The 144,179-nt window shown below is 40.4% G+C and overlaps 2 protein-coding genes and 1 non-coding gene across 5 annotated transcripts; 2 read left to right on the plus strand and 1 right to left on the minus strand.

Moving 5' to 3' along the window:
- Positions 1-22,662: 22,662 nt before the first annotated feature.
- GPR180 (G protein-coupled receptor 180) lies at positions 22,663-54,730 on the minus strand. Its single transcript, XM_003409631.4, has 9 exons — positions 54,586-54,730; positions 51,685-51,843; positions 43,361-43,561; positions 35,931-36,111; positions 35,741-35,790; positions 30,033-30,190; positions 27,475-27,666; positions 25,871-25,948; positions 22,663-24,939 (listed from the first exon to the last, which is right to left on the minus strand). The coding sequence occupies exons 1-9, from the start codon at positions 54,728-54,730 to the stop codon at positions 24,781-24,783; spliced, it is 1,323 nt and encodes a 440-aa protein (XP_003409679.1). The 3' UTR covers positions 22,663-24,780.
- Positions 54,731-58,455: 3,725 nt separating this feature from the next.
- Positions 58,456-83,581, plus strand: TGDS (TDP-glucose 4,6-dehydratase). Of its 3 annotated transcripts, XM_064269983.1 has the most exons (13): positions 58,461-58,597; positions 60,940-61,006; positions 62,777-62,845; positions 64,114-64,204; positions 66,109-66,251; positions 67,057-67,116; positions 67,244-67,342; positions 68,441-68,500; positions 69,699-69,742; positions 70,329-70,494; positions 71,124-71,182; positions 71,957-72,054; positions 73,655-83,581. In XM_064269983.1, exons 1-13 carry the CDS (start codon positions 58,512-58,514, stop codon positions 73,738-73,740), a joined length of 1,128 nt encoding a protein of 375 aa, XP_064126053.1. In that variant the 5' UTR covers positions 58,461-58,511; the 3' UTR covers positions 73,741-83,581. The 3 variants fall into 3 exon arrangements, with proteins under 3 accessions (XP_064126054.1, XP_064126053.1, XP_003409363.1); XM_064269984.1 differs by lacking the exon at positions 71,957-72,054 and having other exon boundaries at positions 58,456-58,597; XM_003409315.4 differs by lacking the exon at positions 67,057-67,116 and having other exon boundaries at positions 58,464-58,597.
- An 18,796-nt stretch (positions 83,582-102,377) lies between these two features.
- Positions 102,378-102,450, plus strand: TRNAF-GAA (transfer RNA phenylalanine (anticodon GAA)). Its single transcript has one exon. It is a non-coding gene; the product is annotated as a tRNA-Phe (tRNA).
- Positions 102,451-144,179: the final 41,729 nt, after the last annotated feature.

Genomic DNA, 144,179 nt, shown 5'->3' on the forward strand with positions numbered 1-144,179 from the left:
TTGAATTGTGTCCCCCCAAAATATGCATTATAAATTCTAAACCCTAGACCGGTAGTTATAATCCCACTTGGGAATGGGTTTTCTTTGTTATGTTAAGAGGTCATATCAGTGTAGGATATGTTTTAAGCCAATCACCTTTGAGATATAAAAAAGAATAGACTAGGCATAGAGAAGCAAGCAGAGACGGGGAGATAGATGCCAAGCCACGTGGAGATCTCCAAAGAACCATGAAGCTGAAGCTGAAGAGACAAGGACCTTTCTTCAGGGCTGATATAGATAGCCTTCCCATAGACCCAATACCCTGAATTCGGACTTCAAGCTTCCTAAACTCTGAGAAGTCACTTTAAGGACTAAGGTGCGCCTGACCCAAACAAGCCATGGTGTTTTCAATTGCTTCAGATGCACGTGAAAGCTGGGCAATAAATAAGGAAGACTGAAGAAGAATTGATGCTTTTGAATTATGGTGTTGGTGAAGAATATTGAATATACGATGGACTGCCAAAAGAATGAGCAAATCTGTCTTGGAAGAAGCACAGCCAGGATGCTCCTTGGAAGTGAAGATGGCAAGACTTTGTCTCATATACTTCGGACATGTTATCAGGAGAGACCAGTCCCTGGAGAAGGACATCATGCTTGGCAAAGTAGAGGGTCAGCAAAAGAGAGGTAGACACTCAATGAGTTGGACTAACACAGTGGCTGCAACAATGGACTTCAAGCATAACAATGATCATGAGGATGGTCCAGGCAGTGTTTCGTTCTGTTGTACATGGGGCCACTATGAGTCTGAACTGACTCAACAACATCTAACAACAAACTCTGAGAAAACAAATTTGTTTGTTAAAGCTATCCACTTGTAGTATTTCTATTATAGCAGCACAAGATAACTAAGACAATGATGAAACAGAAATAAAATTGTCCCACTTAATATGTGTGTGATATTTCTATTATATTTAACCCTAGGAAAATAATCTGGAGGCATATACACAAATTCATTAATAGTGGTATCTGGCTGCTGGACATAATTTTTTTGTTAGTGCTTTTGTTTTTTAATATTCTTTTCTCGATTACATTTTCTAATTTTTCTCCACTGATTTTGTATTTGGTTTTGCAATAGATATTAAAAAATGAATTTTAATATAAAAATACTTGTCTCCATATAGCTGCACTATAGACATTAAAAGATCACCGTTCCTGTAGACAAAGTTATTTAGACAGGGTTGCTATGAGTCAGACTTGACTCAAAGGCAATGGGTTACCTAACACTTGTTAGGCCTAGTGCTAACTGTTGAGAATATACTTGTGACACAATACAGTTCCTGCCTCAAGAAGGGTAGAGAGGAGGCAAGAATATAAGAAATGATAAAATGCAAGGATCTATATAAATGGAAGCATAAAGGAGGGACATCTAACCTAGCATTGGAGAGGGGTAAGTCAGAGAAGCTGCCCAGAGGAAGTAACACTTACAATGAACCCTGAAGATAAAATGCCAGGGGATTCTCATTAACAAAAAAAAATTAACAAACATCTTCCTTCCTTCTATAGTTTATGAGAGCCAAAGCAAATTAAGGATGTATACTGAGTTAGGGCTTTCAAGTAACTGATCCTGTTAACCTATAATCCCAAATGTCCTGAGTTCACTAGTACAGGGCTTCAAGAAGGCTCTCAAGAGCCCGTTAGTCCTCCCCTGTGCTTCCAGGCCACGTGACCAACACTGAGTTTTAAGGTCATGACCGACCTTTGTCAGATGATTATTTTTATTGTACTTAGGTGCTGTCAAGATGCTGACTCATAGGGACCTTATGTACGACAGAATCAAACACTGCCTGATCCTGAGCCATCCTCACAATCGTTGCTATGCTTGAACCCATTGTTGCAGGCACTGTATCAATCCATCTCATTGAAAGTCTTCCTCTTTTTTGCTGACCCTCTACTTTTTTTTTTTTTTTTTCTACTTTACCAAGCGTCCTTCTCCAGGTACTGATCCTCCTGATAACATGTCCAAAGTACGTGATACGAAGTCTTGCCATTCTCTCATCTAAGGAGCATTTTGGTTGTATTTCTTTTGGGGCAGATTTGTTCTTTCTTCTGGCAGTCCATGGTATATTCAATATTCTTCACCAACACCATAATTCAAGTGCATCAATTCTTCTGTGTCTTCATTATTCATTGTCCAGCTTTTGCGTGCATATGAGGCGATGGAAAATACCATGGCTTGGGTCAGGCCACCTCAGTCCTCAAAGTGACATCTTTGTTTTTTATGTAAATGTTTAACATAAATCGCCCTTCCTATAGTTTTGAATTATTGCATATAAGTCTGTGAAATATAAGAGCTATTTCCTCCATATACTCAACCTTTTATTCACTTTTTTTTTTAAGAATCCCCCTGCTATGAATTGAATTATGTCCCCCCAAAATATGTGTGGTAAACCCTAACCTCTACTGGAACCCTGGTGGCCCAATGGTTAAAAGCTCGGCTGCTAACCAAAAGGTCAGCAGTTCAAATCCACCAACCAGTTCTTGGAAACCCTATGGGACAGTTCTACTCCGTCGTATAGGGTCACTATGAGTCAGAATCAACTCTATGGCAATGGGTTTGGGTTTTCAGTTGGTATACCTATGGAGGAAACCCTGGTGGTGTAGTGGTTAAGTGCTATGGCTGCTAACCAAAAGGTTCGCAGTTCTAATCCTCCAGGTGCTCCTTGGAAACTCTACGGGGCAGTTCTACCCTGTCCTATAGGGTCGCTATGAATTGGAATTGACTCGAGAGCAGTGGGTTTGGTTTGGTTTTGGTTATACCTATGGATGTAACCCCATGTGGGAATAAGGTTGTCTTTGTTACATTAATGAGGCCATATTGGTGTAGGTTATGTTTTAAGCCTATCACTTTTGTGATATAAATGTAGCAGTTTAGGCACAGAAGCAATGAAGCAGGAATGGGGGAAAGATAGATGCCATGCCACATAAAGATCAAGGAATCAAGGAACCAACGAACAGAGCTGAAAAGAGACAAGGACCTTCCCCCAGGACTGACGGAGAGGGAAAGCCTTCTCCTAGAGCTGGTGATCTGAGTTTGAACTTCTAGCCTCCTAAACTGTGAGAAAATTAATTTCTTTTCCTTAAGGCCACCCACTTGGGATATTTCTAGCATAGCAGCACTAAGAATCTAAGACACCCCCCTTGCCTTTTATAAAGTTCTTGTAACTATTCCGCCTTTCACAATTCCTCATAGGATCTACTCACATAGTTTTAGCTAATTTCTCCTACCCTCTTCACTATACCTATAAAATAGTCCTCTCAAAATACTAAAATCCAATTGAACATAACACTCTAATAAAGGGTTTAACCTAGCTAGGCTAAGTAGAACAAAGCAACTGATTCCCAGCTCTTGCATGTAATGCTTTTATTTAATATATTCAGGCCTTGTAGAGTAAAATCCACTACGTTAGTCATATTCACCTGCAGTCCAATATGATTTTTTGACCTAATCTTTGTGTCTAGTTATTTTTGACCCCACCTTAAGGACAAAAATGTTGTTCTATTTGCTAGCTACCTTCATTGCTACAAATACAATAAACAGCAACTTTTAAAAACATTTTAGATAAAATTTATATACAGTAAAATTCGTGAATATTGAGTATAAAATTTGGTGAATTTTGATAAATGTATACACCCATGTACCACCACCCCAATCAAGATATGGATATTTCTAGTACCCCAGAAATTTCCCTCTTGTCCACTTCTAATCAGTTTTCATTGTTCGGGTATCTATCACCAGAGATTTGTTTTGCCTGTTCTAGAATTCCATGTGACAAAGCACACTCTTTCCCACACGATTTTCACTTAACATAGTGTTTGCATTACTCATCCGTATCACTGTATATATCAGTAGTTCATTCCTTTATATTGCTAAGCAATATTCCACTATATGAATATACCACAGTTTGCTTATTCATTCTCCTGTTTGGCTATTATGAATAAAGCTGCTATGAATATTCTTAAACAAGTCAAGTGTTTTACGACATACGTTTTCTTCTCTCAGGCAAAGAGCTAGGAGTGGAATTGCTGGGTCATGAGGTCAATGGATGTTTAACAACATAAGAAACTGCCAGAACGTTTTTCAAAGTGCTTGTACCATTTTTCACTCGTTTATATATTCTGGATACAAGTCTTGTTTTGGATGTATGTATCGTGAATATTTTCTGCCAGTCTATAGTTTGCCATTTGTTTTCTTAATGGTGTCTTTTAGAGAGCAAAAGTTTAAATTTTGATGAAGTCCAATTTATCAACTTTTCTGATGCTTATTAGTGTTTTTTATGACTTAAGAAATTTCTTGCCTTCCCAAAGGTTTCTTCTAGAAACTTTGTAATTTTAATTTTTTTTAAAAAAAAAATATATATGTTTTAGGCCTCTTAAAAAAAAATCTGTTGCTGTTGAGTTGATTCCAACTCCTAGCGACCCCATATGACAGAGTAGAACCGCCCCATAGTGTTTCCAAGGAGTGGCTGGTAAATTTGAACTGCTGACCTTTTGGTTAGCAGCCCAGCTCTTTAACCACTATGCCACCAGGGCTCCTTAGGCCTCTTAAAAAAACAAAACACAAATTAATTTTTGAGTGTGGTATGAGGTAGGAATCAAGGTTTATTATTTTTTCATACATTTATTCAGTTATTCCAGCATCATTTGCTACAAAGAATTTTTTCCCCCTACTTCATTGCCTTGGCACTTTTGTTGTAAAGCAACTGACTCTATATGCCATGTTTAGTAAAGTAGACCAAAAAAAAAAAAAAAACCCAGTGCCGTAGAGTCGATTCCGACTCATAGTGACCCTATAGGACAGAGCAGAACCGCCCCATAGAGTTTCCAAGGAGCACCTGGGCAGATTCGAACTGCTGACCCTTTGGTTAGCAGCTGTAGCACTTAACCACTACGCCACCACAGTTTCCTAGTAGAGGGTCAGTGAAAACAAAGGAAACCCTCCATGAGATGATTGACATGGCAGCTGCAACAACGGGCTTAAGCATACCACTGAATGTGAGGATGGTGCAAGACCAGGCAGTGTTTTGTTCTGCTAACAACATGTACGTGTGGGTCAATTTCTGGACTCTGCATTCTGTTCCATTGATTGGTTTGTCTATCTTCATACCAAAATCATATCATCCTGATTGCTGTAAGTCTTAAAATCAAGTCGTGCAAGTCCTCCAACTTTTTAATTCTTTTTCAAGATTATGTTGGCTACATCTTTTAAATAATACACTCCTTAATACTAATAAATATAATCTTTGAAAAAAGTCAATTTTACCACACATTTTCACTTTTGATGGTTCTTTTGGCCAACAAAACAATAGCCAACACAATTTCTCTTTGACCTGAGGGTCTTGCCAAGTCTTTTAACAGATGAGCAGTCTCATATCCTATGTTGACATTTGTACATAACATAATTCAGGGATGTGTGTGAACAGACCAACATTTGATTCAAATACAAGAATTATATTAAAAAAAATTAAAAAACAGACTGTGATGAGAGCCCCACATGCTAATAACCCACTGTTGTCAAGTTGATTCCAACTCATAGCGACCCTACAGCATAGAGTAGAACTGCCCCATAGGGTTTCCAAGACTGTCATCTTTAAGGAAGCTGACTGCCACATCTGTCTCTCAAGGAGTGGCCGGTGTGTTCCAAGCACTTTCAGTTAGCAACCGAGTGCTTAATCACTGTGCCACCAGAGCTCCTTATATGCTAATACTACATACCATTTCTGAAGGGACTAGTTTGCCACTCTTAGTAATGAGACACCTATTTTTAGGCCACAGTCAACACCCTTTTATGGAATATAGGGCTATGTATTTGCAAAGGGATAAAAAAATGCCAAAAAATTGCATTTGTTAAGGATAAACACACAACTTAAAAACATAACAAAATTACAAAATTCTGACTTTCTTTACTGTACCTAAAAGAAAGTATAGTATTGTTTTCAATTGGTGAGGATTGTACTGATAAGAGGCTACAGATACCAGCAAACATCAGCCACGTTGTGACATAGGACATTTCCCCTTCCCACAAGCACAGCAGGAACAGCGTTGGGATCCTCCACTGAGTGTTTCCCCTCTTAGTCCTCTCACAAAAGGGCCATGAATGTTCTGGCAAGTTGGTGCTTTCTGTGAGCTGACTGTCCAAGTATTTTTTGCAAACATGAGAGGCCCAAGTTTTCTGTCTCCAATGCAATATGAAATACTTCATTTGATGTTTGTTTTAATCAAAAGAAGGAGGTAGAGTACAGCAGCTAATAAGTTTTAGAGTCTGGTACACTCCCAATTCTGTCATTTAACTGTGTGTCATTGGGTAAATTGCTTAATCTATTCAAACTCATTTCCTCTCAAGGTTGTTGAGAGGATTACACCCAACACGGTATACTTGGCCACTGCCCCACCTTTTGTCAGTGATGAGTAAGTCATCACTGATGTTTTCTTTTACAGATTTTCCCAAAGTACGTGAAGCATACATTTACAAAAGAAATATGCCAACGTACATATATACCAACTACATAGTTTATAGATTCAGTGCCCTTCAAATTACTTCATCATAATCTTCGTTGTATTTCGGAATGATAGGAGTCTGAAACAGTGGAAAGGGCATATCAGACTAGAAACCAGGGGCCTGGATTCTAGTCTTGGTTCTACCTCTATGTGACCATGTGATCCTGAGCAAATTATTTGCCACTGTAGGCTCCAGGTTCCTTATCTGTAAAACGGGGAGTCTGTTTTAAGAGAAACTTTAAGACTTCTTTTCAGATCTAAGATTTTAAGATTTAACTAAGTCATATATTGCTACTCTGCCCTGGTCTAACTAGTCAAATCTTTCACATCCCCTCAATCCGCACTAGCACTTAGGGAAGGTGCTAATGCCATGGCAAAGTAGGTACCATAAACCAAAAACCCATTGCTGTTGGGTCGATTCCGACTCATGGCAAACCATGTGTTACAGAGTAGAACTGCTCCATAGGGTTTTCTTGGATGTAATCTTTATGGAAACAGATCACCAGACCCTTCTTCTGTGGCTCTTCTGGGTGGGTCCGAGCCTGAAACCTTTAGGTTAGTAGTCAGATACAAACTATTTGCACCACCTAGGGGCCTTACCTACTGGTACACCAGTCAGAAAACCTTTGCAGAAGAACTCTCGCTAGCTATAAGAAGGTACACTTGGCATGGCAGAAACAAGCATCTAACAGGAAATGCAGGTGCCACTTGGACTGGGTAGGAAGACACGAACTCTGACACTTTTCAGGTTGATCTCCAGCCATAATATCTTTGCCACTGGACTAAATAAGTCTAAAAAGTTATCATACAAAATCTTTCTCCACTAATCTCAATTATAATGTCGTCAACTTAATTGTTTGTATGTTGTAGAAAAATCCAGATGTTACTGTTCAAGTCCTGCATGTATTCAGACACATATAGAAAGTCTCATCTTTCTGTATTCTTGTTGAAGAGAATATTACCTGTATTTCACCGATTCCAAGATGCATGTTATTTTTACATTTTAACATCTCTTAAATTGGATGCATCTAATAGTTGATGCGTTTAAAAACCACTGTCATAATTTGATTAGCAGCATTTTTTTTGTCTTAGTGAAAAGAATGGTGAGTCCTAAAAAATCAATGGAATCTTAGATTCAATTATAGTAATATCCTACCCACCTAATACAGGGTTTTTTGTAAGCTTGGATGAGATAAATGGACTTAAAAAAAACCTTGTCAATCGTAAGCAGAAGAATGTACTAAATGTCTAAAATTCTTAGTATCTATGTCTTTAGAAACGTGGTGTAGTGGTTAAACAGCGTGGCTCCTAATCATGAGAGCAGGGTTTTGAACCCACCAGCTGCTCCATGGGAGAAAGATGTGGCAGTCTGCTTCTGGAAAGATTACAGCCTTGGGAACCATACGCGGCAGTTTTACTCCATCTTATAGGGTCAATATGAGTCCGAATCGACTCGACGGCACACAACATGTCTTTAGAAGCCTTGAATGAATACAAGATCTTATTATTAAACTGGTTTCCCTGTGCCAAATGAATAAATTTGCTAACATAAGCTAAGATAAAACCATGCATGCTGTTATATGATTTCGAGGGCTGAGATACATAGATTCTTTTAGTTACCGTCTCAAAACTATTTTATTCTAAACGATAAATTGATATTTAAAAAAATTAATATACTTAGGTCAGTTATAATTTAAATCAATATATGTATATAAAATAAAAATATGGCTAAAATATAAGCAGTAAATATAATAAAACATGTGCAAAGGAAAATTGTCTTCTATTAAGCAAAACTTTGCAAGCTATAGACTTAGTCTAATGATATTTTCATAGTTTAAACATTTTCTGTATTCATGTATGCACTTTGAAAAATGAGCAGAAATTAGTTTTTTTTTAATTAAAGTGTTTGTGTTTTTTTCTAATTCTAAAGAGCAATACATCTGTAACCAATGTCATTGAAAAGTACACATAGAAACTGCTGGATGGACGGATGTCTTGTTGCATATACTTCCACCAAAAATATATATTTAAAAAAAAAAAAGAGTAAGACATGCTCCTTACAGAATTTGGAAAATACAGGAAAATATAAATAAGAAAATTTAAATCCCATCAGCCTGAGAGAATTATCATTTAAGATTTGGATGTAGATGTTCAGTCTTTTATATAGCACTGTGTGTGTTAGTGTAAAATTGGAATCAGAAGGTACTGGCGTACACATATAGAAAGTTAATATCAACATATTTTTCACTTAATGCTTATTTTATCATGACGATTTTCATATCACTAAATACTCTTCCCAAAAGCGTTTTCTTTGGGGAGCAGATTGGAACAACAGCTAACTATTCATAAAAAGAAAACTTTGGATCCCTACCTGGTTCTTGACTCTGGTGTACGTGAAAAGTCACCTGTAGAGAACTAAAAAACTAGATACCCAGCCCCTACTCTTGGAGATGTTGATTTAATTGGTTTGGGATGGAATCCAGGCATAATTTTTTTTTCTCACATGATTCTAATGCATAGCCAGGGATGAGAACTATTATCTTACACCAAAATAAATTCCAAAGAGATTATAAAATAATTGACTGTAAAGAAAACGAAACCATGGAATTAGTGAATAAATGTATATATAATCTCAGAGTACTAAAGGACACAAAAGGAAGGACCCCAAAGGAAAAATTCACATATTTTATATGAAAACTTTGAATTTCTGAATGTCAAAAAAAGAAAATCACAAACAAAATTGAAAAGCAAAGGGCAAATTAGGGAAAAATATTTTCAATATGTATTATAGGTGAAGCTCTTCGAAAGTAAAAACGAAAAGATGAAGAGCTAAATAGCAAAGGTCAGGCAGAGGCAAACCACCAAGGGAAAAAAAGGCCACTATATAAAAAAGAAGCTGATCTCCACTTCAGAATAGAGCCCTCCCTTTGTGACTCCTCCCCTGTCCCTGCCCCATCACTCTTAACTCAGGGGCTATACAGCAGTGCTTACATTTATGTCCTGAAGCTTTATCTCATTAAAAAAAAGCAAACTCAAAGAAAATATATTAAAAAGGTAACATGAATATATAAAGAAGAAAGTCACACTGACACATATAAGAAAAAAAAATTTTTTTTTTTTATAGTTCCTATAAAATCAGATGCAAAGGAACGTAGCTCCATTTTATTACTGGTGGAGCCCAGCTCGGCACAGTTTCCACTTGCAATAAAAGGAAGTTTTTTCATCTGCTGTGGTGGCTTTGCTCTTATTGGCGTGCATACTCATTATTTTCTGATTACTCCTCTACATAAAACATACCATTTTGTACCTTGGTCTCCACACCCCTTATACAGTATACATATTTTATCGTTAAAGATTGTAATAAATCACTTCAAACACAATAACGCATTTAAGAATGGATTTTATAGGCAAAAAGGCACCCCTTTAGTGATGCGATTGCAATTATGAGATGCTCCAATTCACCTGGAGCATGCACTATACTGCACGCACACGAATGATGCAGCAATATAGCAGAGGCCGTGACAGGCCAAAGGAGCCAGCTCCACCCAGTGTGCACTTCCTGGTTTTAGGAGGTATCCATAGGAACCCTTTGAAATGTTTTGTTTTATTAATTTGGCTCCTCTTTATTTTTTCACTAGTGCCAACACTTTCAAGATAATGTAGTTTAGACATGTCACAGTTGTTGAAATTCATAACAAGAGCTTGAGCTAACAGCGGTGTGTCATCAAGAACAAGGAACACCAAAACAACATTGTGAGAAACAGTAGAAATATTAAAAAGAAGAAGACAAAGGGCAGGAAATATTATCTTACCAACTTAAAGCAGAGCCCTGGAGGAAAACATCTGGCTCAGAGCAAACAGTGATTGTTGTAGCACAAAGAGTGGGTCTTACTGGGCCGTGAGGAGTGGTCAGATCTGAGCCATGGGTTCCTGAAACACTGCTGTCCGTTAGGGACATTCAAAATAAGTGAGAGTTCCGTGGCCTTGAAATTGTATAGAGAGGAGCAAGCTTTGCGATTTTTGCAATTACGTTTAAATTCTCACCTTACTACGTCAGGAATGTTTTCCATCTTGAACTCTCAGGTTAACTTTATGAAACCATTTCAAGGAACAACAAAAGACAGAATTTACAGGAGTTTAAAAGGATTGCTAGTTAGAAGTTGATATTTAATAATATTACATTTTGACAACTAGTGAATATAATTCATTTCTATAAGACCTGATGTCTTTACAAAAGGAAATAAAGAATATTCATAGGTTGCTGACATGATGAGGATCTGAAGTCACAACAGCTAGTGGTGTGGCTGAGAAGAAACCATTTCCTTCCAATTAATGAAAAATCCAGTCCCTGATCAGAAACACACACACACAGGAAACCCCATCACCACCAAAAAACAACCTTTACAAACACTCTAACTTCTGGGTAAATCTTTAAAAAAATAAAATAAACAATCTTCTGAAAGATCTATAAGGTTCACAAGCTGGGCAAGAGATTTAAAAGTTTATTTTGTGTGGGAGTAAGCTGGAATGTAACCGTGTGTGAATTAGATAGACTCTTGAACATATTCCAATTACACCTACTTTCTCTTCTAACCACAGATATATGATTATTTAAGACAAACATTTTCATCTCATGGACATTTAAATCTTATCTCCATGAATGGATACACTAGGAAGGACCTCAGGCTCACCAAAGGCTTTACACAGAACCTTCAGGTCTGTAAGTAATGGCCACTGTACTAAGTACAAGCAATAGACATAATCTTCACAGTAATCCCATGAGAATTAGTTCCATATTACAGATGAGAAAATCATTGAGAAATGGCAGAGCCAGGATTTGAAAGCAAGTCTGGCTTGCCACAAAGTTCATGCTTTTTTCAGTATATCAAAATATCTTCTAATGATGAGATTTCAGCACCTTTTACACCTTATTAGCCACATTTGAAAGCATTTAAACCTGAAATATAATGAAGCAATATAATGACATATAATAATATACTGAAGCAAAAATTCAAAATACAACTGATTTTTAAATGCACATTTCAGAATGAATATGAGTCTCGTCTTTAAAAAGATATTCTCCAGGAGTGAGTGATTCTGGATATTCTCATTCTCCAAACTGCTAATGTTGATACCCTATAAAGCCCTCCAAACATTGTTTTTTTAAATGTCATCAGTTAGTATATAAAAATGTTCAAAATCATTGAATGATGGTTCGACATCAGGAAATATATTAATACTAGTCATCATGTTAGGAGAACACAAGAGGAAAAATCATATTATCATCTTCTTGGATGCTAAAAGGCATTAAACAAGCAACCCCCGTGTAAAATTTTTTTTTTTTAATTATCATGGTTTAGTTGTACAGTTCTTTAATTTTAACACACGTATGGATTCATGGATATAGAACAGTTCCTTTACCTCCAAAAACTTGTTGGTGTTACCCCTTTGCAGTCATACCCTTCCCCCACCTCTAACTCCTAGCAGCCACGGATCTTTTCTCCATCACTAGAGTTTTGTCTGAGAATACCATATAAGTAGAAACACACAGTATGTAACCTTAAAGACTGGCTTCTTTCATTCAGTATAATTCCTTTAAGATTCATTCAAGTTGTTGAGTGTATCAATAGTTTGCCCCTTTTTATTACTGATAGTATTCCATTGTATGGGTTTACCATAATTTATCCATCTAGGATATTCCGATTGTTTCCAGATTTTGGCAACCATGAATAGAATTGCTATTAACACTTGTGTACATTGTGTGTGTGTGCGTGTGTGTGTGAACTTAAGTATTCATTTCTCTAAGGTTAATACCTAGGAATAGGGGAAGCCAGCACAACTTGTCCAAGGCAAGGTCATGGAAGCTCCACAGACACATCCAAACTCCCTGAGGGACCGAATTACTGGGTTGAGGGCTGTGGGGACCATGGTCTTGGGGAACACGTAGCTCAAATGGCATAACATAGTCTATAAAGACAATGGTCTACGTTCTACTTTGGTGAGTAGTGTCTGGGGTCTTAAAAGCTTGTGAGTGGCCATCTAAGATATTCCACTGGTCTCATCCCATCATGAGCAAGGGAGAATGAAGAAAACCAAAGACACAAGGGAAAGACTAATGGACCACAACTACCACTGCCCCCAGCAGACTGAGTCCAGTAAAACAAAGGGTGCCCAGCTACCACCACTAACTTCTCTAACAGGAATCACAATGGAGGGTCATGGACAGACCTGAAGAAAAATGTAGAACAAAATTCTAACTCACAAAAAGAGACCAGACTTACTGGCCTGACAGAGGCTGGAGAAACCCTGAGAGTATGGCCCCTGGACACCCTTTTAGCTCAGTAATGAAGTCACTCCTGAGGTTTAGCATTCAACCAAAGATTAGACAGGCTCATAAAACAAAACAAGACTAAAGGGGCACACCAGCCCAGGCGCAAGGGCTAGAAGGTAGGTTGTTGTTAGGTGTCACTGAGTCGGTTCTGACTCATAGTGACCCTATGTACCACAGAACGAAACACTGTCCATTCCTGCCCATGCTCATAATTGCTATGCTTGAGTCCATTGTTGCAGCCACTGTGTCAATCCATCTCGTTGAGGACCTTCCTCTTTTCTGCTGACTCTGTACTTTTCCAAGCATGATGTCCTTCTCCAGGGACTGATCCCTCCTGACAACATGCCCAAAGTACGTAAGACACAGTTTCGCCATTCTTGTTTCTAAGGAGCATTTCTAAGGGGCAGATTTGTTCCTTCTTTTGGCAATCCATGGTATATTCAATATTCTTGGCCAACATCACAATTTAAAGGTGTCAATTCTTCTTTGGTCTTCCTTATTCACTGTCCAGCTTTCGCATGCATATGATGCAACTGAAAATACTATGGCTTGGGTCAGGCGCACCTTAGTCTTCAAGGTGACATCTTTGCTTTTCAACACTTTAAAGAGGTCCTTTGCAGAAGATTTGCCCAATCCAATGCAGAGGGCAGGAGGGGGCAGGGAAAGCTGGTAGTAGGGAACACAAGGTAGAGAAGGGGAGAGTGTTGATATGTCGTGGGCTTGGTAACCAATGTCACAAAATAATACATGTACTAATTGTTTAATGAAAAGCTAGTTCGTTCTGTAAACCTTCATCTAAAGGACAATTAAAACAAAGCCTAGGAATAGAATTGTTGGGTCATATAGTAATTTAACTTCACATACAACAAAAAAAAAATAATGCAAAACTTTTCCAGAGTGGCTGTGCCATTTTACAATCCCACCAACACTCTTTTACTAAGCAAAAAAAAATATATTTTTTTAATTTCGATGAAGTACAATTTATTTATTCAGGTGAATCATGCTTTTGGTGTATAAGAACTCTTCATCTAACGTCAAGTCACAAAGATTTTATCTTATGTGTTCTGAAGGTTTTCTATTTTTACATTTAGACCTATGATACATTTTGAATTAATTTTTATATAAGGTGTGAGGTTCATTTTCATCATCTATTTTGCATATGGATTGTTCCAACATTTTTTAAAATAACATTTCTCCATTGAATGGCCTTTGCACCTTTCTCCTCCTTCTCTTTTCCAGAGATATTGATAGAATTGGCATTATTTTTTCTCCATATGTTTGGTAGAATTTACCAGTGAAACCATGCGGACCTCAAGGTTTCTTTCCCAGATGAATTTTTAACATGACTCCAACTTCTTTAATAGTTTTAGGACTATCTTGGATATGTATTTAATCTTGGATGAGTTTTGGTGGTCTGTAGTGTTGGGAAAGGCAATTCACCATAAGCCATAAATGTCCCTGCACATTTCTGCTACATATGCCAAGAATGCAAGGTTCTAATCACTCTTTATCTGGGCCATTTCTCAGGTTGTGTCTGCAGTGAGGGGGATGAGGTAATATCTTCCCTTTAGGAGTCAACTATAAGAGATAAATTCCCCAAGTTCAGTGTTCGTTGGGTGTGACACAAATCCACTGCATGTGTGACACCCATCTAGTCCCATCTTCATTGCCCCCATGGACTTGGGAGTCATGTGGAACCAACGCAAAGTCAACAAGAGGCTTGTGATGCTTGCTGTGCTACAAATAATAAAATCCATTATCTCTGACCCCAGGGTCTCATGTATTCTGCCAGCATCCATGAAGCAATAACAAATTAACTAGCTAAGTAGGGTAAAATCTCAGACTGTTCACACTTCTTGACATGTAGTTTTCAAGGAATTGGTTATTTCCTATAAATTGTCATATTTGTGTTAGTATTCCCCCCCCCCCAGTATTCCCGTATTGTGTTGCTAACGTCTGTGGGGTCTGTAGTGATATCTCCTCTTTCATTCCTGACATCGGTAATCTGTGTCTTCTCTCACATACCCACTCCCCCCTGCCCCACTCCCCTCCCGTATCAGTTTTGCAAGAGGTTTATCATTGCATTGATCTTTTCAAAGAACCAGCTTTCGGTTTACTGATTTTCTCTTTCAAGTTCATTGATTCCTGTTCTTTACTATTTCCTTCCTTCCCCTTGCTTTGGTATTACTTTTTCACGTTTTAAACTTTTTCTTAAGTTGGAAGCTTAGATTATCTTTCTTCTTTTTCATATAAACATTTAACACTATAAATTTTCTTCCAAGCAATATTAGCTGCCTCCCAAAATTTGATATGGTATAATTTCACTTTTGTTCATTTCAAAATGTATTTGCTAATCCATGGGTAATTTAAAAGTGTTTGGTTTAGTCACCAAGAGTTTAAAGATTTTCCAATTCTCCTTCTGTTACTGGTTATGGTCAGAGAGCATATTTCATATGATTTCAATTTTTAAAAATTTGCTATATTTCATAATCCAGGATATAGTCAATCTTGGTGAGTGGTCCATGTGCACCTAAAAAGAATGTATACTCTGCTGCTGTTGGGTGGGCTATTAATGTCAACTAGATCTAGCTGCTATTCATAAAGTTTCCACTAAAAAAGCTGGACAATGAATAAGGATGACCGAAGAAGAGTTGACGCCTTTGAATTGTGGTGCTGCCGAAGAATATTGAATATACCATGGACTGCCAAAAGAACGAACAAATCTGTCTTAGAAGAAGTACAACCAGAATGCTCCTTAGAAGCAAAGATGGCGAGACTGCTTCTTACATACTTTGGACATGTTGTCAAGAGAGATCAGCCCCTGGAGAAGGACATCATGCTTGGCAGAGTACAGGGTCAGTGGAAAAGAGGAAGACCCTCAACGAGGTGGACTGACACAGTGGTTGCAACAATGAGCTCAAGCATAACAATTGTAAGGATGGTGCAGGACCAGGCAGTGTTTCATTCTGTTGTGCATAGGGTTGCTGTCAGTCAGAACCGACTCGACAGCACCTAACAACAACAACAGATCTAGGTGATTGATGGTATTGTTCAGTTGTTCTATATTCTTGCTTATTTTCTGTCTAATTCTATTGATTATTGACAGAGGAGTGTTGAAGTCTCCAACTCCTGTGGATTTTCAATTTCTTCTTTCAGTTCTACCAGTTTTGCTTCATGCATTTTGAAAGTCTGTTGTTTGATGTATACACAATTAGGATTGTTATGTCTTTTGAAGAACTTCCTTCTTTAACCCTGGTAATTTTCTTTGCTCAGAAATCTACTTTGATACTAACATAGCCACTCTAGCTTTTATTGTTTACACAGTATTATCTTTTCCCACTTTAACTTACTATATCTATATATTTGAAGTTAATTTTTTGTATATAGTACATAATTGGATTAAAAAAATCCTTTCTCACAATCTTTTAAATGATGTGCCTAGAACATGCACATTTAATATAATTATTGCTATGTTTGGATTTAGGTCTACTATTATTTGTTTTCTCTTTGTTCCCTCTGTGTTTCATTCTTATGTTTCCCCTTTCCTCCCTTCTTTTCGGTTATCTGAGTATTTCTTAGTATTCCACTTTAATTTTCTTATTGTGTTTATGACAATATTTGTTTGTATACTTTTTTTTAGTTGTTGCTCCAGGGGTTAAAACATACACATTTAACTTTTCAGAGTCTATCTGGAAGGACTTTATGTGGGAAAACATCATTAATAAAGCAGGAAAAAAAAAAGACAAACTGGGAAACACATTATAAATGTATATCACAAATTGTCAATTTCTTTTATAAAGAGCTCCAACAAGTCAGTAAGAAAAAGACAACCAAGCAAATAGAAAAGTGAGCAAGAAAAGATATGAACAGACAGATTATAGAATAGGAAAGTTGGTTTTTAAACATATGAATTTAAAATAAAAAAATGCAAATTAAAACAGTAAGTTTAGCTTTATCAGATTGGCACCTAATATTGCACAAAAAACATTAAATTGAACTTTGAATTTAATAGGAAAAGACTGGAAGCTAACAATGTCCAGTAATAGCAGACTGATAAAAAAAAATTAAAGTAAATCCATGTAAGAGTTTTGTGCAACAGATGGGAGTCTCTGGGTGGTGAAAATGGTTAATATGCTTGGCTGCTCATCAAAAAGTTGAAAGTTTAAGTCCACTCAGAGGCACCTCAAAAGAAGGGCCGGGTGATCTGCTTCTGAAAACCTCATTGGGCACAGTTCTACTATGACACACACGAGGTTGTCATCAGTTGAAACCGACTTGATGGTAACTGTTTTTTTTTAAATGCAACTAATACTACGATGCTAGAACCTATGCCACCAGTATTTCTGATACCAGCAGGGTCACCCATGGTGGATAGGTTTTAGAGGAGCTTCAAGGCTAAGACAGAGTGGGAAGAAAGACTGGTGATCTATTTCTGAAAATCAGCCAATGAAAACAATACGGATCACAATGGAATCCTGTCCAATATAGTGCTGGAAGAGGATCCCCCAAGTTGGAAGGCACTCAAATTACACATCAGCTGCAACAATGGACTCGAGCATACAGTGATGATGAAAATGGTGAAAGACTCGGCAATGCTTCGTTCTGTTGTAGAGTCGCCATAAGCCACATCCAACTCTATAGCAGCTAACAACAACATGCAGCTGATGAAAAGAATATAGAGAAGGATACAGAACTGAATGTGCAAAACAATCTGTATGGTATGCTCTAATGTGTGTTTAATATAGTGACTATGTGTGTGTGTTTATACATGCATGCTGTCATCTCTGGAAAGATAAAAGAAGCTTGCAACAGAAGTTGGTTCCAGGGAAAGGAAATGGGTGGCTTGAAGATGTTACTTTTTTACTCTTTTGAAACTTATGGTTTTTGTCATGTGCATAAATTACCTATTTAACACGAGCAAAAGATTACAATATTTTGAACATTTTTCTAAGGATAACCCAGAACCCAGTGCCGTCACGTCAATTCTGACTCATAGCAACCCTATAAGACAGAGTAGAACTTCCCCATAGAGTTTACTGAACATAATTCATAATTTTATCTTTTCCTGATTATTAAGGGCCAGTGGTTAAGAACTTGGCTACTAACCAAAAGGTCGGCAGTTCAAACCAACCAGATGCTCCTTGGAAACTCCATGGGGCAATCTACTCTGTCCTAAAGGTTTCTATGAGTTAGAATCAACTCGATGGGAACTTTTTTTTTTTTTTTTTTTGGATTGTTATGAGTTACATTGAACATGAAAGCTCTAAGGGTGTCTTGAGATATGTAGGGCTGTTTTCACCCACACTAAATAATCCTAGGCTTTGAGAAAAAAAAGAACCCAAAACAGTTGCTGTCTAGTTGACTCTCACTCATGGTGACCGCATGTACCCAGGGCCAAGGAAGTGGGGTAACCGATCAAGTGGACCAGGAGAGTGGGGCCACCAAAAAATGAAGGAGCTGGGCCATCCCAGTGGGCCTGGGAGGCAGGGCCAAAACCCAGGGCCAAGTGGCCTCAACCCAAAATCCGAAGGGTATGGCCACCTAGAGTCTGGAGGGTGGGGCCATTGCCCAGATGGTCCCAAAGAACAGATACAATTTTCAAGCTTTGAGAGTTAGTGAAATTTGCTCTGTTGGGTTTTGGACTTGCTTGGTGCCTTTGAAGCTCTTCTTTCCATCCAGTTTCTCCCCTTTGTAGTGAAAATGTCTATCCTACGTTTGTACCACCATTGTACTTCAGAAGCAGACAGCTTGTATTCTAGATTTCACAAGTTCACAGATGGAGAGGAATTTTGCCCCAGAATGGAATAGAATACGTCCAGTCTCACCCATACTTGATTTAGACGATTCAGAGGATGAAATTTTGGACTTATAGTTGATGCTGGAACGGGATAAGACTTTTGGGATGATGTGAAAGAGTAAATGCCTTTTGCATGTGAGAAGGACATGAAACTGGGGTGGGGGGGGCAAGGAATGAAATGTTATGGATTGATCCTGTGCCCCCCCTCCAAAAAAAAATGTGTTAGAACCTTAACCCCTATATCTCTGGATGTAATCCCATTTAGGAATAGGGTTTTCTTTGTTTTGTTAACCTGTGTAGGGTGTCTTAAACCTCCTCACTTTTGAGATATAAAAAGAGCAGATTAGGCACAGAGAAGCAAGTATGAATGGGGAAAAGATAGATGCCACGTGGAGATATTCTGGGAATGCCCAGAACTCTAGAGAAGCTGAGACAAGGATTTTCTCCCAGAGGAGACAGAATCTTCCCCTTGAGTCTGTGCCCTGAATTATGGCCTCTTAAACTATGAGAAAACATAGTTTGTTAAGGCCACCTACTTGTAGTACTTCCATTATAGCAGGATTAAGAAACTATGACACTATGTGTATAAGAACTGTGCTTCACAGGGTTTTCAAGGACTGATTTATTATTCAGTAGATTGCCAGGCCTTTCTTCTGAGGCACCTCTGGGTGGACTTGAACCTTCAACCTTTTGGTTATCAATTCTTTTTTCATTCAGCATAAGTCTCTTGAGATCTGTCCGCGTTGTTGGCATTTATGCCTTTGCCCGGTCTTTGTTCAATTATGTTAAAAAAAAAAAAAAAAAGGCAAACGGCCACAATGCGATAACTTGAGGGATTCCCTCATAATGTGATGAGTTTTAGAAATCAGACTTCATAACCACTATCTACTTTTACATGATTTACACACATCCCAGTTCCATATAATTGAACAAAGATCAAGCAAAGGCATTACTGAGGTCACTGTGGGAGGCTCTACATTATTTAATGAGTGCTAAAAAAAAAAAAAAAAAAAAATTTTTTTTTTTTTTTTACATTGCTAAGATGGTTAAGTGCTCAGCTGCTAACCAAAAGGTTTGTGGTTCAAACCCACCCAGTGGCTCCACAGGAGAAAGAACTGGCCATCTGCTCCAGGCCTACTTTGTCACATGGGGTTGCTGAGTCAAAATTGACTCGGCGGCACCTAACACGTTGCTAAGTACATGTCTGAAACTTTTTCAGAATTGCTCATTCATTTAAAAATATTTTTGAGTATATGATACGCACCAGGGAATGTTCTAGGTGCTGGGATACAACAACGAACAATAGACCCTGGCCTTAATCCCCGGGAATTTACATTCGAATTGAGCAAAGAATAAGATAAAGCAGTAAGTACTCCAAGCAAAAAAGAAGGTGAGAGCAATTAGGGCGCTGATTCCACCAAGGTGTGATGAGAAAACAACTAGTATTACTTACACACCAAAACCAAACCTGTTGCCGTCAATTCCGACTCATAGCGACCCTACAGGTCAGACTAGAACTGCCCTGTCCGATTTCCAAGGCTGGAATCTTTACGGAAGTAGACTACCACCTCTCCCCCACAGCTTGGTTGGCAGCCAAGTGCTTAACCACTGCGCTACCAGGGCTCCTTATATTTATATATACAAAACATGTATGATAGATATATATTTTAAATTATTTACATGTGTGTTTAATATATAAAATAAGGACTTTATTACAGGAGGCTCTTTCTTTTGTGTCTGGCAGTCAGGCATGGAAGGTAGATGTGAAGCTGGGAAAACGAGGACAGCCTGGAACCTGTCAGAACGGGTAGAACCATCGGGACTGAGTAGAACCCACGTTGGTCTCTCACCGCCTACAAGTTTCCAACTTTGACAGCAGGGTTGTCCTGCAGAAGCTGGCACCATCAGTTAGAGCAGGACATACACCTGGCCCAGCAAACAGGGAGGCTGAGAGGGGTGATCCAGGAGAAGCTAGCATTCCTGTTGGCCTGGCTATTGCCCCACACCAAGATGAGCCAGTAGATAAGCAACGTGGGTGAGCTTCGACAGCACCTTGTGCCCTGTCTTGACCTCCCAATTATAGTCTGGCTGCTACTTTCCTTCTGCCTTCTCTCACACTGTTCCCTGTGGCCCACGCTATTCAGAAACTATGCAGGGTGAGGAATTCTGGGGACCATAGTTCCAGCTTAGCTCAACTGGAACAATATAAATCCACCACAGATGGTCAGAGGACTTGAAAGGCTTTTGAGCTGAGAACCTGAAGAATGACAAAGATTCAGTCATGCAACCCTGTCAGGATTTGGAATATTCCAGGCAGAGGGAATAGCTAGTGCAACGGCTCTGATAAGGTGATATATGCCTGGTATTTTTCAGAAACGAAGGACACTGAGGCTAGGGTATGGTAGAGGCGGTGTGGTACAAAATGATCAGTGGCAGACCAAAGCAGGGACCAGACCGCACAGGGCCTGTAGCACATGGCAATGAGCTTAGATTTTTTTCTAAATGCAATGGGAAACCACTGGAGAGTTTTTAACAGGGATGTAGTTTTATCTGATGTACACACTTTTTTTTCTTTTAACTTGTTTTGAAGTAATTCAAAAGTCACAGAAAAGCTGAAAAATAGTCTGAAGAATTCCATGCACCCATCACCCAGCTGATTTACCTTTTTAAAGGGCTGTTTCAGCTGCTTGGTCAGTACAGGCTGTGGTGGGTGGGCTGCTGCTTTCCCCAACTCCAGGCAGCGTGGTACTGTGTATAGAAGACACGCCTAGCGTACAGCGGCAACTCCAGGCAGCGTGGTACTGTGTATAGAAGACACGCCTAGCGTACAGCGGCAACTCCAGGCAGCGTGGTACTGTGTAGAGAAGACACGCCTAGCGTACAGCGGCAACTCCAGGCAGCGTGGTACTGTGTAGAGAAGACACGCCTAGCGTACAGCGGCAGGCTGCCCTCACGGTGGTGCAGAAGACTGTGCAGGTGTGCAGGCAGTAATACCACTGACAGGGCTGGCGCGAGTTCACGTCACAGTGCCTCCCTGCCAGTTTTCAGGTCTTGTGAGAAAGCCAGTACCATTATTTTACTCTCAATTCACAAATTCATGTTGGAATAACAATATTACCTCACAGGCTTGGCCTCAAATTGATTGGCTATTTCTACCAATTGTACGAATTCTCAAAAACAAAACAAAAAGTTGATGTCACTGCAACTACTTAAGACAATGTTTCACAAATAATTCCACATTTCCAAAAACGCTTTCCGTGTTCGGCATCTGGAATGCGCATGGCCTCCCGAGGGAAACACGCTGAGGGGCCGACATCCATGCTGATATGAGGTCTTGGTCTCCTTACAGCTGACCTTCCACTTGTTTATCTTCTCCTTCCATCAGCCTTGGCTTTCTTTACTTGAGCTCACAAAAAATTTCCTTCTAGTAAGTTCTGCCATGATTCTCTCTCCATCCTACAATGCTGTGTGGCTAAAAGCCAAGGTTCAAATATCCAACTGTGCTGAGGTTCTACACACATCCAAGCTCATTTCTGATGGCACAATTCCAGGTTTAATGTTAATATTAACATTAAAATTTACAGCTAGCATTAACTACGGATTGCCATTCACTCTCACTAAAAACACACACACGTGGCAGTGCTCATTAAGTCGTGAGGGTAAAGGAGAACGGAAGAGTAGCCAGGCGATCTTACAGGACTCATTTATCCTCTCGCACTGTTATAAATGGGAGCCTGGAGCCACCGCTGTGGGGCTCAGTGAGAATGAGCAGAAAGTGCCTCATGCATGGCAGGCACCCAATTAAGTTAATATCATACATGTTAATAAAAACAAACATCTTCACATGTTCTTAAGTGAGCACAAAGAAATGCTTCAGGAAAAAAGGGAGGGTGGGATGGGGTTCTGAACAGACCATTTATCTTCTTTAAGAAAAAATGTAGAAATAGGTAAAAACTGAACTATCAGAGTATTCAGAAAAAAGCATTACCTGACAAGGAAGAAAAGTGGAGAAGTTTTTGATCTTTAATTAGAGCTTGAAGTATACATGTCTCTTTCTGTAATCTAGGGGATCTTCATGTAAATATTTAGAAAGAAAAAAGAGGGAACGCTACGTCATAACTTATGAACTCTAAATTTTGAGCTATTTACTAATTAAGGACAGTTTATTAACAACTATTTCCTTTCATTTCACAATGGCTCATGAATAACAAAATAAATTATCAGCAAATTCAACCATAAATTAAAAAATAAAGTAAAAAAAACTGTTAAAAGTTTCATAAATGCTAGCACAGAAATACGTTTTAGGTATGTTGATTATGGAGTTACTACATGCTCTGTGTAAGAGAACACAAAGAAGACTCCCCTCCCATTGCTGCAAGTTCGCAAAACACATAAAAAACCTTGACTCTTTTCCTCAGCTTAATTAACTGCCCTTCCGTTGAACACAACCGATAATAACTGCGATTATTAGTGAGATGTGGTAAAAGGAAAAGATGATGACCTCTTAGGAGATCATGTAAACCTAAAACATATCTCAAACTTTCTAGTCTCAACCTGTAGTTCTCACTTATTAAATGATTTACAAAGAGCCGCTAGAGAGATGATTTACTGAGCAGGCTGAGCTCTGTCACTACTATTTTGCTAGTCACAAACACATATATTTGCCAGTAAAATGAAGGAGAATAGTGCTTATTTAAATGAGACTGGATGCAAGGAAAAACACAAAGACAAAGCTATAAATATCTTTAAGTTGTGCTACACTGTTTTGGATATTTAGCTTAAAAGTTTACCCTATCAGTGCACCATTTCTTGCTTCAAAATGCAATACCTTTGGAAGTAGATAGAATTTTCTTTTCTTTTTCTAAATAAGCCAGAGTTAAAAATGAAAAGGCCTGAACAAACTGGGGAAAAACTGAGTAATATACAATCAGTGACTATTAATGGGAATATTCATTTTATACAGCAGGTACTGAAACCATTTAGCATTCTTTAAACAGGCATTTGATCAAGTATTCTTTAGCTAGCGTACTCAATACTGAGGCATTACAAAAAAAAAAAAAACCATATATGGCGTTATTACAAGGGATTCAAGATGGCAACAACTTGGAATCCAGTGCCAACATGGATTATAACAAGTCCAGTGAGTATTTTGTTTTTCAATTATTCATAGAAAATTTAATCCTGATTAAGTATCCTTAGGCAGGAATTCACGGGTAGTTGATGACTGAAACCAACATTTACGTGAAATGCTTCTGTTAATTTAATCTGTGTATATGGCTTAATTATGACTGGGGATCCAATGTAAAGAAAATGAATTATATAAGGATTAGGATTTTAGTATCACAACACATAGTACTTTTTCCTTCTTTTTTTTTAAAACATGTAAACCTGCCAGTCCCTTCACCTAAGTGTTCACATTTTAGAACTGCTCATTCTCACAACTCAAGTAGTTTATCTGTCATATTTTGCATAAACTGTCATCAACCCTTTGCTAATCAAGCTAAAAAACATCAACTAGAGCCAAAAATGACAGAAAAAACTGGAGAATAACCCCACCCATAAATAAACAAAAGGTTACTCATTTAACTGTGAACATTTTGTATTCATTTCCTGAACCGATTTCACTTTCAATTCCTTTAAACTCCAATATGAATGCATTTTATGTAAAGCATTAAAAAAGACCAGTTTTTAATCAGCGTACTAAGTATACTGATTTCATAACTGGACAATTTTAGACACATATAAGCAAGTAATCATTTAACTGATTACTTTTTCTGAGCCTATCACACCTGAGTTGGCTACGTTGACATAAGATGAGGCATTACTAAGTGGTGACTATTTTACCAAAATAGCAGATAATTCTCTCCTATCTTTATCTCCACATGGAAATTGCTTGTCACCTTATAAGAACATCTTTCTTGAAAGTTGATTGTTTAAGTATATTTCAAAACATTTATTATCTTTGTTTTTGGTACTGCTTAAATGCAGTTATATAAATAACATGCTCTGCTTTCTCTAATTTTTCATACCAAATGTATGAAAAAAAAAAGTCACTGTATTTGGATCCTTATTGCACTCTGTTAAACCAATTCACTGTTCCTTTGAACACAATCAAGTATCAGAAATGGGGCCGACTTTTGTGTCCAGATGATATGGTCAGTGGTAGTGTTACCGAGGAAAGCGACGAAACTTCCCAGTACAGACTGTGGGACAGAAAGAGTCTGTAGAGAATAACCATGGAAACAGACTGGCAAAGGATAACACCTATTGTGATAACCTGAAAAGAAAGAAAATGCTTTTACTGCTTGCAGAAACACAGAAGTTATGTTCAATTTATCACGAATCTATATACACTTCTTATATAAATATATTACTTTACCCTTAATCTTTACCAGGGGTGCATTTTATCAAAGACATTTTCAAAAGAAAAATATGACTAATGTTCAGAGCTTCCTTTGACAGTTAGTTTACAGACGACAAAGTATGACACAAAAGGATAATTTGCTAAGCCGTCCTCTCCTAAGGCTGTGCACACTACAGGAAGGAGTTTCTGTAAGTACACAGAAAATCAGGTTCCTGGCTAATATAGTAACAGGAACAAAGCACGCCCCGCCAGGATCTTGACGAGTACTCTAAAAGTCCTTTAAAAAATTCTCAAGTCACATTTCTATTTTTATACACTATCCCTACTTATTTACCTTTGTAGAACACCTCAGGCTCAAAGAACATTCACACATTCAAGTCATACTACACTGCTTGTAAAGGGCTCTGGGCAGAACTCGATGGAGGTGTTCGCTTAAGAAGGTGGGTATCAACACAATGAAAATGTGGCACGCTTGGGCACGGCACTGTAGCCTGCAGCTTGTTAAAGCAACTCGAATGATTTTTATAAATCTATCTTGATTTTTACCGTTATTTAGCAAGAATTCTTAATTATTTTCTTAACAAAGATATATTACGGATTCTCTTATTTATACAACAGTACTCTAGAATAGGCCAAAGTAAGAAAAACAAAAGTTATTTTCTATATTTTGTTTATATACTAAATTTTTTAAACTTTGTATTTACTAGTTAAACGTTTTGTTTCAAAGTCTTATTTTCAAGCCCTCGAGAAACCAGTGGATGAACAGGCCCTTCACACTTTAATAATTTTTACTAAAGACTGTATTTTTATTTAAAGAACGATTCTGATCATTTAGATTACTTACCTTATCTCTTTGGTAGTCACTGAAAATGACAGAAATGCATGCAAGGACTGGATGGCATAAAAACCACAAGATACAGCCCTGAAACAAACGAATGGAAGCCATTAAGGAAGACACAGACAGATGTATTTTCACAATGTCCCAGATAAAAACATGACTAGCATATTAAGGGGGTGCTGATTGACTAAAAAACTCAAAAACAGTGGATCCTGTTTGAGGGGTAGGGCAGAGGGGTGGAACTGGGCTGACAAGAATGGGAGACTGAACCCTGGCAATTCCCTTTTCCAAAATCAAATGTGAAATAAAATCATAAATTAATAAACAGTAGTTTTTGAGATGTCTGGTATGTTAAAGATATAGGAAATGAAAAAAAAAAAAACAAAAAAAACAGATGCAGAATAGTGTGTTTAGTATGTTGCTATTTTTATAGGGAAAGGGGAAAATCCATAGGCATATAAACCAAAAATTCTCTGTAAGGAAAAATTGGGAGCCAACAGCTGCAATCATAGGAGGAGGTAATGGCAAAGGAAGAGATAGGAGAGAGGTGAGAAACACTGAGAAACACTTTTTGTTAATCTTTGGATACTTTCTCATGTTTGAACCTACTCAAAAATAAAATTAAGACATATAAAAAAATTTTTTTAAGTTTAAGGAAAAAAGTTTGGCACTATTTTAAACATGAAACAAAAAGGAAATTTAATGTCTAGATACCCCAAATATGTAAAATAATAAACACTCCTGTCCCTGCGAAAGATTCAAAAGAATGGCTTTTTCAGGCCTGTTGGGTAGTCAGAAGCCTGAAGGTGGTTCCTGGGGCTGTAGAGGCAGCTGTGAAATGCTCAAGACTAGGGGTGAAGACAAAACTTGGCCTTCCTACCCTAGCAGCCCTGAACTGGCCAGCAGAGACTCGGGGGGCTGGCCGGACTGACTAAACAGCTTCTCAGAATCCTCCTTCAACTGCCAAGATGAGAACAGGTTCCTTTCAATCTGACAGAAGAACAGGACCTTCCAGGGAAGGAGGCTTCTGTAATGTCACTGCACCAACCCCCTCCTGCCTTTTTTTTTTTCCTTTATTAAATGAGTGTAGGACTTTCTTGATTGGGTACGAGAGTCAAATTTGCTTTGCCATCTCTGCAACAAAAGGACAAAGGAGAAATAAAGTGGACATGATCTCATATAGACGGAGTGAAATGGTTGAAATGTCATCTGCACTCAGCCTGTGGCTCCGTCTGGGTAGGATGAGGACAGCTCCTCACAGTTTGTTATAAAGCACTGCGTAACTTTGAGAGAAACAGTTCATAGTCAATAACCAGCGGGAAATGCAAACCATCTCCTAATTTATTATTATTATTTTTTTTAAATTATGATACTACAGAAAAAACATATAATTCCCTCTGATAAAAAAAAAATTGTGATCCAGGCAAAATGAACCTGCTAAAGGCTGTATGGAAAAGAACGCTCCACAGGTTCTGTAAATTGGTGATACCAACACCTGCACCTCCCAGGTTGTGAGGGTTAAATAGCGTGAAGCATATAAAGGGCCGGGAAGATGGTAACGTTGGCACGCGGCTGCTCTGAGGGTGAGGGTGACAATCAAAAGCCCGTACTTTGGCAAACGTGGTGTAGAACTCTCTCTTCAGCGTGCTCCTCTCCACGGTGATGATCTGGTAGAGCCCACAGCCTAATGACAGTGCCAGGCAAATTCTTAAAAGGATCAGAAGGATCCCTGCTAAGTTGTGATGTGAATAGTAGCTGTGATGACCGGGGTCTTCAAACTGTTCCCAAAGCAGCAAAATGCTCTGCAAAATCCAGCATAACATTCAGAGAAGAGATCACAGCTTCTTACAACAAAGTACTTTCTTCAACTCTCTGTAAATATCCCTTAAACATTATATATTTAATTTATATATAATGTTCACATTTCGGAAGAAGTTGCAGGATTAATCAGACTATAAAGGGTGTTAATTAGTAAAGTACAGGCATAGTCTTTTCCTCACTGATACCCTAAGCTAGAGAAAAAAGATTTTTAGCCAATGAGGCGACACACAGAAAGGATAAAAAATGTTATTGCTACCATGACTCAAATAAGACATCTTTATGGATGAAAATAAATTAAAAGGGTGAAAAGAGTAAATATAAACTTTCTTCTAAATCCATCTCCTTACTTCAAAACCATCATCAAGAATCAAACTGTCCTGCATTCAAGCCCCCTATCTCAGTGTCACTTTCGAATATCTCAGGATCTTTTCTAATCCAGAAATTAACAAATCAAAATCATTGATTTCAGACTTCACTCTTTCATGGAAGGTCCCTGGGTAAAGGAGAGCTATTTTTATACTCACTATAAGCACCCAGGGCACTGCTATTTCTCCTTTTTGATCGTTGATTTTTTTCTCCCATATTGTGACCACTGTAGTAAACTCAGCAAGTTCCTCATTAAGCTGTCCTGCTTACTGCTATTCAGAAGAAATCACTTTCCCTTTTATCTTTACCCAACATCAATCATCTAAATTACTGTCATCTTCCCACCATCACACATCCTTTATTCATTAAGTCAATCCTCAGAGCTGAGGCTGCAGTGGCTTCTAAAGAATTTAGATCAAAACTCAATAATAAATCCTATTCTTAGACTTTATGGAGTTTATCAGCAATCTCTTCCCTTCCTAATTCTCAAATCTTACACCCTAATTTTACTCGTGCTAACATGATGCCATCACTCTGGATAGGCGAAGTCCTTTGTCATCCTGCAAACATGAAATTTCCTTCTTAGGCTCGATATTTGTTCTCTATTACTGAAAATGTTATTCCTCAACCCCACCAAATTACAACCATCCAATTCTTGATCCTACATTCCTAAATTTAACTTCTACAACAACAAAAATGCTATTATAAAACTATCATTTCCCATGATTCACATTTTTACAAACCTAACTCATATTTTCATATACATACGCTAATTTGTTATCTGTCTGTCTTTGTCTGTCTGTCTTGTCTGCTTTGTCTGGGCTCTTGCTGAAGACTAGGGCTGTCTAATCCAGCCTTCATAAATGCACATAAACTCTAGTGCACTGTCATAAGCTGAACTTTCAATTGGTATTTGTCTGTGATAATACATTAAAATTATAATGAAATGAAGATTCAATTTTAAAAAGCTATTGATCGGGAAATGAGAATCTAACTTGTTCCATACGTTCATTGTATTTTCCTGTAACAAAAACATTAAGTTGGTAGAATTTTGCCCTTATTTTAATCACTTCTAAGTCAGTTATTTCTTATTTGCCCTCCCTTCCTAACCTTATCTCCTTTCTAAACATCACCACCTAAGACGGATTTCTTTCTCAGATAAATCATGTGAATTCATTACACCTACCTTACTCAGCATCTATCATACTAAATAAATACTGGGGTATAAAGAGGAATAAAGCACAGGCCCTACCTTCTTAATCAGTTTTCAAATTTATTTAATGAATTGAAACTTTAGATTATAATGTCCTTTACAGAGTCTAGGTGTGTATTTCACTTCCTTCTATCAGCTCATGCTAGTCACAAACCCAGTATAGATTTTTAAGTTTACACCCTTCTTCCTAATGTCTATAAATCTATTTCACATAGGCATATGGATGTCCTGGAATCAAATAAACCCTATTTCTACAAGGAAAAAGAAGAAAAAAAAGTGCACAGAAGGCCTTTCAAAAAGACCAGGTTTGTTTTAAAAAATGAGATCCAATCTTTTTCATTCTGTTTTCCCTTTCAATTTATCCCTGCTATTCACTGGAACTCTCCTTATGACCCTGCACCAGCAGAAGAGCTGTAACTAGATGAACCCCCAATTCACTGATTCCCTTGTCCAACGTTGAGTACTTGCTACATCAGATAATAGGAAAGACAGCTTAAAATGAAAGAAATGAAAATCTAGCCTAAATATTAAATCACCACCCTCAATGAGCTGATAGGAAGCTCAAATTCATGTAAGTGACAAATTCTGCAGTCTATATATACTAGCACCTGGTAGAAGAATAGATTATTGCAACTACTACTCTTTAAATTCATACTTAAAAAAGACACAAATTCCTCATGAGTCACAGGTTTAAATTTTGAAATGAGATACTTTCACGTTTGCATTTTTGAATACTGTGAAGTGGAAACACTGTGGATCAACACTCACCTGGGTTATGACAATGAACACAGCAATGCCCGTGGACGCAGGAGTAGAATCCCACTGGAGAGGTCTGCTTTGTGACTTCTTCATTCGGACTATTGTCCAGCCCATACACAGACTCAGGAGGAGGTATAACATCTGAATTTGGGAAGCGATGTCAAAAACTAATGGAAAATAAAAACTAAAGTCAATCAAGTCATCGTAATACAAAGAATTTGGTCCTTTTTTTCATTTAGAACACAGTTATTGTTTAGCATCCAAAAAAGAAACAGGCATTTTCAAGGAGAAGCTGAGGAAATTCAACAAAAGACACTTATGTAAAATAATTCTAGAGAATTAAAATGTTACCATAACCATAAAATTTATAAACATTTATTTAAAAAAAAAAAGGTTAAGACAATTACAACATTCCTTTTGAAAAAAATGTATACTGTATTTTTCACAAATAACACACCCATGTAAGTAACACACATAGCACTTAGGAACATGAATGTTGCGGGTGATCAGTGGATGGCAAACAATGTATAATGCACACGTTATCTGCATAGAAATACAGTATTTATGTGTCCGTATAATATCACGGCTATCTCTATTAAGGCCAACCTTAAGTCACCTTGCGTTTTCCATTTTTCTTAGCCTTTTTTAATTATGTAATCCTGTTTTCTATAATTCATTGGTTAGTAAAATAAACAAGTTTTAAATATAATTTTTGCAACGTGAAGAACACCAGTGCCTTCATTTCTGGAGCTGTTAATTTTTTTTTAATGGCTGAACTATAACATGAAGAACAAGTATTTTCTAAAACTATTAATAAGAAATAATACAACAACATATTGCATAGCCAGGCAACATCTAATTCCGTGGGCTTCAGTTTCAGAGTGCCGGCAACAAACGAAATGCTCCATGCGTTAGTGCCATGTGCCACCAGGTGGTCATCACTTACACAGCAGGGGAAGCCTGTACTCGACAAAAAGATGTAACGAAACACCTGCATCCAGTTAAGTACCATAAGAAAACAATAAAAATCTACAGACATGCGTATTTGTTTTATAAGCTAGTATTTATTGATAAAAAAAGGTTATAACTTTCTCATCATAGTGTATTTTGATTTGGAGTTTGAAAAAAATTTATGGTCACAATTTAATAAAATAAAACTTTCTTCAAATTGTCATCCACAACTTCAATGTCCAGAACTTTTACTTCTGATATACAAGCATATTCTTGTAGAAGCAGATACAACCGGCTGTAGTATAGTATTTATAAGTTACAAGTCAAATACCTATTAATGATCAAGCTTTTCAGATATATTTTGACATACTATTCCCTGCTGTACCATCCAAATTAAAATAGGTTACTTCATATTTACACTTTTATATTTGTAATAGAGTATTGTGACAATTAACTGTCACTATATCTGAATGATATAAAATGTCATGGAATTTTAGATCAAGCACACTTTTTTCATCACACTGTACTGTACCCATTGACAGTGAGTGGATTTTGACTCACAGTGACCCTACAGGGCAGAGAGAACTGCCCCAGACAGTTTCCAAGGAGTGGCTAGTGGATTTGAACTGCCAACCTTTTGGGTAGCAGGTGAACTCTTAACTGCTATGCCACCAAGACTCCTTTCTCATCAGAGCTTTTAAATAACTGTGATGCCAGTTAATTTTATTAAACATTTCACAAATACATATTCAACTGAGAAGTTTGTTAAAGGAATACTCCTATGTAAATTGGCAATTAACAAAAACAAACAGATGGAAAAACCCTGATTTTCTGGGTCATTTCTTCATGTACTAAGTAATAAACCAAAAAAAAAAAAAAAAAAACCCCAAATCCCAACCCACTGCCATGGAGTTCATTCCAACTACTAGCGACCGTAGGGTTTCCAAACGCTGTAAACCTCTACGCAAGTAGACTGCCACATCTTTCTTGCGTGAAGCTGCTGAAGGTTTCAAACTGCCAACCTTTCGGGTTAGCAATTGCTTTAATCACTTCATCACCAGGTCTCCTTAAGTACCACACATATGGATAAAATTCTAAATTACCTAAAACACTGCTTACCTGTTGTTGAAAAATATCTAATATACAAATCACACAAAACCCCATTCTGGCTTGAAATTTTAATCTCTTAACAAATCAAACCTTTTGTGAGAACTACTGAAAAAAAAAAAAAAAAAAACTCCTATTGCAGATTTTTCTTTTTTTTTAACTTTTGCTTTTCAACCTTCAATGAAGACGTTGCTGTCTTTGAATCAATTTCGACTCGTGGAAACCCCATGTGTGTCAGACTAAAACTGTGTTCCAGGGTTTTGGAAGCAGACTACCAGGCCTTTCTTCTGAGGCTCCTCTGCCGATCTTTCTGTTAGCAGCCAGGTACATTAACTACTGCACCTAGACAGCCTAAAACATTGTTGGGTACATGGCAGACTCTCACAGAAATGTGACAGTCCTAGATTTTAGCATTAGCTTTGCCAGCAGTGGCTTCTGTGTGATTTGCCTCTTTGGATCTCCATTTCCTCACCTAAAATGCACAAGCTAAATTATTTCTAGGGTTCTGTCCAGCTCTAAAAATCTACAATTCTATTAAACACCCAAAAGTCATCCAAGAGAAACGAGGAAGAAAGCAGGGCTCTAGACACTACTCAAAAAGGATACGCTTCTCTCGTTCATGCCTAAAAGGTGACAGACATGTTCTCTTCACGAGGAAGGTGGAAGGCTCTGGAAGTTCAGAATCTTTATGGGCAGAAACACCAGGGTGAATGGTGCTGAGATGATTAACAGAGATTACCACATGCCGCCCTATCAGAGAGTGATGAGGCCAGAAGACAAACATAGGAGCGGAAGGAGAAGTAAACCCCAGGATGACCTCATTCAAAACCTTCTTTTTAAGAGCAAATCTTAAAACAGTTGTCCAGGATTAGGAATGGCACGTGACCTGATGTCCCTCTGAAGTGCTCTTTAAAGTCATGATTTTAGGAACTTTTAAGTATTTTCTTATCATAATTAACAAAAAAAATTACTTCATAAGAGTTCCTTTTACAAATAAAAGAACAAAGGTGTGAGGTCAGCTCAATTACAGGTACACTCAGAGAGAAAAAGTCAGTGTAACAGAAAAGGAGCCCTGGTGGCACAGTGATCAGGAGCTCGGCTGCTAACCAGAAGTCCGGCAGTTCAAGTCCAACAGCCGCTCCCTTGGAAACCCTGTACAGCACTTCTATTCTGTCCTATAGGGTCACTATGAGTCGGAATTGACTCAGCAGCAATGGGTATAAATAGAAAATGGGATAATATATGGGAAAAAACTTCAGCTTCGGAGTCAAAAATTTGGATCTGAGTCTGGGCTCTACCAGGCTCAATAGCTTAGACTGGGTCTACCCCTCAACAGCTCACTGACATCTGGAGAACTACTGTATGTTGCTGAGTTTTGTTTCTTTATCTGCAAAACAGGGATAAGCACACCTACTTCACTGAGTTTTCACTGAACATAAAATAAGAGAATATATGTAAATATGCCCTAAAAACACTAAAAATTACCAATTGCCAAGAGGAAACTAAATAGGACACATGGGAACCAACTCTGTAACCCTGTTTTCAGTAAGGTTGAATTTGAACCAACTGTAGCCTTGGATGGGTAACTGTACTGCAATAAAAATATGTATTTTTTAAAAATAAAAACAAGAAATAGACAGCAAGTTTATCTTTAAAACAACAAAAAAAAAGTGCAAAAAATGAAACAAGACCCGTATCTCACACCATGCACAAAAACCAACTCAAAATGGATCAAAGACCTAAACATAAACTCTAAAATGATAAAGATCATGGAAGAAAAAACAGGGACAAAGCTAGGAGCCCTAAAACATGGCATAAACAGGATATAAAACATTACTAACAATGCACAAACACCAGAAGAGAAACTAGATAACTGGGAGCTCCTAAAAATCAAATACTTATGCTCAAGAAAAGACTTCACCAAAGGGTAAAAAGAGAACCTACGGATCGGGAAAAAATTTTTGGCTACAACATAACTGACAAGGGTTTAATCTCTAAAATCTACAAAACACTTCAACACCTCAATAACAAAAAGACAAATAATCCATTTAAAAAATGGGCAAAGGATATGAACAGGCACTTCACCAAAGAAGACATTCTGGTGGCTAACAGATTACATGAAGAAAAGCTCACGATCATTAGCTAGTAGAGAAATGCAAATCTAAACTACAATGAGATACCATCTCACCCTAACAAGGCTAGGATTAATCCAAGAAACACAAAATAATAAATATCGGAGACACTGTGGAGAGACTAGAACATTTATACATTTCTGGTGGGAATGTAAAATGGTACAACCATTTTGGAAATTGATTTGGCGCTTCCTTAAAAAAACTAGAAATAGAACTACCATATGATCCAGCAATCCTACTCCTTGGAATATACTCTAGAGAAATAAGAGCCTTTACACGAACAGATATACGCACACCCATGTTCATCGCAGCACTGTTTACAATAGCAAAAAATGGAAGCAACCAAGGTGCCCATCAACGGACAAATGAATAAATTATGGTATAGTCATACAATGGAATACTACGCATGAATAAAAAACAATGACGAATCCATGAGACATTTCATAACATGGATGAATCTGGAAGGCAATATGCTGAATGAAATTAGCTGCAAAAGGACAAATATTGTGTGAGACCACTATTACAAGAACTCAAGAAAAGCTTTTAACATAGAAGAAAACATTCTTTGATGCTTATGAGGGTGGGGAGGAAGGGAGAGGGATATTCACTAACTAGATAGCAGGCAAGAATTAAGTGAAGGACAACACACAATATAGGGGAAGTCAGCACGACTGGACTAAAAGCGAAGAAGTTTCCTGAACACAACCAACACTTTGAGGGACAGAGTAGCAGGGGTGAGGGTCTGGGAACCATGGTTTCAGGGGACATCTAGGTCAATTGGCATAACAAAGTTTATTAAGAAAATGTTCTGCATTCCACTTTGGGGAGTGGCATCTGAGGTCCTAAAAGCTAGCTAGGATTTGGTGCCAGCTAAGATGCATCAATTGGTCCCACCCCACCTGGAATGAAGGAAAATGAAGACCACCAAAGATACAAGGAAAACAGGAGCCCAAGAGACAGAGGGGGCCACATAAGCCAGAGACTCCATCGGCCTGAGACCAGAAGAACTAGATGGTGCCTGGCTACCAGCAATGACCGCCCTGATAATGAACACTACAGAGAGTCCCTGATGGAGCAGGAGAAAAGTGGAGTGCAGAACTCAAATTCTAGTAAAACGACCAGACTTAATGGTCTGACTGAGACTGGAGGGACTCCAAAAGACACGGTCCTCAGGCTGTTAGCCCAAAACTAAAACCATTCCCAAAGCCAACTCTTCAGACAAAGATTAGACTGGACTATAAAACATAAAATAATACTTGTGAAGACTGTGTAGCTCAAGTAGATACATGAGACTAAATGGGCAGGTCCTGTCTGGAGGTAAGATGAGAAGGCAGAAAAGAACAGGAGCTGGTTAAATGGACACAGGAAATCTGGGGTGGAGAGGAGGAGTGTGCTGTCATATTATAGGGGAGAGCAACTAGGGTCATGTAACAATGTGTGTATGAAGTTTTGTACGAGAAACTAACTTTAACTACAAACTTTTGCTTAAAGCACAATTAGAAAAAAAAAGTTCAGAAAAATACTCACATTCTGCCAAACTTCCCATGAAAGGTACCCCTATTCCATCTCTGGAGTAACTGAGAAATTGAAGAGGACAGTATTAGTGTAAATTGCCAAGGTGAAAAAATTGTTCACAATCAAAGCAAGCACAATTTTGGTGGACTAATTAGGATTAATTAGACGTAATGATGAACACAGTTGTAGTGGTTTGAGTTACCTGGAGAAATGCATGTAATTAGCTAAAGCTGAAGCAGCTTGTGACAGCAATGCAGTTGTCAGAACCTTTAAAATCATGTGCATGGGTCCTCCTTTCTTAACAGCCTGCCACAGTGACTGAGCATAAATGCAAGCCATCACAAAGTACACTAGGACTAGGAGAAAAAAGAACTCATGTAACCCTGTAAGAGAACAGAGGGAGTCTGCTTCAGTAAAACAAAACCAGTGACAGTGTTGGGTTGTTTTTTCAATCTTCTTGTCAACACAATTCTAAAAATGGTTTTGTAATTGGAGTCATGGCATTTACTTCAGTAACAGAAAAAAAAGGAGGGGTGGGGGAACTATTAAAACAAAAAACAATTTTTTACTTCAGGACAAAGTTGTAACGGCAAGAAATTAAATTATACTAGCTAAACTCAGTCAGTGAAAACGTCAGGGAACAAGTCCTAGAACTCACTATAAAATCAGTTTTGTTCAAAAACAGTAAATGAAAGCAATGATTTCAGCATTCAATTAGATACACTTTTTACCCTCCAAGTGGATTTCTTTTGTAAGAAGTTTAGAAACAGATTTTTTTCGGTCAACAATAGTTTAATATCCCCTGACGGTGGTTCTCAAAGTGTGGTCCCCGGACCAGCAGCATCACCAGGGAACTTGCTAGAAATGCAAATTGTTGCCCTTCCCTCCACCAACACTAATCAGAAACTCTGTGTTTTTATAAGTCCTTCAGGTAACTGCAATGCAGCCAAAGTGTGAAAAACACAGCTCTGAGTGTCTGATAACTTTCCATTTGAACCAGGCTTCAAAGTACTTACCATGTTCAGAGTAAACATGTTCTGAGGTAAACTGCCTATGGCTCTTGACAAAAAGGAAAGGGTAGGCAGATTACGTGACTCCAGTTCACAGTTAAAACTAGAGCAACAAAAGCCAACCAATCCAAAGACAGGCCATCAGCCAACAATTTAACTTGTGCCTCAAAGGTAAGCTGCCAGCTGCCCTCAAGCTGACTCCAACTTACGGCAACCCCAGGTGTGTAAAGCAGAACTGTGCTCTGTAGGGTTTCCAATGGCTGATTTTTCGAAAGATCACCAGGCCTTTCCTCTAAAGCACCTCTGGGTAGATTTGAACTTCCAATCTTTTTAGTACGTTAACCATTTACACCATCCTGGGACTCCAAAGAAACCCTGGTGGCATAGTGGTTAAGTGCTACGGCTGCTAACCAAAAGGTTGGCAGTTTGAATTCACCAGGTGCTCCTTGGAAACCCTATGGGGCGGTTCTACTCTGTGCTGTAGGGTTGCTATGAGTCAGAATCGACTCGACAGCAGTGGGTTTTGGTTTTGTGGGACTCCGAAGATACGTTAGGTTAATCATATTCTCTCTTGGAAATTCAAGCTACGAACCATAAAAGGAAGGAGGCAACAGGAATTGAAGCTGAAAGGTTGGGACAGGCCAGAAGAGTCAATCAAACTAAGCCATGTTGAAGTCAATGTGTTGAATGAGCAGAAATTATGAATGTGCAAAAGGGACCTGGCTGGTAAAGAGAAAAACAGTGTAAACATTCAAATTTGACATTAAAAATACCATGGGGAAAGACATGGATGCCAGCCATTACAGTTGCCCCTAGTTTCTACTAGCAGGTTTTCAGTACAGTCTTCATGTACCCTCATGGTAAATGTTTCCTTTTCCAAGGTATTTTGACTGAGTCTTCATTTTTCAGAAATTTTTATAATAAATCAGAAGGCTAGCTTTGAAGTTAAAGGCTTACAGTTACTTGTTGATTCTTTAGTATTAGTGTTGGGGCCCTGGTACTACAGTTGGTTAAGTGCTCAGCTGCTAACTGAAAGGACGGTGGTCTGAATCCACCAGCTGCTCCTCGGGAGAAAGACGTGGCAGCCTGCTTCCATACAGATTACAGCTTTGGAAACCCTGTGAGCAGCTCCACTCTGATCCACAGTGTTGCTATGAGTCGAAATCGACTGGACAGCAGCGGGTTTGGTATTGGTTTTATATTTTACAGAAATAACGATGGAGTATGGTGACAATGGTTATGAATAAAGCTATCTCTACTGAATTTGCAGATGAACAGTGTAAATTGCGATCCCTTCCATTCAAATTACGAACACTGAACCTGCTCCGTATTCCCATTTGGGGTAAACACCAATCAACAGAGAGGGGAATACTTCCACTATGTGGAAAATAATTTTGGAAAAAGCAGTCCACAAAATACAAATGAATAGTAGGAAAACCAGTCAATAAATAGTTCAACGGCAATCATGTTTTTTATGAGAACTCTTTAAAAAAAAAAAAAGGGGGCAAGAAGTATTTCAGCCACTGGGTGTCTCTCCTACTCTACATATGTAAGTTTTGACAGCCCACTTCTCTAATCCAGATAATAAAGTATGTTTAAGCTTTAAAGACAGATCAGATAATAGAGGGGCATTCTTTCTTTTTCCACTCCTTACATAGAAAAGTATTCCAGCTTTAGAAATAATGGGGCCAGAAGCCCAGAATTATTATAATACTGGAACAAGACCAAAAACAGTAATGCTGAACATTATATATATATCAACTTAAGTTAGTAGAATTCTTTATGCTATCCTGTTTTGAATCTTAGTTTGTATCTTTCCTTCTCAGTATTAAAGAATTAAATATGGAATTCTATTAAAAGTTTTATTTATTCATAATCCTTTATAGAACATCCATTATAGGGTGAAGTTTCTGGCCCCATTAAGTTGTAAATCCATCATGAAAAGAAAATCCCCAAACTATTCACTGAGTAATCAGAATACAGGAGGAAGAGACTTCTGAATATAAGACATACATCATCAGCAAAAGAATGTTTTAGGATTATGCAAGATTAAATGTAACTTTCAGACAAAGCCAGCATACAACCAACAAAGAAAACAGCTTTGCTGAGACATCAATATATGTAAGATGAATTGGGCCAGGACATTTGTGCTATACTTTGTTCAATGAATTACGTGTAAATTCTTACCTGGACCTTGTCTATGAGATACTTTAAAGATAAAATGCTGGTTTTGTACTCTCTTAAGTAAATCACCTCTAGGAAAAAGTCTCCCTGTTTTTTCTCTTCAGTATCAACTTTACTTTTGTTCTGCTACCATCCCTGACAAGCAAGAAGAAAGCAATCTGTGCTCATTTTGACATTAAAATCTAATTGTAAAATAGACGATTAAAAAAAAAATAGTTGCTGTCAGTCTATTCCAACTCATGGTGACCCCATGTGTGTCGGGGAGCACTGCTCCCCACAGGGTTTTCATGGTCACCAGGCCTTTCTTCCGAGTTACCTCTGGGTAGGCTCGAAGAGCCAATTTTTCTGTTAGTTGCCTAGTACTTAATCATTTACATCATTCAGTGACTCCAAAACAGATACTAAGTGTCAAATCTCACAGGTACCCTTAAGAATATGTATATCTTACATACGCTCTCCAGAAGAAAAACACTCTTAGAGGAGTATGAAATAAGTGGTAAACACTTGTTATCATGAAATATGTAGGTTGTATGGTGAGCTAAACGGTAGGAAGTGTCTGCAAACTTGGGCAGGCAGAACATTTGGAGGACAGCTTAAATAAATCTGGACCCATCTAAATGATGAGAGACTAGAGAAGCAGAGGGTAAGAAAATGGAAGAAAGCCCTTGGGTCATGGGGCAGCACCTGTAGGGGACACTCATGGACATCCACCCACTATCCCTGCTGTCTCAGGACCCTATGTCCATCCCAAGCTCAAATGTCTCAAGATAAATCCTGACTCGTCTTTTAACCAATCAGAGAATTCCACTGCCCTTCTCAGTAAGAAGTACACCTAACCCTATACTTTGACAGCATGGTCCATGGATTAAAAGTCTTAGTCCGCCTTTTGACACTAACTTACAATACTCCTAGGATCTCTTGCAGCAAAGGCATGTGACCTAGTTCTGGGCAATGACACGTGATGGGGGAGCTTCCGGGAAAGGCCTCTTTGCTCTTAAAAAGAGATACAAAGGAAAAACTGTCTCTCCTCTTCCACTGTGATGCCCAAAATTTCTGCAGCTAACCCTGAGCACGAGGGAAGCTGGCCTAGGATAAAGCTGCCCATCAGAAGATAGCAGGGTAGAGGGATGCTGAATAAACCACCCTAAAGAAGCTTCCGGACTTCTTGTCATGCAAGACAATTCATTTCTTTATGGTTTTACTGTTTGCACTGAGGTTTCTGTTACTTTAAGCCAAAAGCATTCCAACTGCTAAAGCATTATTTTACCAGAGCTCAATGGGAGATGCAACACAGATAAGAGAACAATGAGCACAATCGGAATCTTAAGAAGAGTGAGAAGGTAGATGTGGCAAAGCCTACATTACCCCAGTGAAAATCGGTCTACATGCCTTTAGATAGTTATGCTTTAACTATCAGGGTTCTGGGTCTTCTTATCTCTAACAAGAATACAAATACAGTTAACGAGGATTCTCATATATTAAGAAGCAGTTTTATTTTATTCTCCTTTAGAAGACTGAATTTCTATTTTGTACTTCGTCAAGGGACATCAAACTTGCCTTAGTTTTTTTTTTTTTTTAAACCTTAGACCAATCTATAAAACAGGATTAGCCAAAGGCTGGTAGATATGAAACACAAAATTAGTTTGAAAGAAAACACATTACAAAACTTAACAAGGATAACATGTAGCATTAATTTCAGCTATTTGTACTGGGTTATTTTCACTCAAACCTCTGGTTTACATCTGGTTACAGTAGATTCTTAGTAGAAGGTGTAGCAAATAAATTTCCTCTATTCAGAATAGATAATTAGACAAACTAGCAGAATTTTCTAAAACAAACTAGTTGGAGATCATTCCATGGAAATAAATTCCATACCTGAAGCTAGATGTAAAAAGGATTCCTCTGAAAGCTCTACTTGAAAACCAATACATCACCGCAACAACGTGGGATATGGACTTTAAGGTAAGTGGTTTCCCACGTTAGAAGCAACTTCAAAGCTCTGACCCAAACCCCACCTATCTGAGGTGCTGAGGTGGGGCATCGGCACTTTTTAGAAGCTCTCCAGATGCACACAGAGTGACAGGTTAAGAACTACCAATTAGATTTCAATACAGAATTAATCGCTAAGGCTTTCAGGCATCTAAACCAATAAAATAATGTGATCTTTAGGATTTAAGTCAGCCACATAACAAGGTTGGATACTTTTGGGTACTTCTGACATTTTTTATTAATCAACCCCTGCAGGTCGGCCTTGCACAATTTTTTAATATAAATATTCATATTTAGTGAAAACAGGTATTATAGTGAGATTTTAGCCCCTTGTTTAAATATTTCTGGTGGCCTAATCAATGTAACTTTCCTCATTTTGATTTAAGAAAGTCAGCTTTTAGACAGAAGTGTATGCACCAAATCAGTCACAGAAAACGTAGGTCAGAAAAAATCAGGACTAAGAGCTGGACTGGGATGGTTAGTATGAATCCAAGAGAAACAGCTAGTCATGATTCCAGATGTAAGGAAAAAACCAGAAGGTTCGGACAAAGTTCATGACAAGGCAGGCTGAATATAACTGGCATTCAGTGGCCCACGCACAGCAAAGGACACCGATGTAAACACTCAGATGGCAAACTGGGCGCGAAGAAAGAGGCCAGAGCCTGGATCAGGAGACAAGAGAAAGCAGATCAGAATCTAGATGAGTCATGTGGATCCATACAATAAAACGATCTCTTGAGCCAAAGGCCCAGCGCCTGGAAGGCAGGCTGGAAAGGGCTTTCAGGCTGGATTCCACTGGAGGAAGCAGAGTTTGCAGGAACCACCGACGACAGTAGAGCATTATTTCCTGGGGAGCTCTTGTCAGTTCTAAACATAACCATCATACAGGATAATGAAGTCCTATAGGTAAAAGGGACCTTATGAGCAATTTAGTTTAACCATCCATCTAATGCTCTAGGCCTGGATCTCATCAATTATAATTAGAACCACAGATACTTCCAAAATATGGAAAATAAATGTGTCAACATCTTCTACAACGATAAAAGAATGATTGAACTAAGTTAACTTTCAATAATGATTTACACTGGTCTAAAGTATCATTAAGTAAAATTGAGACTCTGAATCCATCATTTGTATTCAGGAACAACTTGAGAAGCTTAAACATAAGTCATTTCCTTCACAGAAAAAACTTTTAAAGTGAACTGCTAAAATGCTTAGCATCCCACTCTGTCACTATGTATATATATTTTCAGACCAAAAGATATCAAAAGAAGTTTAATCCTTCATGTATTACTTGTGACCTACTGTCCAAAACACACGCTCCTTGAGTTGCTTTTCTAGCCATGGTAATCTACACCTTGAACTAAATAATCTGGTTAGTCTAATGTGGCCTCACTCCCATCCCTACCCACCCTTCTTTATGGGCGATGAGACACAATGGAATTGAAATTTTCTCTAAGCAGACTGACTTCCACACAGGTCATGAACTCATGAAGAGGTAAGCCCTAACCCTTTTCTTTGACAAACAGCCTACAGATCTTAGTTCTCATCCCGACATGCTAATTTACAAATCTGCTGATACCTTTGGAAACCCTGGTGGCGTAGTGGTTAAGAGCTACAGCTGCTAACCAAAAGGTTGGCTGTTCAAATCTACCAGGCGCTCCTTGGAAACCCTATGCGGCAGCGCTACTCTGTCCTATAGGGTTGCTGTGAGTCGTAGTCGACTCAATGGCAATGGGTTTTATGGTTTGCTCTGATACTTTATAGCACGTTTATCACAAATCACTAGAAGTGATTCATTACTGTTTAGGCTAGGAATCTCACTTCGGTTAGGCAATACATAGACAACTTAAAATTTTGATGGCCTATTTTATGGGTACAAATTTCATTCCTGAAAGCACTACAGACTTCAGTCCTTCAGAAGACTGTAAGCTCGAATGAGGGCAACAACTAAATCTGCTCCAACAGCCCATGAAAGGACAGCCGTACAAAGTAGTTGAGTTTGTAATCACACTTAACCATTGAGTTACCAATGTATATGGCTCAACTGAACTTTTTCTTTGTGTGAAAAGAATGCTCTATAGTTATCATAAAGACAACAGATATAGAATGCACCCAGGAAACTAACAATTACTTGTAATTCTACCACCCAGGACAGGGAAACAATTTAACATTTTCTTGTACTTCTTTCGTCTCTGCATTTTTAAAAACACTTGAAATCATGCAGTATAAAATGTGTGTCCTGCTTTTCTATTTAATATTATAGCGATTCAAGTGCTATAAAAGATTATAGCTGTTAAATGTTATAGGAAGAATCATTTAACCATTTCCCTACCATTGGACACATAGGATGCCTTTAAATTTTAATATTCTAAAGAAGCAACATGAAGATATTCGTTCACAGATATTTTTCTGTATTTGGAATATGTGCTTAAATATGTATTCTTACCAGATTCTCCAGCACTGAAATGATCAAGTGGATTCCCTTCGGCATCTGGGTTTAGTAACATCATTTCAAACTGGATGTCTTCCACCTGAGAATTCTCATAGTCATCTTTGCACGTATACTTGTCTGCATAAAACACGTGCCACGTCTGTGGATGTGGAATCTGGGACACTGTCAGATTATGTTCAGTCTGATTCATTGCCACTTTAAAAAGAAAGAAAATAGAACTTTCAAAGCAAAACTCTCATATGTGCTCACTGTTTTAGTTACACAACCAATTTGAGGTTAGAATCCTTTTTTTTAGTTCTGATTGCTTTGGAAATCCCGGTAGAGGACTGGAATAAGGCCTGCAAATCATAAAGCAGATAAACATGATGCATTTTAACCAAAAGGGTCACTAGGGAAGTACATGAAACACTAGAAATGAGTAGAATGGTTTCACTGAAACTTTCGTGTAAATTTTAATTTCAAATTTCTTCAAAGTTTCCACGTTGATTTAGTGACATTTTTGGAAATTACTTGAGTTAAAACGGATCATTAGGAAATTATTATATCCAAAACCTATAGCAGACAAATACTTTGAATATATCTTCCAACATCTCTTTTCTACTGATTATTCTTAAAAAAAAAAAAAAAGGCACTAGAAGTAGAAAAATAGGAATTACAGGAATATAGCAATGATTAGACTGGTCAGGTCTGTATGACACAGTAGATGTCGGCATCAGAAAGGTCTGTGTTTGAATCCTGGCTCCAACACTTACCTGCTATATGACCTTGGGCAAGTAACGTAAGCACTGACAATCAGTTTCTCCATCTGTAAAATGAAGACAATACCTACAGCAAAGAGCTGACCTAAGATCTAAATTGAGGCACTTAGCTCTGCATCTATCGTAGAAAACCAAAAAAAAAAAACCAAACCTATTGCCGGTGAGTCGGTACCGACTCATAGCGACCCTACAGGACACGGTAGAACTGCCCCCATGGGGTTTCATGGAGCGCCTGGTGGATCTGAACTGCTACCATTTTTTGTTAGCAGCCAAACACTTAACCACTGTACCACCAGGGCCCTCACATCTAACATAGGGTAGTTGCTAAATAAATTTGTATTCTTTTTTTTTTTCTTTAAAACAAGGTGGTTATGTTAAGTGGTTCTGGATTCGGGTTAATTCTGTTCCCCTCCAGGGCATTCAGAAATGTGTGGGGACAGTTACCTTGTCACAATAGCTGGGAAAGCAAGGTAAAGTCTCACATGATAAAAAATCACTCCACCCAAAATATCAATAGCATTATCTTTGAGAAACACTGGTGATGTTTAAGATCCCCTCCAAATCTAAAAGTATGATCCTGACCTAAGAGGCACTCACCATGACTATTACAAACAGAGCTGTGGGATACTAGTGTCCCAAGCACCATACATAGTGGAAAGAGTTACAGAAAGTCTCGGCCCTACTGCTTACTAACCTTGTGACTCAGCAAATAAATTAACCTCTGGAAACGTGTTTCCTCAACAGTAAAACGGAGATACCTGCCTAGCTAGCTCAGAGTTCTTGTGAGGAGCAAATGAAAACAGCATATGAAAGTCCTCTATGAAGAGTATTTCTAAACAAAGCTTTGTTGTTGTTGCCATCCAGTCGATTCCGACTCATGGCGACCCTACGTGCGTCAGAGTAGAAGTGATCCGTAGTGTTTTCAAGGCTGTGACCTTTCAGAGGCAGAAAGCCAGGCCAGTCTTCTGACAATCCTCTCGGTGGGTTCGAACTGCCAACCTTTCGGCTAGTACTAGAGAGCTTAACCATCTGCACCACTCAGGGACCTCCTACTCATTTTCTTAGGTGTATGTAGCATGCAGTATATAGCATCTTCCTAGCATGGTTATGTAGAAGAATGTCTTTATTCCTAAGAGATGCATGCTGAAATACAGAGGGGTGCCGTGTTCATGACAGCCACAGCTTACAGATACAACTATCACGTGTACACAAATGTAATAAAATGTAAGCAATTATTAAACCTAAATAGAGAGTATACAGATGTTGGTTGTACTATAATTTTAACTTTTATGTGTGACTGATAATGTTCATAGTAAAAAATTGGGAAAGGTTGTTCTTGTGAATAAGATACAGATGCATCTGGTCAGGATTCAAATTTGAGGATCTGAACTTTACAAATGGGAAGTCATTGGTTAGCAGTCAAGACGGACAAGATGATTTCATGAACAATACCACAGCATTGCTTTTGGGCTATCTTAAGTTAGCTGACATTTATACTGTTTTCTTACTGCACAGCTTCTTTTACCAAAAATGTAGCAAAGACTCTAGTTTCTGTTACACGTTTTAAGACTTTAAAAAGAACTGAACACATGATGCAAAAAAAAAAATAAATAAAGACACTCAGAAATAAGGCTTTTAAAATGTGGATCTTGCAATTACTATATAATCCGGACCTCATTATTTAAAAAGCTCTCCTGTATTGTTGTTTTATTACCTGCACTTTTTCCGTTAGAGAAAATCATGTAAAAATTATTGTATTTTTAGCAACACATTTTTTGATGTTTCATTTTAAATCATGTGGATTTGCATCAAACAGAAACCAAAGGGTGCTGCATACAAGTGATGCTGGACTTTGGTTTCTGTCTTGCTGCCTTTGCAGTAAGCTTGGGAAGCAAGCCTCCTGACAAAACTGTGTTCATTGTTTTTGAAACAAAAGACTACAACACAGCATGCATAGTCTATGCTGGGGTAATCAGCACCTCAAATATTAACACAACGGGAATTGAAGTGAATGGTGTTGAATGGCTAATTTTTCCATCTATCGGAAAAGAAAATGAATCCTGTTAACTGACACACACAAATGATATACTAGCACCTTTAAATGATTTACCAAATACACAAATGTACAAAATAAAACATAAGTACAAAATGTAAAAAGACAATATGGAAAATATTTTACACATAAAATTGTATTGGCTCTTGAAATGTGACAGCATATTACTCTGAATTTCCTTGTTAAATTTTTTTGAAATAGAAATTTATAAACTCATCATTTTTAGTGTTTTTAAATGTGTTATTTGCTTGCTTTAGAAACTTACAAATTTTTTTAGACTGCTCAAAAAAATTTGTTGATGTTTTATGGTATCATTGAAAGAGAACAAAGGAAGACTGAAAAACAACTTCTCAAACATTAACTGAAAGGATGAATCAAGCAACATTAGATTCTCCAAGACTTTCCAATCTGCTGGTCTTTTCATAGTTCACAGCAGTAGAAACGTTCTCCACAGAAGGGAGTTAGAGTTAATGAGCTTGGTACCAAGTAGGTGAAAGGCTGTGAATTCTGAAAAGCCTCACTAATGGCCAGGAAATGCACTTCCTCCTAGGATTTACTTTAAAGTACACAGCACTATTATACTGCAGTGAATTTAAGGACATGCTTTTTTGTTTCAATGCACCTCAATTCCTATGTGATAAAATACTATAAACATGACATCTAATATATGAAAGCTAGAAAAAGCAGACCCTTCTTAAGACTTGGATTCTGTTATTGGTGACATACTTATTACTAGTATTAATCTGTTCAAGTTCCCCAAACTGCTTGTTCTTCTAAAGTTTCTGTTTCCTGAGATCTTCCATTCCACAATTTCAAAGACACCCTAACACTCTACAGAGTAGGAAAAAGGGGAAATATAAACAGAAACAAGAGCAAGAGGTTTTGCACGTTACAGTCCTACACAGAAGTAGTTCCTACCCTAAAGAGTTACAATTAGAACCACACAATTTTAGGACTGTAAGAAACCTCAGAGAAACCGAGCCCAAATTCCTTGTTGTACAGATAACAGTGAGGCTCAGTATGCCAAATGCCAAGGTATTATTCCAAGTTACCAGCGATGATTCTTAGTTCAGTGGTCTTCCTATCACACCATACTATCAATCGCCCTCTAGACGTAAGTTCTGTGGAGCAGGTATATGACACATAAATTACGGTTTTGCAAGTATATGGTATATATTGACCACATATATGGTATACGTTGACCATGTAAGAAAATAAATTGATTCCTATGGCTCAAAGCTTTAAACTTCCTGGTAAGTTTTTATTAGACAAAGTCTTTGGTCTATCAAGTACAAAGCAAACTATCTACCAGACAAAAACTCCTCAAGCACTGAGGTCTGACAATTCATCCTACGAAAACTTAGTGAATTTGCTTAACTAGGCAGTGGCTAAGAGCTCACTTGCTAACCAAAAAGACTGGCTGTTCAAATACACCAGCCGCTCTTTGGAAACCCCATGGGGTAGCTCTTCTCTATCTTATAGGTCACTATGATTCATAAACAACTCAATGGCAATAGGTTTGATTTTGTCTGGTTACGGTATTGAAAGTTCTCATTCTCATAGTACCATGTAACAAACAGTCGTAGCACTTATCACAACTACAATTTCACATTTATCCACACTGATCAGATTCATTACTATGACTCCAAAAGCCTGTTTCTTAAGGACTGAAAAATTGTCAAGTATGTTGGTCACTGATATATTACTAGTACCTAGCACAGTACACTAAAGCAAAAGCAAAGGATGATGAAGTAAAAGAGCTGAACAGAAGATTTCAAACAGTGGCTGAAGAAAACGAAGTACTATGACGAAATGTGCAAAGAGCTAGTGTTTGAAAACCAAAGGGAAGAACACACCCGGCATTCCTACAGCTGAAAGAACTGAAGAGAAAACTCAAACCCCGAGTTGCCATATTGAAGGATTCTACAGAGAAAATATTAAACAATGCAGGAAGCATAAAAAGATGGAAGGAATACACAGAGTCACTATACCAAAAAGAATTGATGTTCAACCATTTCAGGAGGTAACACATGATCAGGAACCGATGGTACTGAAGGAAGAAATCCAAGCTGCACTTTAAGAAGTGGCGAGAAACAAGGCTCCAAGAATTGACCAAATACCAACTGAGATGTTTCAACAAGCAGATGCAGCACCAGAAACCCTCACTCATCTATTCCAAGAAATTTGGAAGACAGCTACCCGGCCAACTGACTGGAAGAGATCCATATTTGTGCCCACTCCAAGGAAACATGATCCAACAGAATGTGGGAATTATCGAACAATATCATTACTACCACACACAAGTAAAATTTTGCTGAAGATCGTTCAAAAGCAGTTGCAGCAGTACATCAACAGTGAACTTCCAGAAATTCAAGCTGGATTCAGAAGAGGACGTGAAACGAGCGATAACATTGCTGATGTCAGATGGATCCTGGCTGGAAGCAGAGAATACCAGGAAGATGTTTACCTATGTTTTACTGACTATGCAAAGGCCTTCGACTGTGTGGATAACGAATTATGGATTATATTGTGAACAATGGGAATTCCAGAACTTAATTGTGCTCAAGAGGAACCTGTACAAAGACCAAGAGGCAGTTGTTTGAACAGAACAAGAGGGTACCGTGTGGTTTAAAATCAGGTAGAGTGTGCATCGGGGTTGTATCCTTTCACATTTACTCAATCTGTATGCTGAGCAAATAACCAGAGAAACTGGACTATATGAAGAAAGATGGGGCATTAGGATTGGAGGAAGGCTCATTAACAACCTGTGATATGCAGATGACACAACCTTGCCTGCTGAAAGTGAAGACTTGATGCACTTATTGATGAACATCAAAGCCTAGAGCCTTCAGTACAGATTACACAACATAAAGAAAACAAAAATCCTCAAAACTGGACCAATAAGCAACATCATGATAAACTGAGAAAAAACTGAAGTTATCAAGGATTTCAATTTATTTGGATCCACAATCAACACACATGGAAGCAGCCATCAAGAAATCAAACACACTGCACTGGTCAAAAGACCTCTTTGAAATGTTTAAAAGCAAAGGCATCACTTTAAAGAGTAAGGTGAGCCTGACTCAAGCCATGGTGTTTTCAATAGCCTCATATGCACGCAAATGATGGACAATGAATAAAAAAGACCGAAGAAGAACTGGTGCCTGTGAATTATGGTGTTGGCGAAGAATACTGAATATACTATGGACTGCCACAAGAATGAAAAAATCTGTCTTGGAGGAAGTACAGCCAGAATACTCATTAGAGGCAAGGATGACAAGGCTTCATCTCACCTACTTTGGACACATTATCAGGAGGGACCAGTCCCTGGAGAAGGATATCATGCTTGGTAACGTAGACGGTCAGTGAAAAAGAGGAAGACCCACAATGAGATAGATTCACACAACGGCTGTAACAATGGGCTCAAGCATACCAACAATTGTGAGGATGGCGCAGGACTGGGCAGTGTTTAGTTCTGTTGTACACAGGGTCACTATGAGTCGGAACCAACTCGGTGGCACCTAACAACAACAGCATAGTACATACAACATTTAAAGTACACGGTGAATGAATGAATGAACAGACCAAAAAAGCCCTACTGTCCTCACAGACTGATTTTAAAACAATTACATAAAACATAAAAAGGCTACTACTAACGGTGCTGTGCAGGAGAATAAGAGGCTAAAAACATTCAGGTGTTAACAAGAGATCAGGGAGGAACACAAGAAGCAATGGAAGAACAGCAGAGGAAAAAGGCTGGGCAAAGGACCAGGTTAGTATTGCAATAAAATGAGCACTCCAAATAAAATGACGTGAGAGGAGCACCACGCTGTGAGATTAGGCTTGAACAGTGGGCAAGGGCCAGACTGTGCTGGTTTTGCCGATCAGGCCAAGGAGGCCAGTTTTTGCTCTAAGAGCAGTAGGAATTGCCTAAAATAGTTTAAAGGTGTGCCCAGGAAGTCACAGTGACAAGAGCAAACCTGATGTTTAGAAAGGTCACTGGTTATGGAGCAGGACCAGCGTGGCAATGGGGTCACCAGATAGGAAGGAGGCTACCACAAAAGTCCAGACAACAGATTATGGGAGCTGGGAATAACATGGTGATGAAGAGATGAAGAGAAGTAGATAAACTCATGAGATATTCAGAAGTAAAACTTCTGGACTTACTGACAGATTGGAAGGGAGGAGAAATGTCAAAGAGGGAAGTGTCAGAAGACTCCCCGTTTCTAGCTTGTTTATTGGCTGGATGGTGGTGGCAGGTCCTGAAACAAGGAACACTGGAGGAGGGTCCAGTTTGGATGGGGAAGACGGTGAGCTCAGTTTTGGACATTACAAGAACTGGGAACTGCAGTCCAAGAACTTTTTATATATGTATGAAATACCAGATGAGTAAACTGGTATAGAGAGGAAACTCTAACTAGTAACAAGCATTTGCACTAAGTCCTCATGTTCAGGGTTGAGGAGAGTAATTGTATGTTTAAGTGTCTCTGCTGTTGGAGTCTAATTATTCAGATCTCTTCAGCACACCTTCAACATCCTATCACCTACACGGATTTCCCCACATTGGTGGCAAGGATCCTCTACCCTTACACCTATTCTAGTGAGCTGCCTAATGCGGGAACTAGACAGCTGCTAAGATTAAGACAGAATGTTTAGAAATGAGACTGCTTTACTTGACAAGACTAAAAGAAAATTAGAGTCTTACCCGTATATACAACATGCTATGGGAGACAGAGGGGAGAAAAGGGATAATTCCTACTTTTTTTCTCATGGGAGCTTCAAATTCCTAATTCTCCAAGAGGAAGTATGGGTATCACTGCTCATGTTCTTCATTTCTATATTAAAAAAAAAAAAAAGCACTCACTCTGAATGGCTGATGCCATGTTTGGGATAGCAGTGATGAGAAGGAATGAGTTCCAGATTCAGCAACTAGGTCAGGATAGTAAGGGTAGAGCCTCTCCAGGGGTAAGCCCAGACATTCACAAACAATGTGGTGGCAATACATTTCAAAATGACATATCCTGCACCAAATGACTACGGTTTGTGTTCCAACAACACATTGCAAAACAGCATCACTTGGGCTAATTTACTCAATTAACTGACGGAATAAATGTTTAGTGCTCAGCTGAGTGCCTGAAAGATAATAAGCACTCCACAAATGTTATCATTTCCTCCATGTTGCCACTGGGTGAAAGTACACCTGGCATGCCAGCATGGATCACGTGTCCGAATGAAGAAAAGTATCCCTTTATAAATTACCTGAATATATTTTTTTCAAGGATTTTGAATGGTAAAACTGGGGAAAAAGCCTTCTATCTTTTGATCAAGGAAAAGTCAGTTTCCTTAAACCTCAGCTTAAAACCAACTAAACAAAGTATCATCACAGTGGGATGCGTGCTGTGTCATCGCAGTACACGAAACATCTTGGTATGTGAATACTGTACTTCAGCATTCAGAAGGAAAAAAAAAACACATCTAATGACCAAAGGAAAAAAAAGCATACTCACTTGTCAACTGAGCTTTGGATAATTTTTCGCTACAACTATAACCATGACTGCTTTCCTGGAGCGTCAGCCACTCCTGAGCTTGGAACAGGTAGAGTTTAGCTTCTTTTCCAACAGCTGCTGCTGTGTTGCTGATTCTGACACACAAAAGAGCATGGTCACCTATACATTAAAACAAAAATTACAGACGAGTTTGGTCTCCTACAGAACGGAGCTCGCAGATATTCTTTTAACATCTCTATTCATTTCACTTGGATTCACAATCAATGCCCATGGAAGCAGTAGTCAAGAAATCAAACAACGTATTACACTGAGCAAATCTGCTGCAAAAGACCTCTTTAAAATGTTAAAAAGCAAAGATGTCACTTTGAGGACTAAGGTGTACCTGACCCAAGCCGTAGTATTTTCAATCGCCTACATGCATGTGAAGGCTGGAAAATGAAGAAGAAGATCGAAGAAAAACTGACACGTTAGAATTATAGTGTTCGTGAAGAATACCCAATATACCATAGACTTCCAGAAGAACGAACAAATCTGTCTTTGAAGAAATACACCCAGAGTGCGCCTTAGAAGGGAAGATGGCAAGACTTCATCTCTTCTTTGGACATATATTATCAGGAGGGCTCAGTCCCTGGAGAAGGACATCATGCTTGGTAAAGTAGAAGTTCAGTCAAAAAGAGGAAGACCTTCAATATGATGGATTGACACAGTGGCTACAACAACTGGGCTCAAGCATAACAAGGATCATGAGGATTGCACAGGACAGGACAGTGTTTCGTTCTGTTGTACATGGGGTCATCGTGAGTCATAATCGACTCAATGGCACCTCACAACAATGACAAGTTTAAATACATGAGTTTTGGGTAAACATTTACGCCTGATACAAAATTTATGTGTTACTCTTACAAAAGAAATTTCAAAACAATATATGTAGTGAAACTAATATAGAACGAACCTGGTTTCAGGCACCCACTACATTTAGGGCCCAGAATAGAAACAGCAAAAAGCAGTTGCCTCTGGACAAAGAGGCTCCAGGTGAGGAGAGGTGAGAGGTTTTTATTTTAAGATCTTCTGTTCTCCTCTATTTTTAATTTTTTTACTTTTCTTATGGTAACGATCACATTGATTAAACATTCTAAGCAAATTTAAATGGAAGACATGTATCAAAGAATGTCTAGGTTTCTTACATCAACTAATCATATTATAAATTATCACAAGTCTTAAACGTGGTAAGTATGATGACCCTAAAGCACTATCAGCATCTTCATGCGCATTCTGAATTAGAACTCATTATTTCAGAATAGTTTTAGTGTAATTATCTTATTAAATCTGAATTCACTATCAGTAATAACTAACACACACACACAAAGATAGATACAATATGCTCAGAACACCTTATTCCTTAATCTTTCTTGAGAAGTCCAGATTTAGTACATGTGTTTTTCCTCTCTGTTTACCAGGTAATCATCACAAAATACTGGGGTTGGCTAAGTTCCTCTGCTGGTCATGGGTAATATCCCCTATCACAGCTACTGCACATCTCAGATTTTTCAGCACTGTCCAGATTTACAGTGACATTATTGTCACTGTCAATACTCCCTAGTTACAGCCAGCTCAGAAAGTGGAAAATGTGAAAATGTGACCAAAAAATAATAAATCTCTTATTATTGAAGAAGGGTTTTATCTTTATTCACTCAAGGTACATTTTTCACTGGGTTTTGAAAAGTGGGTTCCATCTACTTTTTTGTTATTTTAAAAAAACTTCGAATTGAAAAAAGTATATATCAGGCACTCCTCCTTTTACACCAATTCTGAAACTTCCCCCATACTTTAAATTCCTTCTCAACACCAAAATAGCTTTGTTTTTCTATTACTTCCTTCTAAAAATCTTCTCAAGGCCAATATTCTGAGCTTCACAGTTACAGCTTTTAATTCTAAGAACGGTAGGACTTGAACCAAGGATCTTAATCTCATCTAGGCAAAAACTACCAGAAATTCCAAAAAAAACAAAGACCAAACTCGCTGCCATGAAGTCGATTCTGACTCACAGCAACCCTAGAGTATACCAGTCAAATTAAGAGGTACCAGTAGGATGCGCTAAGAAAACCACTTAAATTTTGAGAATGCAAATGTATAAAGCAAAAATCAGAATGAATTGCAAGTTCATTCATTGGAGAAGTAATGATTGATTTTGGAGGATGACCAGAAGGTAAGGATCAAACACCTTTCAGTAGGGACAGAAATGATACAAATTACGAAGCTTCAAGGATGCTAATTATAGTCATTTTGTCAATTTAATTTTAGGCCTCACCATCCACAGTAAATCTACTCCACCAGTAGCTGAGCTGTTGTAGCAACAGCGACGGCTAGGTTATCAGGTGTTTTACCTGGTTCCCAAAACCTCTTTCCAGGAAGAGGTTTTTATCAAATCGGTCTGGGGAAAAAACAAACACACACAAAATCTAAGTTCCCTGGCTTAAATTCGCACGTGACTACGGTGCCTTAGTGTAGCATCAGGCTGAGACAAGGGTGAGCGAAACGATGCTTCTTCGGGAGAAAAATCTCGAAAAATGATGCTGACCAGTCATTTTTCCATTCGTTTCTGTGGGGAGGGGAAGGAAATGGTCTCTTGGGTGCAGAGTACCATCACTGACCGGGGGAGCTTGCTGACCAAGGTTTGGGGCGCAGCGACAGTGGGGTTGGCCATAGGAGCACCTCCGCGATGCCGGGGAGCTGCGGTGGGGAGGGCTGCCCGCAGCGCTGGAGCTCCAGGTGAAGCTGGGGCGCGCCCAGCCTCCCCTCGGCGCCGCGGGGCCCAGGCCTTCCCCCGGGAGGCGGAGAGGAGCGGGCCGGCCGGCGAGACGGGCCCACGAGCCTTCAGCCCTCTCGTCGCCCCCGACCTACCGTGGAACTCGAAGTGACCGATGCTCTGCCCCTGAGCGTCTCGGGCCGCAACGCTGCTGAAGTGGCCTCGCAGGGTCTTACCCTGGCTGCCCTGCGGCCACCAGCAGCACGTCAGGGCCACCGCCAGCAGCCGCAGTCCCCCCATCCCCGCCTCCCGCTCCTCACCGACACCCCAGCCCCAGCCGCCTTGGGCCACCAGCCCCACGTCGGCAGCAGCAAGGAAAGGGGAGGGCGGGGCCTGGCCCGGGGACCAGTTTATGGGAAGACTGACAGCCAATGAAACGGGTCCCTCCGCCACGTGCCAGAGATATGCACCAATCAGAGTCTGAGGTGGGCGGGATGTGAGGATCCTGGCGTCCCATCATTCCCCTGCCTTTTTGCTAGTTCCCGCCTTTTTTTAATGGAGACTGAGGAGGCTGCTGCTTCGGGTCACGGAAAAATCTCTGCGCTCCGTCGCGTTGCTGCGCGGCGTGCCCTCACGCATGCGCGGAAGCGCTGGCACGGGCGGTAATTCGTGGGGGTGTGGGGAATTCGAAAAGACTTAAGAAACGTGCATGACTGGACCGGTTTTGGTGCAGAGAGGGAAACTGCCCTTCTGAGAGCAGGAGTCGTGTTCTTAATCAGCTTTCCCCGGCGACTTTATAACCTCCTTGGACACTTCACGTTAACGTTTCAGAGATAATTACACCTGTGACAGGTAACCTGTCCAAACTTAAAAGCATGGCATCTCCAGCAGACTTTTTTCCTCCTAGGTTTCCTGCCTTCTTGCAGGGAATTATAGAGCCTCCACCCCCTCACACCTCCACATCCAATCAATTCAATTAAACGCTTATCAGCGCCTCTCTTAGGCCATTGAGGTAGGAAGCAGCGGCCACTGTCCTATTCAGGACACCACCTTGTCATCCCTTGGTGGATGGCAACAGATGTCCCTCCAGTCTTAATCAGTTCCAGTTGGCTTCAATCCATTGTCTACTCTAGAGCCACTGAAAGCTTTGGAAAACTCAGTTTGACTGCATCCCTCTCCTATGTTGCTGAACAGGTTTCAGCGGAGCTTTCAGATAAGATGGACTAGAAGGAAAGGAGGACTGGTGGTCTACTTCTGAAAATCATCCAATGAAAACGCTGTGGATAATAACAGTCCCATCTACAGCCAACCGTGAAGATGGCACAGGGCCAGGCAGCATTTCATTCCGTTGTGCATGGAGCTGCCGTGAGGCAGGGGCCAACTGGATGGCAGCCAACAGCAGCTCTCAAAGGCTCCTCACTGCCTTTGCTGCACAGCCCAAACTCTTAAAATATGGCTCTCAAATCGTTGGTCTCGCAAATTTCCATCTCTCAATTTCGAATTTCCATCCTCACCTAAGCCACCTTCAGTTAGCTGAACGCTCCCAAGCTCTCACGTCTGGGTCTATAGCACTAGAGTTCCCTCTGACTGGAATGCTTTAGTTGTTCTGCCACTCACTCTCCACAGCACCTTCTTTGTCCTATTTTATTCCACTTTCCCAAGGAGCTTTAAAGAAGCCTTTCCCAAAATCACAAGTCCTTGTTAGATGTCCCTGAGACCCATGTTCCATACTTCCCTATCAAGGCACTAATTAACACTTTCTAAATTTTTTATCTATCTGAATTTCCCACTATATTGTAATCCCCAGGTGTCAGAGACTATGCAGTTATAGAGAAGGTCAAAATTATTTCATGAATTAATGTACATGTTTTTTTTCATTCAGCAACAAGCTTTTAGTACATATAGTTCTCACAACAGAGACCTCACCATTTAGAAAAAGAAACCCTGGGGGAAGATGTCCTATCATATACCCAGCATTTTCAGTATCTCTGACTGGCCAGGAATAAACTTGGTGTTAGTAGTTTAGAATTTTGAGAAATTGCACTGCTTCTTTTTTTAATTATGAAAGTATTGTAGTTCATACAGCTTAGGAAAAAATTTACAGTCAAAAGTGTATGAAGTAAAAATGAAAATCCTAATTTCCTCCTTTCCCTGTTCATACTAACCCAGAGGTAACCCTTGTTCATAGTTTAGGGTGCGGCTTTTCAGACCTGCATTTACAAATACGTGTGGTATTTGTAAACCAAGGACAGGAATACAATTGGTCCTGAGGAAAACCTGGAACTTGGGCCTTGAATGCTGTGAGGCCTCTTTCTGTCTCTTGTTTTCCTTCTCTTCACGATCAGCTTTATTTTTCTGTCCCACTGAAGGGAGGCTTTTGAGTTCCTCAGTTCATTGAAAGAATATGGCCACCAACAAGTTCCAAATTTTTAAGTCCTTAGAGTTCAAGAGAAACAAGGCTGTGCTAGAACCTCAGTCCAATTTCAACTACCAGGAGGGATCAGTTGGCCTAGGGTGAGTCTCAGGCTGATCCCTGTGTGTTTGTGTGTGTGGGTGGGGGTGGAGGGGGGTGGGGGGTGTTTTCAACTTGGGGAGATCCTAAAGTATGGGTGAAGTCTGGTCATATAAGATCCACTACGATATATTTTGGTTCTCATTCCATGGTGGCACATTCTTTCTAAAGGCTGTGTAACAGTCCATTATATTTAATAACTACATTTTTCATAGGGATTTAGACTGCATCCAGTTTTTCATTATTATAAACAGTGCAGCAATGAACATTTTTGTGTTTTTCTTCAACTCTCTACAATATACATCATGGAGCTTGCCAGTCGTAGGATATATGCATATGAATTTTTCACAAATATTCCCCCACTGCCCCCAAAAGGGTTATAACGATATGTGACACTTCCACATATACTGGGTATTACCATTCTTTTTAAGTTTTCCCGATAACTTTTGTGAAAAACGATATTTATTCATCTATTCAACAATAGGGGGCATAGTGGTGCAGTGGTTAAGCATCTGGCTGCTAACCAAAAGGTGGGCAGCTCGCATCCACCAGCCACTCCTGGAAGCCTTATGGGGCAGTTCTACTCTGTCCAATTGGGTCGCTACGAGTCGGAATTGGCAACGGGTTTTTTATTCCACAATATATTTGATGGCTTATTGTTTGTGCCAGGCCTGGCCTTAGGCTAATAAAAAAAACAGGGAACAAATCCCTGCCCTCTAGGTGCAGTGACAAAGAACAATTACACAAATACAAGTTGATGAATGCTGTGGAGAAAACTAAAGAAGTGTAAAGTGGTTGCACAGCGCTGAAGTGGAGCTTGTTATTTTAATTGTGATGACCAAGGAGGAATCTAATAGTAACATTTGAGTTGAGACCTGGAGAAGGTTAAAAGCCATGCAGGCACGTGAGGAAAAATCGCTCAGGCTCTGGGAGGTAGATTGCCGGGGGAAACCAAGTAAGAGCACGGACTGGGTGGCTGGAGCAGAGTAAGCGAGGAGGAAAACGGTAGGATAAGACCAAAGGTAGGTACTAGAGAATACCTTTACCATGATTGCAGGTAGCCTGCGTTGTTTGTAATAACAACAATAGCAGTAAAAAGTCATTTGGCAATTCCAACCTCCCCACCTCCACACTTGCCAAGTAGAGAACGCCCGAGAGCTCTACTCAATTAATGCGTAATCTCTAGAGATGAGTGTAGTGTCAGAATGAAAAGAATGTGCTCATTCATGACTCTGAACATCTATGGCCTAAGTCAAGCCTGATCCCTGACCCGAAAACCTAGCTCAGCCCTGGTCACTGCAGTCGCTCTTTGCCAGCCACGCTCTCCTGAGCAAGAGCTGCGCGTGCGCAGAGGCGCAGCTCGGCCTCCGGGAGCCGGCGCACCGAGGGCCCCGCCCAACCCGCCAGTGGGCGTGGGCAGGTCTGTCACGACGCCACGCCCCGGAAGCTGCGGTTGGCTGCCCTGTGAACGTGTCAGGGAGCAAGGCGCGTCGTAAAAAGTCGCGGTGGAGCTTCCCGACGGTCTTCAGACCCGGCGCTTTACGGTGCTAGTCACTGCCGAGCTGGGAGATGTCGGCGGCCGACCGGGCGGAGCCGTTGGGTCCTCCCGGCCACTTTGCGAAGCGGCTCCTGGTGACCGGCGGTGCTGGTTTCATGTAGGTAACGGCGCCGCTTGCCGAGCAGTGGTGCGCAGGAACCCCAGCCCTTGCCTGGGGCGCTGCTTGCCCTTGGCAAGCTTTGGGAGTAGCTTCGGGCGTCTGAGTCCCTCCGACCCGGGTCATCCTGCCTTCTCCCCCGCCCCCGGCCTGCGAAGACGTGCTTCCGTGGGAACTGCGACTTCTTTAAAACGCTTCCCTCCCAAAGGAAAAATACGGTGGCACTATTCGTCCTCCTCCCTGGCCCGGGATTCTTACCTCCTGTCACTTCTCTAAAAGCGCACACATCACTGTGAGCTCCCCGCCCCACAGCCTCGTACCCCCAGTCACGCAGCTCGCAGCATACAGGCGCCCCCCCGGCCCGTGATTTTTAAATTACAAGGCATTCATCCATTCACAGATTTTCAGAGTTGTTGGTACCTGTACTGGACGTTTGATGCGGCGTTCCCTTTCACACCCACATTCCATCAGCAAGTACTCGCTCTACTCTGAAAAAAAAACAAGTCCTTAAGGCGACCACTTGTCGCCAGCGACCCCGTTCTCCTCCGGCTCGTGTCACCGTCGTTTGCCCAGACTACCGCAGTGGCCTCCTTGGTCGTTCCTACTTGTTTCCTTGAAGTCTGTTCTTCACACAGAAGCCAGTGTTTTTAGCGTGTAGGATTGTAGTCCGCTGATTCCTGTCAGACTTAGACTAGAGTGTGAACGACTTACCACGCCTGGAGGACTGTGCCCTGGCGTCTGCCCTGTTCATCTCCCCCGGTCCTGCCCCTTGCTTTTCTGTCGGTGCCACGTTTCCCGTTCTTGCACTTCCTGAAACACTGCAGCCTTGTTCTCCTGTCCTGAGGCCTTCGCACCGGCTTGCCTGTTGGTTTAGACTGTTCTTTACTCAGTTCGGAAAGGCTTTACCCGACCATCCTACCCAAAATAGCCTCTCTCCCAACTAACCCGTTTCATTTTTTTGTAACACTTACCACTACATGAAATTGTTGTTTATGTCTTGACTTGTTTATTGTCTGCGTTCCACACTCTGAAGGGTAAACTTGATGAGGGCAGAGACTGTTGTTCGCTGGCACCTGGAAGAATGCCTGGCCCGCTTTGTAAAGGCCTTCAGTAATTGTGGAATGGCTGGATGCATGAGCAACCAACGGGAAGCTCTCCTACCTTCAGGGAACTCAGTATCTAGTGGGAGAAGGGGGAACATGGGATTCTTTTGTATTGTCTGTTGGCATTTTTAGTCACTTCTTACCTGACAGTCACTTGGAGGAGGTTACAAGAGCATGGGCATGAAAGGGTGGTGGAGGCGCGAGAGCGCTGGGCCCTAGAAAACGCCGTGAGAGGGCTGTCAGGCACCAACTCTGAGTTTACCATTTGGTCCTTACTCCTGGGAGCCTGACATTTTAGGTGCATATGCCTCTGGTTTCGCTGTAGGGCACTCCATGGATATACAGCTCAGGGCGGTTTCAGCTCTTATGAGCCTTGGAAACTTTAATAAAGTCTAGCCCCCCCGCCCCAGGATTCTGGTTTACACTACCGAATTCTCCTACCCAGGGATAGCAATGGCAGTCGAACTGCTGTGAACATAGGCAGCTATGTTCATACTGACTTAATTTTTACATAATTTTGCTTTCAGCACCCAAAAAGTCACACTATAGTTTCAGCACAGTCACCCCAACCATTACCTGTTGTAGGAGCCCTGGTGGCATGGTGGTTAAAGCACTCGGCTACCAACCAAAAGGTCAGTGGTTCAAACCCACCAGCCGCTCTGTAGGAAAAAGATGTGGCAGTCTGCTTTGGAAACCCTGTGGGGCAGCTCTGCTCTCCTGTAGGGTTTCTATGAGTCAGAATCAACTTGATGGCAGTGGGTTTGTTTTTTTGTTTGTGTGTGTTTTTGTTTTGTTTTTATTCCCGCACGCAGGGCAGCATGGATGGCATCATTTGGTTAAACTAATTATTTTCTTAGTCCTGGTTGCACAGTGGCTAAGAGCTTGGCTGCTAACCAAAAGGTTGGTAGTTCGAATCTACTCTTTGGAAACTCTGTGGGGCAGTTCTACTCTGTCCTGTAGGGTCACTTTGAGTCGGGGTCAACTTGACAGCAGGTGGTTTAGGACCAGTAAATTCTCTTTTCTCTGTAGCCTAAAGGGAGTATGAGGTTTTATATAAAGATACTGTTGAGTTTGGAGAGAACTGTGTATTCATTGTAGCTATATTGCTTTAGTTATCTTGGAAAAAATTTAAAAATACCTTTGAATATTTTCCTAATGTTTGATAACTTAGAGAAAAATACAACGATTTAGGGAGAAGGTTAAACTTTCCCACCAACAAGAAATATTTTTTTCTTTTAGTGCATCACATGTGATTGTCTCTTTAGTAGAAGATTATCCAAACTATATGATCATAAATCTCGACAAGGTAAGTTTTATAAACATGAGCTGCATGAATTGAAATTTCGCCAAATTAAGAAAAAAAAAAAAAGAAATACTAGAATCCTGGTGGTGTAGTGATTAAGAGCTTGGCTGCTAACCAAAAGGTCGGCAGTTTGAATCCACTAGCCACTCCTTGGAAACCCTCTGGGGCAGTTCTACTCTATTCTGTAGGGTCTCTATGAGTCGGAACTGGCTTGATGGCAGTGGGTTTGGTTTGAGTTTATCACACCGATATTTCAGTTTTTTATTTAGTCAATTTGAGCAACTTAGGGGCCTGTATAGTCATGTGTTCATGCTAATTTACCTATCATGAAGTCTTTTGAAACTTTTATTTATTATAATTGCCTATAAAATAAAGGTTTGAAGTACAGTATTTTTGCCCAAACAAAATCTTCATTACTGTTTCTAAATTCAGTATTTAGTGTAGTCTCGTGGTTACTAGTCTTTTATTGGAGTTGGTACACACCATATTATTTGATTTTATAACTTCTGCCTCTTGGGAAATTATATAACATTTAAAAAAAATTAAAGTGCAGTTAAATAAATTTAGGTTTGAGACTTTTGCAGTTGCAATTGGAGTCTCCCTGGAGAGTCTGAAGGCCTTGATTGGTAATCATTGAAATGATTTTTGAGTTTAAACACAAGATACAAAAAGCTAACCTTAATTTCATAAACTGTAATAGTAAAAAATGTACAGGCGAAGAGTAATCTTTAAGCCTTACGAATTTTTGCCTGCTTTACTATTATGGACAGGATTGTTTTTTTTCCCCATCTCTACACCAATTTACCAATAGTTAACTTAGGAAGAGGTTTGATGAGTTATATGTAATGCAGGTGTAATTGTTTTCATTCACTAATTCTGTTTCCGTGACAAATGGTAAATTCTTTTAGCCATCAGTGGCTGGAGACAAATCTGAACAGGAACATTTTTAAAAGTGATTTATAAAAAGTAATTTTTTTTTAATTTTGAAAAGATAACAAAATTGCCTGTATTTTGTTTTTTACTTTTAAGATGTTAAACACTTAAAAACACAGAGAGTAACCACACTTGAAGAGGACATGTACGTAGCCCATGGGACTAATAGTCCACATGAACCGCAGTCTCTTCTAGCCAGAGACCAGAAGAACTAGATGGTGCCTGGCAACCACTAGCGACCATTCTGACCAGGGACACGATAGAAGGTCCTGGATAGGCAGGGAGAAAAACATAGAACAAAACTCAAACTCCTAAAATAGGCTAGACTTGCCGATAGAGACGAGGAGCCCCTCAGACTATCGCCCTAAGATATCCTGTGAACTTGGAGCTGAAGCCACTCCCGGTGGTCACCTTCCATCCAAATAATAGGTTGGCTTATAAAATGAACAGTAATCACCTGGGAATACTGTGTTCCCTTGAATAAACAGCTCCATGAGACCAAACGGTCACCATTTACCCTAAAACAAAGATGGAAAGCTATGGAGGGGCAGGGAAGCTAGATTAATGGAAACGGAACAAACAGAATGGAAACAATGAGAATGTGGACACTGTAAAAAAATGTAACCAATGCTGTGGAACAATTTGTATAAAAATTGTTAAATGGGAACCTAATTTGCTATGTAAACTTCCACCTAAAACAGTAAAATATTAAAAAAAAAAAAAGTTCTTATATTACGATCAGAATATTTACAGCCTTTAAAATAAATTGGTATTTTATAAGAAAAGCTAATATTTATGGCTTTTTGTGTTGTTTCCCCCCCCGTACACTCTCATTTTAAGCTGGATTACTGTGCGAGTTTGAAGAATCTTGAAGCCATTTCTACCAAACAAAATTATAAATTTATACAGGTATGAAAATTTTCTTACAATCATTGTGCTTCTTCTTTACAAGCTTGTGAATACAGGATTGAAGAAGACACCTATTAAAGACCTTTTGAAAGATCAAGTAGTTTGTTTCTAGAAGTACCATGTGCTATAGAGGATACTGCTTTTAGATTGACACTGCTTAAAAAACTGCATGTGGTTTTTGGTTCCTTGATAGATCCGTTAGTGCCCGATTGAACTTACAAGGCTTGTGATGTTAGGTCCTTATTAGCCTCTTTAATAAGATCTTTCTGGGATTTGAGGGGATTGGTGTAGGATGGGATTTACCTGGAAGGGGCAGCCAATAGCCAGAAGCCCACCAGGTAACTCATAGCTTAGTCTTCTACCATGAAGGTGGGTTGGCTCTGAAGGTTGGTTCATACTAAGCACTCTTAGAAGAGTCCCAAGTGTAGAACAGAATGCCAGTTCATTAATTTGCAAAGACATGTGACCGTCAGGTGAAACTATTTCTTGTGGTTTATGTTTTATTTTTTAGACGTGATCCTATTAACTTCCCTTTTAACCACTAAGCTTAAAAAATATACTAAGCAACTATTTCATAATTCTGTTCTATATGAAAGTTTACTTCAGTCACCAAGGAATTGTTGAGAAATTCGTATTTTTGCACAAATTAATGCACATATAACACCAAAAGTATTCAATTTTACTCAGTTTTTCAAATTACCATTCCACTTACAGTTACTTTATTTCAATAAGGTTATCTCCAATTTTTTTAAGAGTATTTTAAAAATTTCCCTGTTAGTATAGTAGCCTTAGGTTGGCAAGAATGTTATTAAAAAACTAGAATAGTGCTTGGTAGTAGTTGGTGTTCAGTAAACTATTAGACACTTATTTTCAAAAATATTTTGAATTGAATATGGAAACCCTGGTGACATAGTGGTCAAGTGGTATGGCTGCTAACCAAGAGGCCAGCAGTTCAGATCTGCCAGGCGCTGTTTGGAATCTCTGTGGAGCAGTTGTACTCTGCCCTGTAGGGTCACTATGAGTCGAAATCAACTCGATGGCAGTGGTGCAGTGGTATGTCCTAAGATGCTGGATAAATACGTTTTTATTATACTTGACCACTTGGTTGAATTTTTAAGATATTCTCTATTAGGTCCAGGGGGAGAGACTGGAAGAAATGTTGGTACCCATTGATTTTTTTCTTATCATTTTTTTCATATAGTAAAAATAATTAGAATGAACTGAGTGCTCAATGAAATTTCGTTGTTTTTGTGTTTGCTTTTTTATAGGGTGACATATGTGATTCTCACTTTGTGAAACTGCTTTTTGAGACCCAGAAAATAGATATAGTACTACATTTTGCTGCGCAAACACATGTAGGTAAGCATTGTTTTAAGTTACAGTTATGATTGGCATATTTTTTCCCAGTGGTTAATTAGTTTGAATCAAAGTCCAGCAATGAGGTTGAACAAGTAAGTGCTTAATGAAGTAAGTACTTAATATACATTTTTGAAAGAGGATACACCACGCTTTACTGGAAAAATACACCTGCGGTCACTGTGTTGTCAGTATACTTGGTGCTTTTAGATTACTTTTATTAGTAGTGTAGGCTGAAATGTAACCTCGGATGCCATCTTAAAACTTTGAGTTGAACCATATTCAGGATAGAGATTGCTTCTGAAGGGGAGAAGGAATATAGCCTTCAACTGTATTTTTATTTATTTTTAAGCCAGGTGGTGAGTACACAGGTGACCATTATATTATTATCTATACCATTTTTTGAATCTGAATTGTTTTCTAGTAGTTTGTCTAATGTTTTCTATTGTGAAATAACGTATTTAGAAGTGCAGTTAAATAATGCTAACGTGAATACCGAGGTAGCCATCATCTAAACAAAAGAACCCTCCTCAGTAGTAGAGTACTGTTGCCTATTGCCTGATTTTTAACTCATTTCCCTTGCTTTTCTCCACAGTAGTTTTGTACCTATGTATTTATCCCTAAACATTATAAGTTAGTTTTGCCTGTTTCTAAACTTTATACGAACATATATATAAAACTATACGTAGGTTTTTTTGTTTTGTTTTGCTTAATATCTACACAGATTCATCCATGTAGTTGGGTGTACATGTAGTTTGTTCATTTTCAGTGCCATTCTTAGAATATACCACAGTTACTTATTTTACTGTCAATGGACATTTAGTTTGTTTACACTTTAGGGCAATTTTGAATAATACCACCATGACCGTGATACATATATCTTGAACATGAACACGATTCACGTACTAGCAAGGAACATGTATCTTGGTATACATAAGCACACATTTCTCTCAGATATGTAACTGGGATCACAAGATCTGCATACTCCAACAGTGTTAACGTTAAACGGTTTTCCAAAGTAATTATAGCAATTTCAGCTCCATCGGAGGGACGTTTATGAGACTCCAGATCTCACCAAAGCCTGGTATTGTCAGACTTTTTCATTTTTGCCAATATGAGTCATGTGTAGTAGGATCTCATTGTGGTTTTAATTTGCATTTCCCTATTGCTGACGAGGTTGAATATCTTTTATATTTATTAGGAATTCTTTTAAAGTAAATTGATTTTGAAGTAATTTATCCAACATTTATTATTGTTTTCAGCAATATCTGAAAAACCTAGCCCTGTGTTAGAAAAAGCCAGCAGTGTCATAGCATTTTAAAATTTAAGAACACTTTACATTTAGCTGTATCACTTCTATTTTCTTCTTTTTTAAAATGAAAAATGTTCCCTACGAATTTAGCACTGATTGTTTCCTAGATTCTAAGAATTTACATGGAAACTCTGGTGGCGTAGTGGTTAAGTGCTATGGCTGCTAACCAAAAGGTCAGCAGTTCGAATCCGCCAGGCGCTCCTTGGAAACTCTATGGGGCAGTTCTACTCTGTCCTATATGGTTGCTATGAGTCAGAATTGACTTGATGGCAGTGAGTTTGGTTTGGTTTAAGAATTTACACAAAGGAGCCCTAGTGGCACAGTGGTTAACTGAAAGGTTGTCGGTTTGAACCCACCAGCAGTTCTGCAGGAGAAAGATGTGACAGTCTGTTTCTGTAAAGATTTACTGCCTTGGCAACCTATGTATTTTAAGTTTAAAAAGGTAAAAAATACACTGTGTTAGTACTTTGTTTCTAAAATGATGGCAGTTGTAGTGATTGAAGTGAACAGTGCTGTCCTTAAACCTGAGTATACTGTTTGTTATTTGTTTTGTCCCTTGGGTGCCTGGTTTTAGTTTTTTTCTCTTTTCACCTAGATCTTTCATTTGTACGTGCCTTCGAGTTTACATACGTTAATGTTTACGGCACTCACGTTTTGGTAAGTGCCGCTTATGAAGCCGGAGTAGAGAAATTCATTTATGTCAGCACGGATGAAGTATATGGAGGCAGTCTCGACAAGGTAAGCTTAGAATATGTGTGTTTCGCTTATTTACCATGTACTGTGATAAATCTGTTTTATTAAAACCTCCTCTGGGCTTTTTTCATCCTCTAATTATACAAACCTGTGAGAATTTCAAAAACATTAGCTCCATTGTCCCTTCTGTTCAAGTAAAATGCTCCCACTCAAATGGGGACAGCAGCCTAGTCTTGTACTGGTGTTATACATCACTTGACTGATTATATTTTGCAAGAGAGCAGCAAATCTCACCTTTTTGTCCATCTTACCTGCATGATGAACGTCCTTCTCATGGCCAAAGCACAAGTAAGGTAGGCTGCGGTGTAGGCTGCTGCTGCTCAGCTTTCTGTCCCATTCAGAAGAGCATACTGGAATGTCCAGGAGTGAGTGTGGAGTTCTTTTAGCATCTAGAATCTGGTTTTTTTTTTTTTAAATCATTCCTAAATGTATTTTCATGTCCACCCCTGATCGCTTGTCCTCAACCACGTCCTGCTTCTGAGAAGCAGTCATTTTCAAATCTCTTTGCAATTTTTATCAGGTAAGCTTCTTCCTTCTCGTACCCTTCCTACCCTACTTCAGATCTGATACAGTGGGCAGAATGAACGTTTTAAAATGTTAGTCCGATCCTGGCATCACAGTGCTCAAAACCCACAGTGGCCTCAAGGTTGGACGCGTTCTGTCTCCCTCCGACCTAGTCTCCCGTTTCTCCTTCCCCTGGTGGCTGCTCCAGCCGCACAGCCCTCTCGCTTCCTGGAGACATCTTTTGCCTCAGGGCTTTACACTCGTGCTCTCTCTGCCTGCCTTACAGGGATGTTACGAGGATCAAAGAAGCTACTTACTCCATGTGAAGTGTTTAGAAAAATGTCAGGCACGTAGTTGGAGTCAATAAATGGTTTTTAAATGTAGTGATTAACATTTCAGCTGTAATATGTTTTCTGATTTTTTTAGTTAGAAATTATACATAATACTTTTTAAATATATTTTTTCAAAATTAGGAATTTGATGAATCTTCACCGAAGCAACCTACAAATCCTTACGCGTCGTCTAAAGCAGCTGCTGAATGTTTTGTACAGTCTTATTGGGAACGATATAAGGTAAGAGATGATTTCAGAAACTTTTTAATCGTTTTTTTTTTGGACTTCGTTGTTAAAACTCCAAGCCAGAATTAGCAATATTTCATTTTTAGCTTATACGATGTATATTGTGAAAAGTTATATGTTAAGGGATTTAGAAAACAATTGATTTCCTATATTGTTTAGACAAAATAGGACCTACCTCTTGTTTAGGTCATCATTTAAAGGAACAATCTGTCTATACTTTTTTCCTGCTGCAGTAATAGGTAGAGTGTTACAGTCATAGTGAAAGGCCTTTTGGAATTTCCTAGTTTGCAGGTTTCCTGTGAGTGGAGGAAGACAGAGGGGCACGACTCAGCTGTAGGGCTTCATACTGCGTGATTCAATTCTCTTGGTTCCTCTTGAATAGGACATAGGCTTTCCATGAGAGCTCTGCCCATGAGGGAGCCATACCCACGTGAATCATCAACGTTAAGTCCCTTCACGTGGCTTTCCACTAATCTTCCTTTGGAGTTATTAGGGGGGTTACAAAGGCAAGCCAAGGGATGGATTACGATTCTCTTTGTTCCTCTTGACTAGGACGTAGGCTTGCCACGAGGGCCCTGCCCGTGGGGAGCCGTACCCATGTGAATCATCAACTTTAAGTCCCTTCACGTGGCTTTCCACTGATCTTTTGGAGTTATTAGGGGGGTCAGAAAGGCAAGCCAAGGGATGAGTTATGATTCTCTTGCCTTTTGTGTTCCAGGGACGTTGGTCCTTTCTCCTTCATGGTAGCTCTTTTTGTTTGTGAGGCTTGGTACAAGAGAGCCACGTGGAAGTTTGCATCTAACCAAACCTGTAATCCTAGAGGTGGCCTCTGAAATAATGAAGTGGAAACCTCCTCAGTTTTCTGCTACCAAACTTACAAACCTGCCTCCATCTGTCCTCATCACCCCCTCGTCCCAACAGAGAGAATGGTCGTCTTAGTACTTTAGGAACCTCTGCCTTCACCTGCATCCCACCCTCTCCTTAATGTGTGGGGAATTGTTTTGGGCAAAGTCACCCATATTTTAAAATTATCTTTAAAATAAGCATGATTATTGGACCTTTCCATTTCCTTAACGTTGAATACTCTTTAAGTTTCCAGTTGTCATCACAAGAAGCAGTAATGTTTATGGACCACATCAATATCCAGAAAAGGTAAATTTTACTCTGAATTCCTAGTGTTTTCTTAATGATTATAACTTTTTATTATTTAAAATCATTACTCTTCAGTCATTTGTCCAAAATAATTTGTCATAATTATATACAATTATATGCCGTACAAGCCACCTGCAAATTTCATCACATTTAGAGTTTGAAGACTTGAGTTTGTCTCAACTTGACAGATCACCAGCTGGTGTGACCTGAGACCCTATGAGTTCATTTTGAAATTGGGGGAAATGATCATACCTGGAAAGGTGTTTTGAGGATCCAGTGAGATCATGTATTTGGAAGTGCCTCATAAGCTCTAAAGCACTACAGAGTACTACCATGCTGCTGTCACGGTTTACAGTTAGTCCAATATGTCAGGATGTACAGAAATTTAAAAGCTAATCAAATAGTAATGCAGGACGCTTGTCCATAATTTGTCTCACAATTAACTGGTTTACTGTGCCCAACTCACTTGTATTGTTGTGGGCCTGAATGTCTTCTAGGCAGTCGTACAAAGTAGTAAATAGAGTAATGCAGTTAAAAGGCTAAAAATGCCTGTGTAGTTGGTTCTGTCTCATTAGACCCAGTTTTAGTTAACTGTCCCCTGCTCTGCCTAAATTTGGATACTGAGTTTTCTCAGTGCCCCACTATGTAGATCTCACTGCGCGAAGAAAAGGACCGCATCATGATCTGGTGTTAATAACGACTTTGCCTAAGTTTTGGCGTCTCTTCGAAAAGATTCATTATAAATTTAGTAATTTCTTATCTTTCCCTGATGAGTGTAGTTTTTCTGTGACGCCAAGGGCACTGGAATTCACTTACCATTGATTCTCAAGCGCTTCCTGAATAGGTGCTAGATATAAAGCTGTAAGTTACGATTCCTGCCCTTATACGATCAGTGGGCGAGCTTTGTGATGCAGGCAATCTGTTCATGAAGATTGTTTCTAAAATTTCCCACTATTTATGTCATTTTATCTTCATATTTGTCTAGCAGATAACTGGGTTGGTGAAACAGAAAGATGTATCTTAGAGTTCTTTTATTTATCAAATACTAGAATAGGTTTTCTTCTTAAACTCTAATAAAAAGAATCAGAATTATCCATATGCATATTTCTTAATAACAATACTAATCTTATGTCAAGTTCAGATTCATATTATTGTATGACTTTCCAGAATCTGAAATGATATTTAAATATTCTTTCAGGTTATTCCAAAATTTATATCTTTACTACAACACAACAGGAAATGGTATGTTATTTACCTTTGTCTCATATGTTTTTCTGGTATGTTGACTGTATCTGGGGACAGTCTTTCTTCTTGAAAATTATAAAGTCTTAGCATTGGAGACCATAAAATTGAATGTGCCACCAAATATAAGAATTCCTTCTACATTCACTGTGGTTTTTTTCCTAATAATGTAACCCTGTAACTTGTCTTTGTAATTTACTTACTTAGATAATGTCTGCTCTTAAATCATCTATCATAGAACTTTTACTTATAACACCAAGTTTTGGCCTCTGTTTTTATGCAATTTTACTTTTTCAAAGAATTTATTTAATTCGTAGAACTTTAAATAGTTCTTCAAAGTGAATCCAGGGCATAAAATTTTTAATAAATACTTTTCAGGGACCACTTACATGTTAGCTGCTTTTTTACTGAATACTCTCAGGAGGCTTGGGGATCATTTGAGAACTTAGGGTGAGATTCAGAAAAGTCATGAGAATTGTGTTTTCAATAACAGATTTCTAGGATCCGCGTGGGAACTGCCTTCTCTGGAGTTGTGCCCAGTTTTTGCTGTCCCCTGGTTTGATTCCATTTCCTTTAATCTTTTTAGCTGCATTCATGGATCAGGACTTCAAACAAGGAATTTCCTTTATGCCGCTGATGTAGTGGAAGCATTCCTCACTGTCCTCAAAAAGGGGAAACCAGGCGAAATTTATAACATTGGAACCAATTTTGAAATGTCCGTTGTACAGCTTGCTAAAGAACTAATACAGCTGGTATGTATATATTTTAAGAGGGTAATATTATTTTCAAAATTATTACTAAATTACTAAAAAGTCACTAATTTGATAAAAAATCAACAGTTTATAGTTTACTTAAAAGTGGGTAGAAAATGAAATTCATAACCATTTACACCATATGTATGCTAAGACATATCATTTGAAGTTGTATCACTTGTTTAGTAACAGGTTTTCAAGAAGAAATAAACCCAATACAGTAAGTGTACATACCAATTGTAAGGCATACCTCAATTTCAGAAGTATAAAATTGTGTGTCCTGGAATGAAGAAACATGTATGTATTAACATGATATAAAATAATTACATTTGTGAGTATAGATATGTACTAGTAACCTTCAATTATAAAATCAGAATTCCATAGAAAGACTGAGTAAAAACCCCAAAAGCCAAAAAATTTCATGTCTCCCATAGTTTATAAAATGCATATTCTTTTTGAGGTTCAGGTGGAATTTGAATTATAAAATATAGAAAAATGTTATTCATTGTAGCTGTTTCCCCACCTTGAAGGAGGTTGTTTTCTCTTCTTTTTAATCAGCTATTAAATACTGTTATTGTTCTCTGGTCTTGTTTTATAATTTGACTCAAAAGCCTTCTCCATTTTGATAGATCAAAGAAACCAGTTCCGAGTCTGAAATGGAAAACTGGGTTGATTATGTTAGTGACAGGTGAGTACTAAGTTTTACAACATCCAGGAAAGGTTATGAAATCCTTGGTACTTATAAAATTATAAAACAGATGGACTTAAAACTAGTTTTATCTCTTGAGTTTTCTGTTAAAAATTTTTTTCCCTAATTATCAATGTGTAGTATAAAATTAACTGTGGACCCATTACTTAATAGTTATGTAACTTAAAGTTGTGGACCATTTTCAAGGCTGAGTTTCCTCAGGAATGATACTTTCATTCCTAAAGTATTTTGAGGAGTAATTACAATGTGTGTAAAGTACCTGACCCAGGGCCTGGCACATAAGAGTCCTGATAAATGTCTGTGTATTTATTCACTGCTCATTGGCCAAACATTTAATGAGTTTCTTCTGCGTGCCTGGCACTGTACACATACCTAGACCATGGCTGAAATAAGGGGAAACCACAGAGGGGGTTTAGGCACCCGGGATTAGGGGCGATTTATATATACATATACAGTTTGAATCCACCAGGCACTCCTTGGAAACTCTGTGGGGCAGTTCTACTACATCCTATAGGGTCGCTATGAGTCAGAATCGACTCGACGGCATTGGGTTTTTCCTAGGTTATGTGTATATATGTACGTACTTTATTTTTCAAATTTTCTACCATGAGCGTGTCATCAGGGTGAATTTTTTTCTTTAAAGAAAATATTTTTGAATTATGGTAAAGATGTAATGACACAGTATTTATTTAACTGTTTAAATTTGTAAATATATTTTCACAATGTCATTTGAAATCTGTTTTGTTTTTCAAGACCTACAAATGACATGAGGTACCCAATGAAGTCAGAAAAAATACATGGCTTAGGATGGAGACCTAAAGTGCCTTGGAAAGAAGGAATAAAGAAAACAAGTATGTTACAAATTGATAACTTTTTTGGTGGGGAGCAGGACAGTTAAGAAAAATTTAAAGGAATAGTAATTTATTTTCAGAATACTATACAAATACAGCAGAATATTGTGATGAATCATTTTCACTTCTCAAATTGTTGTATCTTTTTCTAGTTATAGTAAGGTATCCTAAGTATCTGGAATTTCATCACTAATTTCTTATCAATCTTCTTATGTTTTATTAACCCACTGCCGTCGAGTTGATTCTGACTCATAGCGACCCTGTAGGACAGAGTAGAACTGCCCCATAGGGTTTCCGTGGAGTGGCTATTGGATTCGAACTGCCAGCCTTTTGGTTAGCAGTCAAACGCTTAACCACGGCGCCACCAGGGCATATATCAAATTTGATTCTGAGCTGTACATTTTTTTCACATCCCTGAAAGGTATGTGTTTTACAATCATTGGTGTCTTATAGTTATTACTGGCAGTTTTTTGTTTAGTGGCACATAAAATAATGGTCCATTTTAAGATCAGTGACATCTTAGATTTGTTGAAATATGGATAATTATGGTCTTTGCGTGTCTTGAGTTTTTGTATATTGAAACAAATAGGAAACGTGCAGAAAAATCTATTAAAATCAATGTATAAACCGTGTATTTATGTTAAAGCTCTGTTTAGAAATATACCCTTGAGAAAATTTTCTACCAATTGTAGAAAAAGGTTTTGATTCAGACATTGAATTGTTTGTACTGAATTTTAAAATGCAGTTGAAAAATTTTAAACTGTCAATAATTTTTTTAACTAAAATATCCTTTGCTTGGCAACATAAAATAACGAGCTGGGGTGTTACTGGAAGGAAGCTCCCATCATCTCACTGTGCCTCTGATACAGTATTACCATATTTATTTGAGCAGAATATGGTTTTTCTATAAAATACATTTAAAAGCAGTGTTGATACTGTAATGCGAAGGACCCACATCCCCCCACAAATTCCTTAAAATCTGAATTTGTCTTAAACACTTAAACCAGAAAATCTAGTGTTGAAGGACTTTTGATGCTAAAAAGAAAAAAGGTTGATATTTAAAAAAAAAAATATTTTATTGTGTTTTTGGTGTAAGTTTCCACAGGAAATTAATTCTCATTTAACAATTTCTATGCATATTACTCAGTGGCATTGCTTACACTTTTCACAATATATCAGCCTTCTCATTATTTCCATTCTGGCTGTTCTGTTTCTCTTAATCTGGTTTCCCTCTCCCCCTCCCCCCCCCTTACCTTCTCATCTTTGGTCTAGGGAAAATGTTTGCAGTTTGGTGTCATTTAGATTATTGTTTAGAGGAGCACAGTTCTCTAGGATGCTATTATTTATTTTGTGGGCCCACCTGTCAAAAAAGGTTGATTTTTAATTCTAAATCTTGTAGGTGAAAATGTGTCTTCTCATTAACTTAATATGTTTAGGTCAAAATCAGATTGTTTTTGTCATTAGGCAACTCTTGCCTGCTGATTAGCTGACGGGCAGGCCCATCCATGCAACATGAGTGGCCTTTTATCTAACAGGAGCTCAGTAGATGTTAGTTGCTGTGTTCAGTTTTCATGTTTTCTTTTGTTCCTTTCCTGTCCAGTTGAGTGGTACAGAGAGAATTTTCACAACTGGAAGAATGCGGAAAAGGCACTGGAACCCTTCCCAGTACAGTCAGCATTTGTATAGTCAAGACAGTTTTTGGAGAAAGAAGAAAATTATCCTACCTCAACAAGTGATAAGAAATCAAGTGACCAAATTAAGTATCCTCGTTTCGCTCGGAATTAGATTCCTGACTTATTGTATAAAATGTAAACACAAAATCCTTCAATATTTGGAAGTTTTCAGTATTAGCACAGGATTTAAATATGAAAATCATTTCAGAAACCTTTTCTCCTAAAAATGAGGAACCAGTAGACATAGAAAGATGACTCCTTACAAGGGGGCTGGGAGTGGAGAGTCCCGGTTCTGCGAACAGAGACGGGAAGTTAAGCTGGGAAGATGGCAGCCTTTCCCGCTGTTGAACTCGGTGAGCTTCCATGGGAAGATGGCAGCCTTTCCCGCTGTTGAACTCAGTGAGCGTCCATGCACGCCCTTCCCACTGCCTAGCATTCCCTTTAAAGTTTTCCTTTTTAGGCATGTAGGATGAGCTTCAGGCTTGGGGAGGATGAGCTTCATGCCCCAGTTTTTTTTTTAAGTCATGTTTTGCTATATAGACAGTCTCTGGGCCACGAACATCCAACTCACTTACAACCCATAGTTAGGAACCAACCCCTGCAAAACCTATTATATTAAAAATTCAAGGTACATACAGTGGGTCTTAATAACAAATGGACACTACTTTGCAGTCTTATCAAAACATTATTGTTATTACTGTACTGTTATGTCAAAGATGTCTTAGTGTATTCGGAAGTGTTTAATTTTTTTATGCATAGAAAGGCACACTATACACTAAGACGTTTGACTAACTGATATTAGCTATGAACTGTACCTGACTGTTCTGACTTACATACAAATTCGACCAAATTACAACAGATTTAGGAATGGAACTCTTCCGTAACCCAGAGACCACCTGTGATTGCTTTAAAAAAACAGAATGAAATGGAAGCATATATATTACTTTTTAACTTTTGATATTTTTGTAAAATTAAGGTAAATGTTTTTAAAAGAGGAATGTAAAGTTTTTATATTTTCAAAATCATTTTTGAAATATGTATAAGTAACCTTGTATCAGAAATTTCATCGTGTATTTACTGTTTAAAATTTTATTTATAAAATTGTCAGTATTGTAATGTATTTAATGCATAATGTGGCTTTTTTTAGTAACGTATGCTGTGTTTATTTTGCTGCAGAGAAATAAAATACTTGATTCTCTGTATACTTACTCCTCTTTGCCTTAAAGACTCTAACTTGAAAAAGGAACTGATTGAATATGGGATTAAGAAAGGAGAAGAAGTCCAGGATGATGCCCAGCTTTCTGGCCTTAGTGTGTGGGCAATGGATGACATGTTTTCTCTGAAGGAGGAAGGTGGTCATTAACTAAGAGGTGACTGGGATAGGGAGAGGGGGAAAAGAGTGAGTAGAAACGACGACATTAGGGATTTGCTAAACAGAAATGAAACACGCTGAAGTTGAACACTGCGAATTTGAGTAGAATAAGAATTCTGAAATGTGTAGCTTTTCGTTAACAGTGTTCAGTAACTTCAGATGTGGATGAAGAAAATACAGATAGATGAACCAGAATTGGGCAAAGTACAAGTTAGGTGGGGCGGAAGGTCTAAAGAGCTGAGGGTGAGAGAATGATTAAATGACGCTCCACGGTTCTCGACTACGTAGGGAAAAAAATGATTCTAGAAGGGAGCCTATTGTGCTAGAGAAGAGGGAGTGGGGAAGGCAGCGTAGGGAGTGGAGGTAAGAGCTCAGAGAGGCTAGGAAGTTTGCAGGCAAGCTGTGGGACCAACTAGCACTTAGTTTCCATCCTGGTGACTAATCCAGCTTCCATTCAGGTGGCCGTGACAGGTCCTTATTCTATGTTGATAAAGGGCCTTTGGAAGTCCTTCAGATACTTAGGATTGGAGCCTCTATGAGAGAAACAAATCTCTCTCTTTGTCAGTATCTAAATTTCAACGCATATACTAAACAAAATATCTGATGCCTATAGAATGAGAAAGGATAAAAGGAAGAAGGAAATCCCATTCTATAGAACCTAATTTTGTTCAGTGAAATATAAGCTATAAGAGGGCATCTGTGTGGAATTAGAGTTCAGATGCTATTTTCAGTGCAGTTAGACAACTTCCTTCTCTACATGTGTCGGTTTGAGCTAAGAGCAGATGTTTTCGAGGACTGGAGTGGAGTACATTGTATGTGTGTCCTGGGTCATTTGTTCTGGCACATATTTTTGTGTATGCTTTTATTTCTAACTTTTTAGTATACTCAATATGACTTACCTTTATTGTTCATCTAATCTCAGAAAGTGACCTTGACAGACATTAAGGACATGTAATGAAAAATCAATTACAATTATACTTTACCCAAAATGTATTAAAAAAAAAAAAATTAAGAGCAACCTTAGTAATAAAGAAATGAGCTGAGTTATACTGAAAGCTTTTGGTCTTGAAGAGGCTTTTGAAAGTTGTCTTCCTTTCGTCACCTCTGTTATATTCCACGATTAGCTGGCACGTGGCTTTCATGCCTACCTCTCCAGGAGCAGCCACCAGTGGCCTCTTTTCACATACCCCTTCTGGGAGATTTACTCCCATGGCTCCAATTGCTATCTTTCTCAGTTTTTTTTTTTTTCAATCACATCTTTTTATTTTAATTGTGATTTAGGTCAAAGCTTACATAGCAAATTCGTTTCTCATTAAGCAGTTAGTACACATTAAACAGTGACATTGGTTTCCAAGCCTGTGATGTGTCAGCACTCTCCCCTTCTCCACCTCCGGCTCCCTGTTTCCGTTCGTCCAGTTTCCCTACCTCTTCTTCTTTGATTTTGGACTGGTGTGCGCATTAGTCTTGTATACATGACTGAACTATGAAGCATGTCCCTCCTGTGTGTTACTTTTGGCCCTGTAGACCTTTCTAATCTTTGACTGAAAGGTGAACCTCAGGAGTAACTTCAGTACCGAGTTAAAAGTGTGTTTGGGGGCCATACTCTCAGGGTTTCTCTAGTCTCTGTCAGACCAGCAAACCTGGTCTTTTTGTGTGTGTGAATTTGAATTTTTGTTCTACGTTTTCTCTGTCTCTGTTCCGGACCGTCTATTGTCATCCCTGACAGAGTAGTTGTTGGTGGTAATCAGGCACCATTTAATAGTTCTGGGTTCAGTCTGGTGGAGGTTGTGGTAGTTGTGGTCCATTAATCCTTTATTTCAAATTTTTATCTCTAGCCAAGGTGTCTTCTGAGCTTCTGATCTCCCTCTAGCCTTGTATATTCAATTGTCTACTTGATATTTGTTATTTGTGTCTCTGGAGACGTTCAGTCTCAATATGATCCTAAATTCCTAGTTGTCCCTGGTTCAGCAAGTTGAACCTGGGAGTCATTATTGATACTGTCCTATTTTTCACCTTTCTCTCTCACCACCGTATTCTGCCATTCTCATATCTATTTTTATATTTTTAAATGACATGCTTATACTGCTCTTATTATCAACTTCCATCAATAATAGAGGAAACCCTGGTGGAATAGTGGTTAAGTGCTACAACTGCTAGCCAAAAGGTTGGCAGTTCACATCCACCAGGTGCTCCTTGGAAATTCTATGGGGCAGTTCTACCCTGTCCTATAGGGTTGCTATGAGTTGGATCTGACTCGACGGCAACTGGTTTGGTTTGGTGGGTTTATAATAATAGATATAGAATTTAGCTCTACTGCATACCCTCTACATTCCATTCCTTTCCCATCTATGAGTTGGAACTGACTGGACAGCAGTGGGTTTGGGTTTTTTTTTTTTGGTATTATTAAAATTACATCTTTTTTTTCAGTATGCAGCCAAGACCTGTACTGTGATTATAATTCCTATCTTGTAAAACTTCATTTTCTCCTGGAGTTGGTAATCAGCTGATTTTTCTTCTTACTTTTTTAGGTACTCCAATATTCTATTGAGTATAATTTCCAAGAGTTCTTTTGTCTTCTCTGTTCTTTTTTTAATATAATATCTTACTCTCATTTTATGGTTATATTTTATCTGAGGATTACTGACTTTTTTCAATCCCTTTCCTTCACTGGGGCCCTGGTGGTGCAGTGGTCAAGATCTATGGCTGCTAACCAAAAGATTAGCAGTTCGAATCCACCAGCCACTCCTTGGAAACCCTATGGGGCAGTTCTACTCTGTTTTATAGGGTCGCTCTGAGTCAGAAGTGACTTCATGGCAGGGGGTTTGTTTTTTTTGCTTTTTTATTCCCTACGTTATATATGTTTCATTTAGTTTCTTTCATGTTTGTTGGTTTGTTTATGTGCTGCTTTGAGTATTCTATATCATGTCGGAAGCTTTGCTCAGCTATCTGGTTGACCTTGGCTATCTCTTCAGAACGAGGTTCTCGGAAGTTATTAGAAGCTCAGTGTAAGTAGACAGGGGAGATTTCCTTGTAGAATAAGTGGAAAGTGGGCCATTTGTGGGATGGAACCCACTAATGTCAGGATCTAGCAGACTTTTCTTTGGGGCCATTTCTCTTCTGCCTACAGTGACATGGCTCATTTTTGTTTCTGGAAATAGAAGGGAAAGGAAGCTATTTAGAATGTAGATTTTAGTATGGCGATCTCTTAACCATCTATCAAAGGTCTTAATGCACTTAACACCAGCCTCCTACTGTACGTAGAGGTTTCCAAGTCCATACCTCTTCTCTTCAGGTTCTCCAGATGATAACCCTCCTGTCTGGAGGGGAAGAGGAGGAGGGCAAGTGTGTCAGTTGGTCCTGCAGGAGGCAGATGCTGAGACAAAGTAATGGTTGTAAAAGATACAAGGACGGAAGAGTGGTACTGGCTAAGGCTCTGTGGGCAGAAAACATAAATGTATGTGGAAAAAGGTGTCTGTGGTGAGAGAATAAAACACTCTTTCAGGCTGGAAAGAGTTTAATGGAGTCAACTTGCCACCAAGTAACTGGTTAGTTTCCTCAAGGAATAGTGCCATACTGGGAGCTCAGCATTGGTCTCTGTTATCAGCAATTGGAAGTTGAGAGGACAATAGCTAGATTGGCTTGGTAAGGGAGAACAGATGCTGTGGGGCCCAAGAGTAGATTCCTTCTCTATCATGGCTACTCCATTCATAAGCCCATCAAGCCAGTCCTGATAATGAAGACCAGCTAACGTTAATTGACAAAGACGTTTTGTCTACTTGGTGGTTCAGTACCTCTTCTACAGTGGTTGCTTTCTGGTGGGTGTTAACAAGTGACAGAGGTCTGCATGCTCCCTGCTGACTCACATATGCCTATCCACATGTCTCCAACCCTGACTTCCTTGTCTCCACTCCTCTAGTCTCTTTCCTTATAAGCCCCTGACTAGCAAACCAGGCCGTTTGCCACTGCCCATGAGTTAATATATATTCTCACCTCAGGTCACTTCTATACAAGGTGTATGCCCCGGGACACTGCTTGTTCTACCCTTTGGAAGATTTTCCCTTTTCAAGTTCTTAAAGAACACTCCTGAGTAGCTTTAATGCAGCCACACTGTTCATTTTTGGCTTGCATCTCCGTAACAAGCCAACCCATCCATAAACCCATAAACCAAGCTCAGGCTTTCTCCTCTTCATTTGGTTGTATGGAGACTCTACCTCTCCCCATTGGCCACAGTTGTAAACTGGGGTGTGGGGAGGCACTAGTTTAACTGAGTTGATGATGTAGAGATTTGACTTGTCTCCTCTTGCAGCTTAATTATATCCTCTGATTCTGTTCAGGCCCAATCCTCAATGTATCATTTTCATCTCACAATGGGCTGTTACTGGGCCCACCTGACTTTATGACTAGATGGGCCTAAAAGAACTGAGCGCATGATGAGCAGTTCTGGACGCATGCTCACTCTGAATGCATTCTGTCTCTCCCAGGGCGCAGAAACATGCCAGGAGCTATTTTCCAAAAGGCATGTAATAATTCTCCACTACAGATGAAATGGTCTTTATTCAGAACTCTCAGGACCTGCACTGTGATTTCTCCCACTGGGGTTCACCGTAAAATCTGCACATCATCTTTTTCCACCAGTGACACCTCTAACACCATAGGGTCCATCGGGTCATATGGCCCAAGTAACAGGGGTGTTTACAACATAGCTTGGACCTGCTACAGAGCCCTTTACTGCTCCAGACTCCACTCAAAGCTAATAGCCTTTTATGTCACTTTTAGTACATTGGTTGGAGCTTATCTCTAGGTGTGGAATGTGTTGCCTCCAAAACCTGAAGAAGCCTACCAGGTGCTGTACTTCCTTCTTTGTGGATGGGAATGCAAGGGGCAACAATTTGACTTTTACTTTGGAAAGGATGTCCCAGCGCACCCCAACCCCTGTACTCCTAAAAACTTTACTAAAATGGCAAGTCCCTGAACTTCATAGGATTTATCTCCCACATTCTGGGGTTAATGTGAATTACCAAAGCGGCCATATGCTTAGGCGCCCGTTGCTAATCCTGCCTGATCAGTATGATGCCATCAATGTAATAGATCAATGAAGCGCTCTGCAGGATCTTCAGAGGACCCAAATCTCTTCAAACTGTGTTATGACAGAGAGTGGAATGAGTTAATGTAGTCCTGAGGCAAAACTATAAGTGCAACTGGTTTCTTTTCTTCTTTTTTGATTAAGATAGAAAATACATCCACCAAGTCAGTGGCCGGATACCATGTTCCAGGGATGTAACAGTCTGCTTTATCAAAGCAGATACGACATTGACACAGCAGCTGCAATTGGACCTACTACTTATTTGAACTTGTGGTAGTCTGAAGCCAGTCTCCAGGATCGATCCAGGTTCAGCAGGGGCTAGACAGGTAGATTAAATGTAGATAGGATGTTGACCACCATCCCTGCATCTTTGAGATCCTTGAAGATAACATTCAGCTTCAGCATCTCCTCTGAGATGTGATCTTGTTTTCATTCACTATCTTAGCTGGGTAAGGACAGTTTTAGAGGCTTCCACCTGCTCTTTGCCACTGAGATAGCTTTGACCCCCACAGCTCCATGGGCCAAGAACCCAGTGTGGGGTTATTCTGACAGCAGGTATGTCAGTCCCACTTAATATGTTCTAGGATGAGGAAAATTACCTCAGGGATCAGAATTTGGTCAGTACTTCATTTATTACCTGGCTCCTGTATGCTTCCATTACGACAAGGGAGGCCATAATGATGTCCTAGTCTCCAAGTATCAATGCCAACTTGGATACTTTGTCCAATAGTCTTGAAATGTCAGAATATTTCCCTTTTCCTAATGCACAGTCACTTGAGAAAATGGCATATATTCCTGTGGGGGAAACCCTTGGGGAACCATTACACTACGTAGTGATGAGGCAGGGTTCTTCCCCCTAGCAAACTGGCCTCCTTTTTAGTTAATGGGTTCCAAGTCTGAAAACTGGTTCAAGTCTGAGAACTGGGCAAGTGATCATGACTGTAATTGAAACGGCGGTTCTCAGTCTCCTGTTTATCCATTCTCGTTTTTAAAAATTTTGTATGTATTAAGCAGAACCCTCACTGGAGCTTATATGTTTTGCCTGTGTTGTTGCTGTGTGTTGGTGAGTCGATTCAGACTCATAGTGACCCTGTAGGACAGAGTAGAATTGCCCTATAGGCTTTCCCAGGCTGAAATCTTTATGGGAGCAGATTCTCAGGTCTTTTCTCCTGCGGAGTGGCTGGTGGGTTCAGCCTTTTGGTTCGCAGCCGAGCACTTAACCATTGCACCACCAGGATTTGTACTGTGCATGGTGTTCTTTTAACTGTCTCCACAATTCTGTGGGTCATGTCTCTTTGCTGCCACTCCAACATTGCTGCTATATGGAAACTGTGATCACCTGGCTTCTGAAGATTAGCGCTGTCATGTGGCCTCCATTACCTTGGGTCCCCATCATTTTTATGACTAGCAACAAGCCAATACCTGTAGCAGCCTCTCCTGCTGTCATCCCTGGCCTGTGGACAGTCATCACTGAACTTCTGGGGGATGCTTTTGTCCCCTCTCACCAACACTTTCCTGATAGGCTTAGTTACTGGTGAGTTCTCTGGGCTTCCCTCTGGGACGTAGTACTCTGGTGAATCTTCTGGTCTCACACCATATATCCACTCCAGCATGCTCACTTCCCTGAGGCTTTTAATCCCTTCCTCCACTGTCTGCCGTAGCAATTCAGACTTTTCAACTTTGCTTAGCATGGGTCATTCCTTTCTTCAGGCTTCTTGGAATTATTTTAGCAGTGAGTTTGCCAAGGCATCAAATTCTGTATCCCGTAACAGTGTCTCCAAGTCAATAAATTCTTATCTAGTCTTATGTTCCAGCCCCTTTGATGAAGCATCTTCAGAAATCCAGTCCCATTGGGACTCCCTCGGCTCTTGCTGGCACATGCTGGCTAATTCTTGCAACTCCTTGGGATATATATAGTCCCTTCACCCCTTATCAAGCCCAGCTCCTTCCTGCCTGAGTTGTGCTGTAACTTAACCCTAGTTATCAGCTTGGCAGCCAGGAGAAAAGGTGGGGACAGATCCTGAGGGGCGTCCCTTTTTGCCTTGTAGCATCTTTCCACCAAGGAACCGGTAGCACTTAATGCAGGGGAGTGGTCCACTTTGCAGTCAGTCTCTGACTTTTTGGTCCTGGACAGAGTCATGCCGAGCAGGACCCGGAGTTCCCGGTAATAGCAGAGTGAAAGCACCAAGTTTTAAATAACATTGTGTGTCCAGAGAATGACAGGGTGTCTGTATGACTGTATCACAGTCCTTCACAAAACTTGTTCCCAGACCAATAGCATCAGCATTACCTGGCAGCTTGTTAGAAATGCAAATTCTTGGGCCCCATACCGGATTTACAGAGTCAGAAATGCTGAGGGTGGGGGCCAGTGACTTTGATGTACCCTCAGGTTTGAGAACCACTGCTCTGTAATGTGAGATGGGAAATGAGGCTGGAGAGGAATGGGATGGCCAGGTCATGGAGGGCTTTTTCTGCCATGATAACATACTCAGGCCTATTCTGCTATTCTGCCATCAGGGATCCACTCTAGGACTTTAAGGAAGAAAATGACTTGGTCAGATTTTTGGGATCTATCTATCATCTACTTGTTAGTTATATTTTTTCCTAATTTCAAAAATATTGTGTGATTGCTGAAGAAAACTTAGAGAACTAAATCATTAAAAAAGAAAATGATCCATAACCTGTTAAAGGAACATAACCCCTGCTAATATCTGGACATATGTTCTTCAATTTATTTTTTTGTGTCTGTGCATTTCTACATTTGTATACCTTTTTTAAACCGAAAATGGAATCATAGTGGATATATTCTTTTGTAGCCTGCTCTTTTTCACTAAACAATATATCAAGAACTTCTTTGCATGTTATGCGGTCTTCTGCCAGTTTTATTGACTAGGGAATTATGTTTTTGATAGCTTATTCTAGCAACAGCATGGAAGATGAATTTAAGGAAGACAAGATTGAGCTCCTTCAGGGATCTGAGTTATGAATCTGTTGCAGTAAATCAGACTGGAGATGAAAAGGCCTAAAGCACAGCATTGTAAGCAGGGGTAGAGTTGGGAGCAGATGTGAGAACTTTATAGATTAAAAAACTTACTGATTGATTATACGTGGGAGGTACATTTTCTTGACTTGGACGATATTTTAAGATTTAGTATGCAGAATTGGAAAGAGTAGAGACTGGTAAGTTATGTTTGGGAGATGTTAAGCTTTAGGGGTCTGTGAGACATCCAAGTGGAGATATACAACTAATAATCAAAAATATAAACCTGAAGGTCAAATTGGTGGGCAGGGCTCGAAACCTAAAGATACATACTTAGGAGTTAAATGGCTATTTAAACTCTGTGAGTGGCCTAGCCAGAGCAATAAGACAGGAAAAAAAAAAAAAAAAAAACCGACAAGGTGTCCAGATTGAAAAAGAAGTACAATCATCTCTATTTGCAGATGATATGATCCTATATATAGAAGATTCCACAAGAAAACTTCCAGAGCTAAGAGAGGAATTTAGCGAAGTTGCAGGGTACAATGTCAACAAACAAAAATCAGTTGGGTTTCTGTATACTATACCAGTAATGAAAAATCTGAAGGGGAAAATAGGGAAACAATTCCATTTACAATAGCATCTAAGAGAATAAAATACCTAGCAATAAATCTAACCAGGGACGTGAAGGACTTATACAATAAAAACTATAAAACACTGGTGAAAGAGATTAAAGAAGACTTAAATAAATAGAAATATGTTCCATATTCATGCACTAAAAGACATAATATTATTAAGATGTCAATACTACCCAAAGTGATATATAGATTCAATGCAATCTTGATCAGAATTCCAACAGCCTTCTTTACAGAAATAGAAAAACCAATTCTCAACATTATATTGAATGGCAAGAGGCCTTGAAGAGCTAAAGCAATTTGAAAGAGAAGAACAAAGTAGGAGGACTCACACTTCCTGATCTTAAAACATACTATTAGGAGTCCTGGTGATGTGGCGGTTAGAGCTACAGCTGCTAACAAAAAAAACTGCCAGTTTGAATCTACCAGGCACTCCTTAGAAACCCTATGGGGCAGCTCTACTCTGTCCTATAGGGTCACTATGAGTCAGAATTGACTCCATGACAAAGGGTTTGGTTTTTTGGTTGTATACAGTTACAGTAATCAAAACAGCCCAGTACTGGTATAACAATAGACACATAGACCAGTGGAATAGAATTGAGGGTCTAGAAATAAACCCACACATCTACGGTCAACTGATTTTTGACAAGAGTGGTAAGTCCATTCAGTGGGGAAAAAATAATATCTTCAATAAATGGTGCTGGGAAAATGGGATTTCCACACACAAAAAAAGAAACAGGATCCATACCTCACACCATACACAAAAACAAATTAAAAATGGATTATGGACCTAAATGTGCAAACTAAAACCATAAAACTGTTAGAAGAAAATGCAGAGGCAACACTGTCAGACTTAGCTTTCAACAATGGATTATCTACTATAATAACAAAAGCACAAACGGCAAAAGACAAAATAAATAAATGTGACCTCATAAAAATTGAAAACTTTTGTTCTTCTAAAGACTTGACCAAAATGTGAAAGACAAGCTACCGACTGGGAGAATACCTTTGGGAACCATATATCTGATAAGAATCTGAATCTAATAACCAAAAAATACATGAAACGTGGATAATTTACCAGTGAAAAGACAACCCAGTCATTAAATGGGCAAAGGACTTGAATAGATGTTTCACTAAGAGGACATTCAGAAGGCCACCAAACACATGAAAATATGTTCAGTGTCATTAGCCATCAGAGAGATGCAAATCAAAACCACGATGAGATATTCGTGGTTTCACTCCCACTAGGATGGCTAAGAAAAAAAAAAAAAACAGAAAACAACAAATGTTGATGAGGATGAGGGGAAATTGGAACCCTTATCCATAGTTGGCGGGAATGCAAAACAGTGTGATGGTTAGACAGGGACAGAAGGCTGGACAGCCTCAAGGCCAGAATAGCCAGCCCTTTGATCTGGGACACTATCCCTGGGGTGGTGTTACAAGATAACCCACATGTGCAGCCTGGGAGGCACAAAGTTTTGCATATCTCTCTCTGTTAGTTGTTTTTCAGGAATCCACTATAGGGCATAGTGTCACAAGATAACCCACATCCTGGACCCTGATGTATAGAGTTCTACATATCTTCCCTGCAAGCTGTTTCCTAAAGATGAACAGAATTAGCTGATCCCCAGAGCGTACACAGTGAAAATGGGTGTGACCTTAGTCATGTCAAGTGACCACTGAGACTGCACAGTGGTGAGGTGACATTGTCCAAACTGACTCCCCCTTGGATTCCAGATACGCACCCACCTAATTTCTTTAATCCTGCCATTTCCCATAAAGCCCTGCCTTTCCCCCCAAAAAGCAAAGAATAAAACATAAGATTCTTCCTGCCTAAAACCCCTTATAAACTCCAGGAAAACCTCTGTTCGGGGAGAGACTGGAGGCTAGCATAGGCAGAAGCCCCTCTCCACCTCTCCCTCACAAGCCTCTGCTTTCTTTCTATCACTAATAAACCTTTGTTCATGTGGAGGCTCTGAGCCTCTTCTGATCATTCTTGGTCAGTAGAAGGCAAGAACCTAGGCAGGACTTGGTTCCAAGGTGGGAAACCTTGCCCTGCAACAATGGTTCTTCAAAAAACTAAAAATAGAACTACCATATGACCCAGCAATTCCACCCTTAGGTATGTACTCAAAAGACTTGAAAGCAGAGACTCAAAAAGAAACTTGTACACCAGCATTCATTACAGCACTATTCACAATAGCTAAGAGGTAAAAACAACTTAAATGTCCATTAACAGATGAATGTGGTACATACATACAGTATAGTACTTAGTCGGTAGGAGAAATGAAGTATTGATACATGCTACAGTATGAATGGAGCTTAAAGACATTATCGTGAACAAAATAAGCCAATCACAAAAGGACATTTATTGCATGACCTCACTTACATAAAAAGACAAGAAAAAGCAAATGTACATAAACCAAAGTTTATTAGTGGTTACCAGCGGTGGGAGGGAGAAGGAAAAAGGGGTCAACAGTGATGGAAAAATTGTGCAGATTAAGGGTAGGATTGCACAACCAATTATTGTAATTGGTGTCAATAAATTTTACACCTCTAGAAAGTCGAATTGTAAAAAGTTGTGTGATAGATAAACTTACAACAATGACAAAAAAAAAAAAAAAAAAAGGAGTAGCTGTTGAGGCTGCTTATGTACAACCAGACACTCATGGGATTTGATTCACTGGTTTGAAAGTTTTGGGTTAATCGGTCTAATAACGTGTTTAGTGCTTCTGTTCTACTTCCTAGTTCATCGCGTAGTGCCTGGGGTCTTAAAAGCTTGCCAATGACCATCTAAGGCACAGCCATTGGTCTCTATTTATCTGACTCAACAGAGGAAGAAGGAAAGGCAGAAACAGAAGAGGGATGTGGAGTGAGTTGCTAATTGCCTCCGTGAACAACTGCCTCATTTGTCATGAGACCAGAAGAACTAGATGGTGCCCTGTTACTATTACTGAACATTTTGATCAAACATTTCATAGAAGAATCTGATCAAAAGGGGGAAAATGTAGAACATAATTCCAAATTTTCTTGGACTCCAGGCTTTCTGTAGCCATGAAGGGTGGATGAACCCCTGAAACTATTTCCCCGAGACAATCTTTAAACCTTAAACCTTAAACCAAAAAATCCCCTGAAATCATCTTAAAACCGAAAATGGTTAGCTTAACTAGTAAAAAAGTTATGCCTTGAGCATTATGTTCTTCTAAGAACTATCTATATGGGATCAAAACGTCAACGGCAACTAGAAAGATTAGATAGGAACCTTAGGGGGATCAGTGAGTTTATGTTAATGGGGAGGAACAACTCAGAAAAAGAGGGTAAACGTGGTTGCACAACTCAAAGAACGCAATCAATGTCACTAAATTGTACATGTAGAAACTGTCGAATTGGTGTGTGTTTTGGTGTGTCTATTCTCAACAGAAACAAACAACAACAACAAAATAAATAAAATTTAGAAAATGAAAAAACCTCCCAAGAGTGGATTAAATCCTCCTAAGGAGATCTTTTTTTAAGGAGATCATATGAAATGAGAAGGTTGACAGAAGGGGTGTGAGAAAAGCTTAAGGAGCTGATAGAGAAGCCCAGGGAAAAGGCTCAGAAAGTGCTGTCAAGGAGTGGAGGAACAGAGGAAGCACTGCCACAGAAGCCAGAAGAGGGGACATTCAGTAACAAGCAGGTGGGCAGCTTAAGTTTAGTAAGTCAAAAACTAAAAAGTGCCCATTGGTTTTGGCAATGTACAGGCAAATTTCCTAGAGTGGTTTCGTGGCATATAGGGGGAAGGGAGAGCATCTGGATAATCGTGACTGAGTAGCAATTTGAAAGTGAAGAATGGAGAAATGGAATAGAAACCAATCTTTCAAGGAGCTGAGAAGAGTGGAGTTTGGGCTAGCTCTAAGGAAGACACAGGCTCAAGACAGGATTCTAAGAAGCTGCTTTATTTTAGCATGGAGTGAATTCAGACGATTATAACCTGAAGGGGGTCCTGGTGGCGCAGTGGTTTAAGCATTTGGCTGCTAACCAAAAGGTTAGCAGTTTGAATCCACCAGCCACTCCTTGGAAACCCATGGGGCAGTCCTACTCTGTCCTATAGGGTTGCTGTGAGTTGGAATCTACTCAACGGCAATGGGTTTTTTATAACTTGGAGCGATGAGCAGTAGGGAAGGAAAGAATGATAACATTGGGGGGCTGGGTAGTTAATGGGGCACAGTGTCTGAGGAGATGAGCTCGGGGGGAAGGACTGGCTTGGTGGGTATTGGATGTGGAATAGGGCAGCTTCTCCACTGGGACATGTAAAGGCAGACACTCAGAAGACTTTGGATACAGAGACTTTTGGGGAGGGGTGTGAGGAAATTTTGTCTTTAGAATGATGGGGGAGGCATTGACAAGAAAGTAAAAGTTTTGAACAGTCACAAGACAATGAGAGCGGAAGCTCTACCATTGTCAAGGTGAAGGGCTACCAAGTTTTACAGTCATGACATTATAGTGGCTCCCGTCACAACTATTGAAAATAAAAGTGCTGCATTGAACGCCTTTGTATACATGTATCTGTGCACAGGTGAGCGTATTTCTGGAAGATAGATGCCTAGATAACAGGGCCCCTGGTGGCATAGTCGTTAAGCACTCGGCTGCTAACCGAAAGATCACCAGTTCAAAGCCACCAACTGTGGGTAAAAGACGTGGCAGTCTGCTTCTGTAAAGATTACAGCTTTGGAAACTCTATGAGGCAGCTCTTTTCTGTCCTGTAGGGTTGCTATGAGTAGGAATCGATTCAACAGCAACAGGTTTGGTTTTACAGGTAGATGCCTAGATATGGAATTTCAGGATCAGAAGGCACATGACATGCACTGAAATTTTGAAAGAGATAAATGAAATTAACTGCACTGTAACCAGCTCTATGTATTAATACACCCTTTGATCTTTGGAAGATGAAAAAATTTTATTGCTTTAGCATACTTCTATAACTCAAGTTAGCTGGAGTGTCTCTTTGTATGTTTTATTAGCCACTTGAAGATTTTTTTTTCCTTTGAACTGCCTATTTATATTGTTGCCTGTATGCTAGTTGGGGTGTGTCTTAGTTTTTTAGCATTGTTATAACAGAAATACCACAAGTGGGTGGCCTTAAAGAACATAAATTTATTTCCTCACAGGTTAGGAGGCTAGAAGCCTGAATTCAGGGCACCAGCTCTAGGGGAAGGCTCTCTTTCTCTCCTGTCAACTCTGGAGGAAGCTCCTTGTCTCTTGAGCGTTCCTCAGTTCCTTGGTGACCTTCACGGGGCATGGCATCTATCTGTCTTCCCCGGTTTGTGCGCCATTGTCTCTGTGTCTATGCTGCTCTGTTAGTTTAGCAGTGATTAGATTTAGGACACTCGCCACATTGATAGGGCCTCATCAACATAACAAAGAACCTTATTTCCAGACAGGATTACATCCACAGGTAATCCTAGGGGTTAGGATTCTAACATGTATTTTGAGGGGACACAATTCAATCCAAACAGGGTGTTTGAAGTGAAACTTTTTGAATGGCACGATTAAACACTAGTTATGGCATCTCCTCTGATGTCATCTTTTCTCAGCCCTCTGACACAGGCTTCAAGGCCCATCCAATCCTATTTCTACCTGGAACCCCAAAGAGATCAGCCTCAGCAGTCTATCTCATCATCCTTGACTTGACTTCACTACTGCCCTTGCTCAGTCTGGACCCAAATGGCGAACAATTGATAGACTTCTTCCCAGCACTCCCCTTTCTGCTACCTGCTTTCTTGCTGCTTCATTCATTCAGTCAGTCTATATTTACTGAATACCTACTATGTTTTCAAGCACTATTCCTTACCTAGACCAACCTTGAATAGAGTGGTGGGAGGAAATCCATAGGACCTAGGGACCTTGAGATTATCCAATTGTCTTAGTTTCCTGGAGTCCTGGTGGCTCAATGGGTAATAGCTCAGCTGCTAACCAAAAGGTTGGCAGTTTGGATCCACCAGCCACTCCTTGGAAATCCTATGAGGCAGTTCTACTCTGTTCTATAAGGCCACTTGAGGTGGAAATCGACTTGACGACAATGAGATTTTTTGGTGATCAGTTCCTCAGACTTTGGAGGCTGGCTTTGCATCAAGTAGGCAGTTGGAAGCTGTGAGCAGCAGTAGTAACAGCAGCAGCAACAGCACAACCACCAAGCTCAGGAGAGCCTCTGAACACTGACTACCTGACTGAGTTCACAGCTGAGTTCACTACTTCCTGTCTGTGCCTTCACCACGTGTCTAGGGCTCTACAGCCTCCTTTGTAAAACCCGAAGAATAGTTCTTGGGAGTTTTAAGTAAGGTAATGTATGTAAAACACTTGGTGCCTGGTACATAAATAATAAATGTTGAATAAAAGTTAGTTTTTATTTTGATTTCTCAGAAAAAGAGACATGAGTCTCCTTCACTGTAAGCAAAAAATCATTCCCTCCTCCTCCCATTCACCAGCAAACTCCTGAGAGAGTGTGCATGCTCAGTGTCCTATGCCCTCACCTACCAATCTCTCGGCACCTTGTTATAACCTGACTTCTGCCCCCACTACTCTACATAGTTGGGTGAAAACTGGCTGTTTTCACCATAGTTGCTTGTAGCTTCCTAAATGCCAAAGCCAAAAGCCAATTTTCTGCCCCCATGGCATGGCAGCCTTTGGCCCTGTTCATGCCCCAGATGTTTAAACACTCTCTTGCCCTGCATTCAGCAGCAACCTGCTCTCTCCTTCCTCCTCATTTTTTTCCCTCTCTCTTTCTTACTCTTGCTTACTTCTACTCCTCTGTGCATTCCCCAAACTAGGGTCTTTCAACTTCAATACCCTTGAAATTTTGAGCAGGGTGATGCTTGGTTGCGGAAGGCTGTTCTGTGCACTGTAGAACGTTTAGCAGCCCACGCTACTCCTCCCATTTGTGACAACTAAAAGTATCTCCACCAAAAACCTATTGCCATTGAGTCGATTCTGCCTCATAGAGATACTATAGGACAGAGTAGAACTGCCCCATAGGGTTTCCAAAGAACTGCTGGTGGATTTGAACTGCCAAATTTTTGGATAGCAGCCAAGCTCTTAAGCACTGCACCAAACCTTGCTAAATGTCCCCAGGGGGCCAAATCACTTCTAGTTGAGCACCACTGTCCTAAATGATGATTTTCCCTAGCGCTCCATCCTTGGCCTCCTCACTCAAATGATTCTGGTATCCACAGCTCCCATCCTCTTGATGATAACAAGATCCACATTTCATTTCCCCAAGCCCTACCTTTTTCTGGATTCTAGGCTCAAAGCGCCTGTTGCATGCTAGATCAACACATCTGATTTCCAGAAGATACCTCAGTTTTCCAAATATGTGACAGAATTCATTATCTCCTCCACAGCCTCCATATTGTTCTGCCTTCTATATTCTCAGCCTTGGTAAATGGTGCCATTATCCACCAAAGCCAGCAACTCTGATGCCATCCTTGCCTCTTCTTTCTCTCACCGCTCCTGTCTAGTCACTATAGACTCCACCTCCGCAATCTCTGAAATCTGGCCATGCTTCTTCAGCCCTTACCCGCCGCCACTGCCATTGCCTTAATAGTTATTGTAATGCCCTTCCAACTGGTTTCCATGCGTCCAGGCTCTCTCTACTCAGCCCTTTCCTTCATATTTTTCCAGACTTGTGTTTTTATAAATCAAACCACTCCCTGGCTTAGAAAAAAAAAATATTTTGACTCCCTGTGGTCGAATACTTTGAATAAACTCCAAAAGGCGGTGAACAACCAGGCTCCCTCCTTCCCTTCAGCTTCACCTACAGCAGTTCTCACACACTGCCATACCAGCCTTCTCAGGACACCCGGCTGTACTAGGTCCATTAAACTCTGTGCCTCTGCACAGCTGTCCGTCCTGCCACAACGTCCCTTTTTCTTCTTTAAAAAACTCCTTGTCATTCTTCAAAACCTAGCTTAGATGTCACCTACTCACCAAAGTTGGCCCCTTCTGCAGATGTCGAGTTTCTGTCCTCTGTGTTACAATAGTCCTTTATTCAAATAATTTATAAGTGACATAGTGGTTAAGCCTTCGGCTGCTAACCAAAAGATTGGCTGTTCAAACCCACCCAACTGCTCTGTGGGAGAAAGATCCGGGAATCTACTTCTGTAAAGATTACAGCCAAGAAAACCCTATAGAGCAGTTCTACTCTGTCACGTGGGTTCTGTATGAGTCAAAACTGACTCAAGGACACCTAACAGCACAACAGCCCAGTATCTGTTTCTAGGTTTGTTTTCCCCACTAGACTTTGAGCTCCTCAGAGTGTGATAATCTCTGAATCCCCAGACCTAGACACTCAGCAACTCTATTCATTTGTAGCGTTTTAAAGGAGGGGGGTCTTTGTCTATGTCTCTGTTTCTCCCCCCACCCCACCTTCCTCTCCCTACACACACACACACACACACACACACTCGCACACATGCACACACAGTGTACACATGCACGCACCCACATGCACACACACACACACATGCACACGCACACGCACACATACCCTCCATCCCACCCTGCGCAGAACCTTTGCTTTTCCCCACGGCTTCTATTTGACCCCAGAAAGCTGGCCTTCCTCCTTGAGCCTCACACTTCAGCAAAGAGGTAAACCAGTTCTGCAGGAGTCTGTGCTGGCTTCCAATTTCACCTACGCTTTGTTGTTGTTGTCGAGGGCTGATCTTTAATCCTCATTTCAGTGCTTCTGTGCAGAAAATTCTCTCTTTGAATAATTGTTCCTTGCACCGGGTACTGGGTTGATTCTTTCTTAACATTTCTAATACTGTTGTGTATCAGCTAAACTCACGATGCTCTCATTGACACTTCGTTAAAGGACCAGTTTTTAATCTTAACAATGGAAAATCTTCCGTTTTATCCATGTAATCTCTTTAGCCGACATCTAGGAAGCAGGCAGCCCCTCTTTTGTCATCCTAACTTAAGTAGGTCAGATTGGAGGAGAAAAAAGCAATTCTAATTCATGGTCTCTCCCCATTGCCTCTAAACTACTGAAAAAGCTCCGCTTAAATGTCTAATGAGAGTCCACCTCTTTCCTCAGTCCCTCATTTATTGACTTGGAACTAAAACATCGCTTACCTAACAAAGATCGTTGTGAACATAACTGCGGAGGAAGAAGACAGGAAGCACATTTTCAGGTCAAAACCCTGAGTGAAAATTACAGAAACGGGAAATATTAAATAAAATAGGCCAAAGCAGCCCTTGGGAAATGTCTTTCTATGTCCACCAAATTTTAAAATGTTATGTATCAAATGCGAATTCCAAGTGTTAATATTTTCAAAAATATGTATTTCCTATAAATTAATCTGCTTCTTCTACGAGTTTTTCCTTTGGCCTTTGTAACACTCTAAATAAATATGTAACCTCTGACTTAGTCTGCAAATATTCCAGCTATCATAAAAAAAGAATAGCATGTCACTTAAAAAACTTAGCTACGATTAAATCAGCTTAAATTCTCAGGAGTTGAAATTATGGTTTGCTTAGGTTAATGGACTAATCAAACCATACTTTTAGATGCTGTTACTGCAATATTGTAATTACTGCAATCTGATTTTCCTTAGTAATTGTGAAGGTCAAAATTAAAAGCCTGATTTGAAAAGGAAATTAAAGTTAAGAATAGAAGACAAGGAATACAGTTTTTATCCTCGACACATGTCATACGGATTATTAAGTTGACCTTCTAAAGTTAAATAAAGATTTTGCTGCAAAATCAAATTGGAGTTGACTACGCAGTTATGGAAACTATCCCAAATCTTCTTGAAACAGCAAAATTTCACTTAACTGTGTCATTTTCAATAAAGGTGATCCATTAGATATTAAACAAAAAAGCATATCTACACGTCTTGATTTTTATACCTTTGTGAGACTTTCATATGAATAAAAGCAAAAATAAGAAAATAATTCTTCATCAGACCACATGTCCCGATGTGAGGATTCCAAAAGTGTGGTCCTGGTTTGTAAGAAGTTTTATGCAGAGAAGAAGTAAGAGGCTACCTAGACTGATTACGGATTTTGAGAAGGACCTCTCTGTTCTCTCAAAATTACCAGTCATCTTCTGATGCCTAAAATTCCATTAATAAGGAACAAAGCTGTTCAATGTTGATGAAAAATAAGGTTTAAAATCAAGAAATTTATAAAATATGTAAAATAAAATTTATATTTTAAATTTTATTATGAAAAATTTCATGCATACAGAAAAGTTGAAAAATATATTTCTCCACCTGGATGCAATGATGGTTAACATTTTGCTATATTGTTTTTATCAATGTGTGTTTGTGTGTGTGACATTTGAAAATAAGTTACAGACATCATGACTCTTTACTCCTAAATAAACCCCTTGCCATCTAGTCAATTCCAACTCCATTGAATTCCCGAGGTTGTGATCTTTATAGTCCTGCAGAGCGGCTGGTGGGTTTGAACCGCTGACCTTTGGGTTAGCAGTTGAGCACTTAACCACTGTGCCACCAGGACCTCTACATACTTTGCACAAATTTCCTAAGAACTATAGTATTCCCCTACATAATGACAATACCATTTCCATACTTAAGAAAACTGACAGTCATTTCCTCGTACGTAATAAACATATTCAAATTTCCCCATATTCCCCCCAAAAGTCTCATAATCCAAAACCCACTGTCGCTGAGGAGATTCTGACGTATTGTGACTCTACAGAACACAGTAGAACTGTCCCATAGGGTTTCCAAGGTGGAAGCAGACTGCCACAACTTTCTCCCGCAGAGCAGCTGGTGGGTTAGAACAGACCACCTTTTGGTTAGCAGCTAAGTGCTTAACCACTATGCCACCAGGGCTCCTTTCTTATCTATCTCTCTGGGCTTTCATTGACTCACACCTGGACTTGAAGTGTTGCCCCACCCTGTCTCTAAGGTCCCTGACATTTTCTAGATATTACACAGTCACCAATGAGATTAGATGTCAGTGTATGTTTCCTGTTCCGACAAAGAAGGGCACCATGATCTTACTTCTTGCTTTCCTAATTGGGCAAGCAGAGGAGCATTGGTCGTTTCCAAACCAAAGCACTTCTCCTTATCTAATTATTCAGACAGCTGTTATGAAGGCAATAGGTACAGCCTGAATAGGCTGCCTCTCTCTGTGGTGTGAGGCATTCCTTCCGGCCTGTCAGGAAAGAATCAGACACTGGACTATCAATGGGAAAAACACACAGAGCGATGGGATAGGGCTGCAGCTTTATCCCCTTCTGATTTGTATGTAACCTTATGCAGTTTGGGAAACCTAAGTGTGGTCAACTTTTCCAATTGCTAATCATGGGAATGGGCTGGAAACCTGAGTGGTGGAGTCTGGGGTTAGGGCTCTGCTTTCTATCTCCACATTTAGCAGAGGAGTCCCTGGGAGGTGCAAATGGTTAGTGCACTTGGCTGCTAACCAGAAGATTGGCAGTTCGAGTCCTCCCAGGGGAAACGTCAGAAGAAAGGCCTGGCGATCTACTTCTGAAAAATTAGCCATTGAAAACCTATGGAGCACATTTCTACCCTGAAACACTTGGGGTTGCCACGAGTCCGAGTCAATCTGACAGCAACTGGCTAATTTAGGAGAGCCTCAAAAGTGTACCCTGACCGCTCCAGCTGCAGAATGGCAGAGGGGAGAGGATAAGGCCAGGCTGTGGCCTCCTACTGCGGATCCTGCCGAGGTCCTGACCACAAGAAGCAGCCACAATGATGCAGAAAGCTCCATTGTCCCCTCATCCCTCACCACACCACCCATACACTAAAGCCTCCTAGAAGATCTCTGGACTGTGTGTGGAAGGAAGATAGGAGGGAACGGTGGAGAGGGGCTGACTGGTCTCCAAAGCCCTTATTAATAACTACTGCACATACTCCTGAGTGAAAATGTGAGGTGGGTTAGGAATTTGCTCTTGGTAGGAGATGGAGTTGGGAGTGTAGGGTCAAAAAAAGAAATAAGGACTAGAAAAGTAGATGAAAGCAGTGGCGGATGAGAGTCAGTTGGGAGACTGGAAGAGGAAACAGGGCCAAGGCACACGGGTATTTCTGACCCTCCATCCTCTTCTGAGCATCTGGCCATTTAACACCATCTTCTCGTGGGTTGGGGTTGGTTCTCCTGCACCTTCAGTGGGACAGAGGAAGAGACTGATTTATTTCCGGTGTCTGGAAAAAAAAAATTTTTTTTTTTTAATTTATTAAGGAGCTTAGAAAACTCTTGTTTATCTTATTTCTTTGGTTGAATAATCAGACCTTATCTTTAATCAGACAATGTTCCACTGCTATTCATAAGGTTTTCATTGGCCAATTTTATCAGAAGTAGACTGCCAGGTCCTTCTTCTTAGTCTGTCTTAATCTGGAAGCTCCACTGAAACGTGTCCACCATGGGTGGCCCTACTGGTATTTGAAACACTGGTGGCATAGCTTCCAGCATCACAACACTTGAGCCCCCAAAGTATGACAAACTGACAGATGAGGGCTAGAGTTGCTATAAGTCAGAACCAACTCGATGGCACCTAACAACATCCTTAATCACTGTATGTCCTTGGGCAATGCAAAGGCTCTGTGATCGGCTACTAACCAAAAGATCTGTGGTTTGAGTCTGCCCAGAGGTACCTCAGAAGAAAGGCCTGGCAATCTACTGAAAAATCAGCCATCGAAAACCTTGTGAAGCACAGTTCTGCTATGACATGCATGGAGTCACCAGGAATCAAAATCAACTGGACTACAACTGGTTTTATCCTTAATCGCTGAATAAGGGTTGGGTGAACTGCTGGGGGCAGGGATATAATTGGGAGTCTGGCCCACTTCATCAAAAGGGAGAGACAAGCAATTAAGTTGAAGAGTATTTAAAGAGCACCCAAGCCAAGTCTGCAACTGAAGCTCTGGAATCCAAGTTTTCTGGCCTTTAGGGCACTGTGCAAAATCCACATGGTTAGTTAGGCATTTACTTGATGGATGTGGGAGGTTTGGATTAGAACATTTGAAAAGCTTGCTAGGTTGTTCTTGAGTATAATTTGCTTAATTGTTTCTGGCCTGGTAAGTATACCCAAAGGCTTTATATTGATGTGTGTGATTCAACAAAAACAATAAAAGACAGTAAGGTCTTCGTCGACTTGTGGTTTAATAGCTTTAAATAAATTAACTTCTTTTGGATCAATTCAGCACACTGATGACATTTGCAATATATTTACTTTTTTATGTATATTTTTATATTACTCCCATGAGTTACAACTTTAATATGTAACTGGAGAGAAAGAAAGCGCTTTATATTCATCAAGCAAAGGCGTTATTTTCTACACCCAGAGAACTTCAAAGTGCATCCACATGCCCACGGAAAAGCGTCTGCAGTAAAGAGGACCCTGGACCAGTTTTGGGTTTAGACTCTCCAGTCAATTTTTAATTTAAAATGGGGTCTGTACAAAAAATACTAAGAGCATTTGGTGCAGGTTAAAAATATACTCTATGTGTCAGCAGTTAGTTCTGTACCAGATTAATTGTGTAACATTAAGCAAGCTACTTACAGCGTTTCTAGGCCTCAGTTTCCCAACGTGTAAGATCTGTGGGCCGGGCTAAGTTCTCCTCCAGCTCTGGTGTTGCTTTGCTGTGATTCCAACTAAAATGTCTGGGCTCCAGAAGTGATTGAATTATGGCTATTGCCATTCCCAAGACCATACTGACGTCAAAATGTATAAAGGCAAGGCCTCTCAAGTGAATACAACTCCTTCATTTTTAAGAAATTTGATACAGTTTCAAACTTCCAGAGAAGTTATAAAATGGTACAGAGAAGTCCCATATGCCTTTCACCTAGATTCACCAAATTGTAATATTTTGCCTCATTTTCTTTTTCACATTCTTTCTCTTCCAACGTATAATATACACACTATTATCAATTTTTTTCTGAACCATTTCAGAACAGATTGGAGATACAGCGTCCTTTATCCCGTAATATTTCATTGTGTTGTTTTGCGAGACAAGGATATTTTCTTACACAATTGTGGTTATCAAATCCAGGAAATTGAACATGGATACAGTACTTTCATCTAATCTACGGTCCATATTCCAGTTTCATCAATTGTCTTAATAATGTCCTTTAAAGCACTCTCCCCCTCCAGAATATTAACCATTCCAGGATTACCTATTGCATTTTGTTGCCATGTCTCTTTAGTCTCTTTTAATCGGGCATAGTTTCTCAGCCTTTCTTTCCTTCATGACCTTAACAGTTTTGAAATATACCAAACCAAACCCATTGCCATCAAGTTAATTATGACTCATAACAACCCTATAGGACAGAGTAGAACTGCCCCAAGGAGCAGCTGAGGGATTCGAACCGCCAACATTTTTGGTTAGCAGATGAACTCTTAACCACTGTGCCACCAGGGCTCCAAACTAAACCCACTGCCATTGGATTCCTACTAACCAGGGCCGTATAGGACAGAGTAGAACTGTCCCATAGGGTTTCCAAGGCTATAAATCTTCATAGAAGCAGACTGCCACATCTTTCTCCTGCAAAGCAGCTGGTGGGTTTGGACCTTTTGGTTAGCAGCCGCACACTTGGACCACTGCACCACCAGGGCTCCTTTTTGAAGAATACAGGCCAGCTATGTCATAAAATGACCTTTATTTGGAGTTTGTTTAATGTTGCCACTTGGTTAAATTTCTCTGTCCCTCATGTCACTTTCCCCCTAGACTTAGCATCTACTGACAAGTCTTAACCCATCTTTCCTATGATGGTTGGAAAATGGTGATTTCCAAAGCCACCACTCCCTCCACGTCTACCAGCCAGCACAGTTCATTCTTCTACAAGCAAGAGCCTTCGCTTCTCTCTAATGATTGCACCCAAAGATTTTTATTTTATTCAAAGGACAAGAAATCCATTACTCTCCTTATTTATTTTGATGTTCACATTGCCGCAGATATTTAGCCATCGGGAGCCTCTTCAAGCTTGCCTCTATGTCCTTTTAACATATCCCATCTTTTTTTTTTGAGGACTTCTGAGAAATATGGATTACATTCAAAGTCAAATAAAATAAGTACTATTTTTATTGTGCTATGAGATCCCAGGAACAAAGTTAAAGACAAATTACGAACTGACGGAAGTTCAAAAATTTATTAGATGCTGTAACTGTATACAATATACTCTCTTTAGTTTCAGTATTCTTAGATCTGCTAGTTAGGTCTCGTGATTTGTTTTCGTAGTTATCACAGGTAATTCGACTGAAGTTGGCCAAAATCCTCGGGTTCATTTGGAAGGGAGGAATGCAGCCTGTGCAAAGCTTCTTTTCAATATGAAGTTTTCTTCACCATTCTTATCCTCATTTTGAGTGACAATTTTCTGATGTGTGAGTACAGACTTTTCACTTCATTTTTGCCTCGGCAATCTTGCTGAGCAAAGCAAGTTTTTCCTCCAAACTTGGTAATAATTTTCATTCCTACTATCAACATGAAGGCTCTAAGCTAGAGGTTTCCAGACTCTCTCTGTTCCCAATGCTCTTGATATCTCAGTAATTTTTTTCTGCTCTTCCCAGGCCAAAAAAGAAAAACCCAAAATGCCAAAACACCAAAACAGATCTATCTAGATGGGATCAAATTGACAACATTCCCCCAGAGGGGACAGTAAGTTTATGTTAATGGGGAGGAACAATTCAAAAAAGGGGGGTGAGAATGGCTGCACAACTTGGAAAATGTGATCCATGTCACTGACTTGTACATAGAGGAATCGCTGAATTGGTGTATGTTCTGCTGCGTATGTTCTCACCAATAAAAATGAAGTAACTAAAACAAAACAAAACTCGAACAGCAGAAAAAACCTTACAGTTCCTCTTATTAAGTATTCAGGTCTAAACAAGTATTTATTATTTTATTTTGTGTATTATTATTTATTTATTAAGTACTCAGGTTCAAACAATAAGTTCATTAACTTTGTAGCTCTTGAAAAAACAGCACACATAAATTGTAAGAGTTAATTTTTTTCTTTCATTCTTAAATAATCACAATTATTACCAATGGGATGTGTGCACCTGTTGGGCAATGGACAACTTCTCGAAGTGCGGAAGCAGGCGTTGCCACCCTCTTTTCCTGTTCCGCATTGATTTACATAGATAACGGGTATTTGGTTCTTATCCCAGCAACTGCTGAAAAAGGAACTTTGCAAAGAGGTGACATCACTGAAAGAAACGTAGAGCGATCTGTGGCTGAAATTATGAACTACCTGGTAGTTTGCGCAGCGACCCACAGATGCAGAGTACCATTGCGTTTCCCTCAGAAATATGTAAGGTAGTGTGTAGCGCCTCGGCGAATTCACTGCATGGCACCAGGCCATGTACTCCGGGACACTTTCAGTCTTCTTTGTAAAACAACAAATATTAGGCTGATAGTCAACATCCTTTCACTAATAGTGAAACCAACAGAGTGACATACCCAACACTTGCATTCCGAAATCAACTTTTACTGAAGTGATCACTGTTGCAATGTAGTTTCTATTAACTCATAATTTGCCAAGGGATCTTATCATATGAAATTATGAAATAGGATGTTTATTGGTTGTGCTCTTCCTTCTCTTTTCTCCCTTATCCCTCTTCCTCCAATTCCACTCAGATCCTGTGCATCTTCTTCCCTTCCCCTGTCCCCCACCCCAACTCTCACCAAAACTTACGTGGCACTTTCCTGCCACCCGGTGTTAAGAATTGAATTGTGTCCTCCTTCAGAAGATATGTTGAAGTCCTAACCCATGGTACTTGTGAATGGACCTTGTTTGGAAATAGGTACTTTGAAGATGTTAACAATTAAGATGAGGCCATACCAAAGTAGGGTGGGTCCTAGTAGAGTCTTATAAAAGAGGAGAACAGACATGGAGACAGAGATGTAGACAGAAGGATCGCTATATGACCACAGAGGTAATTGCAAGCCAAGCAATGCCAAGGATCTCTGGGAACCACCAGGAGCTAGGAGAGAGGCATGGAACAATCTCTCACTCAGTCAACCCTAAGAAGGAATCAACATGGCCGACACCGGAAGTTGGAATTCTAGCCTCCAAAACTGTGAGACAGGAAATCTCTGTTCTTTAGAGTCACCTACTTTGTAACACATGAAGCTGCTGGTTTGCAGGTGTAGCTAGAAGAAAACCAAGGAAGGGGAACTAACACTATGTCCCAGACTCCACGTGTGTTACCTCATTAAATCCCAACCTCCTGTGGCCTTTCTGATCTTATATATTTTGGGAGAGACTTCCTAGATTAGATTTCAGCCTAAAGACATAACTTTTGCAAAATTTAAGAAGCTGAGCTGTCTCATGATTCAACCCAGGCAGGCAGTTACAGACCGGGAGCCCAAAGATAATTGAATATAATTCAAGTCTTTCCTGCGATGTATTGAGAAGAATACGGAAGGTAGCTAGATTCCATTTATAACACACAAGAAAGCCTGTAAAAACTACTCTTTTCCCATCTCTTTCTTTATGTATTTCCTTGCCCTAAATTTCTCCTCACATCAAGTTCTGCCCAGCCTCAAGCTCTCTTTGGTCTTTCCTCAGCCATTGCCTTCTTTTAAATCTGAAGTACATCTACTATCTGGGTTTGGCACAACGAAAAAGACTCAGGAAACAACTCTCCACCTTAAAATGGTGGAGCAGAGATTGCAAACACAGTTCCAACTTTCTATATGTATTTTTCTTTCACAATTGAATCCACCATTCATCAAAATTGGCTGTGATGCAAAGCTCCAAGGAGGAGTTTAAAAGGGCGGTAAAATAACATCCCTGCCTTCAGGGAATTACACTTAATCGGAGAGACAAATATTAAAAAAAAAAAAAAAAAAAAGGCTATTTGGGAATTGCAAAATGTCTGTGCCTGGCAGGTAGTGGTTGCTAAGGAAACATTTGTTGACACGTGTAGAAAGCAGTATCGACATTGAGAACCGTCATTAATTAGTTAACAAGCCTTTATGAAGCACCTGTAACGTGCCAGGCTCCACGCAAACGGATGGTAAGTCAGGATGGGGATTTTGAGGCCCCAGGATGACAGGCAGGCTGCAGACTCACCCAGGCCGCCCTGACTGTGGCGACGTTCCTTCTGTCACCCACGCCTTCATCGGTTCTTATGGGACAAACGCTGCTTGCCCGCTGGGCTCTGAGACTTTTTGGGGTCGCGTGGGCTAGGGAAAGCGACACTCGCGGACACGGTGACTCGTGCGCGGACAGGAAGGGTCTAACTCGACTGGTGCAGGGGGATGGCCGAGGACCACCCTGATCAGGGTCTGGCAGGGACAAGGCCGAGGGGACGGAGCCCGGATGCGTGGCCGCCATCGCGGCGTTGACCCCGCGCCCGGGCGAAGCGCCGGCAGAACAGAAACCGGCACACTCTGTCTTTCATGGTCATTATTTTTATTACGTCAGAAGTTCGGATTATATTTAAGAAAGTAAATAACGTATAAAGTGTACCTAGTCATGCTGAAAAAAAAGGCGCAAGAATTCTGACAGAATCATTTAAGACAACAAATGCGCTAAACGATGACTAGAACAAGACGAAGAAGCCGGTAGGAAAGACTCAGTGATAAGTTGCTCTAGCAGCCGGTAGAAACGCGCCGAAATAGCTCAGTTGGGAGAGCGTTAGACTGAAGATCTAAAGGTCCCTGGTTCGATCCCGGGTTTCGGCACACCCTTTTATCCTCTCCCTCAAAGGAGAAATTTCTTAAGATCCTTTCTCCAGAGTAGCCTCAATAATTGCAGCCCAGGTAAGAAGCGGTATTAGAAGAGCGAGCGACAATTTGAAATAATTATTTTCAGCCATACTTGAGGCTGCAGCTGACAGGCCGCACTTCCGTGACGCTCCGAGGTGGGGTCGGATCCGCTGCTGCGCGTGCGTGGTGCGGAGCCAGGAGCCCGGAGCCCGGAGCCCGCAGCCCGCAGCCCGGAGCCCGGAGCCCGGAGCCGGGGGCCGGGGGCCGGGGGCCGGGGGCCGGGGGCCGGGGGCGCGCAGCCCGGAGCCGGGAGCCGGGAGCCCGGAGCCGGGAGCCGGGAGCCGGGAGCCCGGAGCCGAGAGCCGGGGACCGGGGGCCGGGGGCCGGGGGCCAGGAGCCCGGAGCCGGGAGCGCGCAGCCCGGAGCCGGGAGCCGGGAGCCCGGAGCCCACAGCCCGGAGCCCGCAGCCCGCAGCCCGGAGCCCGGAGCCCGCAGCCCGCAGCCCGCAGCCCGCAGCCCGGAGCCCGGAGCCCGGAGCCCGGAGCCCGGAACCTGGAGCAGCCCTCCTGCACCAATGGAGACGGCCTGGGCGCGCCCCCGGGGTGGTGAGAGGGTGGCCCGGCAGGGCACCGCCTTGGGGGCCGGTGGGAGAAACGATGTTCCTCTGGAAAAAGCAACTTCACCCCAAATTTCATTCTCCAAAGCATCCTTTCCCAAGCTGAAGAAAAAGCAAACCTTGCTGCTTAATCCCACTGCCCCCCTTGGCATTGGGGGTGAGCGGATGGTGAGCGGATGGTCAGGGGTGCAGGCCTGACAGCCCTGGGGTGACTCGGGTGGCCCAGCCAGGCTCACTGGGCCAATGCGTAAAGGTGTGGCAGCTTTCAGCTTCGTAAAATGACTCGTCCTGCACCTAAAGCACTTTCTGGACCCGTGGTGCTCAAAGTGTGACCCCTAGACCAGCAGGGTCAGCATCACTGAGGAACCTGTTAGAAATGATTCTAGGCATCTACCCCCGTCCAAAAAAAAAAAAGCCCCATGCCGCTCGGGCGATTCGGACTCATAGCGGCCCTATAGGATACCGTAGAACTGCCCCACCCGGTTTCTAAAGAGCGTATGGTGGTTTCGAACTGCCAACCTGTTGGTTAGCAGCCGTGAGCTCTTAGCCCCTACACCACCCGGGCTTCCGGCTCCTCTGCCAAACCTATTAAGCCAGAAACTCCGAATGTGGGGCCCAGCACAAAATGTATACAAGCTCTTCGGTGGTTCTGATGCAGCTCGAGCCTGACATGCACTGGGTTAGACCAATTCTTTTCATTTTTTAAAAGAGCCCTTCCTGACACTGGCTTTTTTTTTTTTTTTTTTTCTGAGCATTTTAGCTTTAGGTTAGTGGTGTTGGGGACAATGAGTTTCATAGTGATTTGGGGGGAACCTGACCCCAAGGCTAAAGGAGCCCTGATGGCTCAATGGGAAAACCCCTTACTCCTAAGCAAGCCAAAAGGTGGACAGCGAACAGGGGAAAAAGCTTTGCAATCTGCTTCCCTGAAGATGACCGTTGCCCTCAGAGAGACCCTATAGAACAGAGTAGAATGACCGTAAGGTTTCCCAGGCCATAATCTTTATCCAAGCAGATTGCCATATCTTTCTCCCGCAGAACGGCTGATGGGTCCAGACCTTTGACCTTTCGGTTAGCAGCTTAGTGCCCCAGGGGTCCTTAAACCCATAGCCATTAAGTCGATTCCGACCCATAGCGACCCTATAGGACCCTTAACCCAGTAACTGCCCCATAGTTTCCAAGGAGCACCTGGCGGGTTTGAACTGCCAACCCTTTGGTTAGCAGCCGTAGCACTTAACCACTGTGCCACATAGGACCCTTAGGCACACAATAAAACCTTGGTTTTGCTACTGTTGTGAAGAGATTAAGGAGCCCTGGTGGCACAGTGGTTAAGGCAGTCAGCTGCTAACGAAAATGTTGGTGGTTCCAGTCCACCAGCCACTCCGCGGGAGAAAGATGTGGCAGTCAGCCTCCATAAAGATTTACAACGTTTAAAACCCTATGGGGCAGTTTTACTCGGCCCTACAGGGTCACTATGAGTTCGAATAACAGTAACGGTCTTTTTTTTTGGTAGAGAGGTTTTGGGCTGGTGGTACTGAGGGTGGAAGGACTTGCGGTACAAGCCTGGTTGGCAGGCTGAGAAAGGGAGGATGATAGGGGATAGTTTAGGTAGGCTCCGCCAGAGGTAAAGGAGCTTCTGAGGGTGGGGGCTTGTGGCTGGGAGGAATGATCAGAAAGTCGGCAGGCGGCCCTAAGAGGTAAAGGCTAAAACGTAATCTGATCATTTTCCCTGCCTGTCCCTGAAGCCTGAAATTCTCAGATGGATGTCAAACATTGTCCCTTCCCAGGAGTGAAGACTGAGAAAGGCTGAACATCAGTGGTCTCCTAGGAACCCTGCCGACACCCAGCAGCTTCCCCTGATTACTCTTTATAAACTGAGAAGGGGGTGAAGAGTGGAAAAGTGGAGCCAGCCCTTACTTTAGAAAGGCTTTCAATGGAAGGACCACCACCATCATTAAACATTTATTAGAGTTAAGGCCTGGTCTGGCTCTACTGTCAGCAGGCAGGTTGGGAATGCCTCCTCCTGCTTCACGCAATTTATCCCGCATGGGAGGAGGAAGGTATCTTCTCAAGTTTCCTTGGAAAGCTTTTTAGAAAGAAACTTGGGACATCTGGCTTACCTGTCGAAACAGACTTCTCATTTCCAAGGTGATACACAAACACTGCTAAATAAAGGTTTACTTCTTAATTATTCTGGATACTATATTCACTTTAGGCTGGAATTATGACATAGTGAAGGTGTTCTATACAATAAAACTAACCAAATAAAAAACAAAAAACAAAAAAAACCCCGTAGATTCCGTCTCATAGCAATCCTATAGGACAGAGTAGAACTGCCCCAGAGAATTTCCAAGGAGTGGCTGGTGGATTCAAACAGCTGACATTTTGGTTAGCAACCAAGCTCTTAACCACGTACCAGCAGGGCTCCATATAATAAAACTGGATGAGTATAATTCATTGGGGTGCTTTGTGCAATCCGAGTGTACACACATTAATTCCCATTTTATTACTCTTGTATCTTACCACTTTTCTAAATGTGTAGTGCTTTATAGGTGTTTCTGTCATGTTCTATTATTTGGCACATCTCAGATTTATTTGATGTTGAGTCCTTGGTCAGAAAAACAACTCCTGTTTGGATTTGGCTCAGATTCCAGGAATATATGGATCCTGCACAGTCATCCTTATTATGTGGTATCAAAATGGATTACCATATTTAAGTGTAACTTACTTACCTTAGTGATAATCTAAGAAGACTGTACTCCCTAGCCATTGGTATCTAACACTGGGGAGAGACAGGCAGGTAACCTGGGGAATTAAACCCGTTAGCCTTGAGCTGATGCCAACTCATAGCAGCCCTGCAGGACAGAGTACAACTGCCCCACAGGGTTTCCAGGGCTGTAATCTTTACAGGACCAGACTGCCACATCTTTCACCCTCTGAGTGGCTAGTGGGTTTGAACCGCCAACCTTTTGGTTAGCAGCTGAGCACTTAACCACTGTGCTACCAGGGTAAGGGAAAAGCCCTTCTCCATATCAGATACCCAAGTCACATATTAGTACTATAAGTTCCAAATGTCTTAAAGCAGGGTACACAACCATTTTACTATTTACTACTTCAATATGCTCTACAATCGATTTGAGCAACCTCACCCTGGCCACATACTTCACTGACTCACTAGTCCAAAGTATCAAGAATAACCATAGTTGCCCTTTGTGGAGTGCTCTCTACGTGCCAGGCGTTCTGATAAGCACTTTTAGCACATGATCCCATGAAACTTGTCAATAACTCTTCAAGGTAGAGGCATAGTTGAATATAAATTTAAAAATACATGCTATGTAAGAAGGCTGTTGTAGAAAGGCAGTGTAATTCTGAGATGTATTGAAATGGAACATGATGCATAAAAATAAAGTATTAGTTCTTCCTTTTATACATATTGCATTATTATAATCCATTTTAGAACATTTTGTTCAGTTTCAATGAACTCAACCTGAAAAGGATGGTTTAACAAAAAATAAAAACGTGATTAGGGAAGAGGAGATTCCTTTTAAAAACAGCAAATAGATACGAAGTAGATTTGCCAAAAGAAAAGAAAGCTGAAGGTAACTTGATTCCTGTCTTCAAATTATTGTTTTTCAGGAGATCCTACAGGAAGAGTGGGCTTAGGAAGGCAGAGAGACTTCTGGTAGCTACAAAAAGAAGCTGTTCAGCAAGGGTGATAAGATATTTGGCCTGGTTTCCTGATAGGAAAGCGTCTTTCCAAGACTGGATAAACTAGAGAATTGCTGTTGAATAGATTGGTTCTGTGTTTAAGAGGACTGCTAGCTAAGTTTTGGCACTTTGGAAAACTCGTTTGAGTTGTGGCTTCTTTGGGGTTATTGTTACTAATATTTCAGGAAGGAAGGGGGTGGGATAATACGAGGAGTGGCCAGTGCTGGCAGAGAGAGCAAAATGGGTGGTGGCTTCGTTGGAATAGACCCTATTATCTCTTAATACTAAGTGTATCTAGGAGCAGAACTGGCATCTGTGCTGCCTCTATTCTGAGCCTTGTGCACACCACGATTATGTACCATACCAAAACGCCTCTGCCATCGAAGTCAATTCTGACTCACAGTGACCCTATAGGACAGAGTAGACTTGCCCCATAGGGTTTTCAAGGCTATAAATCTTTATGGAAGCAGACAACCACATCTTTCTCCTGTGGAGTAGCTGGTGGGTTCGAGCCGCTGATCTTTTGGTTAGCAGCTGAGTGCTTTAACCACTGCATCACCAGGGCTCCTTTCATGTACTATATAGTCAGACAAAAATAAAGAAAGCACTTTGCACCCTGTGTGTTATGGACTAAATTGTGTCTCCTCCAAATTTGTGTTGGGATCACATATCCTATATCTGTAGATGCAATCCTGTTTGGAAATAGGGTTTTCTTGTTATGTTAATTAGATCGTACTTGAGTAGGGTGGGTTCTAAACCTAATCACTTCTGAGTTATAAAAACAGCAGATTAGACACAGGTGAAGGTACACACGGCGGGAGGTAGATGTCATGTGAGGATGACCAAGGAACCAAGAAATGCTCTAGGCTACCACCAAGGAAAGAATTGGCAAGGCAAGACGCTGATTTGGACTTAGGGCCACCAGAACTGAGAGAAAATAAACTTCTATTCTTTAGCAGAAATTTAGTGCACTTGTGGTATTTGTGTTACAGCAGCACTAGGTAACTAAGACAGACTTCAACTAGGGCTTTAAATACAGGAGAAGGAACTGATTCCTCCCCCATTAGGCCACAGTGACTCTGGTCAGAATGGTAGTGTGAAGGAACGACCACAGTTGTAAAACCTTAAATAAGGAGTTGTTTTTGTTGTTTAAAAAAAAAAAAAAATCAAATCTCGATTCTGATTTGTGGTGGCCTCATGTGTTACAGAATAGAACTGCTCTATAGCATTTTCTTGGCTATAATCCTAACACAAGCAGATTGCCAGAACTTTTCTTCAGTAGTGCTGCTCAGTGGGTTGGAACCACCAATCTTTAAGTTAGCAGTTGCACAAAATCTGTGCCACATAGGGATCTCAAATAGAGAGTTATGCAGGAGAATACGAAGATGGAACGTTCAACAAAGGAACAATCGTCTTGCTCCCCAAAAAGGAGTGGGCCAGTCCCAGTAGATGTGATACATTCACTTTGAAGTTGGATAGTCAAGGTCCCCATCCACTGCCTATGTTGTCACTTTTGGGGGCAAATGGAGGTCTTGGAAAAGAACTCTTAGCTCCCTCCCAAACACAAATGTATATCCTAATGCTGTGATCTTCACACAAAACCTGTGTGGGCAGGCTGATACTCATTGCAGTTCAGCTGTATCAGGAAAATTACAGATTTGACTCAGGAGGTCTAAGTTTGAGTCCCAGCTCTGCCACTAACTCCATGGCTATGTAGCATTTGCTTAAGACTTCTAACTTCTCTGGGATCATCTATAAAATACAAAGGACCACCACCATGTAGGTTAGAAAGCAGATCTACAGGGATGAAGAGTGATACTGTATTATTGTTCTTTTATTATTTAGCACAGAATTTACAATTACTGTATCAAAAAGGAATCTGAGCAATTAGAACTAGCAAAGGGTTCTTAACATGACAGAGTATCTGTGTCTTTGTACTCATTCAATATATTTTGAGTTGCTGCATTAACAAAGAGTAGCTAACCTTATCAAGCACTCACAAAGTGCAAGGTATTCTGCTAAACACATTGCAGATATTCCGTTTCATTCTCTCAACTCAAGGTTTTGTCCCCACTTTCGAGATCAGCAACAGAAGCTCAGAGAGGTTACGAGGCTTACCCTAGATCACACAGCTAGTGAGTTGCCAAATTGGGAGAAGTCAGGCAGATGAGCTCCACAGCCTTCATCCTGTTACCTGGACTCCCTCATGTCGTTAATGGCATATGTTGAAATGCCTTTACCTTCCAGGTACCAGACTCTATTCTGTCTTTAAGAACTTTCAACTCTTTAAAGGATATGGCTAGTCTCCTTTAAATATTTACCATGTAATTTACTATTAGAATAAAAGCAGAATCTACCTTTTTTAAAAAAACAGAACAAAACAATTATTCTAGAAAGTCATAAACTCAAGGCCAGCAATTCTACCTGAGTTTACTGCCAGGCATATATTTTGATACCGAGATCATGCCAGGAAGCTGTGAGTTTCTCAGCTTTTTCTTACCCCATGTACCATGCTAGAAAGCGAGAGCTTCTAACATAGTTTATATATATATATATATATATATATATATATATATATATATATATATATATATATATATATATATATAACCCCATTGCCGTCGAGTCAATTCCGACTCATAGTGGCCCTACGGGACAGAGTAGAACTGCCCCATAGGGTTTTCAAGGAGCAGCTGGTGGATTCAAACCACCAGTCTTTTGGTTAGCAGCTGCAGCTCTTAACCACTACACCACCAGGGCTCCGTACATATCTATATATCTGTATCTATATGTACCCGTTTTCAGAAGAAAAAGAAAGCCAGGTTAAGTTGATTAATCCTGGGGAATCATTTAACAGTTTCATACAATATTTGGGGTTCAATGTGGTTTTGTGATATAACTTGTCATGAATACAAAAGGCTACACACTACTAATTCATGGCTTCTCGACACACTCGAGATTGCTTTCCCCTTTGATGAAGGGTCGATGCTGTTTCCCAGCCCTATAGCAGGTCTTGCCACAAGAATAGATTAATTTTGTCATTACCCTTTCTCAATTTCTGTCTTTGACCAGAAAAAAGAGGTTAATTGTGTGCCATTTCTCAGCAGAATGAGGTATCACCATTTTAATTCCTGATATTTCATGAATTGTGGGCAGCTAATTAAAACTTAAAGATTAGAGGAGCTATTTTGGCTAAGAGTCCATTTGCAGGATTGTGCAATGAAGAGAACAAAGGCTTGTCTTTTCCTTTTATTCCTACAGCTTAAATGAAACTTCATGCTGAAATAGAGCCTTGAATTGTTTCACATACCAGGTATTCATTGTATTGATTCTAATTTTAATTTTGTGGTAAGGTACAATATCTGAAAGCTACTGAGGGGTTAACACTGAAATTATTGGGAATGCTAAATAGCAAGATTTGTGTTTTGAGGCTCTGTTTGACCCTTGTTGGCCTCCAAGAGACCTCTTAAAGTCAGATAGGAGCCACTTACAGATTCTGTTAGATGTCCTTAATTGCCATCTCAGAACTCAATACGTATTTAGATATTCTTCTTTTTTTTCTCTTGCTCCCACAGGAAGCGTGAGTTGCTACACAGCAGATTAATGGACCTGCCACAGGTCTTGGGCTTTTCCTGGTGGGCTTTTAGGCTATTTCGTCTCTTTAGGTGCTACCAAAATCCCCAACGGCCCACATCTTTGGGATGTGAATTGAGGCAGTCACTAGCCCATACCAGCCCTTCATGCACATTAGGGAAAGGGCCCGCCGTTAGCTGATGTCCCCACAAACACATAGCCTGGAAAGCCGAGTGTGGCTGGATTTTAACTCCTACCCCCTCCTGGTGACGCTCCCTCCTGCGGCAGCTTGCAGTGGCCCTGACTAAAACAACCCTTTCCATCTTAATTTTCTTAGCTATTTGTCTTCGTATGTTTTCGATATAAAATTATCTTTTCTTTCTCATGTGGTGGCTTTAAGTTAGGTTAGATTTGAACAAATGTCCAATGCAAACACCTGGGGGCAAAACCAGGCCTTACTGATCTTTTATATCCCTCAAGTTCCTAGCTTTTTCTTTTCCTTTCAAAATCGAGTAGCACCTACTAGTGCCCAGGGATTGTGTTAGGTGCTGGAGATATACCAGGCAATGAGATAGACAATGTTCCAGCTCATATAGAAATTACAGACTACTAATAATTGGAGCCCTGGTGGCACAGTGGTTAAGAGCTGTGGCTGGTAACCAAAAGGTTGGCAGTTTGAATCCACCAGCCACTCCTTGGAAACCCTATGGGGGCAGTTCTATTCTTTCCTATAGAGTTGCTATGAGTTGGAATTGACTTGATGGCAATGGGTTTGGTTTTTTGTTTTAATAGTTAATTTTCACAGGGGTATATGCTATGAATTGTAAAGTCTACTGGGCTTTAAAAACAAACTTACTGCTGTTGAATTGGTTCCAATTCATGGCAACCCTAGAGGACAGAGTAGAACAGTCCCATAGGATTTCCAAGGAACTGCTGGTGGATTTCAACTGCCTACATTCTGGTTAGCAGCTGAGCTCTTAACAACTGTGCCACCAGGGACCCATACTAGGCTTTAAGAGCATATAACTAGGGGAAGATCATGGAAGGCTTCCCTGAGAAAATGGCATTTATGCTGGAACTTGAAAGAGACACAATCAGTCTAGCTAGGGTAAAGGGTGACAATGTGCCAAGGGTGAAAGGCCATTCTGGGCAAAGAGAAGTGTAGGCAAAGACCCTGAAACTGGAAAGAACTTGGTGCATTCTAAGAACTGAAATAATGCTAGCGAGATGGAAGATTAGGGATTAAGGAGAAGCACGAGGCGGGACAAGATCTGAGAGAGAGGAAGATGCCAAACCACGGGGGCCTTGAGGCCATGCTAAGGATTTGTGATTTTATCCTGTGAGGAACTGGAATTTTTTCAGATATCCAGTTTCAAGCAGAGACATAAAATGATGCACCTTGTATTTTATACACTAATCTTGGTTAAGAGAAATGAGCCAATTGGAGGTGAGCAAGAGTGAATGGGAGATCTGTTCAGAGCCTACTGCCCCAGAGCAGACAGGGAACGATGGAGAGAATTAGGGCTTGAGGTGATTTGGACTGATATTGGTGAAAAGTAGAGAAAAGTGAAGAGCTTTGAGAAACACTTAGAAAATAAAACCAATAGGATTTGGTGGTGATTGGTTAAGGGGATGAGTGGAGAGTTTTCTTGAAGATATTTCCCGGATTTCTGACATAAGTAACTGGATGGCATTAATGCCATTTCCTGAGACGTCAACCACTGAGTAGGTCTGGAGAGTGAGACCTGAGGTCGCGAGATCAGTTTTGGACACATTGGATTGACGGTACCCGTGTGACCTCCAAGTTGACCTGGCAGTTAGATATGTATGATCTGGAGCACGGCTGAAGGCAAGCGATGCTGAGGGCCCAGCTGAGGTTACAACCAGCATTTTCTGGTGGTAACAATCTGCCTGATTGTGATTCTTCTGCAACAACACTTAGTTGCCCAAGTGCTGGCACATCAGTGACTGACGGTTGGGTTCCTCGAGGTGGGGGGTAAGTTAATTGGCTATAGAAAGAGAGAAGGGCAAGGGAATTATGTGGATAATGGAATTTAGGATGGTTAGGGAAGGAAGTTAAAGAGGGAGGGCAGGGAGACAGCACATAAGCCAAGGCCCTGACATTCCCAGGAGACTGAAGAATAGTCATAGCAGGAGTACTTGAGCAAGGAAGCTGGAAGGATGGGAGGTGTGGTCACAGAGCTGGGTGTTTATAGGTTTACATTGTTTTACCACCTAAGTTACACAAAGTTGTAAGTTTTAGAAGGGACATAGCTTTGGGTGATGATAAATCCAAGGACAGGGCCATGAGGGTGGTGTCTAACACAGAGGAAAGAAGGAATTCATTGGAGATGAGGTCGAGGAGATGAGAGCCCAGGATATTGACTGGGTTGTCCATATGAACCTTGAAGTTACATTGGACACTGACAGAAATTACAATGGTCAGCTGCCAAAGTCTCCAGAGACCGAGGAAATGTGATTAGAAGTCAGAAGAGGACAAAAAAAAAAAAAAAAAAGGAGGGGAAGAAATGTTATTAGTGGGTAGCATTAAGCTCAAAAAGTGGAAGAGAAATTAAAGCTATCCAAATCTGCACCGTTCTCCCCAATCCTGCTACAGCACCACTGTCTTGTGACTTAGCAAATAACCATATTTTGGGGAGAAATTTTAAGAAACCACATAATTAGTGTGCTTTGAGGCATCTTATCTACAGCATTGAATCTTTCTATAAATGTTGCTTTTTAGGAAACTTTTGCAATTGGTTTATTTTGCCTTTCTTCAAATGATCTTGAAAAGTACTTGGTTGGTAAACATGGATTGTCTTTTAGTGCCTCAGAAAGATTTATTCTTTAGAAAGCTTTTTCCCTCCCTCTTAAACGAGGAAAAACTGAGGTTTTTAGCACAAGGACGTATTGCTTTTTTGCTTAGTTTGAACCATGTGTTTTTCATCAGACATATTTCTCTACTGAGCAGCAGCTATAGTAAGGGTTTGAATTTAAATGTAGAAAATAGCCTACCCAGCTCCCACCTCAAGTTTGAATTTGACTAGAAGTTTTTCTTTCTACCCTCCAACTCTTAACCATCATTTCTTTCTACTTTGAGCCAATTCAGGCTCACAAAACCTACCAAGCATGCTCAACCAACAAATCCTTTTTTCATATAAGAGTTCAATAAATAACATGAGGCTGAGGGGCTACCTGGACCAACGGTATCTGGCTCCTGTATTCGTCTCTGTTTTGGTAGTCTGGCCTGAGCACCAAAGATTTGCCACAAAATTCATATTTCATAGCCTCTTCCACCTTTGCCAGGCAACCCCCACAAATAGTTGCTAGACAAAGGAGTTCCTAAAGTTAGACAGTGGGTGGACCTCAGCATAGGTGCTGCGGTGCAGTGTGTTTCTTTTGTATACTGCCGTTCTAGTCTTGGGTTTATAATTCTGCCAAAATAATTGGCTGGGCCTCAATCTTGCCCAGCAACAATGAGCAGCAATTAACCAAATATTTTCTTTAATAAGAATCAGCTCAAAGCAGGTTCCTAGGAGGGAGAGGTTAAAGATATGCCAAATGTCCAACTTCTCCAAGCTGCCGTACCACTTCATCATTTCTAACACCAACTCCTCTCCGTCCCTTCTGTACTCCTCCTGACTGGTCAGTTCAGGATGCAGATAAGGTGTGTAAAACACTTTCAGGGATTGGTCAATTACAATGCAAACTAGGTGACTGTGGTCTGCTGACGGGATTGGTTAGTTCATGGTCTTGTTGGTGGGGATGGATGTGCCTTAAAATTGATAAAGCAGCTTACCCGGCCGAGGTTTTCAGAGAGAGACACGGGGAGAGAGAGAGAAGGAGCTATAACACTAAATATGGCAAGAAACATCATGAGGGCAAGAAGCAGCTGAAAGATGGCAGAGTAGAGCCCAACAGCACTAGGCCCAAGCAGAGGGCCCAGCAGCCACAGGTGTGAGTGAAGGGCCTGCCTGTTGGAACCTCTGAGAAGGAGCTGAGCGCTGTCTTGGTTGGAAGCTGTCCTGAATGAAGAACTGTATCCTGTCTTCTGAGTTGAATTCAGTTATTTCCAAGTTGATTCTGATCCTGAGTTGTATGCCGTTACCTTCAAGTTGTTCCTTATTCTAAATTGTAACTTGTTATTTCTCCAATAAACCACTTAACTGTAAGTACGGTTCATGAGTTCTGTGAGACATTGCAAAGCCTTACTGAACTCAAAGACAAGGAGAGTACTGAGGGGAGGGAGAGGAGCTGGCACGAGAGATGATGAAGTGATACAGAAGCTTGGGGAAGTTTGACATTTGGCACATCGGTAGCCTCTGCCTCATAGGAACCAGCTTTGTGCTGATCCTTATTAAAGAAAATATTCCTTTAGTTGCTGCTCCATGTTGTCTGATATTTTGGTCTTCGGCAGATCTGCCCTTGTTGTTTTCATTTTTCTCCCTACAGTTTCCCTGAGTGACCTTATTTTTGAGCCCCCATAACCCCCAAATCTCTTTGTAGTTCAGAGCTATTTCTTGTGGTCTTGATGCATATATATCAAATGTCCTATCCCCAAATCGACTTTCCATTATCCATGTGAGCTCCCTGGAATCATTTGCTGTCATGATGTAGGCTGTCTAGACAGCTGCCACAGTACTTTGGAAATTATCTGCGTAGGTGCTACAAGCTGAACGTCAAGCTTTCCGGAGGCTCTTGAGATTCAAAGTGCCTTCTGAGCAGCAGGTATAGAGCTTCTGAGGACCACTTCTAGCCCTTCTAGAGGTTTTGTAATATAAATTCCTTATATTAAAACTTGTCATGCTTGGAATACATACAGCAGCTTCTGTTTCCTGGCCAAACCCAGGCTGATCCAGTATTCGTTAAGTGGCTTCAGTAACCACTCAGTTAATCCTCAAACGAGGTGATCATCCTTCATCCCCTCTGCCCATCACCTACCAAAATCCTATTGGTTCCCAAATTCTCTTGCTTCTTTTGTACCCTCCCTAGAATCACCAGAGCCCTGGTGGTGCAGTGGTTCAGAGCTTGGCTGCTAACCAAAAGTCGGCAGATTGAATCTACCGGCTGCTCTTTGGAAACCTTAGGGGGCAGTTCTACTCTGTCCTACAGGGTCACTATGAGTCAGAATTGACTCCATGGCACTAGGATTTTTTTTTTTTGGTAAGCGATGAGGACAGTGATAGTGGAAATGGAAGGCACTGGAGTTTTGAGAGACATTTGGGAGTTAGAATCGACAAGAGGTGGTCCATATCATTTAGAGGGGACAGACACGAAGGAGAGGAGGAGTCAGGGAAAAGTTGTAGGCTTCAGATCCATATGAACAAGATGTTGATGCTACACAGGCTGCAACAGATGGAGAAAGAACCAATCTTGTGAAGAAGATGCATTTTGTTGGGATATGTGAGTCTGGAGTTCAAAAAAGAAATAGGAGCTGAATATACATATTTGAAGATCACCGTGGTAAAAGCCACAAGAGATGACGGGGTCACTCAGGGAGGGTGTCTAGAGCAGCTCTGTTTGGTAGAAATGTAATGCAAGCCACAGCTATAATTCAAAATTTTCTAATAACCACATTAAAAAGTAAAAAGAAACAGGTTAAATGAATTTTAATATTTTATTTAATTCAATATATCCCAAATATCATCTCAACAGGTAATCAATATAGGAATCAGCAATGAGTTACTTTACATGCTTTTTCATAATACTAAGTCTTTGAGATCCGACATGTGTTTTTCCGCTTACAGCACGTCTCCATTTGGACTCACCACATTTTAAGTGCTCAGCAGCTACATGTGGCAGGTGGCCACCATGTTGAATGTCCCAGCTTACAGTTGTAGAACTGTAATTTTCTACTTTGGTTACACATTACAACCACTTGGGGAGCTTTTAAATATTCTGATCTCCAAGAGGCACCCCAAGCTAAATTACAATAGAATCTCTAGGGGTAGGACCCAGGCACTAGTACTTTATAAAGTTACTCAGTTGATTCTGATGTGATGAGGGCCAAAGATGTAACTCTGGAGAATGCTATTGATAGCAGACTGCTATCAACAGAGGCACTGGAAAAATAGATTGAGGAGAGATTAGAGAAGGAGGAGGAAACCAGTCAAAAGTGGATGTTTAGGGGGGAAAAAAAGGGAAATTTCAAGGGGTAAGATGCCAAGCTAAGATTATAAGTGAACATTATTCATTGGATTAGCATCGGTTTGAGAAGTATCATTGGTGTTTTTGACAAGAACAGCTTAATTTACTTTTCAACCAGTTTTTATTAAGCTTGTATTATGTGCCAGGCTGGAGTTCCCTGGGTTGTGCAATGGTTACCGTATTTGGCTACTAACCAGAGGAGCCCTGGTGGCGCAGTGGTTAAGAGCTTGGCTGTTAACCAAAAGGTCCGCAGTTTGAATCCACCAGCTGCTCCTTGGAAACCCTGTGGAGCAGGTGTACTCTGTCCTATAGGGTTGCTCTGAGTTGGAATTGACTCGACGGCAAAGAGGTTGGTTATTTTGGTTTACTAACCAAAAGGTTGGAGGTTTGTGTCCACCAAGAGGTGCCTTGGAAGAAAGCCTAGGAATCTACTCCTGAGAAATTAGCCATCGAAACCCTATGGAGCACAATTCTACATAGTGACACACACTGGGTCACCATGAGTTGGAATTGACTCAACCACAACTGGTTTTTGGTTATGTTCCTGCCAGGCTACAGGGTTCCTGGCCCAGTGGAGCTTATGGTCTACTGGTAAGCATGGATAACATTTGTTACGCGCTTACAGCGTAAACCAGGCACTCTTTCTATGCGTTAACCTTCTCATTTGATTGTCACGACACTCCTATGAGATGGGTACTGTTATTATTCCATTTTATGGATGAGAAGTCTAAGGTTTATAGATGTTAAGTAACTGGCCAAGAGCCAGCATGTCAATCAGGGTAAGCTGAGTTTCCCTGTTGGCCCTGGAGGAAGGTCCTTGTCATCAATCCTTACCTGATCTAGGAGCTTCTCAGTGCAGGAATCTCAGGTCCAAAGGACGTGCTCTGCTCCTGGTGCTCCTTTTTTGGCAGTATGAAGTCCCCCTCTGCTCACTTCTCTCTTTTAAATCTTAAAGAGATGGGCTCAAGACACAATCTAATCTTGTAGATTGAGTCCTGACTCATGAAATAACCGGTGCTAATCCCATCTCATCAACATCATAGAAATAGGATTTACAACACATAGGGAAATTACGTCAGATTACAAAATGGTGGACAATCACACAATACTGGGAATCATGGCCCAGTGAAGTTGACTGGTATTTTTGGGAGACAATTCATTCCATGATAGGTAATGATCCCAAAATCTAAGTGGCTTATAACAAGCATTTATTTCCAATCACAATGCAGGTCCATCATGCTTGACTGGAGGTTCTGCTCGACTTTGTCCTCACTTTCAGGCTAAGCTGCAAATCACACACTGAACTTTTTTGGCTTTACATCTGGGTCAGTGGTAGAATTCTTGCCTTGCATGCTGGGGACCTGGGTTTGATTCCTGGCCAAAGCACCTCATGCATAACAGCCTTGTATCTGTCAGTGGAGGCTTGCTGTGGTTTTGAACAGGTTTCAGTGGAGCTTTCAGACTAGGAAGAAAGAACTGGCAATCTATTTTTCAATCATATAGGTCACAATATCTGCAACCAGACAGCATTTCATTATGTTATGCATGGGGTTGCCATGCATTGAGGTCTGACTAGATGGCAGTCAACAACAACAACAACATCTTTCATCTTACTGGCCACAGCATGTCACATGGCCACACCTAAGGAAGGGGGATGTCTAATGCTACCATGCTGGGGAAAAGACCTGGAAATATTTGGGTAAACAGCACCAATGACTGCCCTGGCCAGGAGATGGTGGAGCCAGGATTTGTACCAAGACCGACTAACTCCAGAGCTGACTGTCTCACCCACCATCCTGCACAGCCTCCCAATTATAGGGAAGGGCTGACCAGGTCCATCGGGGAGAGGAGTTGATAAAGATAAGAGTCTTTTAAACGTGAGGCCCTCATTTAGATTTTTCTCTTGGCTCTGAAAGTCTTCAACATCGATCCACTAAGTCAGACTTTTGTCTCTAAGCCCCACTTCAGTTTGCTGTTCTTTACTGAAGATGTAAGCAAGTAGCCTGGAGCTGTGACACCAAGGAGCAAGGAGTGGGAAACTGTCATCTCCCAGAAAGGTTTGATCTAGTGGCAAAACAGAAACTCAGAATTCCTCCTGGAACATGTCTAGAAGGGACTTTAAGAACCAATCCACTGCACTACCCCTCTTTTTTGAGACTGGGTTGTCCAGTCTCCTCTGGAGCACCTCCCGGGACTAGGAGCTAACCAAGTCCTCAGGCAGCCCCTCCCGTGACTGGACCACCCGGTTAGGAAGTGTTTCTTTGTAATGAGCTGAAATGTGTCTCTCTAAATTTCCACCCAGTTCTTCCTTCTCAGACCAAACTCAATTCTAATCCCCCTTTCATGGCTTTCATGTTCCCCAGAATCTTTCTCCTCCAGTTGGAAACATCTCTAATTTAAAATGTAACCTCAAACTGAAAGTTTCATTTTTGTGAAATTGAGCTTCTTGATACAATTTGAGATAAGTTTTCTTCCTTCCTTCCTTCCGTCCTCCCTCCCTCCCTCCCTCCCTCTCTCCCTTTTTTCCTTCCCTCCTTTTCTTCACTTCCCTACCCAAATGCCAGCACCACCCAAATCCTAGCAGAGTAATTTGATTTTAAAGGCATAAATAGAAAGGAATTGATCAAATACAGGTAGTCCCTGATTTACAACCTATTCAAGTTACAACAAACTGTACTTACGACCGTTTGTTTTTTCATATCTTATCATTAGTGATATGTGCTACATACAATGTTGCAGCGTGTAATTTGCTGATGTTATCATATCTGTAAATTTACATGTAATGTTTCCCACCCCCAAAGAAAAATAAAGACTGAATTTAAAAAGACTCTGATTAATAAAAGACAATAATTATGAAAACTAAAAAAAAGAAGGTATTTGATTTATGTCAGAACCCATGTATGATGCAGTCATCGGAACTATGTCATCGTAAACCGTAAATCGAGGACTATCTGTGGTAGAAGCTGTGGCCTGTGGCGGCCCTGTCACTCCCCACCACAGAACTTCCATGGGACCCAGGGTACACCCACCCAGCTCATTCTCTGAAGCCAGATATCACCAGCGAATGTATGTGTTTGCTGCTTCCTCTGTGCCTCCCTCTTAGGGCTGTTGAGATGAAAGGAAACAATCCAGGTAAAGTGACATGCTTAGTGTATGGTAAGTAGTAAGCACTTAATGCAACGTTAGCTATTATGGCAAATAATGAGGACAATATCGGAAACATTTTTACCACCTTATCATCCATACTGATTGGTAGGAATCACCTTTTCCTGGCATCATTATGAACGTAGCATGCTATGTATGTATGTACTGGACATATTTGCTGATGACTGAGTTTTGACTATACAGTTGGTCCCCGGCTTATGAATGAGATCCGTTCCTAAGTCTGTCTTTAAGCGGAATTTGTAGGTAAATCATAACATGTACATAGGGTTCTTAATTAGTGTCAGTCAAATGTTGTTTTAGCATATAGTACACATTTTACCTTCCTTTATGCATGTAAAGGAGCCCTGGTGGCACAGTGGCTAAGAGCTCAGCTGCTAACCAAAAGGTTGGCAGTTCAAATCTACCAGCTGCTCCTTGGAAACCCTGTGGGGCAGTTCTATTCTATCCTATAGGATTGCTATGAGTTGGAATCTACGTGATGGCAACGGGTTTCACGCATACAAAACACTTAAGAAAACTTTCATGAGTGTCAGAAAATAGCTCGCGCATTTGTTATTATGAACCATTGTATTTATTTAACTCAAATTTTTGATACAGTAGGCTTTACGGCAGTCAGTTCTTAAGTAGGAATTGTCCATAAGCCGTACGTTCTTAACCCAGGGACGTACTGTCTATCAACCAGTTACTATTGAGTTGATTCCAACTCATAGTGACACCACGTGTGTCAGAGTAGAACGGCTTCATAGGGTTTTACTTGATGATTTTTCAGATGTAGATTGCCAGGCCTTTCTTCTGAGATGCCTCTCCAAACTTTTGGTTAGTGGCTGAGCGTGTTAACCATTTCCCAGGTTCACTATATGTGACATGCGAAAAATACCTAAAAACATGACTAAAGGGTCATACAGAAGGGATCTTGAGGAGCACATTTTTTTCCCTTGCTAATGACTTGGATGAGCAGTTCCTTCTAGCATTAATAAGGTGAAGAACAGAGACTAACACCTGGAGACACTTGACTCTATAAAGTTAAAAAAAAAAAGGGATTAATTAAAACTGAGCTAATGCCTTACAGTTTTAAATAGTCCATATAGCAGAATGCAAATTCCACCTGTTGTTCAAAAGCAGCATGTCCTTTGACCTAAGTTGATAAATACCTACTAAGCAGATGGCAATGGATATTTTAAGGAGAGGCTTTTTTGTCACTTAGATCAAAGGCCATGCACACGTTAAGGTGTGGTGGGAGGCTGAAAGACCATTAGAATTCCAATCTTAGAATACTGGGTGGAGTTTTTTATTTTTAAGCTTCTTATTTTGAAATAATTTTAGACTTAGAGAAAAGTTGTGGGTCAGAGTAGAGAGAGTTCTTGGATATTCTTTGCCTACCTTCCCCTTGGTTACCATCTTGCAAAACCATCACATAATTATTGAAACCAAGAAATTAGCATTGATACAATGATATTAACTAGTCTAGAGACCTTATTTGAATTTCACCAGTTTTTCCTCTAATGTTCTTTTTCTGTCTAAAATCCCACATTGCAAGATGCGCAACCATTTTCACCCTGCTTTTCTGAGGTGTTCCTTTCCCATTAACTCACTGTCCCCTAAGGTTCCTATCTAATCTTTTTGAGTTGCTATTATCAATTTGATCCCATATAGACAGATCTTGAAAGAGTACAATCCTCAAGGCAGTCATTCTTTACTAGTTAAGCTAAAGTATTGTTAGGCTTTACATAAATGGCTTGTTAAGTAAACTCTCCTCATGCTTTTTTTTTTTCAAGTATTTTATTCTGTTTTTGGTGAAACTTTACACAGGAGATTAGGTTCTTATTTAACAACTTCTATACATACTCAACTCGACGGCACTGGGTTTATACATATCGTTCAGTGACATGGTTACATTCTTCACAAGATACTAGCATTCTCTTTATTTCCATTTTGGTTGTTCTGTTTCCATTAACCTGGCTTCTCAGTGCCCTCTACCCTTCCTTCGCATCTTTGGTCTTGGGTAAATGTTAACTATTTGGTTCCATCTAGACAAGTATTTTGAGGAGCACGGTATTCATGGGTAATTATAGTAATGTTAAGGTTCAGTTTGGGAAAGCTCTGCCTCCAAGCTCATGAGTTTGTTGGCAAGGTTCAGTTTCTTGTGGGTTATTGGACTGAGGGCCTTAGTTCCTTGCTGGCTGTTGGCTGGAGCCTGGGCTAAATTTCTTGCCACATGGGCCTCTCTAACATGGCAACTCACTCCATCAAATCGTTCAAGCAAAAAGGCAATTGAGTCTTCTAATGAGATGGAAGTCGGTCTTTTATAACGTGTTCACAAACTGACATCCGTCACTTTTGCCATATTCTATCCTCTCTGTTTTTGTGCCGTACTCATTCTCTTTCATCTCTGCTTACGTGGAACAGCTCTTGGTTTCCTCCACTTTTTTCCCCCCAGGGCTAACAAGAGACATGCTGCCCTGGAAACCCAGATGACGCAGGACCACATAGCTTACGTTCTAGGGCTAGCTACATTTGTCATTCTGAAACTAGCTCCTTCAGGTAGATGTCCGGACAATTCTAGACCCTGAAACTGAATAAAGTAACAATGTTAGAAGAGTGAAAGAGAACCTGGAAACTGTTTGCCACTGCCGATTGGGCTATGGTGTCTAATTTTGAGGTACTGTTATCTTTATTTAAGAAGCAGAATTTTTAAAGCTGAAAAATACCTTAGAAAAGTGCAGTCCAATCCCCTCCCCTTCTTATTTCCCAGATGAAGAAGCCAAGACCTCATAAGATAACAGTAAAACTCACCAGTCAAGAGCTCTAGACCAGTGTACCGAGCCCTGTGTTCTTTCTACAAGACTAAACCAGGATAATAAAGAGCATTTCTGTAACTAAGGGGTTAGTACGTTCTTATAACCAGTTTCTAAACTTTTTTGTTTACCAAGCTTTCATTCGTTCACTCTCTGAACCTAAGTGAGCATCTCTTCTGTTCCTGACACTGCGCTGGGGATACAATGATGAATGAGGCACTGTCTCTATTCTTTTTTTTTTATTATTGTACTTTAGATGAAAGTTTAAAGCACAAACTAGTTTCTCATCAAACACTACACATGTTGTTCTATGACATTGGTTAACAACCCCACGACACATTAACACTCTCCCTTCTCAACCCTGGGTTCCCTATTACCAGCTTTCCTGTTCCCTCCTGCCTTTCAGTCCCTGCCTCAGGGCTCGTGCACCCCTTTAATCTTGTTTTGATCCTTGGGCCTGTTCAATCTTTGGGTGAAGGGTGAACCTCAGGAGCGACCTTGTTATTGAGCTGAAAGGGTGTCCAGGGGCTATACTATCAGGGTTTCTCCAGTCTCTGTCGGGCCGCGATGTCTCTATTCTGATGTAACTTCGAGTCTCTGGGATGGTGGACATGTGAACACACACAATGCAATGAGGAAAAGATATAAGGGAGTTATGAGTAAGGTGCCTTGGATGCAAAGAGAGAAAGCCAAAACAAGTCACCCTGGGTTACTTTACACACACCTAATGACAAATGGCATCACCTTGACATGTAAAAAACATTGTATTGGAAATTTTTAGTGGTATCTTTCACAGTGGTGCTTATAGGTATTTTGGGTGGAATAATTTTGGCTCCTGCCCATTTAATACCAGTAGCAAGCACCCCTTCCCCTCTGCATGAAAAACAAATGCCCCAGCACCACCAAGGGTGAGTGCTGCATTGGTTGGGAACCTCGCCTAGTTTAAGAGAAAACAAACATCCACCTGCGGTGAGGCTGCTGAGAACCTCACGAGAAGCAAACAGGAGAATGGTGCATTCAAAACACTCTGAATGATTGAAAATAGAAGGGGAGTTTGGAACAGATGATTTTGGCTGAAGATTAATTACTTCAGCCAAATAGGAGCATCGTATCCATAAGAACAGCAAGGATTGCACCACTTTACAGAAAAATCTTATTAATTCCAGATCTTGCAAATTTGATTTTGGACTAGGATGGACTAAAGTTTTTTTTTTTTTTTGCCTTGACTTTGATAAATGAGTCCACCCAGCAAAGACACAATGCATACAAAAAAATGTTTACCTCACTGAAGCACCTTTCCTTTTTCAAGTTAAAAAAAAAAATGAATGTGTACTTCAGCAATGATTCTGATGAATAGTTATAAAAGCCAGGGCTTCCATTTGATAATGATGTGAGCAATCTTTAAAAAGAAAATAATGGATAAGTACCCTTTAAAAATATTTTATAATCCAGTCTCCTCACTAATTAAGCTGGAGTTTCCTTCCAATGCACCTGGCTTTGGGAAGCCTCACTGAATCCTGAGTGGGGCGCAGGCTTGGGGGAGACTGGCCTTTGTGGGGACTGGTTTGCAGTAGGTAGAAGTTGGAAGATTTGACCTGCAAAAACTGAAAACTGTTGTGTTAGGAGTGGATGAAAGACAGGATTAGGTCTTCTTTCCCTTTTCTTTCTGAACCTCTTGCTTTTGCTGAGGGATGTGGCCTGTGGCCCCAGGAAAGGACAGTGAGAGTGAAGCTGCGAGGCTGGGAGACTGAGAGGAGAAGCCTGGATGAGGGTGCACTGGAGCCAGGCATGAGCGGAAACACCCCACCTCAACCTCAAGGCTGCACCCATCTTCATGTTCCTACAAGCTGTTACAATAACAGCTCCCCCTGCCTTATTGTAGGGGTTTCTCCCTGCTTCTGCCTCCAAACTTTGGTCATCCCCACTCATCAAAATGTACTCAGCAAACAAAGGCTCCTCCAGTTTCCAGAGTGGCCCTTGTTAAAGGTCAGAGAAGAATCATAAACAACAAAACTATTTTTTGTTCATACCTTTCTTAGGTTGGGTTCTCTAAGGAAGCAAAACAAGTGAAGCGTGTGTACATATATAAAGAGAGAGAGTGAGATTTATCTCAAGGAAATGGTGAGCTGGAGGCTTCTCCTGACTCACGTCGCTGCAGGGGCTGATGAACCCAGAATCAGCAGGTTAGACATTATGCTGCTGGCTCACAAGGCTCCCGAAGCCAGGAAATCCCAAAGTTGGTAGGTCAGGCAACCGGCTGGCTGCTGGCGCTAGTCCAAAGAACTGGAGGTCAGATGATGATGAGCCAGAAACAGGATCCAGAGCAAGCCAAGAAGCTTTGCCAGAACTCCATATATATATATCTTGCATGCAGGCTACACCCCTGGGAAACCCCCTTACAGCTGATTGGCTGACCACATCAGATCACATCATGGAAGTGATTACATTGTATCATAAAATGGAGGATAATTACCTAATACTGAGAATCATGGCCTAGCCAAGTTGACACACAACATTACCAGATGGAAAATGAAAAGCATGGTGTGGCACGTGATGATTCAATCTTTCCTTCTTTTACCTTATTTTCTTTCTTTTTTTCCTTCCCTTCCTTCTTACTTTCCCTCCCTTTCTTTCTTCCCTGCACTTTTCCTTAGGTGAGAAGTTGAAGACAGTCCAAAGTTAGTTCTAGTGTTTTTATTATTGTCTCCATCACTGTGTTGCTGCTGTGCCTTTCACTGCTCACCATAGGCTCTGCTCCTGGCTTCTAAACCTATGCTGTGGGCATCCTTACTGTTTTGCAATCTTCCTTCCGCCCCGCTGTGAATTTTGCCTCTTCCCTTGCCGCTGTGTTCTTCTATCGCTTCTGCTATGAATTTTCAGTTACCCTAGTGTTAGAAAGACAGAGACCCACTTCCTCCACTGTTACTCTTATATTTCTCTGCTCACTTTCCCAGCCAGCCTTCATGAAAGAGCTGCCTACGCTCCCAGGCACCTCTTCTCTTACTATTCACTCTTTAACCTACTGCATGTGGTTTTAGTCCTAGATACTCAACACTCAACTACAAGGGGCCAATGAACTCAGTGTGATGAAGTACCACAGACACTTGGCAGCCCCTAGCTTACTTGACCTTTTTGCAGTTTGTTGGCCCCTCTTTTCCCTTTCTTAATTCACTTCCTTCCGTTTGCATCCAGGATACTCCATTCTCCTTGTTTCCCCCTTCTTTTCTTAATGCTCCTTCTCAGTCATATTTATAGTTTTTCCTTGTCTGCTTAGGCTTAAAAAAGTCATTTTCTTTTCTCACTGCACTCACTCTTAAATCTTTATCACCAGCCCATATCTTTCTCTTGAGCCACAGACTTATTTAACCAACTGAAATGGTTAATTTTATGTGTCCCCTTGGCTAGTCTATGGTTCTGAGTTGTTTGGCCAAACACTAGTCTATTTGCTGTCATGGAGCAATTACATGTGATTAAATCAGTCTGCCTTGGGTATAGCAGATTACCTTCTATAATGTAATGTAATGTAGTGTAGTGTAGTCTAGTCTAGTCTAGTGCAGTCTAGTGTAGTGTAGTGTAATGTAATGTAATACAATGTAATGTGAAGCAAGGCAATGCACATCTTATGTAAAGTAATGTAATCACCTTTTATAATGCAATCTAGTATAATGTAATCAATCGATTAAAGTTACCCCTATATAGGGTGGATCCTAAACCTAATCACTTCTGAGTTACAAAAAGATCAGAATAGACACACACACACACACACAAACACACAGAGGGGAAGACAGATGACATGTTAGAATTGTCCACAGCAAAGGAACACCAAAAATCACTGTCAGACACCAGAAATTAGGAGAGATGTTCACAGAAGGAACTGACACAGATGAGAGCCTGACTTGGACTTTTAACCTCCAGAACTGTGAGAAATCAAATTTCTTTTCTTTAAATTTCTTGGTATTTCAGCACCAGAAAGCTAAGATACCAACCATGTACTGTGGGTGTTTCAAAGTGGAAGTCATCAGCTTATCCTCTTGAACTTTTCCCTTCTCTGTTGCTCCCCATGTCAGGGAATTGGAATCTCCATCCTCTTAGTAGCCCTACTATTTACAAAGATTCTTCAAAACTCCTTAGCCTGATTTATAAACCCTATCCTGACTGGCTTCTGCCTATGTCTGCAGCCTTATCACTCATAAGCCCCTTTCTTCTTGAGCTTGGTGCTTCAGCTAGATTAAGATAGTTTGTTTCAAGGCCTTTGTAATGCTGTTCCTATGCCTGTAGCATTCTTTACCTCCCTGCTCCCCCTTCCAGGTTTGGTGTTCTTGCTGTGTGTTCCTACAGCCCTGTGTATTCTCTGTCTCAATGAGTGCAGGAACCAGGACCCTCTTGCTCACTGTTGTGAATCTGGTGCCCAGTGCAGTGCTGATACACAGTACGTTCGATGAATGAATCAATGATAGAAGAAAGGAAGGAAGGCAGAAAGGAAGGAAGGAAGGACCAGAGGAACGAAAGAAGGAAGAAAGGAAGGAAAGAAGGGCTGTTTATTTTCTATGTACAAGGTGACTTCTTATGCACTAATTTACTTAATTTTCCTAATAACTTGGTAAATATTATGAACATCATACTCATTTTATAAATGGTGCAAACAGAGACTCAGAGAGATGAACTTGTCTGTACTGTTTTGAAACCTTTTTTTGGAAAAACAATTTAGAAAAAAAGAAACACAAATAATATTTATGGGAGGACGGTCATGGTAGAAAGATTTCGTGACTTAGCACTTTAAAGAGATTTCTTTAAAGTGTTAAAAAACAAAGATGTCACTTTGAGGACTAAGGTGTACCTGACCCAAGCCATGGTGTTTTCAGTCACCTCATATGCGTGTGAAAGCTGGACAATGATTCAGGAAGACCAAAGAAGAATTGATGTCTTTCAATTACGGTGTTGACAAAGAATTTGGCGTGTACATAGACTTCCAGAAAATCAAACAAATCTGTCTTGGAAGAAGTGCAACCAGAATGTTCATTAGAAGCAAGGAAGGTGAGACTTTGTCTCATGTACTGGACATGTTACCAGGAGGGACGAGTCCCTGGAGAAGGACATCATGCTTGGTAAAATAAAGGGTCAGAGAGAAAGAGGGAAACCCTCAGCAAGGTGAATTGACACAGTGACTACAACAATGGGCTCAAGCCTAACAATGATTATGAGGATGGCGCAGGACAGGGCAGTGTTTTGTTCTGTTGTACATGGGGTCGCTATGAGTCAGAACAGAATGGATGGCATCCGACAACAACAACAGTGGTAGAAAAGTCTAGATGGGGTTATTTCTGAATGGTGGAATTATAATATCTGAATGATTTTTAAAAATGAAAATATGTAAAAAAGTGAAAGCCAGCTGTGATTTGGGTTGGAGCACACTGGGGGTGCAATTTTTCTCTACAGCACTGCCAGGGCTATAAGGGGAGGGCATTTAATTTTTACATGTCTTGGGGCTTAAGGTTAGATTTTAGAGTCAAATGATTTCTAACTTTCTTTTTTGTTTCCAGTGTAAAACTAGAATAGTGTTTAGGGCATTGATGATGTTCTTTGCTTACCTGTACAGTAAGCATCAGGAGATGTTCTGCAGGTTTAGAGTTAGCCACTGGAGTTCATGTAGCTAACTTTGCTTTCTAACATTCTGAAGAGAATATTATTCTCTCTGTTAGACTACCTTCAATAGCCACTGTTTGGCATTTCAAAGGTGGGGGGCGGGATTGGGGATCCCTCTCCTTCCTGTTACCACTTCTGGAATGGGAATAAATGTTTTTATGCTTTTAGTTTTCTTAATGTTAAATGCTATTTATTTCATTTTATTCAGGCGAGTAAATGTAGAGTTCCCAGAAGTATTCTGCTCAGCTCTGATTTATTTATGTTTCTTTGATGATTTTAAGTGTGGAATTGAAGAAAAAATAAGCAAAGTCCCTCCTGTTAGGCTGGGCTTTCTCTCACTGGCGGGTTAAGCTGGCACTTAGTGTTTTCTGGGGTTCCCTGTACATTTTACCCACCAACATTGGGGTCAGACCCATCAAGATTATTTCTTTTCTGGGGAAAAGGAGACTTATGATTCTGTCTTGCAGTGTCCTTGCTCCTGAGTTTGTCGCCTGAAGGAGAGCAACTCTTGTTTAGGCCTCCAAAGGGTAGCTGTCCTTCTATATCTCCAGGCCTTTTGTCCCCCAGTGCAGCTGGTAGATTCAAACTGCTGACCTGTGGTTAGTAGTTGTCTCAGTTATCGAGTGCTACTGTAACAGAAATGCCACAAGTGGGTGGTTTTAACAGAAATTTATTCCCTCACAGTTTAGGAGGTTAGAAGTCTGAATGCAGGGCACCAGCTGTAGGGGAAGGATTTCTCTCTATGTTGGCTCTGGGGGAAGGTCCTTGTCTCCTTTCAACATCTGTGACCTCAGCACGCCTTGGAGATCTCCATGTGTCTTGGCATCAATCGTCCCCTGGGTCTAGGAGGTTCGCAGCACAGGGACCCCGAGTCCAAAGGATGAGCTCTGCTCTGGCTGTTCTTTCTTGGTGGTAGTAGGTCCTCCTCTCTCTGCTCACTTCTCTCTCTCTTTTTATCTCTTTTAAGATAAAAGATGATAGAGGCCACATCCCAGGGAAACTCCCCTTACCTCAGATCAGGGCTGTGACCTGACTAAGAGTATTACATCCTAACTTAATCCTCTTTGACATAACCTAATCTTGCCTCATTAATCACAGACAGAGATTAGGATTTATAACACATATGAAAATCAACTCAGATCACAAAATGGAGGGCAACCATACAATTCTGGGAATCGTGGCCTGGCCAAGTTGACACATATTTTGGGGGGTACACAATTCAATCTATGACAGCAGCCAAGCACTTAACTACTGTGACACCAGGGCTCCTCTTCACCAAATTAAAGGAAGCAAAGGTGTAGAAAGTGACCCTCAGTTTACTGTGACACCCCAAAGATTGCTCTCTTCACTGCAGAAAGAAGTGATGAACAATCTCAATATCATAAACTCAAAGACTGAAAATGCCATCCCAATCTGCCCATAGAATACAACTTGTCCACAGAAATAGAACGGCTATTACATGGAAAAAAAGCATCCTGGCAAAGAGAAGTGCATTATTCATTGGACACTTTGAGAACTAGACGGTCCACGAGCCTAGGATATTGTCCACAAAACTACTAATATGTCTTCCAATAGTGTTAGAAATATTTCACAAGATGTGCATAAAAATATAACAAGAAGTCCTTAGTGTTTTGCAGAAAATCACACTGTACTTCATAGGGGCCTAACTAAAGGAACTCTTGGACTGTGTGTGGTTAGAAAGGTAAAACACAGAACAGCGTAAATGATTCTTTAATGCTAAATTTCCCTAAATTTAGCTGAAAATGCCTATAGACAATATAGGAAAAAATGAGACTTTTTCCCTGAATTACCCTGATTTGCTACCTATGTGGATAGAATTCACTTTTGACTGGCTTTTTCAAGGCAAACAAACATGTCACCAATAGGAGACAGAAACATTATGCGGAGAGCAGCAAGCATGGGGACTCCATTACTCTCTCCTCTGAGCTTCTGTGGGACTTCCCAAGGGCCTCCACTTTTGCATCCTGCTGTCTCACTTTTGCATTGTTTATATATATTTTTTCCATCATTGGACCTAGCACAGTGTCTGGCACATAGCAGACTGTGTCAGTTGAATGCATAAATGAGCAAATAACTAGGAAGAAGGCCAAAATGTGACCAAGATACAGGATGAAGCTCTGTTGAATGCTAAGAAAGAAGGAAATAGAGATTCCTTACCTTTACCTTGGCTTATTAGTTGAGATTGTTTTGGTATCTAGTGACAGGTTGCCGTGAAATTTGGTTTTGGTTGAGTTAGGAGCAGCTGTTTCTCTTTAAACATCACATTGTGGAGAAAGTTATCTAGGTACAGAATTAGAAGAATATTTTATCAGAAGACTCCTCAGAAGCAAACAACGTTAACAAAAGATAAATGCCGGCAATGTGCAAGTCCTGTTGGCTTCATTCTTGAGACCCTCCTGGTTTTGAATAATTTTCTTGGGCTCTGGCCTGGCCTGAGTCTTTTCTAGGGAATCTTCTCTCGTCAGTCAGATCTTCTTGTGCTTTTATAAGCCTGAATTCTTCCCAGGAGGCTTGGAATTTTATTTGTAAAACTTGGGGATCCAGCTCTAACTGGAATCTTGAGACCCCATCTATGTTTTGGCAAATTGCAACCTAACATTTGGGTATTGGAGCTTGCCTGGCAGCCCTAGGTCCTTGGGAGTCTGATGATCTGGGCTGTACTGGAAACCAGCCTGGGATGGTTTAGACTCTATGGAACCAGTCAGTACCTTGAACTGGTGATGTTTGGGTATTTTTGGGCAATAGTAAGTAGCAGCAGAACTTTGGTTCTACACTAATAATTGAATGCCAATCAGATTTCACATAGTGTTGCAATCTTAGCTCTTCAGCAGTTTAAAAAATGGTCTTCATTTCAAGTCCCAGACAGACCATGCATTAATATCGTCTCTCCTTCACATCGCATGCTTCTATGCCTTAGCGCATCTGAATTCTCCACCTACTGCTGGCCACTACTTGAAGAAGGTCAACAAGATTTGTCCACATCATTGTCAGATCTCTGGGATGGGTGGAAATGTTGATAGCACCCCAAAATCTGCTCCAAAAACAATGAGTCTAGAGTACACCTCTTAAACTTGGAGCTGATTAATCTGGATTATACTTTACTGGGCTCAGGACAAGGTCAGAAAACAAGATTGGGTAACAGTAGCATGTCACTGAATATAAAAGAATGGTGAATGACAGAATGAACTGTGTATGAGAGTCAGAAGAGTCAGTTGGCAATGACCACAGGTATGCAGATGTATCATTCCTTTCTGGGAAGAATCTGCTGTCTAGGCTGTCTTTAACACCACAGACTTAGCATACAGTGATCTTTGCATGAATTCTGAGGTGGTGCCATATGAAACTCATTACAACTATATTTCTTTTAAATTGAAATATGAATATAATTGAAATTTGAAATGATCATGTTAAATCTTTTGTTACAAGGCTTATATGGCTAAACCGTGTTTCCCTCTCTCTTTAAAATACTGTCATATCCTCCCTCCTCTACAATTGTAGATTTATTAATGTAGTTAAAGAGTGGTTAGTGGTTAACATTTTAACAGAAATATTAGTGTCATAACATATTCCATAAAGAGTCCACATTATAGTCTTATTTTCTCTTTGAATTTTTGCATCTTACGCACTAAAATTTAAACTCTGATGATATGTATAATGCATTTTTCTTCAAGTTTTGGCCTTACAGATGAAATTATTTTATAAACACTTGCACACTCTCCTTTTGGGAGCAGAAATAAGGGCAATCTTTCTGGAGGCCAGTTTGGTAACATGCAACAAAAACATTAAAAAGAAGCACCTACTTTAACCCAACAGGAATCCTTGGCTGGTGCAAACGGTTAAGGGCTTAGCTACTAACCGAAAGATTGGCAGTTCGAGTCCACCAGAGGCATTTCAAAAGAGAGGTATGGTGATCTACTTCTGAAAGGTCATAGCCATTGAAAAACATTCTCTGAAACACATGGGGTTGCCATAAGGCAGAATGAACTCAATGGCAACTTCTTCTTTTAAGTTTTATTTAACACAACAATTCCACTTCAACAAATTTAACCCGTGGAAATTATCAGACACAAATGCAAAGATAAACTGATAAGAATGTTTGTTGCAAAACTATTAATATAGGTGAAAAATGATAAATAATTCTAAATATTCAAAAATAGGGAAATCAATTCAATCAACTATAACACCTTAATTATTATGCAATGAGTTATTACATAAAACCAAACCCACTGCCGTCGAGTCAATTCCGACTCATAGCGACCCTATAGGACAAAGTAGAACTGCCCCGTAGAGTTTCCAAGGAGTGCCTAGTAGATTCGAACTGCCAACCTCTTAGCCATTAAAAAATCACAAGAAAAATGTTCATAGAGTATGGTTAAATGGAAAAAAATGATAAAACAGGACATAATATGGTCATTACAATTTTGTTTAAAATTATGTATCTGCACAGAAAAAAGATTGGAGCTATAAACCTCAAAATATAAGCCATAATTACGTCTGAATAAAAGAATAATGGATGAATTACTTTCTTCTTTGGTTTCATCAGTACTTTAAAAACTTTCCACAGTGAAGTGAATAATTCCTTCATAACAGGATAAGTGTTAGAGAGACAGGTAGGAGGCCAGACAGCAAAGGGTTAAACAAGGTTTCACACATTTATTCCCTAATTTTGCTGCCCAGGAAGCGTGGATATACAAGAAGAATGAGGCAAAGGTGAGGGAAAGAAGGGATGATCAATGAATAATCCCAGTTAGGCACTGTTGAGTAAAATGTCTACCCTGATTAGGAAGTCTCCAAAAACTAAGTGGAAGAACTAGCCTGAGGCAACCCCCAGTGCAAACAGTGAGCCAGGCTGCATCTAAAAGAGACTTAGAGAGCCTGTCTTAGTCATCTAGTGCTGTTATAACAGCAATACCACAAGTGGATGGCATTAACAAAGTTTATTCTCTCATAGTCCAGTAGGCTAGAAGTCCGAATTCAGGGTGCTGGATCCAGGGGAAGGCTTTCTCTTTCTGTTGGCTCTGGAGGAAGGTCCTTTTCATCTGTCTTTCCTCGGTCTTTGAGCATCTCAGCACAGGAACCCCAGGTCCAATGGAAGCCCTGTGCTCCTGGTGCTGCTTTCTTGGTGGTATGAGGTTCCCAACTCTCTGCTTGCTTCCCTTTCTTTTTATTTTTTGAGAGATAAAAGGTGGTGCTGGCTGCACTCCAGGGAAACTCCCTTCACATTGGATCAGGGAGGTGACCTGAGTAAGGGTGGTGTTACAATCCCACCCTAATCCTCTCAACATAAAATTACAATCACAAAATGGAGGACAACCACAGAATACTGGGAATCATGGCCTAACCAAGTCAATACACACATTTTGAAGGGGACATGATTCAATCCATGACAGAGCCCAAACCAAAGATTTAAGGATGGAAATCGGGGAAGAAGTGACAAAGGAATAAAAGTAGACCTTTAGGGAAACTGTGTCCTGGGAGGCCAAACCCCAGCAGGGAGCCAGCGACAGCTGAGACTTGCAGGGGCCAGGTGGGCAGGGTATGTGGGTGGAAAATCACCCGCCTGATAGCATGGGGGTTTGGGGCTGGGTTTAATGCAGTGTTGCTGGAGGTTTTGGTCTTTCAGAAGGAGCTTGAGGTTTGAATTTTAAGGTAGAACCTCCTAATTTTATGATGGTTGGCCCTTCCTTCCCTCCTTTCACAGCTTTATTGAGATATCATTGATACACAGTGAACTGCACATACTTCAAGAGTACAATTTGATGAGTTTTCACATATATATACACCCATGAAGGAGTCTCTGAGTGGTGTAGATGGTTAACGCGTTTGGCTGCTAACCTAACAGTTGGAGGTTCAAGTCCACCCAGAGACTTCTCAGAAGAAAGGCCTGCTGATCTATTTCCAAAAAATCAGCCATTGAAAACCATGTGGCGCACAGTTCTACTCCGACACACATAGGGTCACTGTGAGTCAGAATCTACTCAATGGTAACGGGTTTACACCAGTTAAACCGTCACTACAATCAAGATAATGAATGTATCTACCACCCACAAAAATTTCCTGTGCCCATTTGAAATCTTTCTTCCCATTTCTACCTGCCACCCTGGCCTAGGCTTTCTATCGCCTGAGATTAGTTTGCATTTTCTAGAATTTTATATCAACGGAAGCATACCATACGTGCTTTTTAAAAATCTGGCTTCTTTTACTCAATATAAATGGAGGCAGGCATTTCCCCTAAATTCTATAGAAGTCTGAACAGCAAGAAGCTGGCGAGCCTCCTTAGAATGGTAAATTATAACATGGAGCCAGAGATTCACCCTAACTTCAAATATCCTCTCATCAAAATTCACTCATAAAGTATATAAGTTATGAAAATAGCCAAAAATTTTCTTTAGAGTCATGTTGTAAAAGTTTCCACTCTCTTGAGTACAAAGGTGAAGTATTTTCTAAATCTGATACAATCAACTTTCCAAGCACGATGGACCCCTTGGTAGCGCCATTCCCTATTTCTGATTTGGTTTTGGTATGACAGTAAAGGTTTAGTCTTTTTGCTCTGTCCTTTGACAAGTACAAGCTATAGAAAAGTGTTTTCAGTATATAATTAAATGGAGAATAAAGGAAGGTTATAAAAATATATAAAAATATGTAGACCATAATTTCATCTTGCTTAAAAAAAAACTATTGTAGAAATGAATGATTATATTCATCTGGAATGATACACACCTAAAGAATAATTAGGAATATTTCTTGATGGTGAAATTATGAGTGATTTTAATTTTCATCTTTTTACTTCTCTGTGTTTTTCAAATTTTCAGAAATAAATGTGTCTGTTTTAGAAGTGACACCCTGGTAGCGCATCGGTTAAGGGCTTGGCTACTACCCAAAAGTTCAGCGTTAGAATGTCACTTGGTGGCAATGAGCTTTATGGTTTTATTATAGAAATAATGTGAAAAAAATGTATATTAATGCCCCAACCTAGTCTTTTGATTTCAAAGAAATCAGCAAGTGATTTAGAATGATTTCACACTCCCATTATTTTCCAGAGTCCTTCAGACCTGAGGGCAATGATAGTTATTGTTTACCATTCATAAATCCGTTTCTTCACCAAACATTTTTTCTTCAGTTACTAGGTACTAGGCAATGTGTTAGATGTTGGACATATAGATGAATAAAACATAGGAACTCCATATCCTTGGAGAGATCGCCATACAGCCAGTCAGTTATCCAGGTCAGTTTACTGAGTTGAAGGGATCCATCAAGAGAGGTTTAAGACTTCATTTATGACATTGACTTTGGAGAGAAGGAGAAATGTGCTTGTCTCCATTCTGCTCTTGGTTCACGAGGATGAGGAACCCATTCCAACTTCTCTGCAGTCTGCCTTGTGCAAATATCATTCTGTAAGTTTGTATTGGTGCTTCCATCAGTGAACTATAGAGGGTCTTCAATACAAAGAAGGGCATGTAAGTGCTTCCATGCAGCGCTAACTGCAGGTCTGCTAGTGTGCTGGCCGATTCCAATATTCTAGAGATTTTTTTTAAGTTAAACTTTTTTTTTTTTTTTTACAACAATTACAGATTTACATGCAGTGGTAAGAAATAATACCGAAAGATCCCATGTGCCCTTAATCCAGCTTTCCCCAATGGTAACATTCTACAAAACTACTGAACAATATCACATATTTTAGAGGCTTTAATACCTAGGAAAGTGAAGGGAGGACATTGTTGGCTCGTCACCATCCTTTGTATGCAGCAGGTAACTTTCCTTATCCTGGCAAAAATCTGTAATGTGACTCTTTCTCTCACACTTTTAAAAAAGAACTCCCTTAAGATTGATTTTTCTCAGAGCTGGGAAAAAAAAGAAAAGTAGAACAAAATTAAAAAAAAAAGACCAGACTTACTGTTCTGACAGAGACTGGAGAAACCCCGAGAGTACGGCCCCTGGAGACTCTTTTAACTCAGTACTGAAGTCGCCCCTGAGGTTCACCCTTCAGCCAAAGGTTAGACAGGCCCATAAAACAAACAACAACACGTGTAATCAAACCATGTATAGGAGATTAAAATGGCATACCAGCCCAGGGGCAAGGACGAGAAGGCAGGAGGGGACAGGAAAGCTGGTAATGGGGAACCCAAGATCGAGAAGGGGAGAGTGTTGACATGTCGTGGGGTTGGCAACCAATGTCACAAAACAATATGTGTATTAATTGTTTAATGAGAAACTAATTTGCTCTGTAAAACTTCACCTAAAGCACAATTTAAAAAAATGAAAAAAAGGATTTTTCTTTAAATTTTAAAAAGTATAAACATCTCCTGGAAGAATTACAGGACGATCATCTTAAATCTGGTTAATTCTCTCAGTTAATATATGAATGTGAAAAAGCAATTTCTAGTCTTCAAATCGTGGGAACTTTGGGCCACTGCAAAGAGAAAAACTTAACCTGTGAGCATTAAGTATGCTTGCAGAGGTGGGAGAGAGATTGGTGGAATGGAAGGAATTTTCCTGAAAGAGGAATTTGGTCTATTCCAAATAAGTTGCTTCCTTCGGCTGTAATTCAGCCAATCAGTCTCAAAAGGACTTTGACAGAAGTGTACTGGAAGCGAACACAATCACCAGCCATAACCATCCTGGGTCCCAACCATGTTGTCACATACCGGGAAGCTCCATCTCTCCTGGAAGCACAGAAACATCCCCACCTGGAGGCTTTAATGAGCAGCTCAAAGTGAAAATCCAGGAGGAGAAGGAGAGGAAAGTTTTCCCAGAAGGAAACTAATCCTCCTCCCTATACTCAGAAAGGAGCAAAGGAGTGCCCTCAGTCTTTCCATGGAGAACGGGAGGCAAGTCAGTCAAGACACCACGTGGATCTTTCAGGTGAAGAATGTATCCTTAAAGGCATACTGCGTCCCTGTTCTCATTCATAAATTCATTTAATAAATATTATTTGGCACTGGTATGGATTGAATTATGAAAGGCAGACAATGAATAAGGAAGAATCAAGAAGAATTGATGCCTTTGAGTTATGGTTTTGGCGAAGAATATTGAATATACCACACCCTGCCAGAAGAATGAACAAATCTGTCTTGAAGTACAGCTGGAATTCTCCTTAGAAGGGAGACTGCTGAGACTTCGTCTCACGTACTTTGGACATGTTATCAGGAGGAATCAGTCCCTGGAGAAGGACATCATGCTTGGTAAAGTAGAGGGTCAGCAAAAAAGGAGAAGACCCTCAACAAGATGGATTGACACAGTGGCTGCAACAATGGGCTCAAGCACAGCAATGACTGTGAGGATGGCTCAGGACTGGGGAGTGTTTCGTTCTGTGGTACGTGGGGTCACTATGAGTCAGAATCAATGGGACAGCACCTAACAACAACAACTTATTTTTAGATCTAAGGCTTTGTGCTTTACAAGTGGGAAGTCCTATAGTTATAGGAACTTCTGTGTTACTCAGTCTCCAAATGAACCATGACTTTATTTGTTCACCAATAGCTTTATTTTTCCTTATGTCTTTAGTGAGGACCGACACGTTTCTGAGTTCCTGGAAGGTGCAAACAGTTAACACCCTTGGCTGCTAACCAAAATGCCGGTTGTTCAAGGTGCCTCGAAAGAAAGGCCTGGCCTTCTACTTCTGAAAAATCAGCCATTGAAAACCCTATGGAGCACAGTTCTACTCTGACACACATGGGGTCACTGAGTCAGAATTGACTCGACAGCAACTGAAAAAATACCTTACTGAGGATGGTGTTCCTGACTCCCTTATGACTGTACTGTTTTCTGCCAAGTCCTCACCTGGACCTTGAGTCATTGGCACTCAAGGTGAAACCATTTCCATGACATAAATAGACTACTGACTTTATGAATTTGACTGATTTAGTAACTAGAAAAAATTATGTTATTATAAGCTTTTCTCTTAATCGAAGCTAAACAAAAACCTCCAAGAACTTACCTTGTTTTGTACTACTTCTCAGTCGTTGTTGTTAGGTGCCATCGAGTTGACTCTGACTCCTAGTGACCTTATGTATAACAGCGAAACATTGCCTGATTTTGCCCCATCCTCATGATAGTAGTTATGTCTGAACCCGTTGTTGAAGCCACTATGTCAACCCATCGAAATGAGGGTCCTCCTGTCAGCTTGCTGTACTGTGGTGGCTTGTGTGTTGCTGTGATGCTGGAAGCTATGCCACCAGTATTTCAAATACCACCAGGGTCACCCATGGTGGGCAGGTTTCAGCAGAGCTTCCAGACTAAGACAGACTAGGAAGAAGGGCCTGGCAGTCTACTTCTGAAAAAGATTGTCCAGTGAAAACCTTATGGATAACAGCAGAACTTTTCAATATTTCCTTTCAAGTCTACTTTTCTTCTTACACTAGAACTTTTTTAGAAGTGAAAAATTCATAATTGAGAGATTTACATTTACTAGACAGCCATCTACCACAATTTGTAAGAACATATTTCTTTTCTATAGCTTATAAAATGAATCGGAAATTTAGAGCTGTACTTTGGGCTGTGTGTGTCTTTGTGTGTGTGTGCTCTTGGCCCATTAAAAGTAACTGAATTAGTGCAGAAGAGATTAAATGAGAAGGCGTCATTTCCAAAGACAGCATCAAGCAGACACCACAGTTAGATGCTTTTTGACAGTAGTTATAAAACAATGAGCTTGGTGTAAAAGCATCAGATTCAGGTCAATGCCTTTTTGAAGATTTGTTTATTTTTCTTTTTTTAAATGATAGAATTAATTTTTGTCAGCCCTTTAAAATTAATAAGACTGGACTCTTATATGATTTAACTATATTCTCTGTGGTTTAATTAAGCTTTGTCCACACCTAAGTCCTGAAATCAGGATTTTCTCAGTGAGGAGGATCTCTCAATATCCTGTTGTTGGGAACTGTTGATTCTGACTCCTAGTAACCCTATAGGACAGGGTAGAACTGCTCCATAGAGTTTCCCAGGCTGGAATCTTTACAGGAGCAGATTGCCAAGTCTTGTCTCCCATGGAGCCACTGGTGGGTTTGAATTGCCACTCTTTGCTTAGCAGCCAAGTGCTTAACCGTTGTGCCACCAGGGAGCCGTAGTATCTGAGTGGGATTTTATTTCCCTTCCTGGCTGTCCATTGAAGTAGAGGCAGCATGGGTTATTGATTAAGAAGCTCATGGTTCTCCAAACAAATAAAAAGTGATGTGCTGAGTCAGCCCAAGGGTTTGCTAGTGTAGAAATTTGGGGCTGACAGTGGCCTCATGGATTATTTGATGGAAATAATAATTACAGTCACTCTTCACTGAGTACTACTGTGTGCCAACTTCTGCTAAGCAATTTCTATAAGGTGCCATATTTAATTCTTACAATTAAACTTTCTTAAGTAAATGTTATCAACCCGTGTTTTCAGATCAGAAAACCGAGGCTAAGAGAGAAAACTCACCTTGTCCTAGGTCATGGAACTAGTAAGCAGCAAAGCCAAGATCAATAAAGCAAATCTTAACAGGAAGTTACTGTGTATCATGCCATCATTACAACTACCCATCATTCTAAATTTTTTCAATTAAAAAATTTTTATTTATGAATTCTTTGGAATAAGTACTATTCCATGTGCACAGTCCAAAATTTAAAAAGTACAAAAGAATAAGATGAAAATAAATCTCCTTTCCTGTCTTGTTCCCCTCACCAGAAACAGCTGTCATCCAGCTTCCTGTGTGTATATTACATATTCACACACACACACACTCCCCACACCTGCCCTCTCACATGTCAGCGTTAGCCTAGTGAGCCCACGGCTGTGGACCTTATAGTCTTCACGTGGTAGTACATTATGGGGATACTTCAAGAGCCTGGGCATTCTTTTTTTTTGATAGTATTTTACTGTGTTTTTGATGAAGGTTGACACAGCAGTTTAGGTTTCCATTCAACAATTTCTGCACAAGTTGTTCAGTGGCATTGGGTACATTCTTCACAATGTGTGAACATTCTCATTATTTCCATTTTGGTTGTTTCTTTTCCATTAATCTAGTTTCCTTGCCCCCTTATAGTCTCATCTTTTTTTTTTTTTTAACTTTATTTATTTTGTTGTTGTTGTTGTTGTGCATTTATACAGTAAAAAAAAAAAATGCATATACCAATTCAACAGTTTCTACACATACAATTCATTGACATTGATTACTTTCTTCGAGTTGTGCAACCATTCTCACCTTCCTTCTCTGAGTTGTTCCTCCCACATTAACAAAAATTCACCGCCCCCTAAGATTTCTATCTAACCTTTAGAGTTTCTGTTGTCAATTTGATCCCATACAGTAACTAAAGGAGCATAATGCTCAAGGCAGACTTTTTTTTACCAGTTAATCTAAACTATTTTTTGGTTTTAAGACTTCAGGGGATATTTTTGGTTTAAAGTTTACAGATTTTCTTAGGTCAAGAACCTGAACATTCTTAGTTGCACACTTATAAACTCTTGTGGATCTGCTAGTACTAATACTAAATAAAACACTGGAAAACTTACATTTTCAGCCTGTACAACCCCTTACAATAGTATAGGTGGCATCTGCTGGGTTTGATTAGAAGTGGGGAGGAAGGAGAGTGATCCGTGTTTTGAAGGAGGAGTAGCTCTACTGCTTCCCCAGTTCAGTCATTAAATTATAGAGGTATGCATAAAAATTCAAGTTGAATTCCAGTGTATTGGGATGAAGGACGGAATGCGATTTGAAGGCACAAGTATGCGTAACAAAGAACTGAGATGAGGATTAAGATGGCTGATGCAAAACTCTACCGTTAAAAAATGTGCTTGATGTATTAACACAGCCTTAAGGGTAGAGAATCAAAAAAATGCACCCACAAGAGAAAAAAATGCATTCAACTGAAATACTTGAAACCACATGGCCCATTCTTAGCCCTTCATTCCTCTGAAAAACAATGCGTACCACCAGGAAAAGAAAAGCTGTTAGGTATAGAAAGCAAAATCCTTATCAGGACAGTTGCCCAGCATTGAGGAAACAATTCAGACTTGTAAAAAAATAATCTCTTTTCCCCAAGATGTGGTGACAGAGAATTGACCAAAGCCCACCAGACAGCGGAGAACACCGGGGGCTGAAAAACAGGGGAGGTTTTCGCATTCCGAGGCAAAGAGAGAAGAGCAGAAAACTTGCTGAGAAGTGGAAAAAAGGTGTGTATGTTTTCTCTGTATTGATCTTAGCAGGGGCCCTAAAACATGTACCACTCTGTTCACTTGCTTACCCAGTTTCTAGCCATTTCTTCCTCCCTTGAGTGTAGGGAAGGTGTGGGCAGGTATCCTATTTCCCAACTTAACCCTGCCCAGCCTGCAGTCACTCACAAATCTACAGGAGCTAATTCAGTTCACTTCTGTGAACACTCACTGAGTTCTTCCCATGGGCAATGTGGGGCTAGCTGCTGAAATGTAAAATGAAAGTGGGCACAGAATCTCTTTCCATTCAGATTCTTGCCTCAACTATAAAAGAAGATGGTAAAATGAATTGCTTTCTAATGAGGCATTTTCTGAACTGAAAAAAAAAAAACAACCCAAATCCAGTTGTTGTTCAGTCTCTTCCTAGCCATTGCCACTCCATGTGTATCAGAGTAGAAATATGCCCCATATGGTTTTCAATGGCTGATTTTTGGGGAAGTAGATTGCCAGGCCTTTCTTTTGAGGTACCTGTGGGTAGACTTGAATGGTTGCCCTTTCGGTTAGCAGTCAGGGCGTTAACCATTTGTACTACCACTTTTCTACTCTCAGATTATTCAGCTCTATGATGTACAGCTGCCTCTTCTCTGGGTTTGGGAACTTTCCTTATAATCATCCTTGATTTTTATGGTTTCTACCAGCAACAAATACACACCAGCAACAAATGGTCTCAATATACAGATGAGGTATCTTCTGCTGGATTCTGCTATTCAGTTTCCAGCAAGGGCTTTCTCTTTCGTAAGTAATCAAACTCACTGCCGTCGAGTCAATTCCAACTAAAAGTGACTCTATAGGACAGAGTAGAATTGCCCCATAGGATTTCCAAGGAGCAGCTGGTGGATTAGAACCACTGACCTTTGAGTTAGCAGCTGAGCTCTTAACCACTGTACCACCAGGGCTCCTTTGTAAGTAAGGCAATGTTTAATTACAGCCATACTTACGATCTCAGCTCTTTTTGGCTTCTGTCTTTACTTCTGTGATCCCTTACACAAACTTCTCAGAGATTCTTCTTCAAACTTTATCTTGCCTACAAACAACTTGGTTGGGTTTTTATTATCTTTGGACTTACACAGAAATATATGTGGAAATGAATATGTGTCTTGGCCTCATTTCACAAAGGTTTTGAGACAGGCTAGAAATATCTAAATCTGCAACAGGGTAAAATAAGACTCTCAGAATCCAGGAACATAAGGGAAGGAAAATATCCAACTATATGCCGTGTGAATCAGTTGCTTGATGTGGGGTCTGCGGATTTGTCTCTAAGGTTCATAACTGGCCATGGCAAAGAAAGAAACACCATCATTCAAGGGGTCCAGAAGCTCGGGACAAGCTGATCAGTACAGGGAAGCACAGCTTTTCTGGGTGCTGAACCCTGAGAGAAATCTCTCCCTTGGCTCTTCATAAAAATGACACTGTGAGGTGTATTAGATGATATGAAAGACACCTGCACATTTCACGTAGTACTTCTCTATGACACACCTTAATGTCGGCTGATAGCGTAATGACAAAATGTAATTCAGTTAAGGCAAGCCTAGGAGGGACCCGACCCTTATTCTCAAGTTCAAACAGTCTCCTCTCTCAGATGAAGACTTCTTAATTCTATTCTTCTAAGGAGAGGTTTTCCATCTGCGATAGCAATATTAAAACAGCTCATTTAAATTAAAAGCATTTAAATTACAATCAGCATATCGAGTCCCTGGGTGGTGCAAATGGTTAACATACTCAGCTGCTAACGGAAAGATTGCAGGTTTGAGTCCACTCGGAGGTGTCTCAGAAGAAAGGCCTGATGATCTACTTCTGAGGAAAATCGGCCACCGAAAACCCAGTGGAGCGCAGTTAAGAATGGACTCAGTGATCATACAAGGGAGGAAGGAAAGCCTAGCACAGTGCCTGGAACAGAGTAGGAGATAAAGATGTGTGATTTCCCATGGGTCCCTGCCTCAGTTTGCTAGAGCTGCTATAACAAAAATACCGCTAGTGGGGCTCTTCAGCAAACACATTCATTTTCTCACAGTTCAGGAGGCTAGAAACCTGAACTCAGGGAAAGGCTCCCCCCGTCCATTCTGGGCGATAACTCTTGTCTCAACTTCCCTAGCTTTCTTCTCGACGTTCCTTGGGTATGTCTACATGGCACCCATCTTTCCCCATTTGTGCTTTTTTCTCTGTGCTCAATCAGCTCTTTTTATTTTTTTAATTCATTGTGCTTTAAGTGAAAGTTTACAGTGCAAATTAGTTTCTCATTCAAAAATTTATACACAAATTGTTTTGTGACATTGGCTGCAATCACTGCAATGCAGCGCTCTCCCCTTTCTCTTTCCACCCCGGGCTCCCCATGTCCGTTCATCCAGTTTTCCTGCCCCTTCCTGCCTTCTAGCTTTGCTTTTGGGCAGGTGTTGCCCATTTGGTCTCATATACTTGATTGAACCAAGAAGCACTTTCCTCACACGAGTTCTTGTTTGCTTTTCTAGGCCTGTCTAATCTTTGGCTGACAGGTGGACTTTGGAAGTGGCTTCAGTTCAGAGTTAGCAGGGTTTCTTCCTGTCTCTGCCAGACCAGTAAGTCTGGTCTTTTTTTGTGAGTTTGAATTTTGTTCTACGTTTTTCTCCCACTTTGTCCAGGACCCTCTATTTTATCCCTGCCAGAGTGGATCGTGATGGTCATCTGCTCTTTTTATATCTTAAAGTCAGTAGGTTTAAGTCATACCCTACACACTAATGTGCCCTCATTAACATAGTAAAGGACATTCTGGTCCCAAATGTGATTACACGCACATTTGGGTGTGAGGGTTAAGATTCCAACATATGTTTTTGGGGTACACAACTCAATCCATAACAGTCCATTACTATTAAGGACTGTGATGAGTTCC

Source organism: Loxodonta africana, chromosome 17, assembly GCF_030014295.1.
Source record: "Loxodonta africana isolate mLoxAfr1 chromosome 17, mLoxAfr1.hap2, whole genome shotgun sequence".
In the NCBI taxonomy this organism is placed as follows: Eukaryota; Metazoa; Chordata; class Mammalia; order Proboscidea; family Elephantidae; genus Loxodonta; species Loxodonta africana.

Coding starts and splice junctions, on each gene's coding strand:
- GPR180 (XM_003409631.4), bottom strand. CDS start 54,730: ATGGGGGGACTGCGGCTGCTGGCGGTGGCCCTGACGTGCTGCTGGTGG. Junction 51,844..54,585: donor CGGTCACTTCGAGTTCCACG/GTAGGTCGGGGG, acceptor TTTAATGTATAG/GTGACCATGCTCTTTTGTGT. Junction 43,562..51,684: donor ATCCAAAGCTCAGTTGACAA/GTGAGTATGCTT, acceptor TTCTTTTTAAAG/TGGCAATGAATCAGACTGAA.
- TGDS (XM_064269983.1), top strand. CDS start 58,512: ATGTCGGCGGCCGACCGGGCGGAGCCGTTGGGTCCTCCCGGCCACTTT. Junction 62,846..64,113: donor AAAATTATAAATTTATACAG/GTATGAAAATTT, acceptor GCTTTTTTATAG/GGTGACATATGTGATTCTCA. Junction 67,343..68,440: donor CTTATTGGGAACGATATAAG/GTAAGAGATGAT, acceptor ATACTCTTTAAG/TTTCCAGTTGTCATCACAAG.